Source organism: Scyliorhinus canicula, chromosome 13 (genome assembly GCF_902713615.1).
Source record: "Scyliorhinus canicula chromosome 13, sScyCan1.1, whole genome shotgun sequence".
In the NCBI taxonomy this organism is placed as follows: domain Eukaryota; kingdom Metazoa; phylum Chordata; class Chondrichthyes; order Carcharhiniformes; family Scyliorhinidae; genus Scyliorhinus; species Scyliorhinus canicula.
In genome coordinates, this window is record NC_052158.1 from 80,156,468 (window position 1) to 80,300,646 (window position 144,179).

Consider the following 144,179-nt stretch of genomic DNA (forward strand, 5'->3'; position numbering starts at 1 on the left):
CAAAAATTCAAACATTTATTTTCAAGCCCATAACTTACTGGCAAATGATACAGTGTTCCATTCAACATTAGAAACAGATGTAAGTTATCAAACAATTGATCTCAATATAAAATTCAACATCTGTCATTCATCTGTATGACTGAAAAATGCACACAACACAGTTTTCACAAAATATATAAAAAGTATCCAAGGATTTCAAAAAATGGCAGTGATTTTATGCTGGTCTTGGACATGGAAATTCATGAGCATCTGTTAATCTGAAAAATTCCTCATTTACATCAATTCAATGTTGGAAAAAGTTTTAAAAATACAGCTGCCTTTTAGTATTGGGGAAGACAGGCAAGGGAATAAATGATAAATAGCAGGTCCCTGGGAAGTACCGAGGATCAGTGGGATGTGGTTTGCATGTGCACTGATTCAGTGGTTAAGAAGGCCTATGCTATACTTGCCTTTATTAGCTGGGGCATAGAGTTGAAGAGCAGGGAGGTTTGCAATGGAACTCTATAAAATGTTGGTTAGGCCACAGCTAGAGTATTGTGTGCAGTTCTGGAATCCACATTATAGGCGGGTGGTGGGGGTGCATAAAACTATGAGGGGTACAGATAGGTTTTTCCTGTCTATTCTTTCGCTTTGACAGAGCAGTCAATAACCAGGGGCCATAGATTTAAGGTAAGGGGCAGGAGGTTCAGAGGGAATGTGAGGAGAAACGTTTTCACCCAGAGAGTGGTGGGAATCTGGAACTTTCTGTCTGAAAGGGTGGTTGAGGCAGAGACCCTCATAACATTTAAGAAGTATTGAGATGTGCACTTGCGACACCAGGGCACACAAGGCTATGGGCCAAGTGCTGGAAAATGGGGTTAAAATAATACTTTGGTGCTTGTTTTCATTGGGTGCAGACATGATGGGCTGAAGGGCCTTTTCTGTGCTGTAGAACTCTATGACAGTGGTGTAGTGGTGATATCCCTGATTTAGTAATCCAGGGGTACAGGCTAGTACCAGGGGACCTGTGTTCAAATCACCAGATGAGCTGACAGAGGTGGCTAGAGACATAGTGGATACATTGGTGATTATCTTTCAGAATTCTATTGATTTTGAAAAGGTTCCTGACAACCGGAAAGTAACAAATGTAACCCACTAATTAGCATAAGGGAGAATTGAGAACCACGGACTTGTTAATTTGACGTCAGTGGTCTGGAAACTAATAGAATCTATTATAAAGAATGCGATGCTTGGACATTTAGATCAAAAATTGTAAAATTGGGCCGAGTCAACATGGATTTATGAAAGGGAAATAATGTTTGGCAAACATATTTCTGATGATATTATTAGTAAAGAACCAGCGGATGCTGCGAACTTGGATTTTCAGGAGGACTTTTGATAAAGTCCCACACAGGAGCTCAGTAAATAAAATTACAGCACTTGGGATTGTGGGAATTTGGGACAGGAGATTTGGTGGGAAATTATTTATTTATTTATTAAATTTTAGAGTACCCAATCATTTTTTTCCAATTAAGGGACAATTTAGCATGGCCAATCCACCTACCCTGCACATCCTTGGGTTGTGGGGGCGAAACCCACGCAGACACGGGGAGAATGTGCAAACTCCACACAGACAGTGACCCAAGGCCAGGATTCGAATGCGGGTCTTCAAAGCCGGAGGCAGCAATACTAACCACTGTGCCACCATACTGCCCTTGGTGGGAAATTATGGGAAACCTTTGTCACCCAGACGGTGGTAAGAATCTGGAACTCACTGCCTGAAAGGGTGCTAGAGACAGGAATACGCACAACATTTAAGAAGAATTTAGATGAGCACTTGAAATGCTAGAGCATACAAAGCTTTGGATCAAGTGCTGGACAATGGGATTAGAATAGTTAGGTGCTTGATGGTTGGCACAGATATAATGGGACAAAGGCAGAAAGTAAATCATTCGCAGATGCCAACCTCTACTGGGGAATTACAAAGATCAGTGCTAGGTCCATAGCTGTTCGCAATTTATATAAATGATTTGGATGTGAGGACCAATTGTAATATTTCAGAATTTGCTGATGGCACCAAACTGGGTGGGAATGCAAGTTGTGTGCAGGGTGAAAGGAGGCTGAGATTTGGACAGGTGAAGTGAATGCGCGAGAACATGTGGGCGGCATAGTGGCACAAATGTTAGAACTGTGGCTTCACAGCGCCAGGGTCGCAGGTTCGATTCCCAGCTGGGTCACTGTCTGTGCGGAGACTGCATGTTCTCCCCGTTTCGGGGGCTCCGGTTTCCTCCCACAGTCCAAAGATGTGCGGGTTAGGTGGATTGGCCATGCTAAATTGCCCTTAGTGTCTAAAAAATGTTAAATGGGGGTTACTGGGTTATAGGGAGGGATAGGGTAGATACGTGGGCTTCAGTCGGGTTCTCTTTGTAAGGGCCGGTGCAAACTCGATGGGCCGAATGGCCTCCTTCTGCACTGTAAATTCTATGACTTGAGCTTGATTCCCGACTTGGGTCACTGTCGGTGCGGAGTCTGCACGATCTCCCCGTGCCAGCATGGGTTTCCTCCGGGTGCTCCGGTTTCCTCCCACGATTCCCAATAGATGTGTTCGGTGGACATTCTAAATTCTCCCTCAGTGCACCCGAACAGATGCCGGAGTGTGGCAACTAGAGGAATTTCACAGCAATATCATTGCAGTGTTGATACAAGCTTAAATTGATTATTTTTGACACTAATCAAAAATATTATGATAATGACAGATTGAATATGTGAAGAAGTGTGAAGATATTCACTTTGGCAGAAACAACAGAAAGGCAGAAGACTTCTTAAATAGTGAGAGATTAGGAAGTGTAGGTGTACAAAGGGACCTGGGTGTCCTTGTTTGTGAGTTGCTAAAAGTTAGTATGGAGGTGCAGCAAGCAGTCAGAAAGGCAAAGGGTATGTTGGCCTTCATCACAAGGCGGTTTGAGTACAAGAGTAAAAATGTCTGCTGCAGTGGCAGAAGGCCATTCAAGAGGGGGGAGTAAAAAGACAAGTAGTTGTTATAGGGGATTCTATAATTAGGGGGACAGATAGTATCCTATGCAAGCCGGATCGGGAGTCTCACATGGTGTGTTGCCTGCCCGGTGCCAGGGTGTGGGACATCTCTGACCGGCTTGAAAGGATATTGGAGCGGGAGGGGGAGGATCCAGTTGTTGTGGTCCACGTTGGGACTAACAACATAGGTAAATCTAGGGTGGAGGACCTGTTCGGGGACTATCAAGCACTAGGAAGAAAATTGAAATACAGGTCCTCAAGGGTCATAATCTCCGGATTACTGCCCGAGCCACGTGCCAATTGGCATAGGGATAAGAAAATTAGGGAAGTAAACACGTGGCTAAGGGATTGGTGTGGGAAAGAGGGATTCCACTTCATGGGACATTGGCATCAGTTTTGGAACCGGGGCGATCTGTACTGTTGGGACGGTCTCCACCTGAACCGATCTGGAACCAGTGTTCTAGCGAAGAGGATAAATAGGGTGGTCAGTAGGACTTTAAACTTCTGAGTTGGGGGGAAGGGAAAGTGAAAGCGACAGGGAGCATGGAGTTAAATGGCAAGATACGCAGGAGGATAACATGTAGGCAGGTGGATTTAAGCTTGAGGCAGACTAGGAATGCAACAAAAAGGAAGGATAACTTTGGACATCTTAGGACTTCCAATATCTGTAATGATAAGAAAGTTAGCATTAAGGCACTTTACCTAAATGCTCGTAGCATTTGTAACAAAGTAGATGAACTAATGGCACAGATCATCGTAAATGATTATGATGTGGTAGGCATCACAGAGACATGGCTGCAGGGGGTTCAGGACTGGCAGTTAAACATCCAAGGATATACAACCTATCGAAAAGACAGGGAGGTGGGCCGAGGGGGTGGGGTTGCCTTGTTAGTTAAGAACAAAATTAAATCTATGGCACTAAACGACATAGGGTCGGATGATGTGGAGTCTGTGTGGGTAGAATTGAGGAACCACAAAGGCAAAAAAACCATAATAGGAGTTATGTACAGACCTCCTAACAGTGGTCAGGACCAGGGGTGCAACATGTACCGGGAAATAGAAAAGGCATGTCAGAAAGGCAAAGTCACGGTGATCATGGGGGACTTCAATATGCAGGTGGATTGGGTAAATAACGTAGCCAGTGGATCCAAAGAAAAGGAATTCATGGAATGCTTACAAGATGGCTTTTTGGAACAGCTTGTCATGGAGCCCACAAGGGAGCAGGCTATTCTGGACCTAGTGCTATGTAATGAACCAGACTTTATAAAAGATCTTAAAGTAAGGGAACACTTAGGAAGCAGCGATCATAATATGGTTGAGTTCAGTCTGCAGTTTAAAAGAGAGAAGGCAAAATCGGATGTAATGGTTTTACAGTTAAATAAAGGTAATTACGAGGGCATGAGAGAGGAACTGGCGAAAATCGACTGGAAGCAGACCCTAGTGGGGAAGACAGTAGAGCAAAAATGGCAGGAGTTTGTATGCATAATTGAGGACACTGTACAGAGGTTCATCCCCAAGAAAAGAAAGATTATCCGGGGAGGGATTAGACAGCCATGGCTGACAAAGGAGGTCAGGAAATGTATCAAAGAAAAAGAGAGATCCTATAAAGTGGCCAAAAGCACTGGGAAATCAGAAGATTGGGAAGGCTACAAAAACAAACAGAGGTTAACAAAGAGACAAATAAGGAAGGAGAGGATCAAATATGAAGGCAGGCTAGCCAGTAATATAAGAAATGATAGTAAAGGTTTCTTTCAATACATAAGAAACAAACGACAGGCCAAAGTAGACATTGGGCCAATTCAAACTGATTCTGGAAGGCTAGTGATGGGAGACGAGGAAATGGCTGGAGAACTTAATAAGTACTTTGCGTCTGTCTTCACAGTGGAAGACATGAGTAATATCCCAAAAATTATAAAGGGTCAGGGGGCTGAGTTGAGTATGGTTGCCATTACAAAAGAGATGGTGCTAAAAAAGCTAAAAGGTCTTAAAATTGACAAATCTCCTGGCCCCGATGGGCTACATCCTAGAGTTCTGAGGGAGGTGGCTGAAGAAATAGCGGAAGCGTTGGTTGAGATCTTTCAAAAATCACTGGAGTCAGGGAAAGTCCCGGACGATTGGAAGATCGCTGTTGTAACCCCCTTGTTCAAGAAAGGATCAAGACAAAAGATGGAAAATTATAGGCCAATTAGCCTAACCTCGGTTGTTGGTACAATTCTAGAATCGATCGTTAAGGATGAGATTTCTAAATTCTTGGAAGAGCAGGGTCGGATTAGAACAAGTCAACATGGATTTAGTAAGGGGAGGTCGTGCCTGACGAACCTGTTAGAATTCTTTGAGGAGGTGACAAGTAGGTTAGACCAGGGAAACCCAGTGGATGTGGTCTATCTGGATTTCCAAAAGGCCTTTGATAAGGTGTCACACAGGAGGCTGCTGAGTAAGGTGAGGGCCCATGGTGTTCGAGGTGAGCTACTGGCATGGGTTGAGGATTGGCTGTCTGACAGAAGGCAGAGAGTTGGGATAAAAGGTTCTTTTTCGGAATGGCAGCCGGTGACCAGCGGTGTCCCACAGGGTTCAGTGTTGGGGCCGCAGCTGTTCACCATATATATTAATGATCTGGATGAAGGGACTGGGGGCATTCTAGCGAAGTTTGCCGATGATACAAAGTTAGGTGGTCAGGCAGGTAGTGCTGAGGAAGTGGGGAGGCTGCAGAAGGATCTAGACATTTTGGGAGAGTGGTGCAGGAAATGGCTGATGCAATTCAACATGAGAAAATGTGAGGTCTTGCACTTTGGAAAAAAGAATCCAAGCATAGACTACTTTCTAAACGGTGAGAAAATTCATAAAGCCAAAGTACAAAGGGATCTGGGAGTGCTAGTCGAGGATTCCCTAAAGGTAAACATGCAGGTTGAATCTGTGATTAAGAAAGCGAATGCAATGTTGTCATTTATCTCAAGAGGGTTGGAATATAAAAGCAGCGATGTGCTACTGAGCCTTTATAAGGCTCTGGTTAGGCCCCATTTGGAGTACTGTGTCCAGTTTTGGGCCCCACATCTCAGGAAGGACATACTGGCACTGGAGCGTGTCCAGCGGAGATTCACACGGATGATCCCTGGAATAGCGGGTCTAACATATGATGAACGGCTGAGGATCCTGGGATTGTATTCATTGGAGTTTAGAAGGTTAAGGGGAGATCTAATAGAAACTTACAAGATAATACATGGCTTAGAAAGGGTGGACGCAAAGAAACTGTTTCCGTTAGGCGAGGAGACGAGGACCCGTGGGCACAGCCTTAGAGTTAGAGGGGGTAAATTCAGAACAGAAATGCGGAGACATTTCTTCAGCCAGAGAGTGGTGGGCCTGTGGAATTCATTGCCGCGGAGTGCAGTGGAGGCCGGGACGCTAAATGGCTTCAAGGCAGAGATAGATAAATTCTTGATGTCGCGAGGAATTAAGGGCTACGGGGAGAATGCTGGTAGGTGGAATTGAAATGCCCATCAGCCATGATTGAATGGCGGAGTGGACTCGATGGGCCGAATGGCCTTACTTCCACTCCTGTGTCTTATGGTCTTATGGTCTTAACACACCGGGAGGTGGAGGAGTGTGCGTCTATGGACGTGGAGAAGGAGTTTGACCGTGTGGAGTGGCTGTACTTGTTCAATGTACTGGAGCAGTTCAGGTTTTGGCAGGGGTTTGTCGACTGGGCCAGATTGTTGTATGGGACTCCCAAGGGGAGTGTGCGGACTACTGGTGTCAATTCGGAGTATTTGGTGTTGCATGGGGGGGGGGGGGGGGGGGGAAGGGGAACGAGGCAGGGATGTCCGCTTTCCCCTTTGCTCTTAGCCCTAGCGATTGAACCATTGGCAAAGGCACTTAGGGCTTCAAGGGGTGACGGGACATTGAGATGGGGGTGGTTGGAGCACAGAGTCTCTTTATATTCTGCTAACGTCTTATTTGTTGTGAACCCATTTGAAAGTTTTGACAGGATTATGGGATCTTGGGGGAGTTTAGTCTTTTTTTGGGGTATAAACTCAATATGGGGAAAAGTTAAGTCTTCCCAATCAACGCCCAGGGACAGAGGGGTTTAAGGAGGTTGCCATTTTGGTTGGTAGGGACAGGCCTTCTGTATCTGGGGATACATGTGACACAGAACTGGGCCCAGCTGCACAAGGTGAATTTGGCAAATCTGGTGGCGGAAAGGAAGGAGGACTTTAGGAGGTGGGATGTGTTGCTGTTGGCTGGAAGGATCCAGATAGTAAAGATGATGGTGCTCCCAATGTTTTGTTCATGTTTCAGAATCCCCAATTTTGGTGCCCAGGTCTGTTCTTTTTAGTCAGGTGAATAAGATGATACTGAGGTTTGTGCGGGCGGGTAAGGTTCCCCGGACTGGGAGGATGTTTCTGGAAAGGAATAAGCGAGCTAGGGAGGGCTGGCGCTGCCAAATCTGCTGAATTATTACTCGGTAGCGAACATAGCTATGGTGTGGAAGAGGGTGGTGGAGAAGTAGTCGGTGTGGGGACAGGTGGAGGAGGCTTTTTGTAAAGGGACCAGTCTGAGGGTACTATTGCTGGCACCTCTTCAGTTCTCGCCAGCCAGGTACTCCACGAGCCCGATGGGCCCGATAGGTGGAGTTGAAATGCCCATCAGCCATGATTGAATGGCTGAGTGGACTCGATGGGCCGAATGGCCTTACTTCCACTCCTATGTCTTATGGTCTTGGTGAGATCTCACCAGTAATGTAGTGCACAGCTTTAGTTACCTTATCTAAGGAGAGATATAATTGCCTTAGAGGGAGTGCAACAGAGGGTCGCCAGATTAATCCCTGGGATGGGAGGTTTGTGTTATGAGGAGAGATTTGGAAGACTGGATCTATATTCCTGAGAGTTTTGAAGACTGGGAGTGACCTCGTTGAAACTTACAAAATTTTAATCATGTGACAGTGTGGATGTGAATGGGATGTATCCCCATTCTGGTGAGTCGAACAATCAGGGGACATAATCTCAGGATTGGGGGAGGTCATTTATGACTGAAATGAGGAAGAATTTGGTCTCCTCCTCCTCAGATGGCTGTGGAAACTCAATCATTGAGCATGTTCAAAACAGAAATCAATACATTTCTGGAGGCTCCTGACATCAAGGGTTCTGGAGAAAATAGTGGCGTTGAGGTAGATGATCTGCTATGAAGTAACTGAATGGTAGTGCAGGCTCGATGGGTGAATGGCCTACTCATGTCTCTAATCCCATCATGGCATTTGTGGAATTTAAAGTTAAATAACCAAATCTGGAGTTGAAAGCTGGTCTCAGTGGTGGTGACCATCATTGTTTGAGATAAAACCCCATCTGGTTCATGTTCTTTAGAGAAGGACGTCGGCCATCCTGACCTAGTCTACCTGAATTATAACTCTGGACTCACAGCAATGTGGTTGACTCTTGCCTTGCCAGCAGCCTTCACATCGCATAAATATTTCTTACAAAACAGTATCTTCAACCTTTCCATGAAAAACTTACATGATCCCTTCAATGGTTAAAAAGTAATAAACCAAACTTATACAAAGTTGTTCAAGGCCAATTTGAATGTTGGCAAAAACAAATGCATTAATGTTGCTAATCTTCGCGCACACCATCATTCTTCATGAATTCCAATGGCTTATTTCCTCATGCACATTGCTGTAAAATGAAAAAAGAAATAAATCACTTTTATTTAATACGCGGCACCTTCTCAAATGTCTTCTGAAAATCCTTTAGTCACAACTATTTGCTCCCCTTCATCTACCTACACGGCTATCGGGAAAAGTTGGAACACAGGAAGGTATTTATGGATGTGGGGGGGGGGGGGGGGGAATGTGGAAATATAGAAAAGAACAACTAAAGATTGCAAAGTTGGCTGGGACATTTGTATCCGGTCAACTTAGGGTTAAATCTTACTTCACAAACCATTGGCAGTTGAAACCACATATTTATTGCTAGTTACCCGATTACTGCCAGCTTAACTGCACAGGCTTGATACTGAACCTGGGACCACTTTAGTCTGATTTAGTCAGTATCCCAACAAAGCTATTCATTTTCCAAAGCTCCAAGAAAAACTAATTATTCTTGCTTATAAAGTGTCCCTTCATGTGCATGACCTGACCTCCAAAGTCAACCACTGCCTTCCTTTGTGGGAGGCTGGTCGAAGAATCATCAGAGCTCCAGGAGTTGAAGAAGGGAAGGAACAAAGTGGGTCTGACAGGATGGTAATGCAGGATAATGATACAATGGATAATAGCACTAGGCCTGAACAACATCATTCACCCATCTTGAATCGTAACCTTGGTTTTTATTACAAATTGTGAAAGTTTGCTTTGGTTTATCTTTATTGGAAAGACATTTTCTGTTCTGGAGACTAAGTCCGGTGGTGGGAACAGAAGTTGGAATTCTGCTGGACAGCTGCAGCCACAGAATCTCCCACTGTTCGGCTAATTAATTGTACATTCACAAGGTGCAAGTCGAATCTCGGGACAGGATGAGCAGACCTGCTCAGCCATTACCTCATAGGCTCCAACATCCGGGCGCCATGTTTGAATGGCATCTGAACAGCCATTCAATCGGCCCCTCGGCTCCTTGATTGCACCCAGGATCCTGCCTTAATCTCACCCCTCCACTGCGGTCAGCCTTGGAGTAGCTTGTGCTCTCTGTGATGGTGTGAAAGGTAAAAGCAGCATCTACTGTACTTAAAGTCCAAGAAGGTCTACCTCGCTTGGTGCACGCCACTTACGCACAGTCATGAAAAGTGAGTGTTCCAAATTTTCGCTGGCCAGGTACTTAATATGGAGGGGGAGAAAATTCCATTGTGTTTGCTTTTTAGTAAGCATTCATGAGATTCAAATAGGGGGCCAGATTGGATTCTCTGTTTCAGGGACTATCTACCCATGCCGTTGTGAAAACTGTGGTCTTTTACGCCAGAAAAACTGGCGTCAAAAGGCCACAGATTCATGGTCCTGCAGGGAGCAAGCAGGGAGCCGTCTTGAAGCTCGCAGTTCCAGCTACAGATACGGCCCCCGCACTTCCTCCAGCGGTCGCGCCGTGATCCATGGCGGACTGAGACCGTGGACCTGGACCATGGAAATAGTGCCCCCGAGTGGCCGCGCCCCCGAACCGGACCGTCCGCACAAAAAAACCCCAGTCCAGAATGAGGCCCCCCCCCCCCCCCCCCCCCTGTTTAATTCAGTTCACTTGTTTTTCATCAAAATAGTTGGAACAAAGTTCTTCACCTTTGGGAGTGTTATCCCCAAGCATTGAATTCCAATGCTCATAGAAGCATTAACATCACACAAATCACATTGATGTGTACCCCAATGCAAGGAGTGGTGATGATGCCCATCATCACTCACCCCGTTCAAGGTCATGACGCGGGGTGTCGATGCAGATGCTGGTCACATGCATCTATGCAACTGCCACCGTTGGGGAGGGGGGGCAAACAGTTGGGGTCAGGACACACTGGGACTCTTGTGGGCCCATGCACCTCATCCTGGTGGAATTCAGAGATCACCTGGTGAAGTGGCTACAGTGTTAAAAGGAAGGGTGTGAGGCTTAGTGGAGAAATACTCACCAAGAGGGAAGTGAATGGGTGGGTGTCCCAGAGGCATGGGAGTGAGGACTCTGCCGGGAATCCTCAGCGCTCAATTTAGTATTCTCTTCTTTTCAGTGCATGATCCGGGAGAATCATGGAGGTAGTTGACTTGGCTATTCTCATAGTGATCGAGCAGCAGCAGAGACGGAGACATACTGCTACACTTTGCCAGGACCAGCGCCGTGCAGAGGAGAGGGAGCCTGGGCCCACAGCTGTTTCGGGAAACACGTAGAAGACATTACTGGCAAAGGGCCTTCCGACGTCAGACATCCTAACTGCAGCTGTCAGGGCTTCAGTGCTGGAGAAGACAGCTGCGTCTGTCCCAGTGGATGGTGGATCACCATTGCTTGTTCCTGCAAGAGCTGGTACCACATGAACAGGAGTACAGAAGATCCAATTCCTGTGGCCCCTAAAGTTACCACAGCTCTGAACGTCTAGGCAAGCAACTTGTTTCAGGTATCACCTGTGACCGGTCTGACATTTCCCAGTCAGCCTCACACAATGCATAAGGAAGGTCATAGATGCCCTTATGTGAGGGCCCACGAGTTTCTAACGTTGGACAAGGACACGACGAGTCAGGACCATGGGCTTCACCCGCTTAGTAGGCATGCCCCAGGTGCAGGGTGCAATAGTCTTCACATGCGTGGCGTCAAGCAGCACCATTCATGCATTGCAAGGGATTCCACTCCTTCTGCCCAGATTGCTTGTGCCCACAGATTGCACATAATGCTCGGCGCTCATTTCCCAGGGAGGGTCATGACGGTTACATCTTGGGGCGCTGGTGAACAAAGTTATGTTCAATACAAGAGCTATGTTACAATGGTGACCTGGCTCACCTGTGCTTACGAGATACCTCCAGTTTCTTACTCTTCCTCACCCGAGGTGTATTGCAGCTCAGGTTGAGGTTGTCTGCTGCCTTTCAAGCCCTGTTGCCCGAGGTGACCTTGGTGGGTGTGCCCTCGGGGGGCTGGATCTGGACGGTCCGAGCCTACTTTCAGGCAGCAAGGGTATTGCCGTGCTACATTCCTCAATGTGCAGAGCTGGAGGTGCGTCTCTCACGGACAGGATGTCAGATGGACTGGGCACCCCTGGGCAGAGGGCCCCAGGTTGCACTCCTGATGCTTCTCTTCCCTTCAGGTGTCCAATGTCACGGTGTTCCTCCGTGGGATGCATGGGCAGCTGGAGTGAGATACAAATGCCCCACCAACCTCTGGCATTGCTACTCGTGGATTCCCACCAGTGCCTGCACCATGCGATTGAAGCCCAGCAGCATGGAGAGCTCCTGTCTCAGCCATGGATGTCATAACCTGAACAATGGAGCTGCCACTCCCAACATGGAGTGCACATCCTGCGCCAAGGTCGCCACTGCGGCTGCCACCCTTACAGTTTTTGCATCGTTCTGTTTGAGTGATGCCACCATCTCCTCAGATAGAAGGTGATGGGATTCCTCCAGTTGGCCTTGCAGTCTGAGGAGGGATGCTGACATCCCTTCCTGATACTCGCCACTCTACCTTTGAAGCACAGAAGCTCGGGGAGCAAAGGGCACATCTTTGGCCAGAGGCTCAGCAAAATCCTGGGCTCCACCATTCCTTTGAATGCCGGATCCCTGGGATATCCCTGTGGATCATCAGCTGTGCGGTGCTCACTAGTGAGTGACCCAGAAGCCTGCCTACTTCTCAATCCCACCAAGGTGTAAGTGTGTGCACTGGTGTGGGTTGCGGGTGACAGATGTGATGCCTCTTCCATGCTTGTCTCTGAACTGTCTCCTTCGGAGCTGCTCATGTCTGGGGTGTCCAGAAGGCAACAGGATGGTCAGGGCTGGTCAAGGGAAGTTCTACAAGGGAAGGGAGATGGCATTAGTGCATCCTGGGGAGAACTGAGGGGGAACAGTTAGTTGTGAGCCTTGGATTATGGCCGCAAGCCTTTAGCTTGTTGCCCTCAACATAGAATTTAGTGCAGAAGGCAGCCATTCGGCCCATCGGGTCTGCCCCGACCCTTGGAAAGAGCACCCTACTTAAGCCCACGCCTCCACCCCATCCCCATAACCCAGTAACCCCACCTAACCTTTTAGGCATTTTATCATGGCCAATCCATCTAACCTGCACATCTTTGGACTGTGGGAGGAAACCAAAGCACCCGGAGGAAACCCAAGCACACACGGGGGCAATGTGCAGACTGCACACAGTGACCCAGCGGGGAATCGAACCTGGGACTCTGGAGCTATGAAGCAACTAACCAGTATGCTACCATATGCAACTGTGCTAACCACTATGCTGCCGTATGTCCTCTCCACAGACACAAGTCTTTTTTCTCTCCAGCCAGCTCAAGTGCTGTTTCCTCAAAAGGCGTGAGGCATCGGAGCTTGGGCATTACTCCAGGTGGTTGTGTCCACTCACACCTATTATGCTGGAGAGACAGATGGGGGAGTGTCGGCCGGAATCCTGCCAGTTCAGATGGCAATTTGGTGTGGGATGTGTAAGACTTGAGTGGGAACGGGAATGTGAGGAAAAGATTAGTTAATTGATTGGGGGTGGGGAGGATGGGAGGAGAGGGCCGCTTGAAAGGAGTTGGCTGGATGAGAGAGCACCTTGGAGGTTTGAGGGGGTGCAGCTGGAGACTGGAGGAGGCAGACATACTCTGGACGCCCAAAGAAGGTCATTCAACTTTCTGAAGCACTGCTGCTCTGTCCTCTTCTGTAGTGAGCTGGCACTGACTGGGGCTGCTACAGCCACCCAGGCGAGGGGTGGAAGAACTTCTGCAGGAATGTGGGAATAGGAGGTCCCGCCTATGCTGCCCGCCATCCAGGAGTTTGTTGCGAACTCCCTTGGAGGATCTAGATGCAGGCTTCCTGGCAGCCATCACACTGACTGGATCTGGAAAAATTCAATGGCTGCAACCTAACAAAAAGAAAGTCTGTTCTGGGCGGGTTCTTCAATGGCACTCGTAGCACCAGGAACGACCAGGTTATCTGATGGCATTCTGTCTTTAGAGCACCAGTAGGGAATGCCACCCCCCACACACCCCGGCTGCACTCAGCATAATTTCCTGCACTGAGGAGCTCCAACGAATGGAGCTCTTCCATGCTGTAAACAATCTTTTGACCCTTCGATGTAACACCCGGAACACCCCCCCCCCCCCCCCCCTCCCCCAGATACCATTCCGCTTGGTCCCTGTTTGTGGGGACCAGCAGTGAAAGGCACCCAGCTGGGGTCTCCTCAGCAGGACTGATAGAAGCCGGGTGCGAGCACGGCTAACAGGGTTCTTAAACTCACTTAGCCGTGTGAGACAGGGCCCCCCCTTTATGGGTGGGAAACGGATCACATCTCACATGATCTGGTTAGATTTTGCGAGGCGTAACGGCCGTCAGGAATCCTGGTGGACGCCTCTCCCGGGATCTGCTGACCGTGTCGCGCCCCCATTCAAGCGGGATGCAGCCGATAGATCGTGCCCTACATTTGTATTCTAGGTACTGGGGAGGCGTTTATATGGAGCTTCCCACAGTTTCCAAAGATGAATTTGCTCCACGGCGAGGGAATCAGCGGGAGGTCGCCATCAGTGTGACATGATTCATGTGGAGAAACAAATGTTGTTAAAGAGGCTCAATATTCGGTGAGATTTCCCACCGCCAGCGGCTGTGGGATTTGCGTTGGTTTTTTTCACTGGAACCCGACCCTTTGCCAAATTCTGGAAATATTCCACCCACAGTGTTTCTACAAATTGTGAAACACAATTAAGTAGAAGATCACTGGATAGCATCTTTGCACTTTTCTGTGGTATATACAAATTTGAAATGTGTCACTTACTGCTTCCCTTGAAGAAAGTAGAGCAGAGGAGGTAAGCAATGATTGGCACCGGAACTGCCAGAACTGCCAACCCCAAAGGGACCAGAAGCATCAAACGCTGTATTTTACCTAAAAAAGATGGACAATATTTACAAATCAGAAGACAATCCAGCTCATTATACCCACCCCAGCTCCCAGAGAGAACTACCTACTTATTCCTTTTCCCACAATATAAATGTTTATTTTTCCAACATTCATCCAACCTCATTTAAAATCCATTCTGGATTCCGCTTCTCCAAGAGATTGCAGTGAGGCATTCCATATCCATAAAACTTACAGAATATCAAAAATCTCCTCTTCTATCCATGATAAATTATGCCCTAATTGATAAGTGAAAATAGTTCTTCCAGATTTATCAAAACACATTGTGATTTCGAACTTTACTGTCAAATCGTCTTTCCTTTTCTCAAGAAAACAGCTCCAGATTCTCTTGTCCCCTTTCATAATTAAAAGTTCATATCCTTGCCATTATCACTACTGCAGTATCTCTATGTATTAGACATATTTATTAAAGTCAGACACCCAATCCAGATGCATTGGAGTCTGTTATTATGTTTAAGATGCCTCATAAATGCAGGTTATTATTCTTGTACACCCCCCCCCCCCCCCCCCCCCCCCCCCATCTACAGATGTTGGCAGGTTTTTGTTTTAGTCATGGATATAGAGGAATATTTGCATCAGAACAGCATCACTGCATATTCTCAGCTGATTTCCTGTGTAGGAAAATTACAAAAATAAGTGTTTCTGTGATAGTTTAGATCATTTTTCCAATTTCTCACCCTTCGGATTGGCCCCGCTATAATGGCTGACAGTCACTCGGTCGCTGGTTGCATTACTGATTGGGTTTTCAGCGATGCATCTGTACATACGTTGCTCCTCTTCAGTAACACAGTCTATTAGAAGTAGTGTCACATCATATGTCTCATTGAGAACTCCAGACAAGGATAACTTTTCCCAGTGAATCATGACATTTGTTCCATTGGAGACAGAGCAGTTCAAAGTGACATTTGATGAACTCTCACAGTTACCAAGAATCGCTGTCTCAGGCTGGGATACTGGTTCTGAAAGACACAGATAATAATTAACCTACACAACAGTCATTACACTTCAGAAATGGGCGCAGTTCTCTGGCCTAGTTTCGCTCGAGTGAGAGCGCAAAAAGGCTGCTGAACAGCAGGAGGCCAAAAACGAGAACCTCGCCGGGATCCCGCTGTATCACGGTGAGAAACCAATTGTCACCACTTAAGCCCTATTTCCATGCAACTTACGGGAGCCGCCCCACATCCAATGGCCTCCTGCGATCCAGCTGCCTCCCCAGCAAGTGGTCACGCTCAAGCTGATTAGTACTCCTTTTCAAAAACGGGAACTTAGCGGATTGGCCGCTGAGGGGACGCGAGTAGGTGAGCAGCCATCTTCGCTCACAGGCAGTTAGCTTGGGTGCATTGGGCATGCTGCCCCTTTGCTCGGGGAGGGGGGGGGGCAACCAGGTGTGCAGCCCCAGGGGGTGGGTCGTGGGTCACCATGGGAGGCTGGGGTAGGGTAGCGTGCTGATTGGAGGGGGGGGGCCGCGACCATCCGCAGGTCCTCCATACCAACCTCTGGACCATGTCATCCCGTTCCGGGAGCAACCCTAGTCCCTGCTTGTTTGTCCAACGATCACCCATAACTCACACTGACCGCGGAGGCCTCTGGCTGTGTGGTGCAGGCTGTTGTGAATCAGGGATTTGCAATTGTGGTCAAGTGAGCACTTCACACATCTCAACTGGATCTCCGTGGGTGGGCGGGTCATGCAGCATGTGGGGCTCATTGCCTAACATGCATATCAAATCTTCATGCATGGACACTGTGCTTGAATACTGTGGGAGGCAACACCACAGACACCTTTGGTCACACAGGGGATAGGCACCAATACCGGGCACATGTCTGTGTCTGGGTGTGCGTGGGCTGAGCGTGTTGGGTGGGAGGCATGGCGGGGGGGTGGGGTGGGGTGGGGGGTTGTATGGGTCACAGGATTGGTTGTCGGACTGCACCATGGAGCAAAGAGCCAGAGGTTGTGGTTCCTCATACAAGTGTAGACCACTGCCCCACTCTCCCGTTGGTGCTACCCCATTATCTCCACACCCCTCAAACACCCCCTCCCCCTAGTGCACATTCCACTCCTTACCCCCATCTACGCGGGGTGATCGAAAGTGTCTAATGTGCTGCCTCCCACAGTGTTCATCTACCCCTGCCCCCGCTCCCCCCTCGCCCACTCAGTGAGCCTTGCTGTGCTTCGCCTTCTTTGCTCTACAGCCACGTCTAGGTGTATCCCCAGGATGCATATCAGAGGTGGAGGCAGCCAGCTGCTTACCTCATCCCGTGACCTTTGATGCACCTGGCAGGCATCTTCTGGGGCTGGAGGGCCCCGCCGCACTTGATGGCGGCACATGCCCAGCCATGCTGTCCTGTTCCAGGTGATGGCTGAGAGGCGTGGCCTCATCAGAGGGGTGGAACCCAGAGGGGTTGGTGTGGCCACCGTCTCCAGTCCAGAGGATGGGTTCGGTTTTCCACCCTGTGTCCCCACCTCCCACTCGTTACCCATAGGGCCCTGGGGTTCACCTCGGGACAGAGGGGCAGCTGGTTCGAGCACGGCTGCCCCTGTGTCACCTGGCTCTGCCAGCCTGGTGCCTGCACCATGGTGTCAACGCCCTCGGTGATGCTCCTCAGTGATTGAGCCATGCCCACCTGCAACTGGGCCAAGCTCCGCAGCAACTCGGCAATTCCATTCTGAGACATTTCGCTCAGCGCCTTATCAAGGTCAGCCTGGTACTGGGCCATGTCCCCCAGCAAGTCGGACATTCTGCAGAGGCCGTCAGCCATGGGCGTCACAGAATACCACGCCTTGGACATCTCCACTAATGCTGCTGACGTCGTGCACCAGGCTCTCCACTGCAGCCGCGACCCTTGCTGTGTTGGCCTTGGTGTCACACATTGCCGGTGACTGTAGCCTCTGGGACTTCTGCACTCAGCTATTGACCTGCTGGAGTGTCACTATCCTCTGAATGTCCCAGCTGCTCTCTCGCGTCTCCATCAGCTCCGGGTAACCTGTTCCATAGGCTCAGCCTCGTTAAGTGGGCCAAACGATGTTGCATTGCGTTGCCAGCCTCGCCGGGCAGCTCGTGGCAGTTCCCACTCACTACAGCACTTAGAAATCTTTCCGGAGAATCGTGCCCATGACGTATTTCTGAGTAATTAATAAACCAGAACACAGATGCAATGTTTAGATTCTGCTTTGTATTTTAAACAGATGAACATTAAAGCCTGAAGTCCCAATATAATACAAGCCCTGATATGGGCGGCACAGTGGTTAGCACTGCTGCCTCAAAGTGCCAGGGTCCCAGGTTCAATTCCAGCCTTGGGTAACTGTGTGGAGTCTGCCCTTTCTCCCCGTGTCTGCATGGGTTTCCTCCATGTGCTCCAGTTTCCTCCCACAGTCCGAAGTGTAGATTAGGTACACTGACCATGCTGAACTTCCCCATAGCATCCAGGGATGCTGTTAGGTCAGGTCATGGGGTTCTGGAAATGGGGGGAGGAGGGGGGCCCAGGTGGGGCCCACTTCCAGAGGGTCGGGGCCCTCTTGCAGAGGGTTGGTGCAGACCAACCGATGGGCCAAATGTTCTAGTCTATATTACCTCATGTATTGTGTTTGTGCTTCACAAATGCAACCAGTTTGTGCATTATGTAAGAGACAATAGGTCTTATACCGTTAGAATTTTCATATGCACCGGGAATTCTTCTGCTGCCAGGAATTAAAATAATCAATCTAAATTAATTTTCCAATTTGCTTTAACTAGCCATGTTCTGATGGTATTTTTTATTTGAAATGTCAATAAATCAGTTGGTGAGAAATGTAGATAATTAGAAGTTCAACGATTAATTCATGAAGTTTCTGGATGTCACGATTTTGGCTTGTGTACAAACTGTTATGCAGAACTCAGTTTATCTGAGAACAGTGACAGGAAGTGTTGAAATTCTGAAGTGTTTCCATTGAGGACCTGGCCTTAGCCACGAAGGCAATAATGCCATCCTCAGTGACACAGACACTTGAACAGGAGCCTGAACATTGTGTAGCTGCAGGCAAGACGTCTCCCTCTCACTGGGGGAAGTTCCATCTCAAAGAGCTGCTGCTGGCCAATGTGATTGGCTGGCAGCCCTCCAGTCCCTGCAGCGACTGCGCTGCAGTGCACAGAAATGCAGGAGGATGTCGGAGATTAAGGGCAGTATGTTACAATTCTTTTTCAAAGTGCTGTCTTGGGCAGGAAAGGCAGAGGGCATGTCTGCCCATAGTTTCAGCTGGCTCACTTGGCAAACTCAGTGTCTGTACGGGCTATTTTTCGAAATTGCATGTTTGGCCCAAGAGCAGCTCATTATGAACATCAGAACCTTTAACTAACTATAAATTAGAGCACGTGGTTGGTGAAAATCACTATTCCTTTTCACTATTCAGGTTTGTTTCATGGCTGTGCCTGTGTTGAAGGAGTGAACTTAAATCTCACCGAATTTGCCTGTGGAGAAACCTGGGGCTTGATTCTCCGCACCCCGATGCCGAAATCGCGTTTGGCGCCGGGGCGGAGAATCCGTTTTCCCACATGAAATTGGGACTGGCGCCAGTTCCGCGATTCTCTGCCCCCCTCCCCAAAACAGAGTATACATCACATCAGATCACTGCCTGAGACCCGCCCAGCTGTTCACTGTCCCCGACCTGCCGAATTCCCGTTTCTATTCTAATGTGGTCCTGCCGTTTGGGAACCTCGCGTGGCAGCTGCCACAGTCGGGGAGGGCCGACCGGAGGGTAGGGCGGGCTTCATTCGGGACTGGGGTCCTATGTATGCAGGTGGTCCGAGTCTGGTGAGCAGCCAATCGTGGGCACTATTTTGGCGGTCCAGGCTGAGTAAGCCATGGAGCACGGCACGTCCGCTGGAGGCCGCTGCCGTGTGCATGCGCGGCCTCTGGCGTGGAAGTGTGGGAGGCTGGAGCTACGAGCTCCACAACAGCTGCCTGCTCGCCCCCTGCAAGACAGTGAATCTGTGGCCTTTTGACACCACAGTCCCGAAAGCGGAGAATCCAGCCCCGTTCTCAGTGGGTTCAGAGGGGCGTTAATGATTAAACAAATTAATTTACGTATGTTGCAAATGATATGTTGATATAAGTCTATATACAGCATTATTGATACTATGTGATGATATTGATCCTGGGGCTGGATTCTCCACACCCCCGACGCCGAAGCTGCAGCCGGGGCGGAGAATCCATTTCCGCGCATGGAATCGATATCGGCGCCGTTTCTCCGGTCCCAACAATTGCCGTACACGGAGAGTACGCTGCACCGCATATTACTTACCTGAGGCCATTCCCACCATTCTCTGCTCCAACCGGCCGAATTCCCGACAGTGTGGGTCTAACAAGGTCCTGCCGTTCGGGATACCCACGGGGTCGATCGGGAGGACTACTCGGGAGGTCCAGCTCTGCAGTCTGAGTCCCCATGGAGCACAGCGTGGCCGCTGGCGTGTGCATTCGGGGCTTTTGCGGCAAAATCCACGAGCATCCCGACGGGTCCCTGCTAGCCCTCTGCAGGGCTATGAATATGTGGCCCTGTCACGCCAGTTTTTCTGTTGTGAAAGGCTACAGTTTTCACGATGGCGTGGGGACACAGTCCCAAAAATGGAGAATGAGATTGGGCGGAGAATAGCTTCCGGCGGCAAAATCAGGGCAGACGCTAGTTTGTCACCAAATCGGGATGCTCCGGCATCCTGAAAATGGTGTAGGTATGTCGCTCGCAGTGCAGGCTGAAAGTACAGGAGGCATATCATTAGCGGGCCTGACACCCGAGGCTCCTGGGGCTCCGCAATTCACCGCCTCCGATGTGCCAAATTGCCAACAGCGTGATTCACTTGTGGTTATAAGAATTGTGAACCCGGAAGCTGTGCGAGAGAGAGAGGAGGTAAGAAATGCCATGGAGTCTGTGGGCTGCTGGCACAGACACCAGGGGCAGGGGAGGGGAAGGGGAGAGGGGGAACCGGCCGAGCAGCCGGGGTGTAACCAGCCAGCACTGGAGCGGTGCCCAGGCACCGACTGCCATTACAATGGCCATCTTGCTGACCATCCACCCCGGCCCCTGGTTCCACAGGCCATTATACACCAACAGAAAGGACACTTACTCCATGAACATCCAGCTGGTCTGTGACCAACAGATGCGCATTATGCACGTCTGCGCCCGGTTCCTGGGAAGCATGCACAACGCAGTCATCTTGGCACACGGTGATCCCAACATGGTGTCCCCCCCCCCCCCCCCGGGGTTGACTGCTGGGCAACATGAGTTACGCGCTGTAGTCATGGCTGATATGCCTATCCGGAGGCAGATTCTGTAAGCCGGCCGTCATCACTACTTGTCTCTGGATCTCTGACTGCTCCTGCACTGTGCCTGGGACTGGATGTTCCAGCACCCATCTGGGGGGCAGCTGGTTCCTGGGGCTGGCCTGCCCTCCGACCATCCGGCCTCTCAGCTGCTCCCTCCTCCACCTGCTGTACCGAACCGACTGTGTGGTGCGCACCAGATAGTGTCCCAGTAGCATCTTCACTAATGTGCACAACCAAGGTGATAACCTCTGAGATGGTGGAGGGTGTTGGCGACAGCTGAGACGGAACGTCCGTGTCCTCCTCCGACCCGAACCCCCGGGGTCTCGGGCAGAGGGCCAGTGTTCAGGCTGCTCTCCCCATCAGTGCTCAGCCATCTGGGCGGGCGGGCGCGGTGGCACTGGCTGTGGCTGGACTGTGGGATCACTGGATGGACAGGTCCCATCTCCGGCAGGTCCTGTAAGACACATGGTGACACGTATGGTTCAACTGTGGGCTTGGGGAAGTGGGGGGAAAAGGTGCTGAATGGGCTGTAGGGGAGAGTTGAGGAGGTGGGTGAGGGGTGTGGATCGAGGTGGGCGTGCCCACACATGTGTCATGGGGCTCTGCAACTGAGTTCGCCGCCACCGACATCCGCGTCGGTGGCCTCTTTCCCTCTGGGGTGCCGACCACGTGCAGTGATCTCTGCGCGAGCATGGTGAGGAGCCGCAGGTATGGTGGTTTCCCCCCCCTGGTCTTCTCCTGCACCCAGCGGTTCTGCGTGGCCTTCTCCTGGGGGAGGGGCGGCAAACACAAACAACACTGTTAGATGTTCCGACGCATGCAGCCCAGGGGTTGCGGCTGGCATGGGTGCTGGCATGTGGGGCAGGCAGAAGAGAGGGGTCGGGTTGTGCATGTGTGAAGTGTCAGTGCCACTCACCCTGGCAGCCCTGTGGAGGTTGTGCAGTTTCTTCCTGCACTGGATGCCACGGCGCTGACCACATCTGCCACCTCCACCCAGGCACGGCGAATGGCGGGGCTTGGTGGACTTCTTCCCCGGCCGGGGTACAGAATCACCCGCCTCACCACCACAGCGTCCAGGTTTCCAGCTCAGCGTCCCTAAACGCGGCCCTGCTCTCCTTCCAGCCATCCTGTTGACTGGAGCGGTGTGTGTGTGTGTGTGGGGTCGATCGTTTTCAGTGCGGCTGCGGATCGTTTTAAGTGCGGCTGCGGCGCCTATGAGCCTCATGTCCGCCAATCACGGATCGGCGCCGTTTCACTTGGAACTGGTTGCATTCCACGAGGCGATAATGCTAGCCCATTTAGAGTTGCTGAATCGGTGCATCTGTTGCACCGTTTTTGCTGTCTCAAAATCGGCGAATCCAGCCCAATTTATATCATGAGCCCTTTCAGGCCTCAATGAAATGTTATTATGTTGTTTCTTGCAATCCTCAAAGTTAAAAGAAGTTACATCAACACTTACCAAAGACCTGCAACCTGAATGTACTTTCATCACGGTTTTTCAGTTCTGTCCCATAGTAGTCAATGTGTATTTCATATTCTCCAGTGTCATTAACCTGTACATCATTCAGCATCACAAAACCTCTGTGGATTCCAACTCGGTGTTTATACAGTGGGTGGACAATGTACGGCTTCTCCGGATTCTTAGATTTCCATGTAAAAATCTTAAAGCTCACAGGAGATTTTGATCTAAATGTAACATCATATTGATCAGAGCCTTTATGCTGGATGGGGAACAGGGCCTGTTCTCCTGCAATGGCATTGTTGATGGCATCAGGTTTGACGTTCAACGCTTCCCCACACACTACAAACAAACAGAATACTGGAAAACACAAATATAAATTGGACACATTAATTTTTAGTTGTTAGACAAACTGAGTGAGGTTGCAGGGAAAGGTAGGTAAAGGGTTTTTATTTATGCAGTTCAGTTTGAATGGCGATTAGGAAAACTTAACGTTCTGCGACACAACCAGTTATCTGTCCACAAAGTCAAAGGACTCTTGGTGAGAGTTGGAACGGTTCATTTGTTAACGGAGGCTGAATTTCTCACTGTGCTGGTGAGCTGTGTGATTTGAGCAGTTTCAGCTCCAACAATAATACTGTTGACACTTACCAAATACTTGCATCCTGAAAGTACTTTCATTGTGTTTTTGTCAGTTCTGTCCCACTGTATTCAATGTGTATTTCATATTCCCAAGTGCCATTAACTTGGACATCACTCAGCAACACACAATCTCTCGATTCCAACTCCCGTGTTGATATAATGGTTACACAACGTGACGTTTATCTGGATTATGCGATTTCCATGTTAAAATCCCAATGGTTTGTGGAAATCTTGATCTAAATGTTACATTATACTGATCTTCCAAAACTTGTTACTGTGCAAGGAACAGGACTTGTCCTCCTTCAGGGGTGTTAGTGATGGTATCAGGTCTGGCAGGTAATGCTCCTCCACACACAAAAAACAAATGGTATGCTGAAAAACACAAGCATAGATCACATACCTCAATTCTTTTTGCTGCTAGTCGAAGAATAATATTTTTGCTTTATTTATTCATGGTATGTCGGCATTGCTGACTAGGCTGGCATTTTATCCCATTCCTAATTGCCTTTGGAATGTGGTAGTTAGCTGCCTTCTTGAACTGGGCTACTGCAGCCCAGGTAATGTAAGTACACTCACAGTGCTATTAGGGACAGAGTTCCAGGATTTTGATTGAGCAACAGTGCTATATTTCCAAGACAGGGTGGTGAGTGGTTTGGCCAAGAACATCTCGGTTGCGTTGTTCCCATGTGTCTGCTGCACTTGTCCTTCTTGATGGCAAGTTTGTGGGTTTAGAATGAGCCTTAGAGTTCCTGCAGTGCATCTGGTGGATCAGTGTATTTCAACCTTTTCCCCCCCTGGACACTCGCCATGTTTTCCTACCTTTCATGTGAAAGGGAGCCTGCTTGGTCCTCACAATCTCATTCCAATCAGGTTCACAGGAGGAGGGCAATGCGCGTATCAGGTGCAGATTTCAGCCAGTTCCTTTCTGCCATCTTCATGTGAATGGAAACTCCAAACCTCGCATATGCAAGTCATTATGATTAGCAATAGCAACAAAATGCTTGCTTTACTCAGCACTGAATAACCTGGGAGAGCTCGAAAATGCTGACAGCCTCATCGGCTTTCGCTGCGTTTTTAATGTGCTGTTCAAGGTCAGGTACAGCAGCTTAGTCTTTTTGTTTGGAGTCAGCTCGAAGTTAATAAGTGACTCTGGGCTTTCAATCTCCAAAAGGAATTTTTCACACACCACTTATTTTCAATATCTGAAAATACTCCTCTCATTTTCCAGTACTTCCCTGCATGTAACACACAGGGGCTTTGCATTCTTATTTGTAATGGCACAATTGACAAAACCATACCTCAAGAAATCATCTTTATGCTGTTTTGTTTCAGAGTTAAATTTCACTTCATAGGCTATTAACCAGAGGCCCTGGAGCTCTGTACAGAGCTAACATCGGCACTGCTCTGTCCTGTCCTCGACTCTCCTGACAGCTCTCTCCAGATTCAGATTGTGAGATCCTGGTATATAGGTACACTGCCTATTTGTGTCTCTGACCACCTGTTTCTTGTAAAAAAATGATTTATCTTCACAGTCCTCTTGCATTGCTTGGTAGCAGCTGGGAAATGGAAGAATCTCTCCTCTGAATTGATGCCAAAAGCATATACATACAGGGTGCATGGTGTTGTGTACATGCAAGGCACATGGCCAGATCACTGCTGTCAGTCTAATTTCCTTCTCATTTAAAAGGTTCATTTAAAAATCGAGGTGAACCTGAAGATGTTTGATCAATACATCAAGAGTAAGAGGATCACTAAGGAAAAAGTAGGGTCTATAAAGAACAAAAAGATAACCTATATGTGGAGGCAGAGGATGTTGGTATGGTTCTTAATGAATACTTTGCGTTGTCTTCGCAAAGAGTTAAGGAGAAAGTATTGGTCGGCTCCATAAATATCCCCATCTTCAATGTGACGAATGGAATTTAGCCCTGTAAATGTGATGCATTGGGAGTACTAACAAGGCCTAACCACCATTTTATAGTTCCATCGTAATCTCCCTCCCTTATATTCTATGCCTCAGCTAATAAAGGCAAATATCCCGTCTGCCTTTTTAACCACCTGATCTGCTGGTTCTGCTGCCTTCAGGGAACTTTGCACATACACTTCAAGGTCCCTTTGGTCCTCTGTACGCCCCAGTGTCCTTCTGTTCATTATATATACCCTCGCCTTGTTAGTGCTCCCAATGCATCCCATTTACAGGGTTAAATTCCATACGTCACATTGAAGATGGGGATATTTATGGAGCCGACCAATACTTTCTCCTTAACTCTTTGCGAAGACAACGCAAAGTACTCATTAAGAACCATACCAACATCCTCTGCCTCCACATATAGGTTATCTTTTTGTTCTTTATGGGCCCTACTTTTTCCTTAGTGATCCTCTTACTCATGATGTACTGATAAAACATCTTCAGGTTCACCTCGATTATTTCCCCCAATATTCTTTCATACAAGCTGGGTCAATATCTAGGAATTCCCTCCCTAACAGCACTGCGGCTGTACCTACACCTCAGGAATTGCAGCGATTCAGGGCAACTGCCCACCTCCTTCTCAAGGGCAACAGATGCTGACTATATCCTGTAAATGACTTGAATAAAGTCCTTATTTGCTTTCCTAATTTCCTTTTTGATGCTATCCCTCCTCTTTCGAGTCTCTGGGTAACCTGGGCAGCTTCATGTCGCGGAATTGCCGCATTTTTGTAATGAATAAACCAACCACACGTTTTGAAAAATAAATGTACAGCGGACTGCAACTTTACAGCCAACAGCTCCTTAAAAAGGCGCGAATAAATATTTAACCGCCTTTGTACTTCCAGTTTTCAAAGTGTTCCCTGTTCCGCGCCATCGGTTCAAGGCGCAATCTGGCACTGTGTCAAACTCACTAACATAGATACGTGGGTAAAAGTATTTGAAATGAATTACCTTTGTCAATGTTGATGGTTGAATCGGTGTTCTTGTTTTACTGAAACCTCTTGTTTAGTGTTTACGGATGGGCTTAACCGATGGTACTGACAGATTTGTGATAAATTAATACCACAACAATTACACTTTCCGTTTAAGATACTTTGTAAAGATTTCATTGGCGAGTTCCCGCCCAGCACCGAACCCGTCTTTGTGAACAAGTGAGGGATGTTTAAAACTCGCAGCTTGGTTTTCATTGGTGTCCAAGGGTGAAACTTTCATTCACATTATAGTTTCAGACCCAGCAGAGAAAATGCAGCCGAGCCAAAGATTCAGGAGAGAGAGAGAGAGAGAGGACGGGGTGTATAAACTCATCCACTTCCTCAACCTAATACCTGGCTGGATCTGTCACTTAGAAACATTCTGAATGGCTTAATCCAACCTCCGGACTGCTCCCAACATTGATAGACTTTATTGTCAGCTCAATTTCAAAGTAACTTCCAGATTTCCACATTATGAAAGTATTTCTCCCTCTAACCGGCCACCTGTTTAACTGAACAATAAGTTTGAGATGCGGGAGTAATGCAGCTTGTTGGGAACTCCTTCTGTATCGTCTGAACTCCGATTTAATCAGAATGAGAGAGAGAGAGAAATGTTTGTCCCTGAAGACTAGAAAAGTTACCAGAAGGTTTTTCTGAACCTTTCAACATCCCATTTCCCAGCCCCAGTGAAAACCAGAGAAACTTCAATGTGGAAACTGACCTGAAGCTGAAATTCTCTCCTTCCAATACTTTGTGGGAAGTTGGATCAGTTTGTCTGTGTGACAGTCAGGCTGAGTTAGCAGCTCGTGTTTGAGGGAACGGGTTTCCCCCCTGGACAGGAGCCGCTTCTCGATCTCCACACTCAGCGGCTTCCCTTCCGCACTGCGAGCTGAATTTTAAAAAACACACATTTGGCGCCAATTCTGACGCTGCCCCGTCACAGCGAGCTGACTTCAATTTTCACGCTTCCGTCGTTTTTGGATGGATAATTCTCTCAAACCCGCATTGAAGTAGAACCAAGAGAAGCTGCAGGGATTTTGTCAAAAGTGTTTTGTCTTTTTAGATATGGAAAGATGAATTAATGTTTTGTTGAAATCTATTGTTAGTGTAACAACGGAAGTTACCTGATCGTGTTGGCAAGTTTTAACACATTAATATCAATGCAAATAATATTTCATTCAGATTTAAGACTGTCACTACTGAATATTTCCTGACAAAATAAGGGACTGTTGTTGATTTTCTGACAGTTTGGAACTGATCTGAAAGAGTCACTTCCCATTGACAGGAATTATTCTGAATCAATGTTCAGACGCTGCCGCTCTTTAGGAGTCTAACCCCAGCTGCAGTCTGAGTCCGCTCAGGATTCACCACATCAAAGGGAAACCCATGGAGAGACCGACCCAGGAACCAGACGACCCCTCTTATAGCTTTTATAAGAGGAAAGCAAGCACCAAAACAAAGCATTTACGACGGAGGGAAGGGTTCAGGATAGGACCCCGAGATCGTAGAAAAGGGGCGTGGAGGAGGGGGTGGGAGGTGGAGAGGGATGCCGAAAAGGAACAACATGCACATTTCAGCCATTTCTTGTACTCTAAAAATGCAAATTTTAATAAAAATATTTATATGAACAAAAGCTGGGGCTGGTTTAGCTCACTCTGGGGCTGGTTTAGCTCACTCAGCTAAATCGCTGGCTTTTAAAGCAGACCAAGCAGGCCAGCAGCACCCTTCGATTCCTGTACCAGCCTCCCCGAACAGGCGCCGGAATGTGGCGACTAGGGGCTTTTCACAGTAACTTCATTGAAGCCTACTCGTGACAATAAGCGATTTTCATTTCAGTTCAGTTAGGAGAAATTCAAAGGTTGCAAAGTCCTCTCAGTGCCCCTCGACTGCCCTCTCCATCCCTTGACGAACCCCTCAGCACCACCTTCCTCCCTCGGCATAATACCTGTATTCTCTACTCCCACATCAACTCCTCGTTTGGTGTGCCCGGTAATTTTGGTCACGACTTTATTTCTGATACAAACCATTTATGTAAATCTGCAACAGTAATTGTGTCAGCACTAAGCCCTGAGACATTCTGCACAGTGCTCCCTCACTCTGGCATAGCTCCTATCACAAATACATATAATGTCCTAGCCTTCTGCCAGGTTTTCATCAATTGCACAGGTTTACCCTCTATCTCCCTTGAGTTTAATTAATAATGTTTAGTGTGAAATTTGGTCAATAAACATTTTGGAGTTTGAGGTCCCTTTTTGTCTTATCACAGTCCAATTAGATTGCCATGCTCAATGAATTCAAAGAAGTTAGGTCAGCTTGAAGATCTTCCCATTCTGCATTCACGCTCTCTGCGGTTAACAAAGTTACTCTTGTGCAGATGATCTTTGAGTGTATTTTTTTTGATCAATTTCAAAATGTTAAATGGAGTGAATGAGAGACTTGGGCACGCAATCAGCTGTGCTGGTTTTTAATCACCACATTTGAATGTGAAACAGCATGAATCAGTTTCAAGTCTTCTGGTGTTTCATTAATGGCCAGTGGCTCCCTCCTACCGATTCAGTACCTCAGTAAGCACCTGCACAGTCTCTCCATGCTGCAGTAGAATTGCTATCTTGCCCAAGATTTTTATTTTGTCTTACTCAGACTTCCATCTTATTTACAGTTAGGGAGATCTTTGGAGAGGAAATGTTGCTCACACAAAATCAGAATATTGTGGATGCTGGAAAACAGTTCTGATGAAAGGTTGTTTTTAACTTGAAATATTGGGTGGAATATTTTTTAAAAAGGCTAAGTGTCATTTTCGGTGAGAAAATCGATGCTATTCTTGGTGGCATCGGTGGAGTGATCCAGACACAATTCTCAGGTACTTGGGAATTTTCATTCCCCCCTGGTGAAAAACACCATGACTGAGGGGCAAAGTGTTTGGATCCCCCACCCAAGGGTATTCTGAGCACTTCAGCGAAGGGGGGCTTGCATTTAAACGACCACACAGCACTTGATCTCATTCAAGCCAGGAGGATGGCAGTTAGGAAACCAGCTCCTAGATATACTGAGGGGTCCCTCAGCTATTTACTGGATTGGAGGAGAGGCAGGCTATAATATACACTCGGGCTGGCAGGAAGTCCTCCAGCAAGGTGCCGAATCTCGCCTGGGAGTCGGTTGCAGCACTTGGCAGTGCCAGCAGGCTGACCAAGAGCACGGGTGTGTTATGCGGGAAAAAGATGAATGACCTTCTTCGATCATCAAGGGTAAGTGCTCCCAGTCTCCTTTCTGCACTCTACTATTCTGTCACCCTTTGGAATTTTCCTGGATCCCACATGCTGCCATTCACGATGAGTGGGCCTAACCATCTGCCTGACATTGAGGGCCAGTGAGAAGGGCTGTGTTCAGATGGGAAGAAGCAATTTCCTGAGGATGTAGCTGCCACACAAGATTCCTGGAAAATGAACACATGTAGTCACACACCAGCTGCACATTGAAGGAGTGGATCCCCTTCCTGTTTATTAAAGGGGACTCCCTGATGTAATGGGGTGGATAGAATGACTACGAGTGCAGTTGTTTGCTCCTTGAACATGTAGCAGACTAGCTTTGGTGCTGATCCTGTAGTCCTCTAGTCCTGCTGGACCTGAGCCAGGTCAAAGTGAAGTCCAGTGCCCTTGCACAGAGTGTATCCATTACCTCATGGATGCACTTATAGACGGATGCCTGTGAAGTGCCACACAGGGCGGCACGGTGGCACAGTGGTTAAAACGGCTGCCTCACAGGGCAGGGACCCAGGTTCGATTCTGACCACAGGTGACTGTGTGGAGTTTGCATGTTCTCCCTGTGTCTGTATAGGTTTTTCCAGGTGCTCCGGTTTCCTTCACAGTCCAAAGAAGTGCTGGGTAGGTGAAGTGGACATGCTAAATTGCCCCAAAATGTCCAACGGTTCGATGGGGTTATGGGGATAGGGTGGGGGATTGAGCCTATGTAGGGTGCTCTTTCGGAGGATTGGTGCATACTCAATGGGTTAAATGGTCTTATTCTGCATTGTAGGGATTCTGAGGTCACCTGTGGTGCCGTCGAAATAACTTGTCGCATAAAAGTTGAAGGCTGCTGTGATCTTTACGGCCACAGGGAGGAGATGCCCTCTACCTCTACGTGGCGCCAAGTCAGAAAGAATGTGGCACAGGTACTGCACAGTCTCCCTGATGAGGCAGATTCTCCTACAGCTCATGTAGGACACTCGAAACCTGTATGCTCAGGGTTGCCTTCTGTGCCTTCATGCCCCTTGTTCAGCTGGTGCAGCTCCGGCCTCTGAGTTTGCCCTGTGGTCTCCTGGCGCTGTGTCTTCCCTGAGTGCTTCTGCTCATTGCTGCTGGAGTCTGTGCTCCTCCAGGCTGTGATAAGAAAAATAGCCAGCTCAAGTGGCTCCATATCCATATCACTCGGTTAGTTGCGATGGATGAGTGAGAGCGATTCAAGGCCGACTGGAAGAATCCCAAAGCCTTTAGGTGCAGGGGATGGTGCCGGCAATGCATAGCACCCAGACCAACACTGCTAGCATGTCAACCACCGTGCAGAGCACAACGTGCTCGGAGTGGTGATGTCAAAGGCATGGCTCAGTCTGTGACACTGTTGACTGGGGTCCCTGGGCTGAGAGGATGTCTGCCCAGGGCATCAAAGACTAAGGGCACGGAAAGCAGCAGGTTGCCTTCAACCGTCGATATGCATTCTGGGACCCACCTAGATGTAGCACGAGGCCACAGAGGATCAAGAAGAGTGAGGAGCACTGTGGCCACTGGTGAGGCCACTATCATAGACAGGGGGATTGGAAATCTGTCACATTAAGATGTTCACCATTAAAACATTTCACATCTGATTAATGTGAAGCCTGTCACATAATCTTCACAGCAAGCATGCCTGCGCCCCACCCCCTGTTACCCCCCTCCCCCAGTGATCTGAGATCAAGAGCCCCCATTGTAGACTCTGTCATGAACATGGGTGTGAGTGCGCTGTCAACAGAAAGACAGGAGTCAGACGTAATCAGATCCTGATGAACACCAGAGCTTTCCTCACAGAAAGTGATCATCACTCCACCTTGTAAAGGGACCCACTTCCTGATAGTGCCAACACAGGCCCATTGACTCCTGGAGGGGGAGGGGACAAGGTGGTCAGGGAGTGGCGGTGTGATTCGGGGGGGTGGGGGGGGCGCTGTTGAACTGACGGACACAGTATCACCATAGGAGAACCTGACAATGGTGAGAGCCTCACTGGTACTCCTGGTGTGTCAGATACTCGCCATAGATGGTCTGCCATCCTCCGTGGCATCATGCCCCAGCCCCTCCTGGTCCGCCTCCGTCTCAAGGGAGGCCGCATGTCCCTCCGTCTCCTCCAGCATATTGCCCCACTGCTGTGCCAGATTGTGCAGGGCACAGCGGACCACCACAAAGCAGGAGACCATCTCGTGGATGTACTGCAGGGCCCCACCAGAGTGGTCCAGGCATCAGAACTGCATTTTCAGCAGCCCAGTGCACCACTCAATGACAGCACGATGGCAGTATCGCGGTCGAGAGCATTCGGCGCCGAGACTGGTCCAGGGTCACCGAGGCGAGTCATTGTATCGGGTCTCCGCCTTGGTTTCAGGCCTCCACACCGGCTTCATCAACCATGACCTCAACGGGTATCCCTTTCCTCCCACAAGCCAACCAGTCATTCTGGGGTGGTCCTCAAAGACAACCTCAGAGCGCCCAAGTAGGTAGCTGTTATGCATGCCCTCAGGGTAGCAGAGAATCGGCGATTCTCCAGCCACGATGGGCCAAAGTCCTGCTGCTGTTCTGCCGGTCCCGCCGGCGTGAATTAAACCACGTCCCTTACCGGCGGGACCAGGCTGCGCGGGCGGGCTCCGGTGTCCTGGGGTGGGGGGTGCATGGGGCAATCTGGCACTGGGGGGTGCCCCCACGGTGGCATGGCCCACGATCGGGGCCCACCGATCCACGGGCGGGCCTGTGCCATGGGGGCACTCTTTCCACTCCACGGCCATCAGCCTCCGCGATGGCCGACGTGTAGGAGACCCCCCCTGCGCATGTGCGGGGCTGATGTCAGCAGCTGCTGACGCTCCCGCGCATGCGCGGACCGCCGCCGGCCGGCGGAGTTCCTTCGGCCCCGGCTGGCGTGGTGCCAACGGCTTTCTACGCCAGCCATCGTGGCGCCAACCATTCCGGCGTGGGCCTAGCCCCTAAAGTTTCAGGCTTGGCCCCCAAAGGTGTGGAGGAATCCTCACCTTTGGGGCGGCCCGACGCCGAGTGGTTTACGCCACTCCATCCCGCCGATAACCCCCGCCCCACTGGGTAGGGAAGAATCCCACCCACTGTCTCAGTCTTGTCGAATGAATTTAAAGCAAAGTTTATTTCTTTAAGAACACATTTTTGGCACATTCACACAAAATTAACTGGAAAGATTTTTTTTCTGCGTGCTTTGAAATGTCCTTGAATCACCAACGAGTGAAAGCAAAAACTTCAAGATAAAAGTGACTCCAGATTTACAAAATTAAAAGGCACTTCAAAAAAATAGAGACAATTTTTATGAATGCTTCAAGGATTCTCTGACGGCTAAAATACGTCTGCTAATTAGTCAAACAGATCACATTCTTGGTCACATCTGTCTCAGTTCTGAGATTGCTTCAAACTCTTGAATGTACTCTTATATCAGTAAGAATACTTGCAGTATATTATTCGTAACATTTGAGACAGTCATGGACAGTATTCAAAAGATTAGCAAATTTTATAACTTACTCATATTTCTACAAATTCAATAATTTTCAAGAATCATTTTATTTTCCAGAATATTTTAGCTAATATTTTAAAGGACCCCTCTCTATAATTGTTGAATCCAATAGTAGTCAGTGCGTCAACTTCCTGATGTTGAAAAGGATAACTAAACGGTGCCCGTGTGACTTTGCAATGGGAAGACGGAATATCTGCGGCATTCAACATCAATCTCGTTAATGAATCCAAATTAGGCTTAGTGACTGTCTCGCTATCTTTGTGCGAAATCCGGTATGCACCCTCGGGAGTGGGCTGGCTAAATCTTGAAATAAATCGTGCTTGGCGCACGTCTCGATTTTGGCCTTTCCCATGATCCACCTGGCATACATGGATCCGTGCCAGGTGTAACATGGTGGCTGAATCGTGCCCAATATGTTTGATGCAGATATTCAACAAGTTTATATGAAAGACACAATTGAAAAACGCAGCTTGCAATAAATCCTTTTTGCATGAACATCAATTGAAAAGTCACTAACATGGATACATAGTCATAAATAACAAATATATAACACATAATAATTTTTATTGCCACAAGGAGGTTTACATTAACACTGCAATTGAGTTACTGTGAAAAGTCCCGAGTCGTCACATTCTGGAGCCTGTTCAGGTGCCAGAGGGAGAATTCAGAATGTCCAAATTATTCTGTTATTTCATTCTCCAGAGCAGAATTTGTGCTCAAGAGCCCACATATACATATATTCCCTCACTGAAGGAGCCAGTGAGGCCGTTGCAGACAAATCATACTGTCGTAGTCAATATTTTCCCCGCTTCTAGACTGTGATAGAAAGATGCAAACATGATTCATTAGGTAAGCAAAACTGAACTTTATTTACGAATTAGAACTGCTAGTAGTAATGGCTGAGACTTGAAGTCGGAAGGCAGTCAAGTACAAACTGCTGAGTCCATCCCAAGTCTGCAATCTCACAGAAGAATAAGACGATTTTTATACATTATTAGGATCAAGATAACATGAATACAGCTTGGTCAGGAATTTGATCGAAAGTAACAATCATTACAATGGCGTCACCTTGCTGACCTTTAGGGGACTGGGGTCTCATGTCATTATCTTGTCTTTGTTTTAAGCGATGGACAAATTTGTTTGAGTACAGGAAGAGAGACTTTTTTAGCTTATCGTATATATTTAGACTGCTCTGGTCTCATGACGAACGCGTCTTATCTGAGTTTTAGAGTCAGCCAGTTCTCAGGTCAAGTTGACCTCGGCTGTTTGTATCTGTGTATTTGTATCTGTGCCTTAGGTTATGTGAAGTCAGTTTAAATTCAATTGTACCAAGAAGACTCGACTAGTTTTCCCATCATGCCATTATTTGCTTTGCACAATACCACAATACGATTCAATTCCAGCCTTGGGTGACTGTATGGGATTTGTATGTTCTCCCTGTGTCTGCGTGGGTTTCCTCCGGGTGCTCTGGTTTCCTCCCACAATGCAATGATCTGCGGGTTAGGTGGATTGCCATGCTAAAGTGCCCCATAGTGTCCCAGGATGTGCAGGTTAGATGGGTTTAGGGGTGGGCTGCTCTTTCGGAGGGTTAGTGCAGACTCAATGGGCCCAATGGCCCCTTTCGCATCATCGGGATTCTATGGACTAGACATATCCCAGTCGCAGGCAAGATCAGGTCAGATCTAGACCTACGACTGTGGTTTCCCCCACCGCCCGCTTCCTCTGATGTCATCACCCCATGCCCCAGGCTCTCACCCGCTCGCTCTCCAGTCAACTTATCTTTTGTTCCGAGTTACCCAAGCAGAAACCATGATATTAAAAAAAAAACTTGTCTGGCAACTGCTGGCATGAAGCTCACACACTCACAGTTTGGTTTCCCCATTCATTGGCGAATGATTGAACCTATGCATGAAGGAACTAGACTGTGATTGGATAAGCAAGCCTTGAGCATTTTTAAAATTCTGTCAGAGAGGTTTTGGAGTTAGACGGCCTGCAAACACCATGTTGGGCTGCATGAAAGGCTTTTCAGGCCGGCCCTTGGACACGCCTACTCTAGATTATAAAGTGCCAAAAATATTAGAGTAACAGTTATTCATTCCTGATTTTGCTTATGGATCTAGGAATTTATGAACACCTATTTTGCTTATGGATCTGGGAATTTATGAATGCACAACATTATGGATTCACAATATTGACAGACAAAACTGTAGCTACATTTTAGGAGATTACAATATTGCACTTCTTATTAAACAATATTCGACCCCGAGAAAATCCATGTGATCTCTTCAATAGATGAAGGTTTAGAATTCTGAAAATACAAACAAAATAAATTGATTGGAGGAAAATTCAGCAATAAATAATTTATGACTTTTATTTCCTGCTGTAAATCTGGGCTATCTGAAAGCAAAATATAAAAACGACCCAGATCACAGGAGGATATTATTGTTCAGTCCCTAGGTGACTTAATCACACAAATTAATATATCACAGTATGATTCATCTCCCACCATAAGAAGTAGGATTCTTGGACTGCTTTTCGGATCAACAGACAGATCTTGAAGTCCTGCATCATTTCCAACATATCCTATTTACGCTGGATTCTGGATGACATGAACTCCCACATGTGGAAAACATACCTCAGCCAGGACGTTTGAGAATAGTGCTGAGTTCAAATAGAGCCCATTTTGTTGGAGAAAAGGGAGAGATCATAAATATCAGAAACATTGTTGGCCATTAAACAAAAATTGCCTACCTGTGTCAATGGAAATTGAAATAAAAATCTGTTCTATTAGTTTCAATAGTTGTTTGTGAGCTTAAACCTAATGCTATTATATTATGAATGCATTTCTGCTTTCCACAAACTATCATTAATGCAGTTGGGGAGTGGGGTTTTGTTGTAGGTTCACAGTTTGAGTGACAGTGCAAAGAAGTTATTAAAGAATCACCTGTCATTGCTATGGAGTTATGAATACAAATGTTTGTTTTTAGACGATTAAGTACTTCAGGGGATTTAAATGAATGGGAGTGTTTCTTTTAAATGGAGTGAACTCTGCAATAGACACTAAGAACTTTATTTCATCTCAGAATGGATCCAGAGGCCTGCCTCTGGTGGATAGTGGGTGATTGGCATTGATATTTTAAGGTGAAGAGTGGTGAGAAGGACATAAGTTGGCACAGGCACCATGAGGGCCATGGAGCAAATGAGAAGTCATTGGGGAGAGGTTGTAAGTATTGGGGCCTAAATGTTTAAAACAGAATAACTAGGGAATTTGCAGAGAACCGAGATGGGTATTTTAATAGCCTGCTGTGATACTCAGAAGCCCCTATGCTCACCTCCAATCTGTGTTTGGGGTGGCGGCTATCCCAAATCCATTCCATACCCATTCCTCCCTCTCCCCCATCCACCCCAGGCGAGTGTGGGGAATTTCCCGACTTGAGCTTGTCATGTCAGAAGCAAACATTCCACCCAATATATCTAGCTTTAAACGGTGGCAAGCGTAAAATGTAAAGCAAATGCAAGGCAGCTTTGCATGAGGACGGTAATTTGGTTCGTATAATTTAACTCCTTGAATGTGGAAAATGTAACAGTGTACAGTAGTTGAGGCAAGAATGCATTTAAGAGGAAGCTAGATAAGGACACGAGGGAGAATGGAATAGAAACATGATAGGGTGAGATGGGACAGAGTAGGAGGTGGCTTGGATGCAACTTAACCAATAGAATAGACCAAATTGAAAATGTCCTGTTTCTCTATGCTGTAATTTGCATTGGGTGATTGACATCGAGATCAACAAATTAGACTTGAGGATTGTTGCTAGACGATCATTCATTTCTTGTATCTTAAGTCATTTGGAGGGATAGGCCGAATAGCTGATCACTGCTCCTATTTTCTTTGTAACGTTAACATAAAACATTTAACAGGATCCCTTAAGGTTTTGCATGAAATTCTTTCATATGTTGATAAACCAATACAAAATATTCTAAATCCATTCTGAAATTTTATTGGTGATATTGACTTCATTGGGCCTAAATTTGCTGTAAGAGTGAACATCTACTGTAGGTTAGACATGTTTGAGTTGATAAAAGCTTTTGCGTGGCAATTAAGTTGCTGAATGTTTGAGTTGATAAAATCAGTCAGGGAAACAAAACAACTGAGATCTGAATGGACAGTGTTACTACCAGCCCCAGTAGTTGGGTTTCCCCAAAAGCTTTGGGCAACACCCCTCGATTTCTCACCGTCGGCTGGGGTACACCCAAAATTATTACAAACCCGGGTGGATGACTGGCTGAGTGTCTTTATTCACCCCATGCCCCCTGCTGGTAGCAACAAAAGCATTTAATCGAACAAAGCATGCGATTCTCCCTAAAATAAATTAAAGTGTTATTTTGGGTAGGTTTGACAGGATGTTTCCTGCTGTCTTTTTGGGTGGAATCCAGACATGGATTCACCCACAGTTGGTCGATCTTTTGGGGCCTTGGGACGTTTCGGCCCAGTCCATCATTGAAGAGCTGAATTCACCAGTGAGACCAGCTTCTCAGAGAACGGGGCGGCATTTTGAAAGGGTGCCCTGATCTCTCCCAGTGAGCTTGAGGGTGCCCCCACTCAGACAAAGTGAGCGTGCCCCCCTCCAAAGTGAGAACACCCCCTATGGGGTCACTGAGAGCTGCCCCCAACTTTCTGGACCACCCTGTCCCTTTATAAAACTCTCACTTTCACGGCCAAGTCCCCACTCAGGCTCCAACCCTTGGCAGTACCAACCTGGCACCTGGGAATCCTGACACTGCCAGCCCAGTATCCAAGAAGTGCCACCAGGCACCCCAGCAGTCATGTTGGCACTGTCAAGGTGCCCGGATGCAAGGTACGTGCAGGGTACTGCCCTATCCCCGATCACTCAGGGAGCTTCATTGGCCTCAGAGACCCTCATAGTGGCCATCATGCCTCGTCTCCACTTGTGGAGATCAGCACAAATCGGCACCCGGTTGAGGTGTTGCTGGTGACTTCTGGCTGCCGGGTACATGTGGCCTCAAATAGGCTGTGCATTTGTAAGTGAACCGAATGGTTCAGCGAGGGTTTCACACAGATCATGCCGAGTGCCAGGCAATGGGGTGAAAAAATGGTGACCAAGGTTTTCTTTCCATTGGATATATTTTCCAGACCCAATAGTTATGTTTAAAAAGGATCCAATTTAACCAGGTTTTCTTTCTTTTGTTATTATAGGGCAAGTTTATTAACTACCAGAAAGGTAAGAAGAAATGAATGAACACATGCATCTACATTCATATGGATTAGAATAAGAATGGAGTCCAATAGTAAGTAGATTTAAAAGTGTAATACAGAACTGCGGTAGAGCAGCCCAGTTTAAGGGCAAGAGCTTTGCAGTCCATGTGACTGGCTCGGTACCTATCGTATGGGAGTGTGCAAACCCCAACCAATGGAGAGAAATCATGGGGCCCCAGAGGCATGTGCCCGGGTAGTGTGAACCCCGATGCTGGAGAGTCAACATCTATTCAGCATTGCTCTGTGCCTGTATATAGTAGCCCTTGTCTACTGTTAATAAACGCCTGTAGTCATTGCTGGAAGTCTCCAGTGTCTTGGGCCGCCACATTGACGGAGGCCCATCAATCGTTAGTTTTCCGCAGTGCAGGATTTGAAGGGGAAGGAGGAAACCTTCAAAAGTCAGATGAGAATAGGAACCATCACCAGTAGCAGCCACAGTGAGTAAGATACCAATGATTGGAAAGTTGGAACCAAGGGACTGGTGATGGGAACAAGTACATCAAATGGCTCTGCTATTTCTTCACAGCAAATGAGATAGCAGGGGAAGAAAAGTGGAAGGTGATACTTTTGACAACTTGTGAGTCTCAAACCTACAACCTGATAAGAAGTCTTGCGTCCCCAGAGGCTCCTGACTGAAAAATCTTTAACCAGTCCATCACTTTGGTCAAGGACATTTTACCCCCAGGCCCTCGATCATCCTACAGTGTAAATTCTGTTGTTAGGGACCCAGAAGAGTTCATCTCTTCTTTCATAGTCAGGCTCTGCTGCATGGTTGAGAACAGAGTTTGGTGCAGCCCTCGACGAAATAGCTTTGTGACTGCCTAGTTTGTGGAATCAACAACCTGAGCATTCAGGAAAAACTCTTTCGCTTTATCTAATGTGATTCTACTTTCAGCCATCAAGATAGCTCAGGCGATGGGGTGTGCGGAAAAGTCAAAGCTATAAGGGAGAACCCAGAACCAGGAATATAGATGAGCTAAGGCGGGCCTGGGAATGATGAAATATTATGGCAAGTACATTCCAAACCTGCACCATTAAACCATAAGGAAAAAGCAAGGTTGGCAATGAAACTAACCTCGGTGATCTTTAAACCGCCTAGATTATTTTGATTGAGGAAGAATTGTTTCTGCATTAAGTCGACTCTCCTTGCCAAAGCAAGTGGCGCCACCACCAGTACCCCAAGAAATTGTCTTGGCGCCGAAACTCTTTGACACATATGGAATTGGAATCAGTGAGATATGGTATTATTGAAGGTGAGACAGATGATACAAACAGGTTGGCACCACGAGAAGTCTGAACAGCTGAGGACCTATTTAACCGACAGGGATTAACTAACCTGTGAACATGGAGTAATACTTTGGAGCTCTCGAGTTATCATTCCCTGCCAAACTCAGTAATTGTTGCCTCCTTTAGCCTATCTCTATCCCTGGGAGTGGCCAGGGAGTCCATGGACCAGAGTGCACAATAACTAGAACATAGAACAGTACAGCACAGAACAGGCCCTTCGGCCCTCAATGTTGTGCCGAGCCATGATCACCCTACCCAAACCCACATATCCACCCTGTACCCGTAACCCAACAACCCCCCCCCCCATTAACCTTACTTTTTTTTAGGACACTACGGGCAATTTAGCATGGCCAATCCACCTAACCCGCACATCTTTGGACTGTGGGAGGAAACCGGAGCACCCGGAGGAAACCCACGCACACAGGGGGAGGACGTGCAGACTCCACACAGACAGTGACCCAGCCGGGAATCGAACCTGGGACCCTGGAGCTGTGAAGCATTTATGCTAACCACCATGCTACCCTGCTGCCCCTAACTATGTAGGCTCTTTCTTGGGCTGGGTGTTTCTTGACTTGGAAGATGCTCATCCCAAATTGCTATCCATGCAATAGATGGGGGCCACAACCTTGGCCAGAGTGGGCCATCTTTTCCCCTCTGTCACCATTTCAAAGAACAATACAACACAGGAACAGGCCCTTCGGCCACCCAAGCCTGTACCAGTCATGATACCAACCATGAGGGCTTCCCTCATGTTCGTTTCCACTTTGGGTGGCACAGGTTAAACATGGTTATGCTGCTAGTGCTGTCACACACCATTATACTGTATAATTTGCAGTGGCTTATTTCTTCATGCAAATTGGCACTCTAAAATGAAAATGGAATTATAAATCATTCAGTGTTTTTTTTATGAGGTACCTTGTAAATGTATTCTGGAAATTGTAGTATACTAACTATTTGTTCCCATATAATCTACCCTATATGCCAATTGGGAAAAGCTGGACAACCGGAAGATGTTTAGTAAAAGGCCTGCCCCTCAGGAGCTAACAAATTGTCCTATAAAGCATGCCGTAATACTTCCTTTAAAAAAGATTGCTCTAAAATGCTCAATCTTAATTACATACGTTTATTATTTAAAAGTATTTACGTTTTCAAAATTTTCATTCAAGGATTTTACCAACTCCAAGATGGACAGTCAGTCTTTCTTTCCCATCTCTCAGACAGAAATGCACAGCCAGCTAGTTACCCCATTATTGCCAACTGCACTGATTGGATATTAAATCATGGATCACTCTAATTCAATTTGGTCAGTACCCCATTGAGCTACTAATTTTCAAACACTAAAAGTGTTCCCTTATCTGCATGATCTGACCTCTCAGCCACTGCCTCCCTTTGTGTTAGGCTGGTCCAATATTTCGCAGAGCTCCAATCTTTAAGGGAAAGAACAAAGTGGGTCCAGCAGGATTGCAACTCATACATTGTGATTCAATGGACACTAGCACCAGGTCTGACCATCATTAATATTGAGCATTAGTCTTATTTTTTATTGCAAATTGAGAGATTTTAATTCAAAATAAACTAAAGACACTGTTTCCGTCAGTCAAAGAATACAGATCTGGTGCGTATAGGGTTAATGTGAGGTGAGCACAGTATAATAATCATTATTATAATTGTTATTCATGTGGCGCAGTGGATAGCACTGGGACTGTGGTGCTGAGGACCCGGGTTTCAATCCCGGCCCTGGGTCACTGTCCATGTGGAGTTTGCACATTCTCCCCATGTCTGCGTGGGTTTCACCCCCACTACCCAAAGATGTGCAGGTTAGATGGATTGGCCTCGCTAAATTGCCCCTTAACTGGAAAAAGATAATAATTAGGTACTCTAAATTTATTTTAAAAAAAATAATCGTTATTCATGTCACAAGTAGGCTTACATTAACACTGCAATGAAGTTACTGTGAAAATCCCCTAGTCGCCACACTCCGGTGCCTGTTCGTGTACATTGAGAGAGAATTCAGAATATCCAATTTATCGAACAAACATGTCTTTTGGGACATGTGGGATTAAACCGGAGCACCCGGAGGAAACCCACGCAGACACGGGGAGAATGTACAGACTGCACAAACAGTGACCCAAACCGGGAATCGAACCCAGGTCCCTGGCGCTTTGAAGTAACAGTGCTAACCACTGTGCTTACAGTATTGCCTACAGTGATGCAAGATAGCACATGACCATTACCCAAGGTCAGTCTAGTGTTTGACAGTGACTTGTGTATCAGCAAGCATGGAAACAGCTCCGAGCCTATACCCTTCATTGTATAGTTGGAAGTAGTTTTAAGAGTCAAATAAAGGCTTACAGTTAACCCAGGTATGATTAGGAAGGCTTCTTTAGACCTACTGAATTGTAACAATAATAATTATTATTAATAGTGTCACAAGTAGGCTTATATTAACTGCAATGAAATTACTGTGGAAATCCCCCAGAGCCAACAGACTACAACAAATTAGATTATGTTTATGCTTCTATAAGTACATAAAAGGGAAGAGAGTTGCTAAAGTGAATGTTGGCCCATTGGAAGATGAAACTGGTGAATTAATAGTGTGGAACACAGAAACGGCAGATGCAAAATCAATACTTTGCCTCAGTTTTCACGGTGGAGGACACTAGCACCATTCCTATAGGAATGGACAATTCGGTGGTAATAGAAAAGGAGGAACATAGAACAATCATTATCAATAGGGAAACTGTACTAAACAAACTATTGGGATTTAGGGCAGACAAGTCCCCTGGACCTGATGGCCTACATCCTAGAGTATTAAAGGAAGTGGCAGTGGAGATAGTGGATCCATTGGTTATAACATTCCCAAAATTCCCTGCACACGGGAAATGTTCCAGTGGATTGGAAAAATGCTAACATAATGCACTTATTCAAAAAGGGAGGCAGAACGTGGGAAATTACAGACAAGCTACTTTAACATCTGTTATTGGGAAATTGTTCAAATCAATTAACAAATAAGTAATATCAGGACATTTGGAAAGTCAAAACACTATACATTAGAGTCAGCGTGGTTTTATTAAGGGGAAATCATATTTGACTTTGCAAGAGTTATTTGAAGATGTAACAAGCAAAGTGGATAATGGGGATCCTGCAGATGTTGTTTCTCTGGACTTCCGGAAGGCGTTTGACAAGGGCCGCACAGAAAGTTAATTCACAAGGTTAGATCACATGGATTAGGGGTAACTTATTAGCTTGGATAGAAGACTGGTTGACGGACAGAAGACAGAAAATTGGGATAAATGTTTTTTTCTCTGGCAGAATGTAACTAGTGGGGTACCACAGGGTTCAGTCATTGGGCCCCAGCTATTTACGATCTATATAAATGACTTAGACACAGGGATAGGAGGTTCTATAGCCAAATGTTCAGACAACACAAAAAAATAGGTGGGACAGTAAGTTGCAATGAGGAAACAAGAACCTTACAAATGGCTAATGATAGGTTAAGAGAGTGGACTAAAATGTGGCAGATGGAATTTAATGTGGAGGTCATAAGTTTTGGTCGGAAAAATGGGAGGCAATCTATTGTCTAAATGGGGAAAGACTTCGGGCTGCTCCTTTGCAGGGGATCTGGGGTCCTTGTTCATAAGTCACAGAAAACTAGCATGCAGGTACAGCAGATAATAAAGAAAGCAAATGGAATGTTAGCTAAAGGAACAGAGTATAAAGGTGAGGAAGTGTTGTTGCAACTGTACAAGGCATTGGTCAGACTGCATCTGGAGTACTGTGCAATGTTTTGGTCCCCTTATTTGACGAAAGATGTAGTGGCATTGGAGGCCATTCAGAGGACGATTCCAGATGAGGGGTGTGTTGTATGAAGAGAGATTGAACAGTTTAGGTCTATATTCTCTAGAGTTTTTATGATAAGGGGAGATCAAATTGAGGTATGCATGATAAAAGGTCAGGATAAAGTAGATGTGGAGCAGATGCTTTCTTGTGAACACAGCCCAGCCCATCACGTGAACCCACCTCCCATCCATTGACTCTATCTACACCTCCTGCTGCCCTGGGAAAGCGGGCAGCATAATCAAAGACTCCTGCCACTCGGGTAATTCTCTCTTCCAACCTCTTTCATTGGGCAGAAGATACAAACATCTGAGAACAAAAGTCTGAGAACTCGCACTAACAGATTTAAAAACAGTTTCTTCCCCACTATTACCAGACTCCTCAATGGCTCTCTAATGGACTGAACTGATCTCTCCACGCATCTTCTCTACTGTGTAGCATTACACTCTGCATGCTTCACCTGATGTCTATGTATTTACATTGTGCATTTATCGTATGTCCTGTGTTTCTCATGTATGGAACGATCTACCTGGCCTGCGCAGAACAATACTTTTCACTGTACCTCGGTACACGTGACAATAAGTCTAAATCTTGTGGGGCATTCCAGAATGAGAGGTCATAATCTTAGGATAAGAGGTAGGATAAGAGGTAGCAAACGGAGTTCAGGAGAAACTACTTCTCCCAAAGGATTGTGAATCTGTGGAATGTGCTACCCCAGAGTGCGGTGGACGCTGGGACAGTGAGCAAATTTAAGGAGGGGTTAGACAGATTTTAATTGGTAATGGGTTGAAGGGTTATGGAGAACGGGCAGGACGGTGGAGTGAAGAGGACAGTTTGGGCATCCTTAGATAGGAGAGAGTATACGGCAACCATTTTAAAACCTACAGTTCCACCATTTTACTGGAGATGTTGAAATCTTCAATTTCAGACTATGGAATTGCCATGTATAACAGATATTACAAGGACAGGTGTGTCTCCGAGAAGCCAGTTTTCAGGCAGAGAAACTGCAGATGCTACAATTCAAGGCCTATTCTACAATGTGTGACAAGGTACCATTGAGTCTGCTGGTAGCAAAAGGGAGATGATTTAATGGCTACACCCAGATATCGAACCACTGATATAATTAATTGCAAGACGAGGGGGGCACAGTGGCGTAGTGGTTAGCACTGCTGGCTAGAGCGCTGAGGACCCGGGTTCGATCCCGGCCCCAGGTCACTGTCTGTGTGGAGTTTGCACATTTTCCCCATGTCTGCATGGGTTTCACACCCAAAACCCAAAGATGTGCAGGTTAGGTCGATTGGCCATGCTAAATTGCCCCTTAATTGGAAAAAATAATTGGGTACTCTAAATTTAAAAAAAAAAAATTTATTGCAAGACAAAATACCTGCCTATATAATGATTGGATAGCTTAATTAAGCATGTGGACCTTTTATGCGATTGGTTAAGTATTCTCATATACTATGCATGATGTAACCTTAATCAATAGTAATGATTGGACATAGATGACTAGTAACAAATGAATGGTATATGCTAAATTTCTTGTAATTGAATCTCAAAGCATAACTGTCTGTACCATTCTTGAATCTGGGCTTTTGGTGTCCTAATTAGAATGCTAAGAGCCCTCTCGGCAGCCTGTAAATAAAGACTAGTTTTCAACTCCAAGAGTCTTTGTCTGGTCTCTCATGAGAGTAAGGGTGAAGTACACTACAGTCAAACAGCTGTATAATTTTTCCCTCAAAATGGGAGTTAAGGCCAGGATGCGATCAGCCATGATCGAATGGCGGAGCAGACTTGATGGATCAAATGGCCTAAATCTGCTCCTATATCTTATAAATCTCAGTTTTTAGCCTATTGACTGTATGTTAAATAAGCTCATGTTCCCACTGCTAAGTAATTTAGATAACTATTTGAAGGAAACAAATCTTACTCAGGGTGTGAAATGCTATAACTTATCACAACTGGCTATTGTCAATATAAATTCTGATAATAGATTCACGGATAACCTAAATCTGCCTTTGTTTGTGTAATTGTGATCATATATATGTGAAGGACGTCAATATCCCATATCAAAATACAACATATCTCGAAGTCATGTTTCCACACAAATGGCCAGGATTTGCAAAATTCTCACCCAAATTCAATGGACGATTGACTGTCCTTTTTTATCCTGCCTGCGATGGGTCCCACTAAATAGCCCAGCCAATTTACCTTTTGCCTGTCATGGTCCTAACTGTGCTGATGTGTCTTTGGTCACAATTAAGTGATGCTGTATCATTATCAAATTTTAAAATGAGGATCTTTCAGCATTCTGGAGTTCTTCTTTGGTTTCTAATGTTTGTCCAAATACAAAAACTGTGCAAGCATTTGACGAACGATGGTTTGTATGAAATTGTGGTTGTTCACTGAAGAAACACTGAAAATCCACTTTTAATTCATCACTAAAATTGATTTGATTTTAACCTGAAGAAACACGATACTTCAAAAAGTTGAATGAACCCATTACAGACTACTTCTTTACATTTATTTTGTAATGATAATCAATAATGGTAATATTCTTGATGTACCATCAATTGGACTCGAGACACGATGAAGATCCAAACTGTGGCTTTAATCAGCTAGTTGTTGGGCCGGTGGTCGACTACAGAGAAAGGCTGACCGCCGGGAACTCTGGGTACTTATACCCGCCTCGGAGGCGGGGTCTACTTGCCTCTCGACCAATTGGTGAGCAGTCACATGACTAATCCCAGCCTATCAGACGAGAGACACATGACCAGCCAGAGCCAATGGGAAACCAATGCTCTGCACCAATGGCAGTGCTCACATTCATACCACCACAATTCTACTAAAATTAGTAATGTCATATTACTGATTCTAAGAAGACGTTAATACTTATTCCACCAAATGATATTTGTTTAATTATTTCACTGTTCTTTATAAATTGAATTATTTGTTCAGTTTACAAAGCTGCCTTTGTCATGCAACATTTTTCATCTTTCAAAAGACCAAAGACATAGCAGAGATGCTCAGTAAATAGTGAACAACCTCTGAAAACAGACGAGACTTGCACTTGACTATACTCGTCAGAAAGCATTTTGCAGATTTGTTCATAATATGCATATAAAACAATTCTGTCAAATTATTTCAGCACAACCTACGCCAAGTAATTTATCAAAATTTATTAAATAATTTATCAAAAATATTGTCAGAATTCCATAGCATGCTTTTCCCTTTAAGCAATGGCCCAGTACTGATCAATTCAGTACTGGAAAGTGCTGAAAGGGAAAAACACATCCCGAACCTTCTTCTTTATGTATTTGTTTATCAGTGTGTCTACAGATAGCATTACACAGTGAAGTAGCAGATCACTGGATAGCATTTTTGCACTTTTCTGTGGTATATACCAATTTAAAATATGGCACTTACTGCTTCACCTGAAGAAAGTAGACCAGAGGAGATACACAATGATTGCCACCGGAACTTCCAGACTTGCAATTACCAAAGGCACCAGAAACATCAAACGGGTTCTTTTACCTAAAATAGATGGATAGTATTTTATTAATTAGGAGACGACCATCCAACTCATTATACCAATCCTCCACTCAGAGCGAACTACTTATTCATTTTCCCATGTTTATTTTTCCAACATTCATCCACTGCTCATTTAAAACCCATCTGGATTCTAATTCTATAAGTGATTGTAGTGAGTGAGGCATTCCATATCCAAAAACTTTCAGCAGATAAAAAAAATCTCATATTCTATCGATTAACTCTGTTCATAATACATTTATGCTCCAATTGTAGAAATTGTTTTTCCTGATTTATCAAAACACATCATGATTTTGGACTTTACTGTCAATTTGTTTCTTCAAAAGAAAAGTTTCCGATTCTGTTGTCCCATTTCGTAATTAAAAGCACTTATCCTTGACATCATCTTTTATAATCTGTTGTATCTCTATCTACTAAACATCTTATAGGCGTGCAATTTAGGCACACGAGTAATTATGTTTAGGGTGCTATATAAATGCAGGTTTATGTTGTGCTGCCATCTACAGGCGTTGACAGATTTGGCATTTGTGTTAGTCATGGGTTTTCGATGAATATTTGCATCAGAACAGCACCACTTAATATTCTCAGCTGAATTCCTGTGTAAGAAAACTATATATAAAGTGTTCCTGTTATAGTTGAGATATTTTTGACAATTTCTCACCATTGTGATTGGCCCCGTTATAAAGGCTGCCAGTCATAGGGTTGCTGGTTGCGTTACTGACTGGGTTTTGGGCTACGCATCTGTATACATGTTGCTCCTCTTCAGTAACACAGTCTATTACAAGCAGTGTCCCATCGTATGTCTCATTGAGAACTCCAGACATGGATAACTTTTCCCAGTGAATCATGACATTTGTTCCATTGGAGACAGAGCAGTTCAAAGTGACATGTGGTGAACTTGCACAGTTACCAAGAATCGCTGTCTCAGGCTGGGAAACTGGTTCTGAAATACACAGATAATAATTTACCTGCACAACAGTCATTGTATTTTAGAGTAATGCATTTTAGATTAGATATTTCTGAGTGATGTAATAAACCAGAACACAGATGCAAATATCTCCATTTTGTTTTGTGTTTTAAACAAATGTAAGAGTGAATTAATAAGCTTAGTAGAAGGGGGATGGATCTCACACCCCTGCATTAGACACATGCTCATCAAATGCTGGACCTCAAAGACTTGGGATCAGCAGAATTCACCAGCTAGGTTATTTACTTGTTTGAAGAACAGTTTCTAGATTACAGTCATGCTTCTGGGTGAAGGTTTAATAATAAGCCTGGCTAGGCAAGATTGTAATTATAAAACACAGTTCTGTGCACTTACAGCTATATAGCAGTATTATAGAGTTGTATTAGAATGCTCTCCCTGTGATTGATGCATCAGGAGAGCTGTATAGAGTTGTATTAGAATGCTCTCCCTGTGATTGATGTATCAGGAGAGCTGTATCAGTGGAGGGTGCTCCTCAGAGATTTCTCTGGGCTAGTTCCCTCCATACAAGGTCATCTATGTGCAGATCCACAAGAGATGGGTCAGATCCTAAATTAATATTTCTCATCTGTATTTACTGTTGAGAAAGGCATGGATGTTAGGGAACTTGGGGAAATAAATAGAGATGTCTTGAGGAGTGTACATATTACAAAGAAGGAGGTGCTTAGAGTCTTAAAGCGCATCAAGGTAGATAAATCCCCAGGACCAGATGAAATTTATACCAGGAAGTTGTGGGAGGCTAGGGAGGAATTTGAGGGTCCCCCAGCAGAGATATTTGAATTGCTGACAGCCACAGGTGAGGTGCCTGAAGATTGGAGGGTAGCAAACATTGTGCCTTTGTTTAAGAAGGGCCACAGGGAAAAGCCTGGGAACGACATCATGGTGAGCCGAACGTCTGTGGTGGGTAACGTGTTAGAAGGTATTCTGAGAGACAGGGGGCTGGATTCTCCGCCGGCGGGATACTCCATTTTGCCGGCAGCCTGGGGGTTTCCTGACCGTGTGGGGCTGCCCCACAATGGGAAACTCCATTGACCAGACAGCGTAACGGAGCATCCCGCAGGTGTGCTGAAGCAGAAATGTGGCGCAGCAGGGTGGAGAATCCAGCCCAGGATCTACAGGCATTTAGAGAGGCAAGGACTGATTAGGGACAGTCAGTATGGCTTTGTGAGTGGAAAACCATGACTCACAAATTTGATTGAGTTTTTTTGAAGGGGTAACCAAGAAGGTAGATGAGGGCAGTGCAGTCCACATCGTCTACATGGAGTTTAGGAAGGCCTTTGATGCAAGGCCTTTGACGCAAGTGCCTTGGTACTGCACGCTAGGTTGTTGCATAAGGTTAAATCACACTGGATCCAAGAGTGAGGTAGCAAATTGGATACAAAATTGGCTTGACAAGAGAAGACAAAGGGTGGTTGTAGACTGTTGCTTTTCAAACTGGGTGCCAATGACCAGCGGTATGCCTCAGGGATCAGTGCTGGGTCCACTGTTATTTATATTAATGATTTGGATAAGAATTTAGGAGGCATGGTTAGTAAGTTTGCAGATGACACCAAGATAGGTGGCATAGTGAACATTGAAGAAGGTTATTTAGGATTGCAACGGCATCTTGATCAATTGGGCCAGTGGGCCGATGAATGGCAGATGGAGTTTACTTTAGATAAATGAGTGAGGTGATGCATTTTGGTAGATCAAATCGGGACCTACTCAGTTAATGGTAGGGTGTTGGGAATAGTTATAGAACAAAGAGATCTGGGAGTACAGATTCATAGCTCCTTGAAAGTGGAGTCACAGGTGGACAGGGTGGTGAAGAAGGCATTCGGCATGCTTGGTTTCATTGGTCAGAACATTGAATACAGGAGTTAGGACATCTTATTGAAGTTGCACAAGACTTTAAGGCCACACATGGAATACTGTGTACAGTTCTGGTCACCCTATTATAGAAAGGATATTATTAAACTAGAAAGAGTGCAGAAAAAGATTTACTAGGATGCTGCCGGGACTTGATTGTTTGAGTTATAAGGAGAGGCTGGATAGACTGGGACTTTTTCCCCTGGAGTGTAGGAGGCTTAGGGGTGGTCTTATAGAGATCTATCAAATAATGTGGGGCATAGATAAGGTAGATAGTCAACATCTTTTCCCAAAGGTAGGGGTATCTAAAACTAGACGGTATAGATTTTAAGGTGAGAAGGGAGAGATACAAAAGAGTCCAGAGGGGCAATGTGTTCACATAGAGAGTGGTGAGTGTCTGGAACAAGCTGCCAGAGACAGTAGTAGAGGCAGGTACAATTTTGTCTTTTAAAAAGCATTTAGACAGTTACATGAGTAAGATGAGTATAGAGGGATATGAAACAAATGCAGGCAATTGGGACTAGCTTAGTGGTAATAACTGGGTGACATGGACAAGTTTGGCTGAAGGGCCTGTTTCCATGCTGTAAACCTCAATTACTCTATGCTTGAATCATGAATAAACTATTGTAACTGGTTCTTGGGTTCCCTGGTGGTTAAGTTGGAGAAGTCTACCACAACACAGGCTAATGTTTTAGTCTGAAGTTATAATATAATAGAAGTCCTGATGGTAACTCATCTATTGTGTTTGTGATCACAAGGGCTTCAACCGGCACAGGAGGGCCTTCCACTCCAAGGCCTTGTTTTGCGCATAAGCTGACTTCGCAAGCTGACTTCTAATGGAGCATCACCATCATCTCCATCCTGCTTAGAATCTAACTCTGTTGAACTTTGACCTTCTCCCATGCAAGTTCAGTCCCCCTGTTAGCCTAACAGTTGAATCCGACTGGGAAATGGAGTGGCCAATAATTGGGCACTTCAAGGTCTCAACTGAGGCAGAGACAGCCTTCCCCATCCTAGTGCACAATTGTTTTGAGGTCAGGGAGGGTGGAAGCCAGTGAGGGAATTCCTACCCTTCAATTTCACCCCCCCGCCCTCCCCCCGCCCTTGCTGGCGGGGTAATGTAACATTCTGGCCAAGTTATAGTTTCAGCTGGATCACTTGGTAAACTTGATGGTTGTCCAGGTTACGTTTCACAATTACAGGTTTGGCTCAACAGCAACTCATGATGGTCATCGTAACTTTGAACTAGAAATTAGAACAAACTGTTGGTGGGAAAATAATCCCTTCCTTCTTTTCACATGTTACAGGACCTTATTCAGGTTTGTTTAGTGGCTTGAGTGAACCAAAGTCTTACTGAATTAGCCTGTGGAGAAGCCTGGTTCTCAGTGGGTTCAGTGTGTTGCAAAAAAATCGCAAGTTGATGCAATTATATATGTGGCATTCTGTTATTATGAAGGTTTTGACCCAGTTCTTTACTTTAAACAGAAACTATTTAAATTGACAATTTACAGCATGAGCACTTTCAGGCCTCAATGAAAATACTGAATTTGTAATTGATGTACCATCAATTGGACTTGAGGCACAATGAAGACCTAAACTGTGGCTTTAATCAGCTAGTTGTTAGCCCGGTGGTCGACTACAGAGAAAGGCCGACCGCCGGGAACTCTGGGTACTTATACCCCGCCTCGGAGGCGGGGTCTACTTGCCTCTCGTCCAATTGGTGAGCAGTCACATGACTAGTCCCAGCCAATCAGACGAGAGGCACCTGACCAGCCAAAGCCAATGGGAAACCAATGCTCTGCACCAATGGCAGTGCTCCCATTCATACCACCACAGTAATGTTATGTTGTTACTTGTAATCGTCAAAGTTACAAGATTACTGTTAAACACTTACCAAAGACCTGCATCCTGAATGTATTTTGATCACCGTTTTCCACCTCTTTCCCATAGTAGTCAATGTTTATTTCATATTCTCCAGTGTCATCAACCTGTACATCATTCAGTATCACAACACCGCTGACAATTCGAACTCTGTGTTTATACAGTGGGTGGACAATGAGCAGTTTCTCCGGATTATTAGATTTCCATGTAAAAATATTGAAGTGCACAGGAGATTTTGATGTAAATGTTACATCATATTGATCAGAGCCTTGATGCTGGATGGGGAACTGGACCTGTTCTCCTGCAATGGCGTTGGTGATGGTATCAGGTCTGACATTTAAGGCTTCTCCATGCACTACAAACAAATAGAATACTGGAAAACAAATATAGATCAGACTCATCAATTTTTTAATCACTGTTCGAAGAAAAATAATTTTTTAATATTAATTTACTGAACATTGGCATCGCCGACTAGGCCAACATTTACCCCATCCTTAATTTCCCTTAAGGTGATGGTGAGATACCTTCTTGAATCGCAGCAGTCCATGTGCTGTACATGCACTCAGTGCTACTCCCAAGAGACATGATGCTAAAAAAACGACCCCCCAAATTTCTCTAATGTCGGGCAGGACCAAAACATATGAACACAATTAATTGGGCTTCTCCTACACCGTTCGCCGCTATCCTCCACATCTCAAGCTGCTGGCTCATCCTCGCCCTCATTAAGAGCACCCTGTGCACCACTTTTAATTGAATCAACCCAGCCTCGCTCACAAGGTTGAGGCATTAACCCTCCACAGCTCCGCGCACCATAATACCTCCTCCAACACCATCCCCAGCTCCTCTTCCCACTTGTCCTTAATCCCTTCCATGGACACCTCATCTTCCTCCATGACCCTCCTGTAAATCGCCAAAACAACCCCACCCTCCCACTCCATCACTGACAGCACCTCCTCTAACAATGAAAAGGACGGTGCCACCAGAAAGCTTGGGAACACCCGCATGTATCTGAAGGCCTCCTCACACTGGAGCCCAAACATGCCCCCCAACTCCTCCAAGCTTGCAAACCACCCCTCCAAAAACAAATCCCTCATCTCCTTCACCCCTCTCTCCTCCAATATGCAGAACCTCGCATCCATCCTCTCCGGCTCAAACCAGTGATTCCGAGGCATAATCCTCGGACCTGCCCTCAACTGAAGCGCTCCCGGAATTGCCTCCTAATCTCCAACGTGGTTACCACCACAGGACTCCCTGAATACTTCCCTGGGGAAAATGGTAACAGTGCTGTTGCCAGCGCCCTCAATGCTGACTCCTTACAGGAACACACCTCCATCCGCACCCCTAAGGCCTCCGTCTCCCTACTCCAGCTCCGCATCTTCTCCAGCCCTGCACCTTCTCCCCATTTTCCGCCCAGTATAGCAAGTTTGGTAGAACCTATGCCTCCTGGCTGCTGCCTTCTTTGGAGCACACCTTGTAGCTTCACAAGGTTGACACCTCATTTTCAGGTATTGCTGTTGTTTCTCATGGTGTGCCGCTCAGCACTCTTTGAACTAGGGTTGATCCCCTGACTTAATGGTAATGATGGAGTGGGGAATATGCTGGGCCATGAGGGTACAGATTTTAGTTGAGTACATTTCTGCAGCTACTGATTATCCACAGTGGTTGCACAGTTTGGAGCCGCTACAGCTATTTGAAACCTATCCCATTTAGCATGGTGGTAGCACCACACAACACGATGGAGGGTATCCTCAATGTGAAGATGGGACATCTCCACAAAGACTGTGTGTTGGTCACTTCTACCGACACGGTCATGGACTGATGCATCTGCAGCAGGCAGGTTGGTGAGGATGAGGTTTAGTATGTTTTTATGTTACTCGTGTCTGCACCGGCTCTTGGAAAGAGCACCCTACCCAAGGTCAACACCTCCCCCTATCCCAATAACCCAGTAACCCCAACCAACACTAAGGGCAATTTTGGACACTAAGGGCAATTTATCATGGCCAATTCACCTAACCTGCACATCTTTGGACTGTGGGAGGAGACCGAGTAAACCGGAGCACCCGGAGGAAACCCACGCACACACGGGGAGGATGTGCAGACTCCGCACAGACAGTGACCCAAGCCGGAATCGAACCTGGGACCCTGGAGCTGTGAAGCCATTGTGCTATCCACAATGCTACCGTGCTACCATATAGTGAAGACAGATTCAAAATGCCTGTTTAATTCATCCTCCATAGCCCTACTTTCCATACCAATTCCTAGATGCACTTTCTAGAGGACTGATGCTCACTTTGTTAACTCTTTTCTTATTTAAATATCTATAGAAACTCTTATTGTCTATCTTTATATTACTGTCCAGCTTTCTCTCCTACTCTAGTTTACCCCAATTGACAGAACACTTATCCACAACTCATTTTTTTTCTTTTTGTACAGTTGTACCCTGAACAGTGATAAGAACATGTGAAGATAGTGTTATCTCTGTCTCATTGCTATTTAGCTGGACTCCGATTTCCCCACTGTACTTCTGTTGATTTATAAAATGAAATGTGTTTACCATATGCAAATTAACTGCATCCATGTGTTACAGAATAAAATATCCAAAGATAAACATTGGGGGTTTTGTCCAGCAAGTAAAAACAAATAACATTTAGGAAACTAGTAATGTTTATTTTTTAAATTGTTTTTTGGAGCAAGCAATGCGATGGATTAAGGGTTTGCCCTGTCCACTCAGCACATTGGCCTTGTAACTTTAAGGATATGATAAAAAATATATATATATTTTTTAAAAACTTACATGATTTGGTCAATTTAAACTCCCAACAGTAATTCTGTGGACCTTTGAGGGAGCAAAGTTTCCGACCCTTTGGCAGGGAATTTTCCAGCCCAGCCCCCCCCCCCCCCCCCGAGGTAAGTTTTCCGTTGGCGGATCACCATTGGGTTCCCCGGCAGCGAGGCTGGTGAGCAACGCAAGTGACCGTTGACTTTGGTGGGGCTGGAAAATCTCGCTGCCAGCCAATGGCAACCTGCATCCGCAAAATCTATTGCTGGGGTGGTGGTGGGGGTGCAACCCAGCCTCGTCTTTCCATTCAGCACCTACATCCTATCAAGACTCATGTAAGTCAATGTAGTCCTGTGGACAGGGAAGTTTGTCTTTGAGGAGGATAATGTTACATCTGCTGTGTAAATTACTCCGATATATTTTTCTGTATACAAGAGTAGGTTGCCACCGTTAACACGTATTACCTGAGGCAATGAAGTACTGGATTATCATTGTTTAAACTGCATCAAAATGTCCCCTTTCCTTTTCATGAAGCTTGTTGCTGAGAAAGAGAAAAAAAATTATTCTTCAAGGAAATATACTCGGCAGACGCCTCTTGCTGGCAATTGCTACCTAAACATCAACAAAGAGACACTTGCAATTGTAGAACATTTTTGTAACTCCCCAACACACTCTGTCCAAGTATCTGAGGATTGCTAACCATAACTTTCCATATATCGCTATGCCATGGCACCACACCAGGGCAAGAGAGACAAAACCAAAAATTACCTGTACAGTGACTGCATGATTGGTGTTCACCACCACACTCCAGCTATCTGAGCTAGCTGGCCCTACCCAACTGACTTTGCAGCTGATGAAGTACTTCTGAAGTCTAGTCACTGTGGTAATGTAGAAACACAACCAATTTGCAGATAGAAAGGTCCTACAACAGAAATGTGATTATCAGATAAACCACATTACTAAAAGAAGCTTAGTGGATAGATATTGGCAAATCAAATGTAAATAGAAAGGTAGTGTATGTGTTTATGTAGACTCACCAATGAAAATGTGACAGAAGTACTGATCCACAAAACCATGGTGACAGAGTAAACTATGTATCATGCAATACCAATGATGGTGAAGCTCACCAGAGATTTTCATCATTCCGGTCATAGATCCTTCGGAGTATAGAACAATTCCTATCTTGTATATTTTAAATTTCTTCCTTATGATTCTTGAAGGATAACTCAAACACAACATAGTACCCCTTTAAACAACTGCCCATTGATCCCAGAGTTTGTTGATTCATTTTATGTGGTTAACAGTACACAGACACAGCTCTGCTGCTGATGTCTTGAAGCTTGATTATCACTATGTATATATGATCTATATGCTGAGTCTTAATATGTAAAACATTAAACATTATTTCACAATTGCACTATTGACCAAAACATTCTGTTGGAATTAATATCTCTGTTACACATACTGGACAATATCTTATTGAGTCTAACACTGAAGGCTCATGCCCTTGTGACGAAAGATAACCTCAACTGGTGAACAAAGGGGCCCCCATTTGGAGTTGATTGTTGTGGTGGGAACCCCAGAGCCTTGGTAGCTCTCAATTTGATCAGCAGGCAATACAGAACAACGACATTGGGTTTGGATTGGTTGATCCCTTTTAGAGCAGAAAAACAGTTTGCCAGATGTCGAGAGGTGGAGACTCACTGCAGCTCACACATGATCTGCTGAATTGGAGTGAAGTTTCTGAACTTCATTGAATAAAGATGCAAAGCAGCAGTCAGGTTTCTGGCATTCGGTCTTGCAGACAGCTAGAGGCCAAAAAGGTCAGGTCGCCGACCTAACATTGGGGTGAGAGTCTGTAAAGCCTACAGCAGGGCGAGGTGGTGACGCTGGCCAACCACCGTTGAGGGGAGCAGTGGGTCAACTCTACCTCCAAGCTAGGGTTGAGGGGGTAACCAACCAAAAAGAACAGAGGCTGCCAGGCCAGATAGCCAGCAGCAGCCAGCCAGAAGCAGATGCGGTCATCGAGGTATGAGGTGGAATGTTGGCACAGTGGTTAGCACTGCTGCTTCACTGAGCCAGGTATCCCGATTCAATTCCGGCCTTGGATGGCTGTCTACATGGAGATTGCATGTTCTCCCCATGTCTGCGTGGGTTTCCTCCGGGCAATCGGGTTCCCTCCCACAGGCCAAAGATGTGAAAGTTAGGTGGATCGGCCATTCTAACTTGCCCCTTAATGTTCAAAGGATGCGCAGATTAGGTGGGGTTATGGAGGGTGGGGAGTGGACTCTAGGTTGGGTGCTCTTTCAGAGGGTTGGTGCAGATTCAGTGGGCCGAATGGCCTCCTTTTGCGCTGTAGGAATTTTATGACTTGAGGTGCGACCACATGGGCAGGAGCTGAGCAGGGCAGCAGTCGGAAAGTGGGAAGAAGGCCAGGAAAGCACAGAAGTAGTGTCTTGGGGAAATTAGGGAGTAGTGGTCAGCGGCAGTAGTGTAACTCGACCAGAGGCAGAGCTGAGGGTGAGAGGGCTGGGCAGCAAACATGTGTGCGAGAGCGAGAGCGAGTAGAGGCCAGGATAGATACCCAGCAGCAGCAGCCAGCCAGTAGCCCACGAGGTCGAGAGTAGAGGCCCAGCCACCAGAGCGAGAGCCAAGAGGTGAGCAGAGCAGCAGTTGAGAGGGGAGAAGGTGGCCAGGCAAGTCCCAGCATTGTGTCTCGGCAAATGAGGAAGTATCAGCGAGCAGGAGTGGGGCGACCTGTCCAGAGCCAAAGGCCGCTCAGCAGTGCTGAGCAGCATCTCTCTTCCTATTATTTTTGCATGATTCATTTACTGCCTGTCGGTCAATTATTCCGCGAGGGCGGCACCTGGCGAAGGCCGTCTCAGCTGGGGAAGTAGGTGTAGGAATCCTCATGGCAATTCCAAACAATTTAGATAAACTTGTTTTGGTTGTGACAGCAGCAGATGTGTTCAAGAAGGAACTGCCAAACTGACTGTCATGATATGCACTCATGCACATAATGAGGTAAAGACAGGCAATGACAGACACTCAGGTTAGCCAATCAACACACAGGACAGAACACAACCAATCACCAGACAGAGCACGAGAGGGGTGCTTCCTACTATAAAACACACGAGGCATCAGCACTCCGCCTCTTTCCACTGGTGACAACTGTAGTGACAGTCAGGGTGTATATATCATTTAGCACATTCTATACGTGGCTCAGAGCCAATCTGGTCTAGTTAGTTAGAGTTAGCATACTTGGAATAGTAGAGTGTCAACCCACAGGCAGCTGTGTGTCTTGTTACAGAAGTTCAATAAATAGTATTGAACCAACGTCTAAGTTTGGTGTCTGCTTTCCAGTCTAACTGCATCCAGTTGCAGTCCGTGTTACCCCAGGGTGAATAACACGACATGATACCATGATCGCCCGGATGCAGCGCCTTATTATCGATGAAGGCGGCCATTTCATGCGCTTTTTCCGGGGTCCCACGCATGCGCACCACGGACGGGAGAACAAAGCGGCCGAAGACCACACTGTGCAGGTGCAAACGGCGGCTTACCTCACTGCACATGTGCGATGACGCACGGAGCGTAACGATGCCAACGTCATGACGTGCCCGAACTGCGGCACTGCCTATTTAAAGCGGCAATGCCCTCCAAGAGGCAGACGATGTTTAAATTGTGGGAAGCCTGGACATTATGCAGCCTTGTGCAGGTCTGCGCCACCGGTCGTGTGCCAGCGATCCCATTTCCAACGCAAACTCGTTCGATGTGTGCAGCACGAGCTGCTGGATTCTGATCCTGGTAACACCACGGATCCAGAGGATGATGTGCCTGGAGCCCCCACATCGTGTGGGCATCATTACTATGTGTGAAAAGGCCTCCTCAAATTCAGCAACATGCCTATTTATCCTCAACGTGGATTCTGCGGACGAATGGCCTGCTGTCGTACACGTTAACCAATGTAGCATCCGGTTCAAGCTGGACACTGGTGCTTCAGCCAATCTTATATCTCAAGCAGATCTTGATCGCATCAAAAGGCTGATGCACGATCAATAACTCCAGAAGCGAGATTGGATGACAATTGAAGGCTTTATTGCACTATATGTTTCCCCCAGCAGCGCAGGTACAGAATGCAGCTGCTGGGGATACACAGACTCTTGTACTCCGCCTTACTGGGCGGAACCAGCAGGCAGGCTTAACCAATGAAACAGCAGTCTCAGGTACCTCCCACACCAATGGCCTGACAGCATTATTCAGGGTACTGTAATACCTCTAATGCCGACTACCACATTCACCCCGTTTAAAAAAAAAAGTCCGGCGGGGTGGTGGCCTCACATTTCACAGTGGTCGAGGCTAAAGTTATGGAGGTACCCGGCATACATCAGTATAGTGTTTTGCCTTGTTATGTCGCGAGTATTTACAAAATTTATTCACAGTTCAGAGTGAAGCAATAAGTCGATCGGGGGCCTTGGTCGTCCTCTGCGATGCAGGCGCCGGCTCGGGCATCTGTGGCTCCGGGAGTGTGGTTTTGGCTTCTTCTTCATCACCCCTAGATGGGACCGGTGGGAGGACCGATCGACCTGGGAAGGGGGCGGCTGTGGGGTGCTCTGGTGACAGGAAGGGGGGTGGTGGTGGGGACCCAGCGAGGTCCCGAAGGGAGACAGTGTCCTGTCGGCCGTCGGTGTATGCCACGTAGGCGTACTGAGTATTAGCATGAAGAAGGTGGACCCTCTCGACCAATGGGTCCGACTTGTGCCCGCACGTGTTTGCAGAGCACGATGGGTCCAGGAGCCGCCAGACAGGTTGGGAGCGAGGCCCCGGAGGAGGACTTCCTAGGGAAGACAAGGAGACGTTCGTGAGGTGTTTGGTTGGTTGCGGTACACAGCTGTGACTGGATGGAGTGGAGAGCATCTGGAAGGACCTCCTGCCAGCGGGAGACTGGGAGATTCCTGTACCGTAGGGCCAGTAGGACGATCTTCCAGACTGTTCCGTTCCCCCTCTCTACCTGTCCGCTTCCCCGGGGGTTGTAACTGTTCGTCTTGCTCAAGGCAATGCCCTTGCTGAGCAGGAATTGACGCAGTTCGTCGCTCATGAATGAGGACCCCCTATCACTGTGTATGTAGGTGGGAATCCGAACAGCGTAAAGATACTGTGGAGGGCTTTTTTGACGGTGGCTGCGGTCATGTCAGGGCAGGGGATGGCGAATGGGAACTGGGAGTACTCATCAATCACGTTCAGGAAATAAGTGTTGCGGTCGGTGGAGGGGAGGGGCCCTTTGAAGTCCATACTGGAGGTGTTCAAAGGGACGGGAAGCCATTATCAGATGTGCTTTCTCTGGCCTGAAGTGACCCCCGGGTGGCAGAGGTCCTCGTGGAGGGTCCGGAGGCGGTCCACTTGTGCGTTGGCACATGTGCCATGGGATAGGGCTTCGGAGGCTCGTTTAGCTTCCCGGGATGATACAAGATCTCTAGTTGTAGGTAGAGAGCTCGATCCTCCACCATAAGATCTTGTTGTTATGAAAGCCACCGACCGTTGGTCAGTGAGGAGAGAGAATCTCCTGCCGGCCAGGTAATGCCTCCAGTGCCACACAGCTTCTACTATGGCCTGGGCCTCCTTTTCAACAGAGGAATGGCAGATTTCTGAAGCATGGTGCGTGAGAAGAAGGCCACGGGCCTGCCCGCTTCGTTGAGGGTGGCCGCCAGAGCTACGTCGGACACGTCGCTCTCGACTTGGAAAGGGAGGGATTAGTCGATGGCGTGCATCGTGGCCTTTGCAATGTCAGCTTTGATGCGGCTGAAGGTTTGACGGGCCTCTGCCGACAGGGGAAAACCCGTGGATTGGATTAGTGGGCAGGCTTTGTCCGCATAATTGGGGACCCACTGGGCGTAATATGAAAAAAATCCCAGTCAGCGTTTCAGGGCCTTGGAGCTGTGGGGGAGGGGAAACTCCATGAGGGGGCGCATGTGTTCAGGGTCTGGGCCTATAATTCAGCCATCCTCAGCCACGTAGACGGTTGGTGCTGAACATGCATTTATCCTTGTTATATGCGAGATTAAGGAATGAAGGAATTTTCGAAGATTGGCGTCGTGGTCCTGCTGGTCGTGGCCGCAGATGATGACATTGACGAGGTACGGAAACGTGGCCCGCAAACCGTACCAGTCAACCATTCGGTCCATCTCTCGTTGGAAGACCGAGACTCCATTCGAGACACCAAAAGGAACCCTTAGGAAGTGGTAGAGCCGCCCATCTGCTTCGAAAGCAGTGTATTTGTGGTCACTAGGGCGGATGGGGAGCTTGTGGTATGCGGACTTGACATCCGCCGTGGATAAGACCTTGTATTGTGCGATCTAGTTGACCAGATTGGATATGCGGGGGAGTGGGTACGCGTCAAGCTGCGTATACCTGTCAATGGTCTGACTATAATCGATGACCATCCTATGCTTCTCCCCGGTCTTTACAACCACTAATTGAGCTCTCCAGAGACTGTTGCTAGCCTCAATGACACCTTCCCTCAGTAATCGCTGGACCTCCGACCTAATAAAAGGTCCGGTCCTGGGCACTGTACCGTCTGCTTCTGGTGGCAACGGGTTTGCAATCCGGGGTGAAGTTCTCAAACAGGGAAGACGGATCGATTTTGAGGGTTGCAAGCCTCCAGACAGTGAGGGGGGGTATAATGCCACCGAATTTAAAAGTTAAGCTTTGGACCTTACATTGAAAGTCTAACCCTAGGAGTGTGGCAGTGCAGAGGTGGGGTTAGGACGTAGAGTCGGTAATTTTTAAACTCCCTTCCCTGGACCGTGAGGCTCGCTACGCAGAACCTTTTGATTTCCACTGAATGAGACCCGGAGGCCCGGGAGATTTTTGGTTAACTGGGTGGATGGGAAGAGAACAGCGCCTTACTGTGTTAGGGTGTATGAAGCTCTCTGTGCTCCTGGAGTCGATCAGACAGGATGTTTCATGCCCGTTGAGGAGTTCGGTTGTCGTTGCAGTCGAGAGCGTCCAGGGCCGAGACTGGTCCAGGGTCACTGAAGCGAGTCGTGGCAGAAGATGGAGATTTTACTCGGGCGGTGTGCTGTCCTCCGAGTCTGGGTCCCAGAAGTCCAGCCAAGATGGCGGCGCCCACTGGCCGCACGTGGCTCGTGGAGAGGATTGTGATGGCAGCCCCGATTCGCCTCCGGAGACCGCAGCGACCGCCCAGGCCTGGCATACTGCCATGAAATGGCCCTTTTTGCTGCACCTGTTGCAGATGTATGAGCAGGCCGGGCAGCGCTGTCGGGGGTTCTTGCTTGCCCACAAAAGTAGCAGCGTGGCCCCCAGGGTCACCTGGTAGTCTCGCAGCAGAAGCTTGTGTGGGGGGGGGGGGGGGGGGGGGGGTTGGAGGGAATGCATCGGAGACGGCTGCGGGGGGTTCCACTCTGCCCAAGGGGCTGCCACGCAGTCGGGGGCATAAGCGCGGGCGTTTCGGGAGGCCACATCTAGGGAACCAGCAGGCAGGCTTAACCAATGAAACAGCAGTCTCAGGCACCTCCCACACCAATGGTCTTACAGCATTATTCAGGGTACCATAATATCCGCATATCCAGGGTACTCTAATATCGATTACCACAAAGGCGACCAAAAATTCTTCTGCCAGCTTCTTGATTATAATGGCAATGCCATCACTGCATTAGGGTCTTGTCATCTGCAGGTCTCCAACAAGACCATCAATGCCACTCTACGATTCAAAATCGTCAAGCCTGACAAGGGTTCATTGCTTATCATAGAATTTACAGTGCAGAAGGAGGCCATTTGGCCCATCGAGTCTGCATCAGCTCTTTGAAAGAGCACCCTACCCAAGCCCACACCTCCACTCTTATCCCCACAACCCAGTAACCCCACCCAACACTAAAGGCAATTTTGGACACTAAGGGCTATTTAGCATGGCCAATCCACCTAACCTACACATCTTTGGACTGTGGGAGGAAACCGGAGCACCCGGAGGAAACCCACGCACACACGGGGAGGACGTGCAGACTCCGCACAGACAGTGACCCAAGCTGGGAATCGAACCTGGGGCCCGTGAAGCAATTATGCTAACCACAATGCTGCTCTAACCACCATGCTACCTTGGTGCCATTCATGTAAGCTACTCAATCTTGTGCAGCGAGTACATGCCATGTCCTCTGCCAATGTGAATCTTCAGGCTGACATTGACGAAATCCTGTCACAATACCCGGATGTGTTCAGCGGAATGGGTACGCTTCCATACTTCTACAAAATCTTACTTAGGCCTGATGCCACGCCTGTGATCCATGCTCCACGCCGGGTGCCGGCTCCTATGAAGGAACGTTTAAAGGCGCAGCTGCAGGAGCTCCAAGACCAGGGTATACTCTCTAAAGTGATGGAACCGACTGACTGGGTCAGCTCGATGGTCTGTGTAAAGAAGCCCTCAGGAGAGTTGCGCATATGTATAGATCCCAAAGATCTTATCCGGAACATAATGCGAGAACACTACCTAATCCCAAAGTGGGACGAACTAACCAGTGAGATGGCACACGCCAAATTCTTTACGAAGCTGGATGCATCACATGGTTTCTGGCAGATACAACTGGACGAGTACAGCAGGAAGCTCTGCACGATTAATACACCTTTCGGAAGGTACTGTTACAACCGCATGCCGTTCGGTATTGTTTCAGCCTCTGAAATCTTCCACAGGATCATGGAGCAGATGATGCAGGGCATTGAGGGTGTGCATGTCTACGTAGATGATGTAATCATATGGTCCACGACCCCCGAGGAACACATATCTCGTCTCAAACAAGTCTTTCAACGTATCCATGCAAACGGCCTCAAGTTGAACAAGGCCAAGTGCTCCTTTGGCATGTCATCCATCAAGTTCTTGGACGATCAAATATCCAAGCAGGGTGTGCAACAGATTTGGGCAAAGTCAAGGCCATCAACGCCATGAAGACCCCGGAAGACAAAAAGGCGGTACTATGCTTCCTCGGTATGGTTAACTTTTTGGGAAAGTTCATTCCCAACCTAGCATCTGGTGAAGAAGTCCACTGCATTCCAGTGGCTACCCACACATCAAGCAGAGTGGCTCGAGTTAAAGGCAAAGCTCACTACTATTCCGGTACTAGCGTTCTTTGACCCAGAGCGAGAGACAAAAATCTCTACACGCCAGCCAGGACGGCATTGGTGCGGTGCTCCTCCAGAAGGATAAATCCTCGTCCTGGGCTCCAGTGGCCTATGTGTCATGGGCCATGACTCCCACTGAGCAGAGGTATGCTCACATAGAGAAAGAATGCCTGGGCCTCCTAACCGGCATTGTAAAGTTCCATGACTACATCTACGGTCTACCAACCTTCACAGTAGAGACTGACCACAGACCCTTAGTCCATATCATTCATAAGGACTTGAATGACATGACGCCCAGGTTTCAGCACATTCTCCTTCGACTCTGCAGGTATGACTTCGAGCTGGTAAACACACCAGGCAAGGAGCTAATCGTTGCGGATGCCTTGTCGTGCGCCATCACCTCACCCTGTGAACAGGTCGATTTCATCCACCAATTTGAGGCACAGGTGCAACTGTGTGCCAGCAACCAGTTATATCTGTATATATGTTGTATATGCTCCAAGCAAGCGACAATTGAAAAAAAAAAGTTCGGGGGGGGGGGGGGGGGGGGGGGAGGAAATGTGAAATGTCATAATATGCACTCATGCACATAATGAGGTAAAGACAGGCAGTGACAGACACCCAGGTTATCCAATCAACACATAGGACAGAAAACAACCAATCACCAGACAGAACATTAGAGGGGGCATTCCTACTATAAAACACACGAGTCATCAGCACTCCGCCTCTTTCCACTGGTGACAACTGTAGTGACAGTCAGGATATATACATCATTTAGCACCTTCTACACATGGCTCAGAGCTAGTCTGGTCTAGTTAGTTAGAGTTAGCACACTTAGAGTAGTATAGTGTCAACCACCAGCAAGCTGTGTGCATTGTAACAGAAGTTCAATAAATTGTATTGAACCAACGTCTAAATTTGGTGTCTGCTTTCCAGTACAACTGCATTCAGTTGCAGTCTGTGTTAGCCCAGGGTGAATAACACGACACAGACTTGAGAATGAAATGCACGTGAATCCGTTGCGGCATTTGGTTTGCTGAAGAGCTAATCCTGATCCTCTCCTCATTCCCTGCCATCCTGCCCAGGGGCGCAGGCAAAATTCGGCTGGAGTGTGGTCACAGCAGGATTTGTCTGCCTTTCAGCCGGTGATATTTCTGCTAATGCCCACATATGCAATTCAGATCCTCCATTCCAGGACACACAGACAGAGCCATTTATTCTCAACAATATCAGCAATGTCGGGAGTGAAGTGACATGAGCCAAAATTTAGAAAATTCTGAACCAACCTCCTAAACTCTCCAACATTTTGTCTGTTGAGTGAAGAAATAACTGCGGGACTCGGGAAACAAATAACACTAAAATTACAGAAAGGTGATCGATTTTACTTGCTAGCAGATATTAAAAAAGCCTGAGCACTTGGTCACAGCCACGTGGTGAGCGAATCTGTTTCTAAACTGCCCTCTATTGTATATGAACCGCCATCAAGACACATTAGAAAAAAAATTAATATTATGTTGAGGTTCTTGTTTATCTTTCAGGCTCTCCCTATCTTTATACCAAGGGCCTTTTTTTTGGAAAGTGGACACAATCATCTCTGACATTGTATGGGAGGGGAAGGTGCCGAGGGTGGGGTGGACCCTGCTACAGAGGCAGAGGCAGCAGGGAGGGTTGGCGTTGCCAAACTTGCTTCATTATTATTGGGCGGCGAATGTGGACAAGGTGCGGCGATGGTGGGAAGGATAAGGAGTAGAGTGGGTTAGGATCGAGGAGGAATCTTTTAAGGGGTCTAGTTTGAGGGTTATGATGACGGCAGCATTGCCAATGGCTCCGAGCAGGTATTCAGGGAGCCTAGTGCAGTCCACGGTGAAGGTATGGAATCGGCTGAGGAGGCATTTTTGGGTGGAAGGAATGTCGGTGCTAACGACGCTGTCTGAGAATCATGGGTTTGAGCCCGGGGGAGGGGAGGAGGGGAGGAGGGGAGGAGGGGAGGAGGGGAGGAGGGGAGGAGGGGAGGAGGGGAGGAGGGGAGGAGGGGAGGAGGGGAGGAGGGGAGGAGGGGAGGAGGGGAGGAGGGGAGGAGGGGAGGAAAGAGATGGATAGTGTATACAGGAGGTGGAGGGAAGTGGGGCTGGTCAAGGTGAGGGATTTGAATTTGGAGGAAGGGTTTGGCAGTCTGGAGGAGCTAAGGGAGAGGGGTAGTGAGAGCTGCCGAGGGGTAGTGAGTTCAGGTACCTACAGGTTAGGGACTTTGCATGAAAGATCTGGAAGGAGTTCCCTAGATTGCCAGGATACACCCTGCTGGAGCGACTGCTGCTTCCAGATGTGGAAGAGGAGGGAATAATTGGGGATATATATAAGTGGCTGGGGGAGCAGGGAGGAGAGCAGGTGGTGACGTTCAAGGAGAAATGGGAAGCAGAGTTGGGAATGGAGATCAATTGGGGAGTATGGAGTGAGGCACTGCGAAGGGTAAACGAGACCTCCTCTTGTGCAAGGATGAGCCTGATACAGTTTAAGGTAGTGCACAGGGTGCATATGACTCGGGAGAGAATGAGAGGTTCTTTCAGGGGGCAGCAGATGAGTGTGAGAGGTGTGGGCGGGGGCAGCAAATCAAGCGCACATGTTTTGGGATTGTGAAAAATTGGGAAGATTCTGGGCAGGACTGTTTGCAGTCTTAGCTAGGATAGTGGAGGAGGAGGTGGACCCGGACCCTTTGGTGGCAATTTTTGGGGTTTCAGAGTAGCCGGAGCTCATGGAGGGGAGGATGGCCGATGTCTTGGTTGCACTGTGGTGAATTTTGCTGAAGTGGCGGTCAGCATCGCCACCAGGGGTAGCAGCAAGGTTGAGTGGCCTGTATGACTTCCCGCGGTTCGAGAAGATAAAGTACGAGTTAAGGGGCTCAAGCAGGGGATTTTGAGAAAAGGTGGGGGATGTTTGTGACCGTGTTTGAGGAGCTGTTTGGGTTGGTTAAGCACACTGGGCTAAATTGCTGGCTTTTAAAGCAGACCAAGGCAGGCCAGCAGCACGGTTCAATTCCCATACCAGCCTCCCCAAACAGGCGCCAGAATGTGGCAACTAGGGGCTTTTCACAGTAACTTCATTGAAGCCTACTCGTGACAATAAGCGATTTTCATTTCATTTTAGGGGGGTGGGTGAAAAAGGAGAAAAATCTGTACAAACTATATAGTTGATTGTTGGGAAGAATGTTTCCTGGGGTGTTTATTTGCTGTAACCTACTTTGATACAAGTTTGAATAAAATGCATTAAAAAAAAGACACATTAGAAAAATAATGTATATGCCGACAGTATATCACCATGAAAGTAAACTTTTATAAACTTCTATCCTCTGGTGCATGATCAATTACTACTGAAACAAGATTGTAGTCCAATTGAAGGCTTTAATGAACAAGTAGTTAACCCAGCAGCTCCGGTACAGAATGACTGCTGTGGGTGCGACACAGACTCTTATGCTCCAGCAGGCAGGTTCTCCTACTCATACTACAGCATAAGGTACATCCCACCTAGGTACTGCGATACCCCTAACATAGCCTACCATTTCCTCCCTCTGAGCAGAAAGAACAACTTCAATGTGGAAAGTCACCTGAACCTTTTCCTGAAATTCTCTCCTTCCAATAGTTGTGCTGTGTCAGCAGCTTTGTGAACAGTTTGAGCAGAGTTTCAGTGACAGTCTGGCTGAACTCAGCCCATTCATTGCTGTCTGTTTAAAAACACCAAACCCATTATGTGAGAATAAGGATCTCCGCACACTCACCTTCAGAATTTCTACCCGATTGAACAACTTCGCTCCGGAACTAGTGTCGCTGCTGCCGCCTGGGTCCCGTGGAAAACCGTCACGTGCAACAGCAGCATACCATTGCTGATTCATTTCATTACTGCCGTAAACTTGAACAGCGGTAGGGTGTTTGTTTCCTTTAATCAATTACAAATGCCACTAACATTGTAGATTCTGGTGTCAGCTAAGGAGTACACATATTAACAGAGCAAAGCATCTCTCCTAAAGAATATAAAGATTAAACGAACATAACAGAAACAGGAACTATATCGCAGCATGAAAGAAAAACGAGAACTATTAGACGCAGGTTTTACTGAAATCACTTTAATCCGTGTTGGTTTATTGTATCCGGAGTTAACTGTCACAACTAGATTTATTAAAAATAAGATTTCTGTGGTTTCGCTTATTTGCAATAACTTCCCAATTTTAAATCACACCAAGTTCTACATTCGCGAGAAAGAACGCTGAATGCAGGGAATGTAACTATTAAAATGTAACGAGATAAGAAAGGTTTTTTAAAAGCGTCAATTGAATGTAACAGGCGAACGTTTAACTTTTTAAAAATAAATTTAGAGTACTCAATTATTTTTTTTCCAATATAGGGACAATTTAGCGTGGCCAATCCACCTACCCTGCACATCTTTGGGTTGTGGGGACGAAACCCACGCAAACACGGGGAGAACGTGCAAACTCCACACGGACAGTGACCCAGAGCTGGGATCGAACCTGGGACCTCAGCGCCGTGAGGCACAGAGCTAACCCACCGCACCACCGTGCTTCCCATGAATGTTTAACTTTAACAATTAAACCGACTTCTGACCACCCTCCTCAGACCAGGACCTGAAGTGAAAGCTCCAAAAATATGGATAACATGTTAAAATAACACCTCTGTAAGGCTTCTCAAGACTTTTTTTAAGCTTTAAAGATGCTTTAATGTCATGGATGCATTCTATACGAGGGCACCGGAATACATTCATTTTGATCTGGCCAATGCCAGCAGGATGAGAGGGCTGCGGGATTTGGTATGCTAGGTGGTCTGACAGAGGTGCAGGGGATGATCAACTGTGCCTGTGTCGTTCTGCACGCCACATAGCATTAGAAAGTCCTGTTCATCAACAGGATGGGGTTCCACTCCCTGAATTTCAGCTTGTGTGTGACCATCATAGTATTCCTACAGAGCAGAGGAGGCTATTCGGCCCATCGTGTCAGAACTGACCCTCCAAAACAGCACCCGACCGATCCTCATTCTGCCACCCTATCCCCATAACCCCACTTAACCCTTCGGACACTAAGGGCCAATTTAGCATGGTCAATCCACCTAACCTGCACATCTTTGGACTGAGAGGAAATCAGAGCACCCAGTAGAAACACACGCAGACACCAGATGAGTTTCATGCACATGTGTACAATTTTACCATGATAGGTATACATCCTTGGACAGTCGAAGTCCAGGAGGGAGGAGAGGAAGAGGCAGATAAGGAGCTGGAGGATGGTAGCAAGGTGGAAATGAGGTTTTGCATGAGTAGAAGGACCAGGGCTGTACACATCATTTACACTTCACACTATCCGAACACCGTGTTGTCCAACAGCTGAAGAAGCCTTCCCCACACCTCCCCTAGACCATGCTAACCTGTCCATGAGAATGGGATAGGGGTCACAGTAAACCTTAAGTCATCAGGATGCTGGACCTGCCTGCTAATTAGTCAATGCAGCAGGGTGATGATGACTCGCATTGAGGAAAGCTCTGTGATGCACCTCTGCTATTGCTTATGACTGACTCCTGTCTATTGCCAGAACTCTGACTCCACTGCTCATGTGCAAGTAAGGTTGGCCCAAGATCTCTTCGTCACATAGCACTAGAGGGGGATTAGGGGCGAGGGTCTAGGGCTCATGGATTAATGCCCGAGACCTTTAAGGAATTATGTTACTGCCACTTTGAGTCGGCCTAACCGTTTGCCTGACTGAGGGCCTGTGAGGGACTGTGTCCAGATGGAGTGAAGCATTATCCCACTGGGAGGAGGGTTAACGAGAATGAGAACTTAAGATTGTGAAGAGCAAGAGTTTTTTTGTTATAAATGTTTTTTATTGAGTTTTCATATTTTATATATGACAAATTATAAATTATTAGAGAGAAAAAAAGAAAACACAAAAATTTAACATGTATATTTACAGGTAAGCATCTTCATAACAACAATTGTGGCCGCCCCCTTTAGCCGGCATACATATTTTACATTCCCCAATATGGCCGAGGCACATGTTTATAGGCATTTATTTATAGTTTGGTTTTGGGCCTTAGCTAGCCATCAAACCCCCATAACGAACCAGTAGCCCTCCCCCCGCGGCTACCTTCCCCCGATTCCCGTCCATTTTCCCCTGATTCTTGGCCACCCGACTATTCTTCCTCTTGTTCGTTGGCCACAAACAGGTCCCGGAACAATTGCATGAATTGCTCCCACGTTCTGTGGAAGCCGTCGTCCGACCCTCGGATGGCGAATTTGATTTTCTCCATTTGGAGAGATTCCGAGAGGTCAGACAGCCAGTCTGCAGCTCTGGGCGGTGCTGCTGACCGCCAGCCAAACAGGATTCTACGGCGGGCGATCAGGGAGGCAAAGGCAAGGGCGTCCGCCCTCCTCCCCAGGAATAGATCTGGCTGGTCTGAAACCCTGAAGACCGCCACTATTGGGCATGGCTCCACCCTCACCCCCACCACTTTGGACATAGCCTCGAAGAAGGCTGTCCAGTAATCCACAAGTCTGGGGCAAGACCAGAACATGTGGGCGTGGTTGGCCGGGCCTCTTTGGCACCATTCACATCTGTCCTCCACCTCCGGGAAGAACCTACTCATACGGTTTCTCGTTAAGTGGGCTCTATGTACCACTTTTAGTTGCGTCAGGCTGAGCCTTGCGCACGTGGAGGTGGAGTTGACCCTATGCAGTGCTTCGCTCCAGAGTCCCCACCCTATCTCCATCCCCAGGTCGTCCTCCCATTTCCTTCTTGTTGCGTCCATACGGTGTCGTCCCTTTCTACCAGTCGGTCATACATGTCGCTACAGTTCCCTTTCTCTAGGATACTTGCGTCCAGTAGGTCTTCCAGTAGTGTCTGTCGTGGCGGTTGTGGGTACGTCCTTGTCTCCTTTCGTAGGAAGTTTTTGAGCTGCAGGTACCGTAGCTCATTCCCCCCAGCTAGCTGAAATTTCTCTGTCAGTTCGTCCAGTGTTGCGATCCTGTTGTCCATGTATAGGTCCCTGACTGTCACTGTCCCCCCCGTCCTGCCTCCACCTTTTGAAGGTAGCGTCAGTCAGTGCTGGTGTGAACCTCTGGTTGTGGCAGATGGGAGCCTTGTCCGACATTTTGGTCAGGCCAAATTGCTGCCGCAGTTGGTACCAGGATTGGAGGGTGGCTGTCACCACTGGGCTGCTGGAGTGTTTTTTGGGTGGGGATGGGAGTGCTGCCGTGGCGAGGGCCCGGAGGGAGGTCCCCATGCAGGAGGCCTCCTCCGCACGCACCCACTCGGCTTCTGGCTCCTGGATCCATCCCCTTACTCGCTCGGCTGTTGCCGCCCAGTGGTAGAATTGTAGATTCGGGAGGGCTAGCCCCCCCCTGGATTTTGTTTTTTGTAGGACCTTCTTTGGGATCCTAGCATTTTTACCCCCCCATACGAACGCCATGATAAGTTTGTCCAGCGCTTTGAAAAAGGCCTTGGGGATGTAGATCGGAATGGATCTAAACAGGAAGAGGAACCTGGGCAGTACGTTCATTTTGATCATCCGGACTCTCCCCGCGAGGGAGAGCGGGAGTGGGTTCCATCTTGCAGGTCCTTTTTAACTTCCTCCGTCAGGCTGGTGAGGTTCCATTTGTGGATCCCTTTTCAGTCATGGGCTATTTGGATCCCCAGGTAGCGGAATTTGTGTTGGGCTTGTTTGAACGGCAGTCCCTTTAGTGCTGCCGCCCCCCCCCCCCCCCCCCCCCCCCCCCCCCACCCCCACCCCTTGCGGGCGTACTGTGAAGATCTTACTTTTGCTCATGTTGAGTTTGTAGCCCGAGAAGGCTCCAAACTCTTTCAGGAGCGCGATGATTCCGTCCATGCTGCTTTGTGGGTCCGAGATATAGAGGAGCAGATCATCCGCATAGAGTGAGACTCTGTGCTCTCTACCTCCCCTTCGGATCCCCCTCCAATTTTTTGCTGCCCTGAGCGCGATTGCTAGCGGTTCGATTGCTAGTGCGAACAGCAGCGGGGACAGTGGGCATCCTTGTCTGGTGCCCTGTGCAGCTGGAAGTATTGGGAGTTGGTATTGTTGGTCCGTACACTCGCCATGGGAGCGTTGTATAGGAGCTTTACCCAAGCGGTGAACCCTGTTCCAAGCCCGAACCGCTCCAGTACCTCTATGAGGTATTTCCATTCGACTCTGTCGAAGGCCTTTTCTGCGTCCAGGGAGACGATCACCTCTTGTGTTCTCTCCCCGGAGGGGGTCATTATCACGTTCAGCAGGCGCCTGATGTTCGCGGTAAGCTGTCTACCTTTGACGAAGGCTGTCTGGTCCTCTGTGACCACCTCAGGTACACAGTCTTCTAGCCTTTTGGCTAGGATTTTGGCCAGTATTTTGGCGTCTGCGTTCAGCAGTGATATGGGTCTGTATGACTCACATTCCGTTGGGTCTTTGTCTTTCTTAGGTATCAGTGAGATTGAGGCCTGTGCTAACGTGGGTGGCAGTGTGCCCCTAGCTAGCGAGTCTGTGAACATCTCCCGCAGGTGCGGGGCCAGCGCTGTCGCGAATTTTTTGTAGAAGTCCGCCGGGAATCCGTCCGGTCCCGGCGCCTTCCCCGTCTGCATGGAGCTAACGCTGTCCATGATCTCTAAGAACAAGAGTTTTTAATGGGCATGTGCATTTGTGATATTTGATAAAGACCCCCTGCTATCTACTTAACTTCACTTGTGCCCCTACAATCATTTAGCCTTGCGAACTCTCCCACTATGTCTACGTGTATTCCCACGATGCACAGTACGGTGCACATCAGAAGTGGAGATGTCCTGCTGTCTTCCATGCCCTGCTGTCTGAGATACCCTGAGAAAACATCCTCTGGAGGACTGGGACCTACTCTTGGATGGCACTGGTGTTGCCTCATGATCCTGTTTAGCCTATTGCACCTGAGGAATGCCGGTATCAGTAAAGGGGGATTCAAAAGCGCTGGTCACTCCGAGGCTCTCCTGAGTGGAAGGCCCCAAGAGGTGCTTTGATGGTTCCTCCTCCCTTTTTGAGTACTTATGGGCTCCTGGGTTACTCCAAGGGATGGAGCGGCAGCTGATGTGAGCTCCAGAAACCTCAACGTCATCTAAATAATAATAAATATTATTATGTGCGCTGTGAAGCAACACCTGAGGATGTATCTGGTAGAATTGATGAGGGGGAACCAGTGGATGTGGTTTATTTGGTCTTTCAAAAGGTTATTGACAGATTCCCGCGTAAGAGATTAGTGTGTAAAATTAAAGCGCATAGAATTATGGGTAGTGTAGTGAAATGGATAGAAAACTGATTGGCAGACAAGAAACAATGAGTAGGAATTAACAGGTCTTTTTCCAAACTTCAGGCAGTTACTAGTGGGGTTCGGCAGGGATTGGTGCCAGGACCCCAGCTATTCACAATATATGGAGAGAACAAAATGTAAACTGTCCAAATTTGCAGATGACACCGAGCTGGGAGGGAGGGCGGAGCTTTGAGGAGGATGCAGAGATCTTTCAGTGTGATTTGGACAAGTTGAGCAGTGGGCAAATGGAAGGCACACTATTATCTGAATGGCCATAAATTAGGAGAGCGGAAAGTGCAACGAGACCTGGGTGTCCTCATAAACCAGTCACTGAAGGTAAGCATTCAGATGCAACAGGCATTAATGGTATGTTGGACTTCACAGTGAGAAGATTTGAGTACAGGAGCAGTGACATCTTGCTGCAATTATACAGGGCCTTGGACCGAGGGTGGGTAGGACCCTGCTACAGAGGCAGAGGCAGTAAGGGGGGTTGGCGTTGCCGACCTTGCTTCATTATTATTGGGTGGTGAATTTGGACAAGGTGCAGCAGTGGTGGGAAGGAGAAGGGGTAGAGTGGGTAGGATGGAAGAGGAATCTTGTAAGGGGTCTAGTTTGAGGGCTATAGTGATGGTAGCATTGCCAATGGCTCTGAGTAGGTATTCAGGGAGCTTAGTGGTACAGTCCACGGTGAAGATTTGGAATCAGTTCAGGAGGCATTTTAGGGTGGAAGGGATGTCGGTGCTAACTCCATTGTGCGAGAATCATGGGTTTGAGCCGGGAGGGATGGATAGTGTATGCAAAAGGTGGAGGGAAGCTGGTCTGGTCGAGGTGAGGGATTTGTATTTGGAGGAAGGGTTCACCAGTCTGGAGGAGCTCAGGGAGAGGGTTGAGCTGCCGAGGGGTAGTGAGTTCAGGTATCTGCAGGTTAGGGACTTTGCGCGAAAGGTCTGGAAGGGGTTCCCTAGGTTGCTGGATATACCCTGCTGGAGCGACTGCTGCTTCCAGATGTGGAAAGGGAGGGAAACATTGGGGTATATATGTGGCTGGGGGAGCAGGGAGATGAGCGGGTGGTGAAGACCACGGAGAAATGGGAAGCGAAGTTGGGAATGGAGATCAATTGGGGAGCATGGGTCGAGGCATTGCGAAAAGTAAATGGGACCATCTCGTGCGAGGATGTGTCTGATACAGTTTAAGGTGGTGCACAAGGTGCATATGAGTGGGTTCTTTCAGTGGATAACAGATGAGTGTGAGAGGTGTGGGTGGGGGCCAGCGAATCACGCGCACATGTTTTGGGGTTGCGAAAAGTTGGGAAGATTCTGGGTGGGAGTGTTTGCGGTCTTAGCCAGAGTAATGGAGGAGGAGGTGGACCCGGCCTGTTTGGTGGCTATATTTCGGGTTTCAGAGAAGCTGGAGCTCATGGAGAGGAGGAATGTCGATGTCTTGGCCTGCGTCTCTCTGATTGCACAGGGGCAAATTTTGCTAGAGTGGCGGTCGACATCGTCACCGGGGGTAGCAGCACAGTTGGATGACCTCTACGACTTCCTGCGGTTAGAGAAGATAAAGTATGAGTTAAGGGACTCAGCGGGGGAGTTTGAGAAAAGGTGGGGGATGTTTGTGACCGTGCTTGAGGAGCTGTTTGTCGCAGGGGGGGTGGGGGGGCGGGGTGATGGGGAGAGCAGGGGGGTGAAAAAGGAGACTGTATAGCTGATTGTTGGGAAGTATGTTTCCCGGGGTGTTTACTTGCTGTAACCTGCTTTGATCCAAGTTTGTAATAAAATAAGTTTGAAATAAAATACAGGGCCATGGTGGGGGTATATCTGGAATATTGTGTGCAGTTTTGGTCTCCTTATCTGAGGAAGAATATTTTTGCTCTCAAGGGAGTGCAGTGAAGGTACCAGACTGATTGACAGAATCACAGAATTTACAGTGCAGAAGGAGATCATTCGGCCCATCGAATCTGCACCGGGTCTTGCAAAGAGCACCCTACCTGAGCCCACACTTCACCCTATCCCCACACTTCCGCCCTATCCCCGTAACCCCACCTTACCTTACCTTTTTTGGACACTAAGGGTAATTTAGCATAGCCAATCACCTACCGCTGCACATCTTTAGACTGTGGGAGGAAACCGGAGGACACCCATGCAGACGCAGGGAGACCGTGCAGACTCTGCATAGACAGTGACCCAAGCCAGGAATGGAACCTGGGACCCTGGCGCTGCAAAACCATTGTGCTAACCACTATGCTACCAATTCCCCATGATCTCTAGTGAGTATGAATTTTCCCAGTAATTGGGATGGGGCTTTTCCTTTAATGAGGGGAGCCAGAGCAGGATAAAACCCCGACCTGGGCAAAGGTCTGAGTGGGAGAACCCTTTAGGGTGTGGGGTAGTTTAATGTACATGTAAATAGCTTTTATTTTTTTCATCATACCTTTCGTTCCTTGTCCTCTGGGCAAAGAGAACAAGGGCACCCCACACCAGTTTTCCAACACAGATGCTGCTCAGGGCTTGGTGGGGGGGGGGGGGGGGGGGGGTTGTAAGGATTGTTACAATCCCCATAGAGGTCACAGGTTGTGGGCCATCCAGTTCCCTGTGACCTCGGCCGAGTATGAACTACCCCGGTGATGGGGTGGGGCTTCCCCTTGAATGAGGGGAGCCTGAGCGATATAAACGTCCCGACCTGGGTGAAGGTTGGACGGGAGAACCCTTCGGGAACTGGAGTCGTTTAATGTGCATATTAATAAATCTTTATTTTTGCATCCTGTCCTTCATTCCTACCCTTCGACTCTGTGCGGATTCTACACTCTGTTTCTTTGTTTCTTCTGAAATTGAACTCCCATCTTCTTGGACAAGCCGCTGGCACTGACCAGTGCTGACATTATCTCCCAGGTGGATGCATGACCTTGCTGGAAGGCCTACTTTCAACCTGAGGATATATTATTGCCTGAATCTCTTCCACGGCACCAGCATACAGGTGAGGGGCCCCCTCTGTGAATCAAGGAGCTCGCCTCACTGACATCCTCCTGGGTTGAATGAGAGCAAGTGCTGTGGAACCGTTTATAATAATAATAATCTTTATTCGTGTCACAAGTAGGCTTATATTAACACTGCAATGAAGTTACTGTGAAAATGCAACGTCCCCTTCACTCAATGCTCAGATAACCCCCGGGGCTGGCGGATCATACGCTTTGCACCTCAGTCGTTTTTCACATGGGGGAAATTGTTTTTTTCACAGTGCCTAAACATTGCGATCTGGCTCCAAGCCATGGGGGCCAGCGGGAATCGCTCTAATTTTCTCTCTGTAAATGACACTTTGGGTGAGATTAGGCTGGCAAAATTTTACAGTCCCACCGATGGCGCATCCCTGCATCCCATTTACTAGCGGCATGGGGTGGATTCAAGAAAAATCTGATTGACAGCGACACGATTAAATTGCCTCAAGTGTCCAAATGATAAGTTCAGGTTACAGGGTAGGGTGGGGGTGTGGGTCCAGTGGCATGCAGAGGGGGGGGGGCCGACGGTGCGTTGGCCCCGGGCATCCATTGGATGGGGGCAGTGGCGTGCAGAGAATGGATCGCGCCTACGCACCGCGGTCGGCCGGAGTACGCCTGCGCACCGTGGTCGGCGCTGATGAATAGGCGGCTTTCCACTCGGCGGCTGGAGCGGGAACAGAAAGGGCGCGAATTCTCCCGAATCGACGGCAATTTTCTTTATTCTTTATCTTTATCTTTTGATCCATTTTAAAACTCTTCTCTGCACCCTCTCTATAGCTGTCAACTTACTAAACTGTCATGCCCAGAATTTGACATTTGGGCCAGGGGCACCCATTTGGGACAGAACCAGTATTTTATAAAGATTCATCATGGCCTCTTAACTTTTGCCCTCTTACCCTTTATACTTAAAGCCCAGGGTCCTATAAATGGGAGATTCTCAGAGACTTGACTGCAAGCTGCTGGAGCTCGGATCTTGAACAGAGCTTTTATATCTGGATTTGGGGACCCTTTATGCACTGGCATAGTGCAAAAATAGGCCCCACATGACCAGGGTTTTGTGAAGAAGAAGGGATCTGGAAATGTGTCGACTGTGAAAATTATATTTGTGGAAATTGGGTGAAGTAATGCCGGTGTTTGATGAGACTTGGTGCTAAAGCTTTAGAGAAATGAAGATGGAATTTGATTTGAAGAAGTGCAACGTTTTGAAGGATATTGTGGCTGAAATGAATGCGATACGTGCTGAATGGGCTGACTGAGAAATGTGTGAGATATGTCTTTGTATCTGCTATGTGTAATTTATCGGTCATATTATTGCAATTTTCCTGTTAATTCATGTTTAATTTACGTTGATTTTGGTGTGATTGCTAATATAAAAGTGAAGTCTTGTATATTGGTCTTAGTTGGGTTGTTTGTAGTTTGTTTCCACAAGGGTCATAACAGTATTTCCATGACGTTGCTGCTCTTATCCTTCTCCATGGGGGTTGCAGAGGAGGGAGGCACAACTTTCGAGACATAACATAACGAGTCTTTGGGGCATACAATCAAGATTTGCCCCGGGCATCACCAGACCTCTGCACGCCACTGTGTGGGTCTAGGTAGGGTATTTCTTCGGAGGGTTGGTGCAAACTCAATAGGCTGAATGGCCTCCTTCTGCACTGTAGGAATCTATGGCTTCGATGACCAGAAGATCCTGCCACTAGCCACCGGCGAGCTTCCTCCCACCTCTGAGAAACATGCTACGGGGAAGACAGAGAATCGTGCACTTTGTCATTTTCTGGGGAAAATTCCACCTGTTAACTCTGGTACTCTTCACAGATACAGACAGACTTGCTGAGTTTATCCAGCATTTTCTGTTTTTAAGACAAAGAAGGGCATTGTGACCAAAACTGTTCCAATAGGTCACTTCTGCAATAATTTAAATGTATCCTCCATTCTGGTTTTACACTGTCTATGTGGAAGCATTGGTTGTCAAAAATAAAACTCCTTTTTTAACTATTAGTTAATAACTAGGGCTTGTGTTGTAAGTTTGATGAATAATTTCAATATCTGACTGTACGTCTCTCATTTATTCACCACCAATAGTCACAGGTTCATATAAAGTATCCCCAGTTTAGAAGAAAAGGTTGCCATGGAAAGAATGATTTCCAAGCACATAATTTAGTCAAAAAGAAGATTGGTTTCAGTTCTTTATTCCATTTAAATGAAAATATATTTAGGTTGTGCAAGAATAGATCATGAAAATAATGTTAAATATCTAAGTATTTATTCATTATGTGTAAGAGACATCTTTCACCCTGTAACACAAAGTAACAGTGCTGAGGGAGTGCTTTTTTTTTCAAAGACAGTGGTTTCCTGCTGCTTTTGGATGGGGAAATTTATGTGTGACTGTTAATCCACAAAATCCCTTGTGCGCAACAATGAAATGTTGTGCCGTTAGAGGAACAAGTCAGAATAACGACTACATCTTAAGCAGATTTTAAAAATTGGGAAACAAGATTAAAGGTTAGCAGGAATCCCCCATAAATAATTCTATTTATGCAGCTAGTCATTCTTTTAAATTTCTAATGGATATTTCCTATTGCAAATCTGGATGCTCTGAAAGAGAAAAATAAAAAGATAAAAATCACTTATTTTTAATGCATTTTTAACACTACTTTTAACATTTTTAACCAATTGCTTGTTCTTTGTCTTTTAATTATTTAAAACAACTTTTTCACTAAGTTTGGTAAAATCCTTGATACTTAAAAATAAGGCAGCAATGAAGAACCAGTTTATTAGCCCATTTCTTCAAGTCTAATCCTGCGCAGGCTTGATTGACATATAATCTGGGACTACTTTGGTCGGATTTAATCAGTATGACACCAAGCCATTCATTTTCCAACAGCCATGAGGAAATATTATTGTTCTCCCTTTTTAGGCCACTTCGTGTGCCTGACCTAACCTCTCAAGTCAGCCATTGGCACCCTTTGTGACAGGTTGGTCAAATATTCCCCATAGCTTCAGTCCTTGAAAAAGGAAAGAAGCAAAGTGGGCCTTGCAGAATTGTAACTCAGGTATAACGATACCAGTCCTGGCCATAAGCATGTAACAATCCTGAAGATGTCTTGGTTTATATTGCAAATTGTGACATTTTTGCGCAGTTTAACTTGAAATGTTAAAGATGAATTCGTTTTGCACTATTAGCCTATTGACTGCACTTCAAAGCAGGTCATTTGCCCACTGTTCAATTAACTTCATTATGGGTAACTTTCTTTGAAGGGAATAAATAGGTCTCAGTAGTGTGAAATTTTGTGTCTTGCCGCAACTGACGAATTGGTCTATTGGGAATCTTATTTATATAAACCCTGATAATAGACTAATGTCTGATATAAATCCATCTTTGGCGTTATGTGTCCATAACAGGTGTCCAATATATATGTATCAGTCAGCATCTTAAATCTGTGCACAGCATCAGTCCACAACTTAATGTGAAGAGAGCTAAAGTTCCGCACCATTTTCCATTTGCATTCCATTGACTTAGCTGTGCTAATGCGTCTGTGATGACAATTATTGATGCTGTGTCATCAATGGAATTAAGAATCTAGAACAATAGGATATTTGAGCTTTCCGGAGTTTGTCCAAAAACAAGAACTACATCTGCATTTGACTAATGGTTGCCTTTATGAAATTGAAGGGTTGTAGACAGTTTAAATGATTGCAGAAAATTACAAGGAGATATTGACAGACTAGGTGAACGGACAAAATTGTGGCAGATGGAATTCAATGTAAGCAAATGTGAGGTTATCCAATTTGGACCAAAAAAATAGAACAGGGTACTTTATAAATCATAGAATCTCTACAGTGCAGAAGGAGGCCATTTGGCCCATCAAGTCTGCACGAACCCTCCGACAGAGCACTCAACTCAGGTCCACCCCGACCTATACACGTGACCTGCACACTCTTGGACACTAAGAGGCAATTTAGTATGGCCAATACACCTAACCTGCACATCTTTAACTGTGGGATGAAATGGGAGCACCTTGAGGAAACCCATGCAGACACGGGAAGAATGTGCAAACTCCACACAGACAGCCACACAAGGCCAGTATCCCTGGCGCTGTGAGGCAGCAGTGCTGACCACTGTTCCATCATGCCACTGCCGCCCCTATGGGGAGAGGTTAGGTACAATGGATGTCTTGGGGGTTCAAGAGCATAGATCTTTAAAATGCCACAAACAAGTGCAAAAAATCATCAAAACGGCTAATGGTATGCTAGCCTCTTTATCTAGAGGATTGGATAAAGACACAGTAGTTATGCTACAGCTATACAAAACCCTGGCTAGACCCCACTTGGAGTACTGTCAGCTATTCTGGGCACCACACCTTTGGAAATATATATTGGCCTTGGAGAGACTGCAATGTAGGTTATCAAAAATAATACCTGGAAGATGGGTTGAGTTATGAGGGGAGATTATACAAAATGTAAGCCTGTTTTCACTAGAATTTAGAAAGTCTTCAAGGTGCTAACATGAAAAGACGGTAGATAAAAATAAACTAATTCCACTGGTTGGAGATTCTAAAACCAGGGGGCATGGTCTAAGCATTTGGGCTAGATCATTCAGGAGAGATGTTAGGAAGCACTTCTTCACTCGAAGGGTGGTAGAGGTTTGGAACTCTCTCCCACAAACAGCAGTTGAAGCGAGATCAGTTGTTAATTTTAAATCTGTGATAAATGGATTTTTATTAAGCAAAGATATTAAGGGATATGGGCCAAAGGCAGTTATATGGAATTAAGCCACAGTTCAGCCATGATCACATTGAATGGTGGTACATGCTCGAGGGGTTAAATGGCCTACAACTGTTCCTATGTTCCCAAGTCATTGCAACCAGAACTGTGAAGTTTAAAGCTTATACCTATGCAGCTTTTTAAAAACCATATTGTCAGAATCGAAACGTGGGACCTAAAGCTCTGTATAATTAAGAATTCAGTATCGGATCATTTGCTGGAGGGAAAAACATCCCTGATGTGATAACCTCTTCATGTTTCATACTTTACAACTAGTTTCTCAAGGGTTTCATGCAAATTTGAACAGTAGTGCTTACCACTTTTTACCAGGTGGAGTTTTCCAAAGATACACAACAGTTAAAACCAGAACTGCCATCACCACAGGGACCAGCATCATCAAACCGTTCCTTTTACCTGAAATATATTTTGAGAATTGAATAAAACAGGAGTATGCAATCCAGGTAATCATTGTAAATGCCAGTTCTGTTGGAACTATCCACTTTGTCCATTCCCCTGCTCTCTCCCCATGCTCTTATATAAGTTTAGTTTTCCAGCATTCATCCACTTCTCTTTTAAAAGTCATTCTAGATTTTGCTTTCACCCCTGTTTCTGGTGAAGCTTTACATTTGTTGAAAATGCACAGTATTTAAAAAAAGTCTTCCGACCTCTACCTCTATTCTGTTCATGATAAATTTACTCCATGACTGCTGAGTGGAAATAGTTCTTCCTGATCTAATGAAACCCGTCACAATTATGAACTTTATTGTCAAATCCTCTTCCCGCATTTTTTTCTTCTGAGGAAAACAGCTCCAGATTCTCTTGCCTCTCCTCATAATTAGAGACTCTCATCCCTGGTATCATCATTGTTAATCTTTACAGAACCCTTTCTGTGCTGTCAACATTTTTTCTGAAGTCAGGCAATATGGACAGGCAGTGGTGTCCTATAATGTTTAAGATGCTATGTAAATGCAAGTTAGTGTTGTTGTGCCTGCCAACTGTAGAAGCTGGCAGGTGTTGCAGTTGTATTAGTCACATGTCGTAGCTAGCTCCTTTAAGGGGGCAATCTTCTGAAGGGTCATGTGACCCATTCATCCAATCAGTAACTAGCATGCGGGATCACCCGGGCAGAGTACAGACTTTTGCTCAGTTAGACCCAGAGCCATGACTGGAAACATTGAATGTATATCACCCTATAAATAGGTGTGTTAATAAATGCCATTGTTCATTCATAACTGGTGGCGATGAACTAAAGAAAAAGCGCAGCAAGTCTGCTTGCAAGATCATCAGCTCAGAATCTGGTCCATTTGAAGTCAAGTTTGTGAAGTAGTAGAGAGCTGCAGAGATGCCTGTATTTGATGGAATGGATTCCTTTGGTGCCTCTACTGTAGATTGATTACGGTATGTTGAGCGATTAGAATTTTTCTTCAAAGCAAATTTTTCCTCAAAGTTGAGGAGGGGAAGAAGAAGGTGATCTTACAAAGCGCACGTGGACCCAAACCGATAACTTAATCTGTAGCCTTCAGTCCCTAAAAGTACCCCATGCAAGATCATTTATAGAGATTGTGGATTTAATAAAAGGGCAGTACCACCCAAAGAACTCGGTGATTTTCCATGGGGGAGTCCCCCAGGGGAGACCATTGCAAACTACATAGCAAGGCTTAAGAAAATTGCATAACACTCATACTTCAAGACAACATTGAATGATACGTTGAGGAATCGCTTGGTTTCTGGAGTCAATGATGAGGCCATACAGAGAAAGCTGCTAGCAGAAACTAAGATTGATTTTGAAAAGGTCCTGGAAATAGTGCTATTGATGAAGAGCTCTGGGAAGGGCACCCAGGAACTTTAGAGCACACAGCATGGCTTGGTCCACGAGTTAGGGCAGGAAGCTGCAGGCAGCAGGGCCGGCAAAATCAGACACCAGTCTAAAACAAGAAACAGATACCAAAATTGGTAGAGTTAGAAGATTCAAGATAATGAATCAACAGACTAGGATTGTTGTAGACTGTTACAGGTTTGGGGGAAATCACTCCCCAGAGATTTGTAGACTCGAGGAAGCAGAAAGCTTCATGTGCCCCTGGAAGGGCAATCTGAGGCAGTGATTCAAGAGTGAACAGAGCCTGCCTGGCAGCAGGAGAGTGAACACGTCAGCATCAGTACATAGTGTTGAAGATTTTTCTTCAGATGAATATTGTGAAAACAGGCAAGGTGGCCCACAGTAGAGTGGTGTTATCCGTCAATGGCATATCATTAAGAATGGAAGTAGGTACAGGAGCATCTGTTACTGTAGTAGGGGAGCAGACCTACAGATATCTTTGAGAAGAAATTCAGCCTCTGTGTTTGCAGAACACATTAGCCAGATTGGCTACCAACACGGGAGAGATCAGCAAGAGAGTGAGGATGCCCCAAACACCTGTGAGCTATGGGCAACAATCTGCCCAACTTCCATTAATCATGGTGTCTGGCCAAGGACTGGTTCCAAGAAATTAAACTCAACTGGTTGTAAATTTTCTAATTAAGGAAGGAGCCCTGCATTAAGGAATTTGGAAATAGCAGGACATTTTTCAAGGTGAACTTGGAAAATTTAAAGGCCTAAAAGCAACATTTGTTTGAGACCCAGAAGCCACCCCAATTTTGTTCAGGGCTAGAACTGTGTCCGATGCTTTGTTGGAGAAAGTTGACTCTGAACTAAAAAGGCAATAAGAACTGGGTATCATCCAGCCAGTCCAGTTTGCAGAATGGGCAGCCCCCATAGTGTTTGTGGTAAAACCAGATAAAACAGTCCATATGTATGGAGACTATAAATTAACAGTAAACCAATTTTCTTGTATTAGCGAGAGGCAGCACGGTTTTGTGATGGGGAGGTCGTGTCTCACTAACTTGATAGTTTTTCTCGAAGAGGTCTCAAAGATGATTGATACAGGTAGGGCAGTGGATGTTGTCTATATGGACTTCAGTAAGGCCTTTGACAAGGTCCCTCATGGTAGGCTGGTACAAAAGGTGAAGTCGCATGGGGCCAGGGGTGAGCCGGCAAGATGGATACAGAACTGGCTAGGTCACAGAAGGCAGAGAGTAGCAATGGAAGGGTGCTTTTCTATTGGAGGACTGTGACTAGTGGTGTTCCGCAGGGGTCAGTGCTGGGACCTTTGCTGTTCATAGTATATATAAATGATTTGGAGGAAAATGTAACTGGTCTGATTAGTAAATTTGCAGACGACACGAAGGTTGGTGGAACTGCCGATAGCGATGAAGACTGTCAGAGGATACAGCAGGATTTAGATCGTTTTGAGACTTGGGCGGAGAGATGGCAGATGGAGTTTAATCCGGACAAATGTGAGGTAATGCATTTTGGAAGGTCTAATGCAGGTAGGGAATATACAGTGAATGGTAGAACCATCAAGAGTATTGAAAGTCAGAGAGATCTAGGTGTACAAGTCCACAGGTCACTGAAAGGGGCAACACGGGGGAGAAGGTAGTCAAGAAGGCATATGGCATGCTTGCCTTCATTGGCCGAGGCATTGAGTATAAAGATTGGCAAGTCATGTTGCAGCTGTATAGAACCTTAGTTAGGCCATACTTGTGGAGTATAGTTTTCAATTCTAGTTGCCACACTACCAGAAGGATGTGGAGGTTTTAGAGAGGGTGCAGAAGAGATTTACCAGGATGTTGCCTGGTATGGATGGCATTAGCTATGAGGAGTGGTTGAATAAACTCGATTTGTTCTCACTGGAACAACAGAGGTTGAGGGGTGACCTAATAGAGGTCTACAAAATTATGAGGGGCATAGACAGAGTGGATAGTCAGCGGCTTTTTCCCAGGGTAGAGGGGTCAATTACTAGGGGGCATAGGTTTAAGGTGCGAGGGGCAAGGTTTAGAGGAGATGTACGAGGCAAATATTTTACACAGAGGGTAATGGGTGCCTAGAACCCGCTGCCGGAGGAGGTGGTGGAAGCAGGGACGATAGTGACATTTAAGGGGCATCTTGACAAATACATGAACAGGATGGGAATAGAGGGATACGGACCCAGGAAGTGTAGAAGATTTTAGTTTAGACGGGCAGCATGGTCGGCACAGGCTTGGAGGGCCGAAGGGCCTGTTCCTGTGCTGTTCTTTCTTATTTGTTCTTTGTTCAAGCAGCAAAGCTGGGCAGATACTCTATCCCAAAGATAGAGGATTATTTTGCAAGACTGGCTGGAGGACATTCAAATACGAAATATGAGCCATGCATATCAACAGTTGGAGTTGGATGATACCTCCGGAGGCTACATGACTATGAACATCCATAATTACATGAGTGAACATACTTCCCTTTTGGCGTTTCATCATCTCATGCCATATTTCAAAGAACAATGGAAAGTTTTTTACTGGGCTTGACATAAGCCATTGTCTATTTGGATGACGTATTGATCACTCATGCAACTGAAGAAGAACACTTGGCTAATCTAGAAGAAGCACTGAGAAGATTTCAGCGGGCAGCAGTTTGCCTAAAAAGGAAAAAAAGGAATTTCCAAGCCAGTGAAGTAGCTTACCTCAGTTACCATGTGGATGCCCAGGGATTGCATCCCATGGAGGATAAAGTAAGGACAATAAGGGAGGCACCAACTCCTCCGAGAAACACCTCAGAGCTTAAATCATCCTGGGGATGGCCAATTATTACGGGAATTGCCTTCCAAATCTGTCAACGCTATTGGCTCCTTTCCAGGTGTTACTGAAGAAACACCAGTGATGGTTCTGGAAAGCACTACAGAGAGAAGCATTTAGTAAGGTCAAGCAACCATTACATTCATCTTGCCTACAGGTACATTTTGACCAATCCAAGAAGTTAGTTGGGGCTGAGAGGCCTATTGCGTACATGTCAAGAACCCCTACAAAAGTTAAGAAAGGTTATTTACAGATAGAAAAAGAAGGACTGTCTGTTTTGCACGGAGTGAGAAAAGCCCCATCAGTATGTCTACGGAAAGTATTTTAGTGTTGGAATGGACCACAAGCCACTGTTGGGTCTTTTCAAGGAGGACAAGGCTATTCCACCGATTCAGCGCTGGGCAGTGATCTGATCAGCCTATGAATACAAGTTTGAACACCGACCAGAGATACAGACAACCAATGCTGATGCCCTTCAGCGCCTTCTACTGCCAAAGAATATACTGCCACCAGAATCCTCAGCTCCCGGCCACCCAAATACCACAGGAAATCATGATGATATTCAAATTCCTAGACATTTTGCTCGTGTCAGCACATCAAATAAATTTTGGACTAGCAGAGAACTGTTGTTATCAAAGATAGGACACAAAATATCAGTAGGCTGATAGAATGAAATTATTTCCGAAGATGTGAAGCCATAAACGGCGGCACGGTGGCACAGTGGTTAGCACTGTTGCCTCACAACACCAGGGACACAGGTTCAAGTCCGTCCTTGGGTCACTGTCTGTGTTGAGTTTGTACACTCTCCCCGTCTCTATGAGGGTTTCCTCCGGGTGCTTTGCTTTCCTCCTGTAGTGATCTGCATATCTGTATGTACACAAGGGGTTAATGTGCAGATATAACAGCCAAGTAATCATTAGAGGGTACTAGAGATGGGTATAAAAGACAGACTCAAGCTAAGATCCGCCTCGTCGTAAGGACAGGGACTAGTGACCAGAGGTAGACAAAGACAACTCCGCGCAGGTGTAGCTAATCAAAAGTGTTTCTTATTTAATCTTGTTCATGTAACATCTAGTTTAAGCATTGGAGAGAGAACAAACTCACAGTTAATTTGTCAACGTTACTCAGTAAAGTATTTGCTCTAATTGGAAGACTACAAGTGTTAATCAACATCGAGTTAAAGATCATTCTGGCAAGAAGCAAGTGAGTAACATATATTGCACAAAGCAATATAACATTACTGTGATGATATGATCTGCATACTCGTCTGCCATTGGGCCAGAACGTCGGCTTACCATTGGCCCTGGTCGGTCATGTGCCTCTCGACCGATTGGCCGAGAGGCTGAGTTAACCACGCCTCTACCAACGAGGTATAAATGCTCAGAAGCCTGACGATCGTTCTTTTCCACTGTAGACGATCGCCAGGCTGTGTTCTAGTTAATTAAAGCCTGACATTGGTAAATCACTCGCCTCGCGTGCAATCGATGGTGCATCAATTTAATTAACTACAACTTTGAAGATGGAGTTCCGCATCAAGCCCGAATGCCTCCGCATCAGCCCGCAAACTCTGAACTCTACAGAACTTTTCAAACTCTGGCTGACTTGCCTCGAAGGGTTCCTGGCATCTACAACCACCCCCCCCACCGGGGCACAGAAGCTGCACGTCCTCCACTCCAGCGTGGGTATTGCCGCTTACTCAATAATCGAAGACGAAACAGATTATGATGAAGCTATACGGAAGCTAAAAGGACAATTCCTCAAACCGATCAACAGGGTATTCGCTCGACATCTGCTGGCCACCAGAAAGCAGGTCCCCGGTGAGTCTCTAGACCAATACGCCCGGGCCCTCTGTGCCCTGGGGAGAGGTTGCGCCTGTGAAGCGGTGTCCGCTACAGAGCACATGGAGCTACTCGTCAGAGACGCTTACGTGGCTGGGATGCTGTCCCCCGTGATCCGCCAGCGGATGCTGGAAAGAGACGAACTCAGTTTAACGGAGACACTGACTCTCTCCGCCTCCCTGGAGGTCGCAGATCAAAGCGCGCGCACCTATGACCCTGGCCAGGCCGCCTCCTGGCACGCTTCCCACCAGCTACCCACCGCTCCCGGCCTCCCTCAGGCTTGTGCCGCGGGGCGCCCCGATAAATCCGCGGGGCCCCGCTGCTACTTTTGTGGGTACGCTAAGCACCCTCGCTCGCGCTGCCCAGCCCGCTCCGCCCTCTGTAAGAGCTGCGGGAAGAAGGGCCACTACTCCACGGTCTGCCAGGCCAAAACGCTGGCTGCAGCGCTTCTGGAAGCTGCACAGCACTCTCCCCCCCTCCCCCAGGCCTCTGCAAACGGCCTGTGTGTCTCTCTCTCTCCCCCAGGGCCCCTCCAGCCGCTCCCGACTCGCGCCCCGCCGGCCGACATGCGCACCTCCCCGGCCCCTCCAGGCCTCTGCCTGCCCGCCGCGCACGTTTCTCCCCCCCGCCCCCGGGCCCCGGCGCCCGACCGGCTCGCCTCTCCGGGCCTCCCTGGTCCCTGCCTGCCCGCAGCGGCCCTGCTTCCCTCGCTCCCGGACCCCGGCTCCCCCCACCCCCCGGGCCCCGGCACCCGACCGGCTCGCCTCTCCGGGCCCCCCGGTCCCTGCCTGCCCGCAGCGCGACTCGGCTCCCCCCCGCCCCCCCGCGCCCGGCCCGCGCGCCTTACCTCCGCCCACAGCTGATGCACCTAGCCGGCGTCCTGGAGCCGGCTTCCGCATCCCCACAGCTGATGCACCTAGCCGGCGTCCTGGTGCCGGCTTCCGCATCCCCACAGCTGATGCCGGTCACTCACCTCTTGGAGCCGGCCTGCGCGCCTCTCCACTCACAGCGCCGGCAACGCTAGCTCCGCGCAAAATCGGTTTAGCCTCAGGTTCGCACTCCGTCCACATCACCGGGTGCTGCATCGCGGACCTCACGGTCCAAGGGAAGGTTTTTAAAAATTATAAATTCCTTGTCCTCCCTGACCTTTGCGCACCGGCACTCCTAGGACTGGACTTCCAGTGCAACCTGCAGAGCTTGACTTTTCAATTCGGCGGCCCTATACCCCCCCTCACTGTCTGCAGCCTTGCGTCCCTCAAAGTGGACCCTCCCTCCCTGTTTGCTAACCTCACCCCCGATTGCAAACCCGTCGCCACACGGAGCAGACGGTACAGCGCCCAGGACCGATCCTTCATCAGGTCCGAGGTCCAGAGGTTGCTGACGGAAGGGGTCATCGAGGCCAGCAACAGTCCCTGGCGAGCCCAAGTGCTGGTGGTCCGGACGGGGGAGAAAAACCGGATGGTCATCGATTACAGCCAAACCATCAATCGGTTTACGCAACTGGACGCGTATCCTCTCCCCCGTATCTCTACCATGGTAAACGAGATCGCGACATACAAGGTCTTCTCCACTGTGGACCTTAAGTCCGCTTACCACCAGCTCCCCATCCGCGCGAGTGACCGACTGTACACCGCGTTCGAGGCTGACGGGCGCCTCTACCACTTCCTTAGGGTTCCATTCGGTGTCACGAATGGGGTCTCGGTCTTCCAACGGGAGATGGACCGAATGGTCGACAAGTACGGATTACAGGCTACCTTCCCGTACCTTGATAATGTCACCATCTGCGGCCACGACCAGCAGGACCATGACGCCAACCTCCAGAAATTCCTCCAAACCGCAAAACTCCTTAACCTCACGTACAATAAGGATAAATGCGTGTTTAGCACCGACCGCCTAGCCATCCTCGGCTACGTAGTGCGTAACGGAGTGATAGGCCCTGACCCCGAACGCATGCGCCCCCTGATGGAACTCCCTCTCCCCAATACCCCCAAATCCCTCAAACGCTGCCTAGGGTTTTTCGCATACTACGCCCAATGGGTTCCCAACTACGCGGACAAGGCCCGTCCCCTCATGCAAACCACGACCTTCCCGCCGTCGACGGAGGCCTGCCAGGCCTTTAGCCGCATCAAAGCGGACATCGCAAAGGCCACGATGCGTGCCATCGACGAGGCCCTCCCCTTCCAGGTCGAGAGCGACGCTTCAGAAGTAGCTCTGGCGGCCACCCTGAACCAAGCGGGCAGACCCGTGGCCTTCTTCTCCAGAACTCTCCAGGCTTCCGAACTCCGCCACCCATCTGTGGAAAAGGAAGCCCAGGCCATAGTCGAAGCCGTGCGACATTGGAGGCACTATTTGGCCGGCAGGAGGTTTACCCTCCTCACAGACCAACGGTCAGTAGCCTTCATGTTTGATAATGCACAAAGGGGCAAGATCAAAAATGACAAGATTTTACGGTGGCGGATCGAGTTGTCCACGTACAACTATGATATCTTGTATCGTCCTGGGAAGCTCAATGAGCCTCCTGATGCCCTGTCCCGCGGTACCTGCGCCAGCGCGCAGATAGACCGCCTCCGCTCCCTCCACGCAGACCTCTGCCATCCAGGGGTGACCCGCCTACACCACTTCATTAAGGCCCGCAACCTGCCCTACTCCATCGAGGAAGTCAGGTCAGTAACCCGTGACTGCCACATCTGCGCCGAGTGCAAACCGCACTTCTACCGCCCCGAGCGCGCACACCTGATCAAAGCATCCCGCCCCTTCGAACGTCTTAGCATTGACTTCAAGGGGCCCCTTCCCTCTAACAACCGCAACATTTACTTCCTGGCGGCTATCGACGAACACTCCCGCTTCCCCTTCGCCATTCCCTGTCCCGACATGACCACATCGACCGTCATTAAGGCCCTACTCTCCATCTTCTCACTGTTCGGCTACCCCGCGTACATTCACAGCGATCGGGGGTCCTCATTTATGAGCGACGAGCTGCGTCAATTCCTGCTCGACAGGGGCATCGCCTCTAGCAGGACGACCAGCTATAACCCCCGGGGTAACGGACAGGTCGAGCGGGAGAATGGCACCATCTGGAAGACCATACTACTAGCCCTCCGGTCTAGAAATCTCCCTATTTCCCGATGGCAAGAGGTGCTCCCCGATGCACTGCACTCTATCCGCTCACTCCTCTGTACTGCAACAAATCAGACGCCTCATGAGCGTCTTCTTGTTTTCCCCAGGAAGTCGTCCTCCGGATCCCCTCTCCCGACGTGGCTGGTCACCCCCGGACCCATCTTGCTCCGGAAGCATGTGCGGGTGCACAAGTCCGATCCGTTGGTGGAGCATGTCCAGTTACTCCACGCCAACCCGCAGTATGCGTATGTGGAGTACCCCGACGGTCGGCAGGACACGGTCTCCCTCCGGGACCTGGCACCCGCCGGCGTGCAGCCCCCCCCCACCACAGACCCCCCCTCCCCTTTTTCACCCCAGCACCCCACTCAGCTTCCCCATCCCTCATCCATGGCGTCTCCGCGGCCAGCTCAGGTGACGGAGACTACTCGAAGTCTATCGCTCCCGGACTCCAGGACATCAGCAGGACCATCAGCCGATCCGACGACACCTCCTCCACTACGGCGCTCGGCCAGGACGTCAAGGACCACCAAACGACTGATCGAATCCATCTAGAGTTCTACGGTCCCATGGACTTCCTTTTGTAAATATTGTTATGTCTGGGCCAGTGGCAAGCCCCCAAATTCGACAAGGGTACGGAGAGAAAATTATTCTCCCGACGGCTACTCATATCATCAGTTCTTCCCCCCCCCCCCCGGGTCTCGTCCACACCCCCCCCCCCCCCCCCCCCCCCCGCCTTCCTTCTCCGTAAGGGGTGAATGTGATGATATGATCTGCATACTCGTCTGCCATTGGGCCAGAACGTCGGCTTACCATTGGCCCTGGTCGGTCATGTGCCTCTCGACCGATTGGCCGAGAGGCTGAGTTAACCACGCCTCTACCAACGAGGTATAAATGCTCAGAAGCCTGACGATCGTTCTTTTCCACTGTAGACGATCGCCAGGCTGTGTTCTAGTTAATTAAAGCCTGACATTGGTAAATCACTCGCCTCGCGTGCAATCGATGGTGCATCAATTACTATCAGAAGTAGTAATATGATACCTCCCACAGACCAAAGATGTGCGGGTTAGGTAGATTGGCCATGTTAAATTGCCCCTTAGTGGCCAAGGTTGTGAAGTTCTGAGGATAAGCCGGGGTGGGTGGGGAGGGACATGGGTAGCACACCCTTTCGGAGGATCAGTGTAGATTCGATGAGCCAAATGACCTCCTTCTGCACTGTAAGGATTCTATGATCCCTCATCCAATGGCCTAGCTGAACAGGCAGTCCAGACTTCAAGGACGGCTTCGAGAAACAATCAGCAGCACTCAAGCACAGGTATATCTCCAGCAGATCTATTGATGGGTCGACATTTAAGGACCAGGCTAAGCCTCATATTCCCACATTTGCTGTGGAGGGTAAAGGCAAGACACTGCAAGCAAAATAGGAACCATGATTCGACTGAAGATGCAGAATTGTTTAAAATAGATGACCCAGTTTATGTGAGAAATTTTGGCAGTGGCCCAAGCTGGCTCCAGGAATTTCTGTGGACGAAACAGTATCGTTATCTTATGAAGTGAGTGCACAGGGCAGGATTTTGAGGAAACATATGGACCATCTGAATGGATGAGAGTCATCCCAAGAACCAATGTTAGGCCTGATTTGATGTTGCCAGCTAAAGGTGTTGTTGGCTGCCCGAGTAGTGAAATGTCCAATCAGCCTGAAACAGGCAAAAAAGTTGTTCCGACAGAGGAGATTGAAGCATTAGAACCTGAAGAGAGACCCAGTGTGCTAGTTTCTACAGAGAGTTCCCCAACAGAAGGACTCCAGTCGGTGGAGATGTGCTATTCCAAGAGGAAGTGGGTGCCACCAGAAAGACTAGGTTTTTGATGAAATGATTAAACTGTAAATTATTGTAAATTATGGGGAACTGTATGAGTTAACTATCATTCTGTACAGTACGAAACTTAGATGGGGAGGGATGTAGTAGCTAGCCCCTTTATGAGGCGATCGTCTGAAGGGTCATGTGATCAGCTCATCCAATCAGCAACTAGCATGGGGGGGGTCACCCGAACAGAGTGCAGAATTTTGCTCAGTTACATTCTAGAGCCATGACTGGAAGCGTTGAATCTGCATCACCAAGTAAATAGTTGTGTTATACTTTGTTCCAGACTGGTGAAGCCAAGTTACTGCATCATGGATATAGAGGCATTGATAGAATCCACCTTTTTTAGTAAAGAATCTACCTTTTAGTATATAACTCATTAAAGGAATAAATGGCCCAAGATTTAAAATGGCTTCTTGAAAACACACCAAACAGTGAGAGACTGTTTCTGATGAGAATAATCAAGATAAGACTCTCCTAGTCAAAGCAAGGACACATTTGGTCAAGTCACCGATTTTGGGCAACATTCCCAGAAACTGTTTTCATAGCAACCGATAAGTTCCATAAGAAAGACATATTGAAAATCACCTCATGTTAAAATTTGATGGACAAATACATATTGAATTGAATTAAAAAATAACTTTAACCCAATCACAGCCAGAAAGGGGAGAGAGACATTATTGACAGCAATAATCTTTAAAGAATACGTGCTGGTTGGACAAGCCATTCTAGAATCACTAACTGTAATCTCTAAAGCTACTTTTCTAATCTGTCGCTTTGAACAGCTATTTTGTTTTTATGTTCAAACTTTCTGTATTCAATTAGAAGAACCATTAGTGCTTTGATTTGTATTGAATTTAGCTCAGTACTCTGTATTTGCTTGAACAAAACAAACTTTAAAAAGACTCTGTATTTGCTTGAACAAAATACTGATCAAGAGATATCTGAAATTCAAACTGAATAAAAGCAATTTACTTCATACATGAGGCTCTGTTTCATAATCTGACAAGTAGTGTATATCGTGCGGCGACATTTAAGATACACTAACCATAGCTCAGATCTAATAGGCATATATATATTACACAATATCATAACCACACATTCTCAGCTCAATTGCTATGTAGGTAAACCATAAGTAGAGCTGCTGTCATTGTGTAGACATTTTTCCAATTTCTCACCCTTGGAATTGGTCTTGTTATCCAGGCTGACAGTAACGGGGTCGCTGGTTGCATTACTGACTGGGTTTTCTGCTATGCATCTGTATATATGTTGCTCCTCTTCAGTTACACAGTCTATCACAAGCACTGTCCCATCATATGTCTCATTGAGAATTCCAGACAAGGTCACCTTTTCCCAATGAATCACGTAATTTGTTCCATTGGAGACAGAGCAGTTCAAAGTGATATTTGGTGAGCTTGCACAGTTACCAAGAATCGCTGTCTCAGGTTGGGAAACAGGTTCTGCAATAAACAGATAATAATTTACCTACACAACATTGTCATTGCACTTATTTATTTTATATGTTGCCCTGTGCGACATTGTAGATAAACTAGAGCACAAATGGAAGGTTTCCTGTTTTGTCAATTCATGTTAAAGCTTAAAGTTCCACTACAACAGACGTCCTGATATTAACTCATGCATTGTCTTTGTGTTTTATAAATGCATCCAACTGATGCATTATGAAAGAGGCAATGGATTTCTTGTGAACACACCACCAAGGTTGTGAAATGCACTGGGAATTTTCCTGAGCTTCTCCCACGCCACAGCTGTAACTTTGGCAGATATGGGCCCATAAATTCCTGATTCCCCAGCATTACCTTTGGAGGGTATCCAATGATGCGCTGGGGAATCCCTCCAGGAAGTTGCCACTTAAAGGTTTAATCGGCAGTTGCCCAGAAGTGTGAACTTCCTTCGGACAATTGCACTGGGCTAGGAACCATCCGACAGAAGCGATTGAAATCAATAATTGTGGATGGTTCTGCCAGTTTGAACCTGATAGTTACTCTGAAGGAGTTAGAAGAAAAAAAAATCACTTCTAACTCCAGAGTAACTATTTAAAAAACCCAGACTTTCATAGGAAACCCATCACACACACAAGTCCTATGGCGACTCACCACACCACCCCCGCCCTTGCCCGAACTGACCCCCCCTCCTCCCAGGCCCGCCTTCCCCAGGCCCGCCCTGACCCCTCTCCCCCCCCTCCCGCCATCCACTCAAGCAATGTGGGCTTTTCTAGCTAGGCCAGCATTTGTTGGCCCTCCCTAATTGCCATTCAGAATGCGTTGGTGAGCTGCCTTCTTGAGCTGCTGCAGTCCATACGGTGTAGGTGGTGCTATTGTTGCCAATTAATAATGATGCTCTTTAGAGTCGCCAGGTATCAAATGATACCACCACAAGGCTTTACCGGATATCGATCAAAGGACCACGCAACCAGTTAGTCAGTTCAAGTTCAAAGATGGTTTATTCACACACAAGGATTACTTCGACATGCAACGCAAAACACTACAAGTTAAACTACACCTAACAACTACAATAACCTATGTTTAACTTCAGGGCAACCAGCTCTATGCAGATGGACAAGGCCTTTGTCGGGATCTTGCGTGGCTGGGTGGAAGAAGTGGCTCTGTTTCTGCTGGGCCCATCCATCTGGTAGTGATCGTTGGCCTTGAACTTGTCTGTCTGGTCGTTATGCTGCACTTGGGTTGGCATAGACCGGATCCAAGAGAGACTGAGCACATGGCTGTGTTTCTTCTTATCCCTCTGGGATTTCACGCTCTTTGGGGCGGTCCTTAACTTGGACCCAATAATTCGACAGGCTTCGATCATTGCCTTCGATTTTGGCCAATAAAGGGGCAGGTACATTGATGGCTGGGTGTGTCCTTAGCGGTCATTGACCTTGGTTGCTTGGGCTCCCTGAGGAAAGGGAATGGCGCCGATTAGCCTGTATCTGCATCGGTTACCTAAGTACAGTTCTTTTGTTCTGGGGAAATGAGCCATTAAAACGAAAATGACCGGGGGTTTTGATCGCGTCTAGCTATCTGGGTTACAAATACACGCACAAGCTCTGAGTCTATCTGAGTCCTGGGTCGGCGATAATTCCCATGGTCCTTTGCAGGTGGCCATTTGAGATGGCTACACTATTAAGGAGGGTTGTTCCATGCTTTTGACCCAGCGGCACTGAAGGAAAGCTGATACATTTCCAAGATAGGATGGTGAATGACCTGGAGGGAAACTTCCAGATGGTGGTTTTCCCAGGTATCTGCTGCCCTTGTCCCTCTAGATGGTAGTGGTCATGGGTTTGGAAGGTGCAGTTTATGGTGAGTTCCTGCAGTGCATCTTGTAGATTGTACACACGGCTAATACTGTGTGCAGGTGGAGGAAGGGAGTGAATGTTTGTGGAAACAAAGCCAATTTAGCAGGCTGCTTTGATCTGGATGACGTTGAGCTTCTTGATTGTTGTTGGAGCTGCACTCATCCAGGCAAGTGGAGACTATTTCATCACGCTCCTGGCTTGTGCCTTGTAGAGGTGGACCAGATGATGAACTAATTCTTTTAAGTACTTTGCAAATCATAAATTGATGTAAGTGTTTGTACTGAACTATTGATATTTAGTAAGGTATTGATCTAACTGTTTACTTCATACGGAAACTGTTTGAAAATGATCAAAACCAATTTACATCATGAGTTTTCAAGCTTCAAAGCAAAATGTTTTCTGATGTTCCAATGTTACTACAGCCTGAACGTTAACCAAATTTCCAGTATTTTACTTACCATATACTTGTATTCTGAAAGTACTTTCTTCACGGTTTTTCAGTTTTGCCCCATAGTAGTCAATGTATATTTCATAATTCCCAGTGTCACTGTCATGTACATCATTCAGCATCACAAAATTGTTGTTGAATCCAACTCGGTGTTGATACAGTGGGTGGACGATGTGAAGCTTCTCTGGGTTATTAGATTTCCATGTAAAAATCTTAAAGGTCACTGGAAATTTCAATCTGAATGTTACATCATACTGGTCAGTGCCATTGTGCTTTATCGGGAAGAGGACCTGTTCTCCTGCACGGGCATTAGTGATGGTGCCAGATCTGGCGATTAATGATTCTCCACATACCACCAATATATGAAATACTGGAAAACACAAACATGGATTGTACACGTCATTTTTTTTATTGCTGGTCTAAGAATTATAAAATGTATGGACTCAAGATGGGTGAGGGTAAGGGCATATATATACTCGCAAACTGTTTGGCATCTGGTGCGGTTCCCGTTTTTCAACTTGCCCGCTATTCACCGGCTTCGTTACGTTTGAGTGCGAATGTAATGAGGCCGGAAGATCGCACCCTCGTCTTTCTATTCAGCACTTATATTCTTCAGACTTAGCTGAGTGGATATGTTCTTATGGGTAGGAAGGTTACACACGTTGCGAGGTCAATGTTATATCTACATGTACGAATTACTTAGTTATATTTTTTCTTGTGTCATGAAAACATTTTTTTCTGTCAAACAATGATTTTTTAACCTACCCTCTAGAAATACAAATTTAATTTTTAAAAACAGACACTTTTGAAAGCAAACTAAAGTATGGCTTGTGCTCGCAGCCAAGGATGGCTATCCAAATTGCATTACTGTACATTTCACATTGCACCCACTGAGTGGTGGTGGTGGGGAGGCAGAGGCACAGTTCTACAGTGGCATTGTCACTGGCCTAGAAATCTAGAGACCCAGGGTAAAGCTCTGGGGACTGGGGCTCGAATACCACCGCAGCAGATCGTGGAATTCAAATTCAATAAAAATCTGAAGCGGAAAGTCTAATGGTGACCACGAAACAATTGTCATAAAACCCATCTGGTTCACTAATGTCCTTTAGGAAGGAAATCTAGGGCAGCACGGTGGCGCAAGTGGTTAGCACGGTTGCCTCACGTGCCGAGGTCCCAGGTTTTATCCCGGCTCTGGGTCACTGTCTGTGTGGAGCTTGCACATTCTCTCTGAGTTCACGTGGGTTTGGCCCCCACAACCCAAAAAAGATGAGCATCGTAGGTTGATTGGTCATGCTAAATTTCAGCTTAATTGGAAAAATGACTTGGATACTCTAAATATAAAAAAAAAGAAGGAAGGAAATCTGACATCCTTACCTATTCTGTTCTATGTGGTTGACCATGAAATGGCATGGAAAGCCTAGCAAAACTAGAGTCAATGGGATTTTTGTGTCACCAGCAAATTTAGCAACCATACCATGGGTCCCTTCACCCAAATCATTTATGTAAATTGTAAACACTAGATGTCCCAGCACTGATGTCTGTGGCACACCATCATCACATTATGTGGACCAGAAAATTATTCATTTATGCCTCTGTTTCCTGTTAGGTATCCACTCTTCCATCCATGCCAATATGTTACCTCCTAAACTAGGAGCTGTTATTTTCTGCAACATCATTTATAGAATTTCATAGAATTTACAGTGCAGAAGGAGGCCATTCGGCCCATCGGGTCTGCACCGGCTCTTGGAAAGAGCACCCTACCCAAGGTCAACACCTCCAGCCTATCCCCATAACCCAGTAACCCCACCCAACACTAAGTACAATTTTGGACGCTAAGGGCAATTTATCATGGCCAATCCACCTAACCTGCACATCTTTGGACTGTGGGAGGAAACCGGAGCACCCGGAGGAAACCCACGCACACACGGGGAGGATGTGCAGACTCCGCACAGACAGTGACCCAAGCCGGAATCCAACCTGGGACCCTGGAGCTGTGAAGCATTTGTGCTATCCACAATGCTACCGTGCTGCAGGCTGACGAGGCACTAAGTACAGTTTATTCACTGTTCTTCAGCCACAGCACCTGTTACTTCTTCAAAGAATTCCACTAAGTTGGTTAAACAGGATTTGCCTTTGTGTGTTTGAGCTTCTGCTTTCTCTGCAGTATAATAATGTAATAATAATCTTTATTGTCACAAGTAGGCTTACCTCAACACTGCAATGAAGTTATCATGAAAAGCCCCTAGTCGCCACATTCCGGCTCCTGTTCGGGTACACGGAGGGAGAATTCAGAATGTCCAAGTTACCTAACAGCACGTCTTTTGGGACTTGAGGGAGGAAACTGGAGCACCCGGAGGAAACCCACGCAGACACAGTGAGAATGTGCGGACTCTGCACAGACAGTGACCCAAGCCGAGAATCGAATCTGGGACCCTGGTGCTGTGAAGCAACAGTGCTAACCACTGTGCTACCGTGCCGCCCATGTAAGAGGTCAAGTAGCTGAAATATTCACAAGAGTAGACCTTAGTGGGGTTCCTCCTTCCTTCCTCTCTCTCCAATCAGCCTGCTTGGGCGAAATTCTCCCAAAACGGGAGAAATCGTCAAACTGCCGTAAAACCCGGGCGGGTTTTACGGCATCGCGCCCCTTCCCGACGGGGGACCGATTCTGGTCCCCCGTCGGGGCTAGCAGCCCGACGTTGGAGGCCCCGACAAGTCGGGCTTAACGAAAATCGTTAAGCCCGCTTGTCGGACTTAGCGCCGGCTGACGCGTCATATGACGTCAGCCGCGCATGCGCAGGTGGGAAGACTCCACCCGCGCATGCGCGGGTGACGTCATCGCGTTTTTGCGCGAAACCCGCGCATGCGCGGTCCGGGTTGCCCCTCAGCCGCCCCGCGTATTGATACTGCGGGGCGGCGGAAGGACAAATAGTGCGCGGGCATCGGGCCCGCTGCCCGCGATCGGTGGGCACCGATCGCGGGCCCATGGCACCCTTGGCACGGCCGTGGTACTGCCGTGCCAATCGGTGCCATGGTTATTTTTTTCCAGGTGGTCACGACGTTTTTACGAATGGCAGGACCAGGTGTGTTTGCCATTCGTAAAAAGGTCGTAAAGGGCTGGGACTTCGGCCCTTCTAACAGCTGTGAATCGCTGCCGGCCGTAAAAAAACGGCGGCAGCGATTCGTGTCGGGATTTCGGCGGGGGGGTGGGAGAATAGCGGGAGGGCGTCAAAAAAGTCGGGAAGGCCCTCCCGCTATTCTCCCACCCGTCGTGGGGGGGGGGAGAATTTTGCCCCTTGTTTTTGAACCCTTTTTGCTCAAGCTCACACTGATTGCCTGAGATCACCATGGTCACCCATGATGCCCCTGCTGCAGACAGAGACATATTGAAGTAAATTAACCCCATATTACTGACTCCAGTCAAATCAGCTGGCTATACCCTTACATTACATTCACAAGGGAACCATTAAGAACATTAAACTAATTTTGAAGCCAACCAAGTCACCAAACACCATAAACTATATACCCCCTTTATTAATCTAGACTCTTAATTTGATTAATTTATCCTTGCCCATTCTGTAATCTATTTGTGAACTTGCGTAACTTCAAGTGTATGTGGGTGCAGAAAATTTGAAGCGCATTCTATTGTTTTATTTATACTAGGTTAACTAAAATAATGCTGATAACTTTCTTTGTGAAACTCTAAAAAGCCTGCTTGATTGGGCCTTTCCTGATCACAGCACACAAACAATGAAATGCTTGATGAATTGTCAAGTACATCCTATTTGGAAAAACCTTGCTACTGTTAAACGTGGAGTGGGAAAAGGGTGGAGCATTCAATCCCTCCTCCCTGATTTTAATACCTGTATACACAAGGATCGGAGGCCATCATTAACATGTATTACCTGAGGAAAGTTTGAAGATGTGAGCATGTAATGAATCTGAAAATTTCATTGTATATACTGCGCCAAATTTCCCTTTTCTTTTTTTCTTCAAGAAAACTGGCTGACCCTAAAAGAGAGGAAAAAATATTCTGAAAAGGCAATCTGCTTATAGACTACTTAAGCAAGCATCAGTTACCTTTAAAAAAAAATAATTGTGGGATGTGGGCGTCGCTGTTAGGCCAGCATTTGTTGCCCATCCCTAGTTGCCCTTCAGAAGGTGGTAGTGAGCTGCCTTCTTGAACCGCTGTAGTCCCTGAGATGTAGGTACACCCATAGTGCTGTTAGGTAAGGAGTTCTAGGATTTTGACCCAGCGACAGAGAAGGAATATTGTTCCAAATCAAGGGTGGTGAGTGACTTTGAGGGGACCCCTGAGGTGATGAGGTTCCCGGGTATCTGCTGCCTTGTTCTTCTAGGTGATACTGGTCGTTGGTTTGGAAGGTGCTGTCTAAGGAAACTTGGGCAGTTCCTGCAGTGCATCTTGTAGATGGTACACACAGCTGCCACTGATTGTTGGTGGTGGAAGGATTGAATGTTTGTGGAAGGGGTAGCAATCAAGCTATCGGTCAAAAGGTGGGACAGTAAGTGGCAATGAGGAAATAAGAACTGTACAAATTTAACAGATAGGTTAAGTGAGTGGGCCAAAATGTGGCAGATGGAGTTTAACGTGGACAAGTGTGAGGTCATTCATTTTAGTTGGAAAAATAGAAAGGCAACTTACAATTGAAATAGCGCAAAATTTCGGGATTTAGAGATGTGGAGAAACAACTTCTCCCAAAGGGCCATGAATCTGTGGTATTCACTACCCTAGACTGCGGTGGATGCTGGGACAGTGAATAAATATAAGGAGGAGTTAGATATATTTTGAATTAGTAATGATTAAAAGGTTACATAGAGCAGGCAGGATAGTGGAGTTGAGGCCATGGTGAGGTCAGCCATGATGGTATTGAACGGTGGAGCAGGCTTGAGAGACTAAATTGCCTCCTCCTGCCCCCAGTTCATATGTTCTTATCTTCTAAGAAAGAACTATTCTGTCTAATTCCACCTTCTAGCTCTTGGTCCGTAACCCTGTCGGTGCAGCTCAAGCACAAATCTGGTGTTCTTGATTAATAAGGGGATCAGGGGTAATGGGGAGAAGGCAGGAGAATGAGGATGAGGAGCATATAAGCCATGATTGTATGGTGGAGCAGACCCGATGGCCGAATGTTCTAAATCTGCTCCTATATCTTATGGTCTTACAGTCTCTTTGGCTGTTTTATCCTGGATGGTGTCAAGCTTCTTGAGGGTTGTTGGAGCGGCACTCATCCAGGCAAGTGGAGAGCATTCTATTACACTTCTGACCTGTGACTTGGATACGGTAGTCAGGCTTTAGGGGCGTCAGGAGGTGAGTTACTCACCATAGAATTCCTAGCCTTTGACCTGCTCTGGTAGCCACAGTATTAATATAACTAGTCCAGTTCAGTTTCTGATCAATGGTAACGCCCAGGATGTTGATTGCGGGGGATTCAGTGATAGTAATGCCATTAAATGATGAGGGGCGATGGTTAGATCCTCTCTTGTGGGAGATAGTCATTATCTGGCACTTGTTTTTTTACAATATTTTTATTCAAGGCCTTTCAACAAAATATCAAAAGAACATCCGAAGAACATCCGAAGAACATCACATAAACCCAACAAATAACCCATCCCTCCTGACACCGATCCCCAACCACGTCCCACCTTCCTCATTTTAATCCCCTTATCCCCCTCCCCCTGAAAGACACCCCACCCTTCCCTCGCTGACCCCTCAATCCTCCTTGAAGAAGCCAATGAACCGTTTCCACCTCCGAGTGCACCCTTTTACACACCCCCCCGCCGGGTGAACCTGATCTGCTCCAACCTCAGGAATTCTGCCAGGTCGCTCACCCACGAAGCCTTCGGTGGCTTCGAGTCCCGCCAACAAAACAAAATCCGTCTCCGGGTTATCAGAGAGGCAAAGGCCAATACATCAGCCTCTCTCCCTCCGCTTGCATTCCCGGGTCTTCCGTGAATATCGCCACCTCCAGACTCAGGGCCACCTTCATCCCAGAACCTTGGATGTAACATCCGAGAACTCCTGCCAGAACTCCCTCAAATGGACATGCCCAGAACATGTGGACGTGATTCAAGCCCTCCTCCTGCCCGTCACACACACCGTCCACACCTATCTTCCACCCCCTCAAAAACCCTGCTCATCCTCACCACTATCATGTGGGGCCTATGCACCATTTTAAACTGGATGAGGCTTGACCTTAGACACAGTGAGGACGCATTCACCCTCCGCAAGGCCTCAGCCCATGTCCCAAACCCCCCCCTCCTCCCAGCCCCTCCTCCCATTTGCGCTTAATATCCTCCACTATAGAACACAGAACAGGCCCTTCGGCCCTCGATGTTGTGCCGAGCAATGATCACCCCACTCAAACCCATGTATCCATCCTATACCCGTAACCGAACACCCCCCCCACCCCCCACCCCCACCCCCCCCCACCCCCCCACCCCCCCCACCCCCACCCCACCCCACCCCCCCCCCCACCCCCCCCCCCCCCCACCCCCCCCCACCCCCCCCCCCCCACCCCCCCACCCCCCCCGCTAACTCCCCAACATCCTTTCCTGTTTTGATTGTAGTATTGTTTGGGTACACCTCACCCTTTCCCATGTTCAATGAATGTTCTGGAAACAGGCCAAATTCCCCTAAAATCCCCATAATCCCACCAATGCAGCCCAACTGGTCTGAAATATATAACAACAGATCATTTGGGTATAGTAAAACTTTATCCTTGACCACCCCCCGCTCAATCCCTCTGTAATCCCTCGATCCCCTGATTGCCAGTGCCTCTATTGCCAAGGCGAAAAGAAATGAGGAGAGCGGGCACCCCTGTCTTGTCCCACGGTGAACCCAAGTAACCTGAACCCACTTGTTTCATCCACACACTCCTATCCAGCGCCTTATCCAGCAATTGGACACAATCCACAAACCCCTGCCCGAACCGGAACCTCCCCAACACCTCGAACAGATACGCCCACTCCACCCGATCAAAAGCCTTCTCGACGTCCATCACCACCACTACCTCAACCTCCTGCATCCCCCTCCTCCCCAAGGGCATCATAATCACATTGCATAACCTCCGTACATTGACCAACAACTGCTTTCCTTTCACAAAACCCATTTGATCCTCTCCAATCAACCCCAGCACGCAATCCTCAATCCGTGATTCAAGCACCTTCGCCAATAGCTTGGCATCAACGTTCAACAACAATATCGTGCGGTATGACCCACACTGCTCCAGGACCTTATAGTATCAGGGCGATAGAAAGCTGTGGAAAAGTAGAGGGAGTTCCCCCCTTTTCCCCTTACGCCCTCACTAACAGTGTCCCCAAATGTTTTAGAAAACTCAACTAGGAAACCGTCCAGATCCAGGGTCTACCCGCCTACATTGTCCCCGTGCCATCTATCACCTACCACAGCCGATTCGGGGCCCCCACACCCTGAACCCTCCCCCTCCTCCACTTTGGGGAAACTCCAACCCATCCAGGAACAGTCTCAACCCCTCTTTCCCTCTTCGGGGGTTCCGACTCATAAAGCCTCCTACAGAAGACCTCAATTACCCCATTCACCCCTCCAGATCCCTCGCCATCTTACCTCCTTCATCCCTCACTCTTCTGATCTCCCTTGTCACTGCCTGCTTCCTCAAATGATGGGCTAGGACATGACTCGCCTTCTCCCTGTACTTATACACACCCCCCCGCAACTGCCCCAATGCCTTCCCCGTAGACACTAACCCAAACTCCATATAGAGCCACTGCCTCTCCTTCAACAATCCCTCCTCTGGAGCCACCGAGTACCTCCTATCCACCCTCAAGATCTCATTGATCAGCCTTATCCTCTCCTCCCGCTCCACCCTCTCCCTGTGTGCTTGAATCAAAATAAACTCCCCTCTAACTACAGGCTTGAATACCTCCCACAATGTGGTGGCTGTGACCACCCCCATGTCATTCACCTCCACATAGCCCCGAATGGCAGTCCTTACCTGCTGGCAAACCCCCTCATCTGTCAACAGCCCCACATCCAACCTCTACTGCGGCCATTGGGCCTCCCACTGAACCACCTGCAAATCCACCCAGTTCGACTCGTGGTCGGAGATCACAATCACCAAATACCCTGTTAGCCACCCATACTAGCAGTGCCTTGTTCATTATGAAAAAAATAAATCTGGGAATACAACCGGTGATTGCCTGGCACTTGTGTGGCGTGAATGTAACTTGCCACTTGGCAGCCCAAGCCTGGATATTGTCCAGGTCTTGCTGCATTTGAACATGAACTGCTTCATTATCTCAGCAGTCGTGAATGGTGCTGAACATTGTGCAGTCATCAGCAAACATCTCCACTTCTGATCTTATGATGGAATGGAGGTCATTGATGAAGCAGCTGAAGATGGTTGGGCCTAGGACACTACCCTGAGGAATGTCAGTGATGCCCTGGAGCTGAGATTATTGACCTTCAATCACCACAACCATCTTGCTTTGTGCCAGGTATGACTCCAACCAGCAGAGAGTTTTCCCCCCCTGATTCCCACTGACTGCAGATTAGTTAGGGCTCCTTGATGCCATCCTCAGTCAAATGCTGTCTTGATGTCAAGGACAGTCGCACTCACCTCACGTCTGGCATTTAGCTCTTTTGTTTCAATCAAGGCTGTAGTGAGGTCAGGAGGCGAGTGACCCTGGCGGAACCCAAACTGAGCGTCCGTGAGCAGGTTATTGCTAAGTAAGTGCAGCTTGAAAACTGATGATTGAAAGAAGGTGGAAATTGGCCAGGTTTGATTTGTCCTGCCGGATAGATGCCAGTGTTGTAGTTGTACTGAAACAGCTTGACAGTAAGTTCTGGAGCACAAATCTTCAGTAATATTGCCGGAATACGGTCAGGACCCATAGCCTTTGCAGTATACAGTGCCGTCAGCCATTTCTTGATATCGCGTGGAGTGAATCGTATTGGCTGAAGACTGAAATCTGTGATATTGGGGACCTCCGGAGGAGACCGAGATGGATCCCCACTCAGCACTTCTGGCTGAAGATCATTGCAAATACTCAGTCTTATCTTTTGCACATATGTGTCCGTCTCCTCCATCATTGAGGATGAGATATTTTTGGTGCATCCTCCTCCAGTGAGTTGTTTAATTGTACATCACCATTCACGGTTGGATGTGGCAGGACTGCAGAGCTTAGATCTGATGCGTTCATTGTGGAATCTTTCAGCTCTGTCTATCACTTGCTGCTTATGCTGTTTGGCACAGAAGTATCCTGGGTGGGATTCTCTGACCCTCCGTGCCGGAATCGCGCCCGGCGTGGTTCACATCTGGTACCACCCGGTGGGAGCTTGGACCTATGGGCGCGGTGGCGGTCCTGGTGGGGGGCAAGGAGAATCTGACTCCGGAGGGGGCTTCAGCGGTGACCAGGCCCACGATTGGGGGCCACCGATTGGCGGGCCATCGCGATCTGGGGGGGACCTGCCTTCCTCCGCACGGGTCCATGTCGGCGACACCCGTGCCGAAGTGGGCCACCACACGCGTGCGCGGACCCGGTTGCAGCCGCTGTGTGCATGCGAAGCCACGTGGTCTGGGCAACAGGGCACAGCCGGCAGCCAGAGCTGCGGAACGCATGCCGGGGCCCTGCTAGCCCCCTGGAAAAGGGGAATCACCCCGGACTTTCAAGGGAAAAGCCTGGAGTGATTCTCGCCCATTGTCAGGCGAGCGTGGGAACTTTGTCCCAAAAAAGGGAGAATCCCGCCCCCTGTGTTGTCGCTTTACCAGGTTGACACCTCATTTCTAGGTATGCCTGATGTTGCTCCTGGCAAGATCTCCATCTCACTCTTCATTGAACAAAGTGAGATTTGTATAGAGGTTTTCATTCAAAATTAAGCCCCAAGTTACATCCACTTTTCCAGCAGCTTCAGTCTCCTTGCCATGGAAAGTCAAATCATTCAATGCCCTTCAAAATCATTCCACTCAGTCTGAGTATTCCAGAACTGATCTTCACAGCAATATCTACATCAGGACTCCTTGTTCCTTCGTGCCACCTTTTCTATCCGCTTTTCAGGCAAAAAGAACGCTCACCAATATTCTGCTTGGTCGTTAACATGAATATAGCAGACGGGATTCTCTCAGCCCGGGGCCGGTCCGGAGAATCCCAGCGATCGGTACGAATCGCACCACGCTGCCCCGACGCCATTGGCGCCGGCGGGGCGCCGGTCAGGGGTGCTCCGATTCGCGGCCCGGGATGGGCTGAAGCAGCCGTAGCAAAAAACCCGAGACCCGCCGGCACCGTTCTAACCTGCTCTCAGCCGGCGGGAACTCGGCGTGGAAGGGTCTGGGGGCAGCCTGTGGGGCAATTCGCACCGATCGAGGGGATCGGGGGGGGGGGGGGGGGGGGGGGGGCTTCAACCCGGGGGGGGGGTGGGCTCCATTGTGGCCTGGCCCGTGATCAGGGCCCACCGATCGGCGGGCCAGCCTCTCGGGCTGGGGGCCTCCTTTCTTTCGCGCCGGCCCCTATAGCCCTACGCCATGTTGCGTCGGGGCCGGCACGGAGAAGGGAGACACTGCGTATGCATGCGTTGGCGCCGGTGCCACTGCGCATGCCCGCATAGGCGCCAGTGACACTGCGCATGTGCAGACCCCGCGGCGCCCAGTTGACGCCGGGATCAGCAGCTGGAGCGGCGTGGGTCACTCCAGTCCCATGCTGGCCCCCTGTAGGGGCCAAAATTGCTGATCCTGAGGCCATGTTGATGCCGTCGACTTAGCCTCAGGATCAGAGAATCCCGCCCAGCATTTTCTTTCCTCTTCACAGCAGAAGCTGCTTTTGCTTCTTTCTTCATGTCTCCCGAAGAACAGCTGTCCATTTTCCTGTGTCAAGGTACGAGCACTGTCATTTGATATTCTGTATGTTTTTGTTTGGGTTTCTTTCCTTATGACAACCAGATCTCATGGGTCTATCTTCAGCCAGAGCGTGACTATGAGCATCAGGCTTCTATCCAGGATATTCTGTTTCACCTTAACTTAAAGGAGACATTTTTAAACATGACCATCTTGAGAAGGACAACATTTGCAACAGCACCTGCATCATGGAAGGTTCACTATATTGAATACTGGAATAATGGAGATTGTCCTATGATACGAGGTTAAACAAACTGTTTGTATTGTCTGGAGTTTAAAAGAATTAGAGGTGATCACGCTTGAAATGTGGAAAATTCTTTGGGTGCGATTCACCAGAAAAATTTCTAAGTGCTGTAGAACGCAGGAATTGCTGTGAGCTTCCTGGTGCTCGGCTCAGCGAGGCTGGCAATGCAATTCAACGTTAATTGGTCCACTTAATGAGGCTTCACGGGCTTCTCACCGCAAATGAAAGCTCGCCAGCTGATTCACCGGCACTGTGCTCACCAGCCTCCCGCTAAAAGGTCGTGCATCGCTTAAGCATCATTTGCTCAGCCAATCCCAGGCAGCTCACAACAATGGCGCCGAGGAGATCCAAGTTTCAGGGACGCTGATCTGGGGAGGCTGCTAGACACTGTGGAGGTCAGGTGGGATGCCCTGTTCCCCCGAGGGTTGAGGACTGTCAACCACAAGGCAGCCAGTGCTGCCTGGGATGAGGTGGCGGCAGCTGTGAGCTCGGGGAGTGGGACCAGGAAGAGGGTCAATGACCTACGCTGGGCAGCATGATGAGTAGACACCAACATCTCCCCCCATCCCCCAAGGGAGCATACACTCCCTATGTGACCCCCAAACCTCCCTCCACCCCCTCCCATTTAAATCCCCCGCCCAAACCTTCCCTTCACATCCCCTGTCCCACCACTTGAACCATGCGTGTGGCTAATGATGCCCTCCCTCTGTCTCCGCAGGAGAAGCTCTCCCACAATCGTAGGGAGAGGGGCCCAGACTGGTGGAGGGGTGCTGGACATAAGAATCCTCGCCTCCTTTGAGGAGCGTGCCCTGGAGGTGACTGGGGTGACCAAGGACAGGGCGGTCACCCACACGGAGGCTGGCAGAACCCGCAAAGGTGAGGAACCACCAGTCTCTGACCTGGGGACCTGTCAAACGTTATTAGCGATTGCCTTACTGACCAACCCATCCCTCCCACTGACCACATGTCCATCGTCTCACAGGTCCTCCAACCAGTGGCGCTGGCCCATCCCGGGTGGCCCCCTCTCCTGCCTTGCACAAGATCACCTCGGAGCTCGGAGGAGGGCTCTGAGGACGCAGCCGTCATAGTTGGGTCACAGCTGTCATCCCCACCCTCCACCAACACAGATACACACATCTCGGTGGGAAATGTTAGTGGATAGGCTTTGGGGGCACAATCTGGTTGAGCACCACGCTGCTGCTGATGTACATCAGGTGGAGGCAGGATCCCCCCCAAGCGTGACAGCAGTCGGAGGGCTGCTTGATGCCAGGATACAGCTGGGTCCCAGCCTGATTCTGAGCCTCCAGAAGTGGGTTACCCGGAGCTGATGGAGATGATAGGGAGTGACCGGGACATTCAGAGGGAGATGTCAGTGTCACTCCAGCAGATCCATAGATGCTTGGAGGAATCCCAGAGGTTACAGTCACTGGAGATATCGCCGGCAATGCGTGGCACCGAGGCCAGCACTGCTAGGATGGCGACCTCAGTGGAGAGCCTGGTGCACGACATCAGCATCATGATGAAGGTATCCAAGGCGTTGCACTGTCAGTGACAGCCATGGTTGAGGGTCTCGGCAGAATGTCCGACTCACTGTGGGGTGTGACCCAGTACCAGGCCAACCTTGATGAAGTTCCGCGGAACATGTTCCGCTCTCAGATGGGAATCGCCGAGGCGTTGCAGAGCATGTCAAAGTCACTGAGGAGCATCGGCACTGAAGTCGTTGACATGATGGTGAGGACCATGGGGAACGACCAGGGCTGGCAGCGCCAGATGATGCGGGGCAGCCGGGGCTCAAACCAGCTGCCCCTCAATCCCAAGGAGAACTCCAGGGCCCGATGTGAACTGAATGGGAGGAGGGGGCACTGAATGCCAACCCGGACCCGTCCTATGGAGTGGTGCCGGTGGGCACCAGCACTCCCGAGTTCCACATGGGACAGGGTGACACTGTTGTGCATGTGCCAGTGACAAGTAAGTCAGGGCCCTCCGGCCCCGGCCACGGGGCTGGCTGCCTCCACCTCAGATGTACATCCTGTGGAAGCACCTAGATGTAGTGGTAGAGCTAGGAGAGATCACTGGGGGAGGAGGGGAGAGGGATGTAGGGAGTGGGGGTGTGACTGGTTGGGGGGAGTGGGGAGGGCGGCACCATTGAGAGAATGGGGAATTGTGATACACATTAAAGACCGTTGTGCACAACCATTATGATGCCTCTGTCACTTTTCTCCGCAATGCGGGCCGACCTCCGATCCCTTGGTCTGTCTCTCCAGGCATCCCTCCACCCCCATGGCACCCACCCACCCTGCGGCCATGGACATGTACCCGGAGCTGTGTCCCATTCCCTGGGTGTTTGGATGTTGGCTGATGCGTGTGTGGTGTTGCCTCCCGCAGTGTTCAGGCACAGTGTCCGGCATCAAGGTCTGATTGGAATGCTAGGCAATGACTCCCACATGTTACATGGCCCACCCACCCACGGGAATCCACTTGGGATGAGTGAAGTGGCAACTTAACCACGATTGCCAATTCCCTATTAGCAATAGCCTTCAGCTGCATGGCCAGAGTCCTTGGCAGTCGGTGGGAGTTATCAGTGGTCGATGGGGCAGACGGGCAGGGACAAGGATTGCCCCCGGAATGGCCACACACGATCCAGGGGTTGGCATGGTGGTTGCCCTCCCTCCCCCAGCACTTGCTGCCCACCCCTGTGAAGCGTCTCCCACCGAGCACTGGGCAGCAAGCCCAGCACCCTGGGGCTCTTTGCCTGTGAGAAAAGATGGCTATTCACGGTAGCACAGTTGGTAGCACTGTTGCTTCACAGCTCCAGGGTCCCAGGTTCGATTCCCAGCTTGATTCACTGTCTGTATGGAATCAGCACCTTCTCCCTGTGTCTGCATGTGTTTCCTCCGGGTGCTCCGGTTTCCTCCCACAAGTCCCGAAAGACGTGCTTTTAGGTGAATTGGATATTCTGAATTCTCCCTTTTTGTATCCGAACAGGGGCCGGAATGTGGCGACTCAGGACTTTTTACAGTGACTTCATTGCAGTGTTTACTGTTGACAATAAAGATTGTTATTATTATTATTCACCTCCTCGGCTCTCCCCAGAAGCCCTTCCGCCAGGTTCATGTTTTTCAAAAGGAGTACTAATCAGTGCTAATTAAGTGGTGATAATTGATTTCTTGCCTCGCTACTGTGAGATCCCGATATTTCCGGTGGTAGCATTAATTTAATACCTCAGGCATGCCCTGTGTGGATCCCATTCTGATGACTGGTCAATCTCAATTTTTCTCTTTCCTCTATTTAGTTCTCTCTTATATTCACTGTCAGTCACTTAAACTCTCTCTTCCTTTTTTCACTTCCCTTTTGCTCTGTTCAGCCTGTTCTCAATTTCTGTCGGAGTGTCACCAAGGGGGCTCTGCATTTATCTTTTTACCTAGCTTTCCCCCATATGGCAATGTACCCAGACTGCACTCAAACCATCTCCTCTTTCAAGTTAGCCTAACGTTCCTGCCTGCCAATCTTTGATTCCAATTTATCTGGGTCAAAATTCTATTTTTGCATTCTGTCAAATTACTTTAACATTCTGCTCAGGGAAGAATCCAACAGGATTTACCATCTCCTTTTTTAGCAGGGGCCCCATGATGATACATGTGGGCCACTGCCTCAGCGGCTTATGGCTGAAGATGTTTCCTTGCCAAGCTCTTCTATGAAGGATAGGTAGCACAGCCCAGTCCTAATGAATGGAACATTCTGCAGCAATGTGGCCAGACCCATCCTTTGTCTGGGGACAGACAGAATCTCAGCAGATCGGAACACTTGGGGCAGGATTCTCTGTTTCTCAGACTAAGCGTTGACGCAACGCAGAATTTGTGGACTTCCACGACAGCCAAACCAGCGCTGCACCTGGACCGATTCAGTTAACTGTTTAGGGGCTAGCACCGGCGCCACGTTAAACACAATCGTAATTCAATGAGAAATGGTGCATGATTGGTCGTTGACACTCAGGAGGCTAACAAGCTGCAGCTGCAGATAAACACTTCACTCCCTTCACACACCATCCCAGTCAACAAGGTGGCAGCAAGGCGCGCGGCCCCATGTTTTGCAGACGCAGAGCTTGAGACCCTCCTGGATGCCATGGAGGAGAGGCGGATGTCCCTGTACCCTGGCCCTGGAAGGAGGCTGCCAGCCACCGCCATTCGCTGTGCCTGGGTGGCAGAGGCCGTGAGTGCCATGGGCAACACCGTCCGGATCAGCCAGCAATGCCAAATAAAATTGCACGACCTCTTCAGGGCAGCCAGGGTGAATGGGCACACTGTGCCCCTGGCACCAACCCCCATCCCACACACCCATAACCCCACCACCCCCCACCAGGAGAATGGCCGAACCCCCACCCTGCACCACATGCCGGCACCCATACCAGCACCCATACCGGCCTTGGCCACTGAGGACACCAGCTACCCACCCCCTGGGCTGCGTGCGTTGGACTGTCTACCACTGTCGTTTTATGGTTGCCTCACCCCCCGATGAAGGCTGCCCACAACCGCCGAGAGCGGGAGAAGACAAGAGAGGGACCGCCGGACTGGTAGCCCCTCACCATGGCAGAGTCGAGGGCCCTGGACGTGATTGGCGGCCCTGATAAAAGGGAGGTCGCCGGGTGGAGTTCGGCTGCGGGCGTGGAAGTGAGGCCCCGCTTAGTTGCGGTTCCACATGACACATGTGTGACCCCCCCCCTCCCAAAACCACCCCCGTAAGGCCCCTCACCCCATACCACCCTCACCACCCTACCGGCCCGCGGTCTAATGATGCGCCTTGCAGGAGCTGCTGGAGATGGAGTGAGCCCTTCTGGTGTCCCCTGCCCCCAGCCAGTGCCACAGCAGGAGCCCCCACCTTGTGAGCCGAGCAGCGATGGGAGCAGCTTGGAAGGCAGCCCTCTGCCCCAGACCCAGGACACTCCGGAGCTCGAGACAGAGGATGGCACTGACCTTCCGTCATAGCTGTTTGCAGCACCCTGGCCTTGGTTGGGCACTTTAATGAAGAGGCTCCTGGGACACTCTCTGGTGCTCACCTCACAGCTGATCCGGTACATCAGGTGGAGGTAGGAACACCCGACGGGAAGGACAGTCAGAGGGTGGGCTGACTCCAGAAATTATCTGCTGTCTAGACGGGTCTCGGACTTCTGGAACAAGAGTGTCATCGATCATGGAGATGCAGTCACAGAGCCAGGGATTACATGAGGGGTTGGCGGTGATCATCCAGAACTTGCAGCTGTAGTTGGAGGAGTCCAATCATGTGCAGCAGCAGGAGATGGTGCCGGCCATGCGTGCCACCCAGGCCAACACCGCAAGGGTAGCATCTGAGGTGAAGGCATTGGGGGCAACGGTTTTGGCAATGGCTCAGCATGTCCAAGGCTAGGGGCATTTTGTGCAGGCGCTGGCTGTGGGCCGTCTCACAGGCAGCCATGTCTCAGAGCCACCTTGAAATCACAGCGGTACTCCTGAGCATGGCCCACGACCTGTGCTCTATGGCCACGAGCATGCTGACCCTGATCGAGGCCTCCAGGACTGGCAGTGTCAGGTGGTGGGGGAGCCACAGGGGTTAGCTCCGCTTGCACCCCCATCCCATGGAATAGCCTGTGGGCCATCGGGCATCCCGAGGGAGGAGGGGTTGATGGGGCCCGCAGGGGAGATGATGGAACACTGCAGTACTTCGGACTCCCCATCCCCTGTCCCTGGTGCACCTGGTAGGCAGCGGACAGATCAGGGTGGTCGCAGGCCACATGGGACACCCGAGCAGCAGACAGGCCCGGTGGCCCCAGAATACGCCCGCCAACGGGGACCCAGGTGGCAGGGCGGGAATCACAGCAGGACGCCTTCATTCCTGCTGAACCGTCAGGGGGAAACACCTAGGTGTAGTGTCAGGGCCCGTAAGGGCGGAAAGTTAGACATCAGTTAATGTTGGCACTTCAAGCATTTCCAGAGTTTACTGCTTTTATTGCTTTTAAACGCCTCATGGATTAACCACCATCAAATCAAAAGTGGAAAAAAAACATTCTTTTTTTTCCCCTTTCACCTGAATGATTACGGCTGGAGTTTTCTCTGTTCCCACCTGAGGTGTGGGGCAGCTTCAATGGGAAATCCCTTTGACAAAAGTGGGAGTAGAGAATCCCGCTGTCACCGAATGGTGCGCTGCCGAGAAACACACAGCTGGGGAACCGGAGAATACTTTCACACGTTTCTCTGCTGATCCACGTCAATGAATGTCTACAGCAGATTGTCACAAAGGCAGATTTTCCTGTTGATGGAACCATCAATTCATTAGACACGTGTTTCTGATATGAATCTAGGCTTTAATCGACTTACTACAGAGCCAGCCTGTTACCCGTTGATCAACTCTCAGTGAACTGCAGGCTGACTCTGGACAAGAGTATTTATACAGCAGCACTAGGGGGAGGAGCCAAGGGTGGAGCCCTGTACAAGCTCCTGAGCATTCCCAGAGCTACTCCCCCTAGTGGTCGGATAACGCTACTGCGCTTACAAAGACATAGTGTGAATTATCATATTACATTCACCACACCTGTACACATCTTCCCTCACTCTCCACCACTCCCCCATTCAGATCCCTTTCGTTTTTCCACCCAATAATCTCTATCTCCCTTCCCTCACACCCTTTCCCTCACCCACCATCCATTTTCCCTCCCTTCCACTCACTTGAAGTGAGAACTAACTGGAGGAAGTCACTTTCCATACAAAGGAATGACTCTGTGACTCAATGTTCAATTCAGACACACTCTTCCACTCTTTGAGTCGGACCCCGAGTCTGAAATTCACTCAGAGTTCACCACATTGTAGTTTACTCGCAATAATAAGAAAGCACCGATTTAGACCCTGTCTCGAAACAGCAACTCACAAGAAATTTTACAGGTTCTAAACCTCTAAATTCATAACAATAAGGAGAAAAACATCTAACCTGGCAGTAGGAGTCTCACCCTCTAGAGGTTATTGGCTGTTTTTCACACATTTGGAGAAATTCTCAGTTAAAAATCAGGGTGCATCTCATTAATTAGGCTAAGCATTACAGTTTAATCAATTCTTCAGTGATCCTGCGCTTCCCGGTCCAGCGTTCAAATATTTCTTTAAAATTAGTTTTACCAAAAGAACTTACATTTTTATAATGTCCATCAGCCTGTGTGAAAGTTCTTCAGTTAGTGAACTACTTCTAAAGTATAGTCGCTGCTGTTGTAGCTGCACAAACACTGAAATGTCAAATAGCAGAAACTATTTTTCTGGGAGTGGTTCGTCTTCCCACTCACATAATAACACACTGTCTGGAATTCCTAAATTGCCTCCTCTGGTTCCATGTTCTCCTTACCTGGCACATTCTGGAAATTGGATCAGTTTTATTTCCTGTCTCCCAGTCATTTCTGTGAATCAGCAAGAGTCGTGGTCCCATCGCTGAGCCCATAGGTACTGCCTCTGGGACTCTTTGCATTCCCTCCACCCAGTGCCCTCCCCCCCCCCCCCCCCCCCCCCCAACTCCCCCTCCCCCATCACTCTGACATAGCTCTTCTAATGAGCACTCGCTCTTTCCCAACATTCAGTCAGTTTCTCAGGATTTAATTAATTTTCTTTATTTGGAACTTTGTCAAAAAGAACCTTATAGAAGTTGAGATGTAACGTAAGATTGGGTTTACCACAATCCATTAGACTGCCATGCTCAAGGAATTCAAGGGCATTAGGTAGACAGATGTAACCACTGTGTTCTGCCCGTTCTGATCAGGGCACGCCAAGTGAATAGTGGGAAAGGCCAAAATCGAGATTTGTGTCAGGCACAAACTATTTTGCAATTCACCCTACCTGCTCCCTGTTAGATTATGTTTTGTAATATCTTGTTACTCATTTGCTCTCTGCCAGAATGGTCGTATGCTTGATGTTCAGTAATACTCACAGTCTTCAAAGAAAGCAAATACTGTTTATTGAGCAACAATAACAAATTAACTGAGTTTGTTCACTCTTCAATAACTACAACTGTAGATTACATTAATAAGATTAAATATATATAATGATTATTAACTACACCTTGTTCTTGAAAATACAGAAAAATGTGTCATTTGAAATATGGAAGTCTGGCAATATCTGGTTTGAGAGGATACAGGGAAAGATCCCACAAAAGGTTAATAGCAGCTGCAAAGAGCAGGGTTGTAAAATGCAGATTCTTGCTCACAAACAGGCTTAGCAAACACACAGGTTTCATGTGGTAAGCTAAAACAATGGCTCACACCTTCATGGAATGTAACTATCTCAGGAAGCATCTGAAAAAGCATGGATGAGAGTTTCAATTGCATTAAGTGACGAATGTTTAAAACAGGCAAGTCTTTCAAGTCATAACCAAGTTAAATTTTAGCATACAGCTAAAAGCAAAGTTTCACACCTTAATTGAAATAAACTCTCTTAGTAAACAGCTGGAAAGGATGGAAGATGCCCAGTCGAATTTGGTGTCAATTTTAAAGTGTAAAATTCTACGAACATCAAGTCAATTAAAAGAAAATTGGAGACGACCTGTCTACGAGAAACATCATTTAAGTCAAAATCAAAGGCAAAGTTATGAGCTGGGGACAATTGGAAAATTAAACGATTTGAAATCACAGAAATAAAAGTTAACTATTGAAACCAAAGCATTTTTTAATCAGATCTGAGAGGAGACAATATGCCCAAAATGAATAATTAGTTGTAGTAAGATGTTTACATCAAAGATACTTTTAAACTATCAAAGTGAAACAAGCCCATTTACAATAAAGTCGTTAAAACTTAATAACTCTTCGAAAGAGAATATAAACCACTGGAAGAAAGGGTAGAGCAGAGCCAGCTCTCACAGCTCGGTGCATGGGAAGAACAGGACACAGCAACCGGGTTCACCAGCGAATACAACTCAAGAAGACCAGATTTTAAGAAGATCGACTGCCAAGGTGGGCCTGAAGGTTTCTACAACCAACCAGCAGCATCCAGAAGCAAGATATTTTTACCTTTCTGTAAAGAAAGTGTTTGCAGCTTTTAAAAGAAAAAATTATAATAATAAAATAACTTAACTTAACCTGAAAAAGTGGTTATTAGCTTACTTCACTTCCTTAATAACGCAGGACCCAGGACATCGATGCTATTAAGGGGTAAGTAGGTAAAATTCTTCGGTGAAGGTATGGGTTATACCGGGGGATAACTTGAAAAGATAGTTTGACCTGAATAGCACCCACAGAAGCCTGCATTGGAGTCAGGGAGTGAGAATCCCTGTTCACCATTTAGAATATCGACCTTTTTTTGGTATAGGGGGAATTCTAAGAATAGTGGTGAGTTTTAACTTCAACCTCCACACTAAGCTATCTCTCTAACTGTTTACTAATCACTCCAAACACGAAGAGGCAGGAACTCTCTCTGAGTTTATCTTTTATACCTATGACTTGTGCTGCCATCTAGTGGTTATCTAACACCTGCTTATATATGTTAACCCTTTATATACACTCAGATATACAGATCACTACATCCCCCCTTTCTTTTGTACACATTTTTATAGTACAAGGAAAATTGTACAACACATTAAGCCTAAAGAATGATATGTATTGTGAATGTGTAACCATTATAATTCACACTGTACATTACTGTGTCCCTGTGGGCTCCACCTGTGAGCCGTTGTGCGGCTCTGCCCACAGGGGCAGATGAGGAGTATGTACAGGGCTCCGCCCCCTTCAGGAAGTATAAGTGCTGTGGTCCTGCGAGTCCACCCTCAGTTCAGCACAGTTGCAGTCAGGCTCAGTTGTAAGCCGATTAAAGCCATAGTTTACTTCAACTTGTGTCTCAGGGTGAATTGATGGTCGCATCAATTTAGTCGCCTTAAAGAACTACTATGGAATCAGACCTCAAACCTGACCGACTGGAACGCGACCTGCAGGCCGCAGAGGCAAAGGAAATTGTTTTGCATTGACTTTGGTGCTTCAAGGCCTACCTGGCTGCGTCGACGACTTCCTCCGTTACAGATGAACAGAAACTAAGTCTTCTCCACGCACGGGTGAGCCATCGTATTTCTACTCAACTTGAAGCTGACTCTTATACTGAGGCTCTCGCGATACTCGACCGCCTGTACATGCGGCCCATGAACGAAGTTTACGCGCGACACATCTTCATAACTCGTCGCCAGAGCCCTGGGGAGTCGCTAGATGACTATCTGCGCGACCTCAAAGCCCTAGCACGCGACTGTAACTTCCAGGCCGTGACAGCTCGTGGAACTCGCCGTCTGAGACGTGTACGTTGCGGGGGTCAGATCAAATTAGTTGCGGCAGTGTCTTCTTGAAAAAGGGGCCCAGGATCTGGAGGACACGGTAAAGCTAACGACCTCATTAGAGGTCGCTTTCCAAAGCCTAACTGCGTTCCCGGCCGATCACGCGACCCCATCGTGGACCCCCGACCAAAGGCTGCCCCAGGCCTGCGCTGCGCGCCACCTGCCCACCACGGAGGGCTATCGTGCCATTTTTGCGGCCAGCCCCAACACCCCCGGCAGCAATGCCCGGCCCGCAATGTGACCTGCAGCAGCTGCGGGCTAAAAGGGCACTTCGCTAAGGTCTGCCTGGCCAAATCAAAAAACTCAAACCCTAACTGGAACACTCACTCCTCCGACTCTCAGGCCCGCAGACCCCGCTATGTGGCAGCGTGTCTGCCGACTCCGCCTCCACGCAACATGCGACTCACGGGGGCCGCCATCTTGACCATCCTCCCCCACGCGTCCGGCCATGTGCAATCCATGGTGGCCGCCATCTTGGGCGCCAATTTCCTCGCCGCCCGCCACGTATGATCCATGGGGGTGGCCACCTTGTATGCCATCTTCCTCGCCGCCCGCAATGTGCGATCAACAGGGGCCGCCACCTTGGCCATCACCTGTTACGCCACTCGAAGATTACGACCTTCGTGGACAGTCATCGCTGGGCCGCTCCAGCACTGCCGACCGACTACCCTCAGCTCAGTGCAGTCACCTTGGACCAATCACGGCCCAAGCACCTCAAGAGCTCCATGATGTCCGTCCGGATCAACGGATATGAGACACCGTGCCTATTCAACTCCGAGAGCACTGAGAGCTTCGTTCACCCGGATCTGGTAAGGCGCTGCTCGCTCCCGATATTCCCGACACAGCAAACAATCTCCCTCGCCTCGGGGTCGCACTCAGTTCAAATACAGGGGCGCACTACTGCGACTCTGACAATACAGGGTGGCGATTACACTAATTTCCAATTGTATGTGCTCCCAGACCTCTGCGTCCCCCTCCTCCTAGGACTGGATTTCCAGTGCAACCTCAGGAGCCTAACACTCAGCTTTGGCGGACCCCTTCCCCCACTCACTATATGTAGTCCAGCAACTCTGAAAATCGACCCCCCTCCGCTAACCTCACCGCCAACTACAAACCAGTGGCCACTCGCAGCAGGGGGTATAGTCTACAGGACAGGGTGTTCATTAGATCCGAAGTCCGTCGTCTTTTGCATGAAGGAGTCATAGAGGCCAGTAATAGCCCCTGGAGAGCTCAGGTAGAGGTCGTCAAAACCGGGGAGAAGCTCCGGATGGTGGTTGATTACAGCCAAACCATTAACTGGTTCACGCACCTTGATGTGTACCCCCTCCCCCAGATTGCAGACATGGTAAATCAGATCGCACAGTACCGCGTATTCTCCACGGTGGATCTGAAGTCTGCATACCACCAGCTCCCAATCCGCCCAGAGGACCGCCACTACACGGCGTTCGAGGCAGACGGCCACCTCTTCCATTTCCTCCGGGTTCCCTTTGGCGTCACAAACCGAGTTTTGGTGTACCAACGAGCAATGGACCGAATGGTGGACCAGCATGGGCTGCGGGCCACTTTTCCGTACTTGGATAACGTCACCATCTGCGGCCATGACCAGCAGGACCATGACGCCAACCTCCACCGATTTCTTCCGCCCAAAAACTCAATCTCACATATAATAAGGAGAAATGCGTTTTCCACACTACCAGGCTAACCATCCTCGGCTATCTCGTGGAAACGGGGTCCTAGGACCCGACCCTAACCGCATGCGCCCCCTCTTACAACTCCCTCTCCCTCACTGTCCCAAGGCCCTTAAGAGATGCCTCGGAATTTTTACATACTATGCCCAGTGGGTACCCCAGTATGCGGATAAAGCCCGCCCACTATTTAAGGCCACACTTCCCACTGTCAGCCGAGGCTCGCCAGGCCTTCAACTCCATTAAGGCGGACATCGCCAAAGCTGGCAAGCGTGCGGTAGACGAGTCCGTCCCTTTTCAGGTGGAGAGCGACGCATCAGAGGTCGCTTTCGCTGCCACCCTTAACCAAACAGGCAGGCCGGTAGCGTTCTTTTCCCGAACCCTCTCCGCTTCGGAACTTCGACACTCCTCAGTCAAAAAGGAAGCCCAAGCCATTGTGGAAGCCGTGCAGCACTGGAGGCACTACCTCGCAGGTAGGAGGTTTACCCTCATCACCGACCAGAGATCGGTTGCCTTTATGGTTGACAACTCGCAGCGGGGCAAAATCAAGAATGACAAAATCTTGCGGTGGAGGATTGAACTCTCCACCTATAATTACGATATAGTATATCGTCCTGGGAAGCTCAATGAGCCCCCAGATGCCCTGACCCGCGGCACATGCACCAGTGCGCAAGACGACCGACTACAGGCTATCCACAATGACCTCTGCCATCCGGGGTCACCTGGCTCGCCCACTACATCAAGGCCCGCAACCTGCCCTTCACCACCGAGGAGGTTAAAGCTGTCACCAGGAATTGCCCGATCTGCGCGGAGTGTAGACCGCACTTCTATAGACCAGATAAGGCCCACCTGGTAAAGGCAACCCGGCCCTATGAACGCCTGAGTATTGATTTCATAGGGCCCCTCCCTTCGAACAACCGTAACAGCTACTTTCTCACCATTATAGACGAGTTCTCCCGTTTCCCTTTTGCCATCGCATGCCCCGATATGACCACCCCCACAGTTATCAGCCCTGCACAGGGTCTTCACCCTGTTCCGTTTCCCCAACTATGTCCACAGTGACGGGGGTTCGTCCTCCATGAGCGACGAACTGCGTCAGTACCTGCTCGGCAAGGGCATAGCCTCGAGCAGGACTACCAGTTATAATCCCAGGGGGAACGGGCAGGTGGAGAGGGAGTACGCAACGGTCTGGAAGACCGTCCTACTGAACCTACGGTCCAGGAATCTCCCGACCTCCCACTGGCAGGAGGTCCTCCCCGATGCGCTCCACGCTATTAAGTCCCTCCTTTGTACGGCCACAAATCAGACTCCTCATGATTGCTTATTTGTCTTCCCTAGGGGAACTACCATGGGGGACCTCGCTTCCATCCTGGTTGAAGACACCAGTCTGTAGGAACGAAGCTCAGGAAGAGCCATCCCCGGAGTCCACCACCGGACCCGCACTGAACATCCTTCCACAGCCATCCGAAACGTCTGCAACACCACTGCTTCGTCGGTCGCAACGCACGATTTGGGCGCCGGACCGACTGAACTTGTAGATCCGTCACCCTCGCTGGATTTGATTTTTTAACAGGGTGAATGTGGTGAATGTGTAACCATTATAATTCACATTGTACATTACTGTGTCCCTGTGGACTCCATCTGTGAGCCGTTGCGCGGCTCTGCCCCAGGGGGATATGAGGAGCATGTACAGTGCTCTGCCCTTGGCTCCGCCCCTTTCAGGAAGTAAAAGTGCTGCGGTCCTGTGAGTGCGCCCTCAGTTCAGCACAGTCGTAGGCAGGCTCAGTTGTAAGCCGATTAAAGCCACAGTTTACTCCAACTCGTGTCTCAGGGTGAATTGATGGTCGCATCATGTATATTTGTACGAACATTACTATACACAGTGAAGTAACATTTATAAGTCCGTTCTTCACAAGTTAAGTCTGTTAGGTTTTTACCTCCTTCTTATTGATCTTCTCAACTGTTGAAGTGGTGAGTCTGAAATGTTGATCTTTTTGTGCATGTCATCTGTTTTCTTGTTATTAAGCTGATGTTGTTGAAAAACAAATCATTTAAACTTAAGGTTGGAAAGATCTGTGGTTGAAGTTTAATTTTCAGTAAATCTCAACTGTTGTGTCGAACAATTTCTCCATCGACAGGTTTGACAATGTAGAAGCGTGGTGCTGTTTGACATATGATAGTAGCTGGAGCAGACCATCCTCCCTCTGGATTCTTGATTCTGACAATGCCGTCTTTTGTCATTGGGTCTAATTTAATTGTGTGTTGATCATAGTATAATCTTTGTTTTGAACGTTGTTCAGTGAATTTCTTGAGAACTGGCATAAGATCAGGATTTTGAAATCTGATCACTGGTAATGTGTTTCTAATATCTCTGTTGAATAGCATTTGTGCTGGTGAAAGTCCTGAAACTAATGGAGTTGCTCTGCATCATAATGAAGCTAAATGTATGTCAGATTGTGAATCATTCGTTTTACTTAATGATGTGAACACCTTTTTCTACCTTTCCATTGGATTGTGGGCAGTGTGGGCTGGATGTCACATGTCGAAAATTGTACAGTAGTTGTCTGAAAATTCAGTCCATTCCCAACTAGCAAAACATGGGCCATTATCCGACATTACTGTTTCTGGAATTCCATGTCGCGAGAATGTTTCTTTACATGCCTTGCTGACTGATGACGATGTAAGACCAGGAAGTTTCATAACCTGCAGGAAGTTTGAATAGTAATCCATGATGAGAACATAGTCACGACTAGTTGCATGGAAGAGGTCGATCCCTACTTTTGTCCATGGTGATGTGATGAGTTCACGTTGTTGAAGTGTTTCCTTGCATTGTGCAGGTTGGTGTCTTTGACAGGTTTTGCATGTTATTAACATGTCAGTGACATCCCTATTGTTCCCAGGCCAATATACTGCCTGTCGTGCTCTCCTTTTACATTTTTCGATACCGAGGTGACCCTTGTGAATCTTTTGTAGGATTTCTGAATGAAGATTTTGCAGGATAACAATTTGATCTTGTCTTAACAATAGACCATTAACTATTGTTAAATCTGCTTGAATATTGCGGACAACGCCCTTTCAGCCACCCATGTTGTAGATGGTGCATTACCCTCAGCAGAGTTGCGTCTTTCTTTGTTCCTCGCTGTATTAACTTCAGTTTTTCACCAGATGCTGGAAGGTTCCCCATGCATAATTGAGCCTGAGCTTTTTTATCTCTGATGAATTCCATTGGTGTGCTCTCTGTGGCAATGGAACATGATAATATGTCTGCAATGATGAGCTCTTTCCCAGGTGTGTATATCAAGTTGAAGTCATACCTTCATCGTTCCATCATAACACGCTGGAGTCTAGGTGTCATGTTGTTTAAATTCTTCTCAATGTTGTGGACCAACGGCCTATGATCCGTCCCCACAGTGAAGGTTGGAAGTCGGTAAACATAGTCATGGAACTTAAGTATTCCCGTGAGTAATCCGAGGCATTCTTTTCCTATCTGTGCATATCTGCACTCTGCTGCAGTCATAGCTCTTGAAGCATATGCCACAGGAATGCAATCAGAGTGATCATCCTGCTGTAAGAGAATTGCGTCTATTCCATCCTGAATTGCAACAGTGGATATTTTAGTTGCTCTTTTCGGGTCGAAGAAAGCGAGTATTGGTGCGGTCATAAGTTGCTGTTTTAGATCTGTCCATTCGTTTTGATGACTTTGTAACCATTCAAGAGTGGTTAATTTTCTGATCAGATTTCTTAATGCAGACGTTCGTGATGACAGATTTGATATAAACTTGCCCAAAAAATTGACAACCCAGAAACCTCAGAACCTTTTGTCATAGTCTGCCGTTTTCATATTTTGAATTGCTGCTATTTTTCTTTCATCGTTTGACACCTTGAGAGGATATGATATCTCCCAGGAATTTCAATGAGCATTGTGCAAATGTGCACTTTGCCTGATTCAATTTTAATCCAAACTTATTGATTCAAAAACTTTTCTTAAGCGTTTGATGTGTTCTTCCTTGGTCGCGGACCAAATGATGGTGTCATCAACGTACACCCTCACACCTTCAATTCCCTCAGTCATTTGTTCCATGATCCTATTGAAAATTTTGAATGCGGATATTATTCCAAACGGCATATGGTTGAAGCAGAAACGTCCAAATGGAGTGTTGAAAGTACATAATAATCTGCTCGCGTCGTCAAGTTGCATTTACCAAAATCCCTGTGTAGCGTCGAGCTTTGTGAAGATGCGAGCATTTGTCATCTCACTTGTGATTTCTTCATGCTTTGGGATGGGATAGTGTTCCCTACGAATGTTTTTATTTAAATCTTTTGGATCTATGCAGATGCGAAGATTTCCAGACTTTTTTAAACGCAAACCAATGAGCTGACCCAGTCAGTCGGTTGTGTGACTCGAGATATGTTACCGTGTGATTGAAGTCGGTCAAGTTCTAGTTTTAACCTTTCTCCCAAAGGAACAGGAATTCTCCTCGGCAGTTTGGCATCTTTTTTGAGTAAAATTTTATACTGGAACGGTGACGTGCCTTTACGTTTAAATACATCAGGGTACTGTTGTAGGACTTGCTGGATTTCTTCCTCCATATTTGATGTATCTTGAGTTGTCATGTATATTCTTTGAACAAGCTGCAAGTCTTTGCTAGCTTGTGCGTCTAACAGTGAAGATTTTCATTTGTTACGATTTCAAATCGTAGTGTCTGCTTAATTCTTTTGTTCTGGACTTTCAGATGGCACGATCCCATTAAAGCGATCTGGTTACCATTGTAGTCCTTCAGTCTACATGCAGCTGGAAGCATCTCATGTTCTCCTGGAATCTTATTACCCATATCTGGTGCTGTCATTTAGTGGTTATCTAGCACTTGCTTATGTATGTTAACCCTTTAAATACACACAGATATATAGATCACTACACTCCCAATGGCGAATTCAAGCTCTCACCCAAAAACTGCCAAGTATATCATTAACCCTCATTTGCCTTCATTTCAATAATTAGCGAGATTGCAGTCGAATGCTGCAACCTCCCGCAAATTATCAGACTCCCCAGCGAGAAATCACGCGGACATCTTTTAGTAATCCTTTTAAAAAATTGAAGCTGGAGCATTTCCATTTACCGGCATGCTGCTCAAAGGCAGTGGAGCTGCTGCTCCAGTGCTGGGGGTGGGAGGGGGAGAGGGTGGTGGAGGGATGTGGAGGACCTGCCAGGAGGGTTGGGCTTGGTCAGGGCACTGAAACGTTCTAGGTGGGGGTCGCCCCTGGGCAGGGGAGAGTGCGGGGAGGGGTGGGTGGGTGGGGGGGGGGGGGGGGGGGGGGAGGGGGGGGTGGCTTTGCGTCTGTGAGACCTTCAAGCCATCTTTCACTATTGTGGAGACCCATAACAGGGTAAACCACAGCTGCAGCCTGCCTGTCCTACCAAGCTCTTCCCGGACAGAGCTATCCTGTGTGGCTTCAGTGCTGATGTTCAATTTCTCTCCTTTTGACTATGAGCTGCCTCTAGCTTCACAGCTGAAGGGTATGTTAAATGAGGAATCGGCCTGTTAGTTGTAATAGCACTTTATAATTCTCAACTCTCAAATGCCTCATCGAGGGCAAATGAAAATGATTAATGCACTGAATGTCAAGCAAACTTTGATGAATGCCCAGTATGGTGTTGACGCTCCTAGAGTTCAGACACAAAGGCAATTGCCAACAATGAAACACTAAAGAGCAGGGCAATAGCGGCGCTCCGGGCTGGAGGCTGCACTTCATTTGCAGGGACTGCCGCACGCCATCAGGTTTAGGGGAGACCCAGAAGGGGAGGCCAGCGACGGCCCAAGGTGTACAGGTGTTGTTGGTCATTCAGTGAGATGATGGACACCATGCGCCGCAGAAGACGTCACTGTCATAATATCCATTCATGTATATAATGAGATGCAGACAGGCAGTGACTGGCACACAGGATAACCAATGAACACACACGACACAGAACAACCAATCACCAGACAGGACACCACCACTATAAAACACACAAGGCATTTAGACTCTCCCTCTTCTCACAGGATACAGCTACGGAGATAGAGTGCCCAAGGCAGTAATTACCGTCTCCATGTGACAGAGAGCTAGTCTGGTCAAGCCAGTCAGAGGTTATCAGTTTAGATTAATAGAATGTCAACCCACAGCAGATTATGTACAGCAATCAGCAGGTTCAGTAAAACAGTGTTGGACCATCTCCTGTGTCAGAAGCCTGTTTCTAGTCTCACTGCATCCAGTTGCAGTCAATGTTAAACCAACTCCCATAACACATCATTCACCTCAACAAAAAGATAGTGCGGCACCTCATGGAGATGGAGTGCACCCACTCCCGATAGCAGTGAAGGTCACTGCAGCCCTCAAAGTTTATGTCATTCCAGGGCTCGAGCAGGGACCTGTCTGGCATCTTGTAGGCATCCGCCCACAGGTACCCTCCAGGAGTGATGGATGCTCTGTATGCCTGGGTATCAGACTTTACCACCTTTGAGCTGGACTAGGCCCACCATGAGGCCCGTCTGCAGGAATTGCTCCATTGCCGGAATGCCCCAAGTCCAGGGCGACATCGATGGCATGCATGTTACCCTGGAGCACGTCAGAAAGTGCACATTATCAATAGGAGGTGGTTCCACTCCCTGAATGTTCAGATCCCGTACGATCACCGCCTCCGAATCATGCATGCGTGTGTCTGCTACCCAGGGAGCCTGCATGACAACTACATCCTGGGGCACTCGGACATCCCCAGTGTCTTCGAGAACCTACCCAGGATGACGGGTTGGCTCGTAGAGGACAAGGTCATCGCTGATAACGTTGGTGCAGAGGCCTAAGACCAAGGCGGAGATCCGTTATAATGAAGTGCACGTTGTCATCCCTGTTGTCATTGAGGTGTGCATCGGACTGTTGAAAATGCAGTTCTGATGTCTGGACTGCTCTGGTGGTGCACTGCAGCACATCACCCAGAAGATATCCTACTTTGTGGTGGTCTGCGACATACAGGAGGAGGAGTGACATGTGGCCTCATCTGAGGAGGAGGTGGAGGTGGACCAGGAGGAGCTGGAGGACGAGCACGATGAGGAGCTGGAAGATGGACGAGACGTGGCGGCGGCACTGTGTCACAGTGGTTAGTGCTGTTGCCTCACAGTGCCAGGGACTGAGATTCGATTCCGACCTCGGGTGACTGTGTTGAGTTTGCAAGTTCTTCCCGTGCCTGCGTGGGTTTCCTCCGGTGTTCCGATTTCCTCCTACAGTCCAAAGATGTGCAGGTTAGGTGATTGGCAGTGCCAAATTGTCCCTAGGTGGGGTTGCGGGGATAGGGTGGGTGGTTGCATCTCAGTAGGGTGCTCTTTCAGAGGGTGGGTGGCAGACGCAAAGGACTGAATTGCCTCCTTTTGCACTGTAGGGATTCTATTTCGATTTCTCTAAGGGTTCGACATGCCAGGAAGACCAGGGATGCCCTCATCATCTCCAGATTCTGACTGGGTGAGACTGTGTCCATCAGCTCAACCATACCCCCCTTTCCCCTCCCTCCTCCCCATTTCCCTCCTTCCCCCAATCCCTTCTTCCCCTCCCTCCAATCTCCCCTCCCCCCATTCGCTCCCTCCCCCAATCCCCTCCTCCTCCTCCCGACCAATCCCCCCCACCCTACGATACCCTCCTTCCCCCCCCATCCCCATTACCCTCTCTCCCCCAATCCCCTCTCCCCCACTTCCCCTCCCCCCCCCCATCAAACCATCCCCTCCCCGACCACCCTATCCACCCTCCAACCGTCTGTGTAACATTACTCCAGGGTGATGGGCCTGTGTCAGCACTGTCAGCGGGTCAGTATACAAGGCAGAAGAGTGATGATAACTCGCTGTGAGGAAAGCTCTAGTGCTTCTCAGTTTCTGCCAAAGTCTGACTCCTGTCCTTCTGCTGTGGGAGGAGCGAGGGCAACAGGGATGGGTGTGCAGACAGGCCCGCCCGCTGTGAAGATTAATGTGACAGAGGTTTCACATTTATCAGGTCTGACATGTTTTAATAATAAAGATTTTCCATTTCCAGTCACCCTAGTTACAGATAGTGATCCCCCCCCCCCGGTGTCCCACTCAGTGCTCCTCACTCTTCTTGATCTTTTGTAGCCTACAGCTACGTCTAGGTGTGTCATCAGGATGCACATCAGAGGTGGAGGCTGCCTCTTGTTTTCCGCGCCCTGTGGCTGTTGATGATCTTGGCGGACGTCCTCTGGAGGGCCCGGAGCCGGAAGGGCACAGCTGATTTACTGGTGTCACAGGCATCACCCTGCCACCCTGTTCTGCACACAGCCCTTGAGATGCGCCAGTGTCAGGAGGGGGGATTCGGAAGAACTGAAGACCGTTGTCACCTCCTTGGTGGCAGGCCCCGGGTTGGCCTCCAGTGCTTCCTCCACCCTAATGGTGTCCATTGGGCCCTGGGGGCTCCATGCGATGGAAGGCAGCTGGGGTGAGCTCCAGAGGCCTCTGAGTCATCTGGGTATGCCAGTCTTGCGGGCTCCCCATTCTGCAGCATGGTGTTGACACCCTCAGCGGTGCTCCTCAGTTACTGGGCCATGTTCTGGAATGTCTCAACAATGTCCACCTGCTTCTAGGACATGTCCCTCATCGACTGGGACACGATGTTGAGGCCTTCAGCTCACGAGGCAGGTCATCAGGGCGAAGGGACAGTTGATCCTGACTTTGCATCCTCTCACAACTTGCTTTCTTACCTATCTTTGTGTTATCAGAAAATTTTGCCACAATACAGTTGGTCCCTTTTTCCAAGTCAATAATATTGATCGTGCATAGTTGAGGCCCCAGCACTGATTCCTGCAGCACTCCACACTCCAGTTTCCAGTTCGTTATCAATTCCTCTATGCATGCATGCAAATACATCATCCCCCAACACCATGAGCTCTTATTTTATGCACTGATATTTTGTCTTCCAAACCCACGACCACTACCATTTGAGGGACAAGAGAAGCAGATACCTGGGAAGCCCACCATCTGGGGATCCCTCTCCAAGTCACTCACCATCATGACTTGGAAATATATCACCATTCCTTCAATGTCACTGGGTGAAAAGCCTGGAGTTGCATCCCTAACAGCATTGTGTCTGTATCTATGCCTCAGGGACTACAGCGATTCAAGAAGGCAGCACACCACAACCTTCTGAAGGACAACGCGGAATGGGAAATTCATTTTGACTCAGCCAGTGAAGCGCACATCCCATAAATTAATTTTTAAAATCTGGTAACTTATTGACTACTTTTACGAAATCCAAATATAGTACATCTAACAGTTACTCTCTATTCACTTTATTTGTTACATTCTCAAAGAATGCTAATACGTTAGCCAAATATGACTTTTGCTTTCATGAAACCATGTTAAATCTGACCGAATTACAGTATTATGTTTTTCGAAATGTTCTGCTCTTTTCTCCTTAATAATGGTTTCTAGCATTTCAAATGACAGAAGCTAGATGAACTATTTGGCCTATCGTTTCCTGCTTTCTGAGTCCCTTCTTCCTTGATTCCTGGTGTTACATTTGTGGTTTCCAATCCACTAGAACCTTTCCAGAATTTTTGGAATTTTGGTAGTCTAGAAGGACCACAGGCCTGAGGCCTGTAGCCACTAATTTTTGCAATTTTGTTATTTTCCATTTTATTTCTGCGTTGCTTTTAATTTTAAGACTGTATTGAATATTTAAAGTTACTTTGTAGACAAATATTGTAGTAATCCACGGGAGGCAAGAGTTCCGTCACCACACCAATATTTATTTACAATAACGATATTACAGGAGCAGCTACAAACAGTGCTGCTAGCAGTCCAGTCAACTTAAGACTGCTCACAAAGCCTACACAGGTGATTATATGGGCCCCTCAATGAGCTATCATTGAGGGAGCTCATACTCCAATTGGCCAACCAATAAAGCCAATTGGAGTTCATTACACCCCTCCCCACCAAGGTCCGAGGAATTCCTGCCAGCTGGCATTCCTCTGAGCTTTTTCCTGCTCCTCATGTCTGGGTCTGTCACCTCTGTGTCGTCCGCCGGGTCGTTCTCCGAAGTGGGCGGGGTGTACGTTATAGGTGCTCGTCTTTTCCTTGACGACCTCCTTGGAAGTTGTTCGTCCTCCTCCTCAGGGAGAGGTGTCGTGGCGGCCTCGTCGAGTGTGTCCATCTCCGACTCTGATGACTGGATGACGGGGTCTGAAGAAATTGCTCGGGGCTGGGGTGTGGGTATCCTTTCCGTCTGGGCTGTCCCAGCTTGAGGCGGTCCTGCTTCGCCTGCCTCCAGGTGTGGTTCCGCTACCCTTAAATGGTCTAGGTGTTTCTTCAGCACCTTACCTCCTATTGAAACCTCATAGGATATGGGCCCTGTTTGGGACTCTACCGTGCCTTTGACCCACGTTGGTCCATTCACATAATTCTTGACCCAAACCGGTGCCCCCACCTGGAAATGTCTCTGCTGCCGACTATTATCATGCCCCCTGCGTTGGGCCTCCTGTTGTTTCTCCACTTTCCCCGTTAAATTTGGGAAAAGGAGACTCAGCCTCGTTCACAGCCGCCTTCCCATTAAGAGTTCAGCTGGCGGTATGCCCGTTGTGGAATGCGGTGTGGTCCTGTAATCAAACAGCCAGTGGGAGAGCTTTGTGTCTATTGACGCTGCCGGCTGCTTCTTGAGTCCCGCTTGAAGTGTCTGGACCGCTCTCTCTGCCAGGCCGTTGGTCGCTGGATGGTAAGGGGCCGTTTTGATGTGACGGACTCCGTTTTCCTTCAGGAATTTTCCAAATTCCCCACTTGTGAATGCCGTTCCATTGTCCGACACCAATACCTCCGGAAGTCCATGTGTTGCAAACGAGGCCCTGAGCTTTTCAATTGTCGATGCTGTGCTTGCCGCGTTTACCCGGTGGACGTCCAACCATTTGGAGTGGGCGTTCACTATCACCAAAAACATTGAGCCCATGAAAGGGCCGGCATGGTCAATATGCAGGCGGGTCGACGGTCTGCCTGGCCATTCCCACGGGTGCAATGGCGCCGCTGGTGGCACTCTTTGCCCCTGTTGGCGCTCCTGGCACCGACGTACCAAGGCTGCTATGTCTGTGTCCAAACCTGGCCACCAAATGTAGCTTCGAGCTAGCATCTTAATTTTAGACACCCCTGGGTGTCCGTGATGTAACTCAGTTAAGATTGCCTGACGGCCCTGTGCTGGGACGATTACCCGGGCTCCCCATAATAGGATACCGTCTTCTACGGTTTTTTGGTCCCTTCTGCTCCAGTATGGGTGCATCTGGAGCTCCACTGGTCTTTCCAGTTCCCCTGTTAGCAGTAAATGCTTAATCTTGGCTAAAACTGGGTCTTTTTGCGTCTACAGCCGAATATGTTGTGCGTCTACTGGTAGGGTGTCCAAAAAATTTAGAGTCATTACTGTCTCGTCTACTTTTGGTATTTGCGGCGGAGTGTCCGGGGGGGGGGGGAAGTCTGCTCAAAGCATCTGCATGTGCTACTCGCGTTCCCGGTCTGTGCTCTAGAACGTATCTATATGCCACCAGTAGCAACGCCCAGCGTTCGATTCTAGCTGATGCAATCAGGGGTATTGACTTGTCTTCTTTTAATAACGCTAATAAAGGCTTATGGTCTCACTATGGTGAATTTCCGCCCGTACAGATACTGGTGAAATATTTTTACTGCAAATATCACCGCCAGTCCTTCCTTCTCGATTTGGGCGTACCTCCCTGCGTCCCCACCTGCTATTCCTCTTTTGCCACCTCCTTCTAGGGATTCTGTCGTTGTTACCCCACTCTGGTGCCGGAAACGGTCCTTCTCTGTTGGGGGAGCCTCAGCCGGTACTTCCCTCTGTCTCCAGTTAGTCCTGGCAGACTTGGGGGCAGTTCTGGGGTTTTCCGTTTTCCCTCTATTCCTCAGGTTTTTCCTGAGAGCGGCTATCTGGTAGCAGGACCCATTGTGGTAGTCCCTCTCACAGGTATCTACCTCTATTGGCATGCCCTGTAGTTCCTGCGCCCCACTTGCTGCCTTTTCTAGGGACAGTGCGAGCTGTAATGCCTGCCTGCAGTCTAGCTCCGTTTCCGGCAACAGGTGTTTCTGTATTGTGAGGTCATTTATACCACACACTAACTGGTCCCGAAGCATTTCATTTAGCGTCGGGCCAAACTCACATTTTTCCGCCAGCCTTCTCAGGCGGGTCAAGAAATTTGTGACTGACTCCCTGTGCTGCTAGCAGTCCAGTCAACTTAAGACTGCTCACAAAGCCTACACAGGTGATTATATGGGCCCCCTCAATGAGCTATAATTGAGGGGAGCTCATACTCCAATTGGCCAACCAATAAAGCCAATTGGAGTTCATTACAAATATAAAACTAAATGTGATTGCATTTTTATTAAATCAAATAATTAGTCAGTAGTAGTCAGTAATATTAACTGTGGTTTCCCCAAGATCTGGGCCGGCTTTCTCTGAAAATGGGGCAATGTCCTCACACCCGCTGGAATACGGGCGCGAATCACTCCAGACCTTTTTCAAGAAAAAGTCTGCAGTGATTCTCCGATGTGAAGGGGGATAGCAGGGCCCTGGCGTGCGCCCCGCAGCTCCATCTGCCGATACAGGTCCCTGCACTTCCGGCTGTGAGTCCGTGCGTGCGTGTGGCGGCTGTTTTCACACTGGCCTCCGCGCAACATGGCGGAACCACACTGCAGGTCGGCGTGGAAGAAGATAGGCCCCCCCGGATCGCGCACGCCCGCTGATCGGTAACTCCAATTGCAGGCCTGGCCATTATGGAGACCCCTCCCAGAGTCTACCCCCCCCAAACCAGGACGGCCACTGCAGCCGCGACGCCGAGCTCCCGCCGGGTGAAACCATACGGGAACCACGGCGGTGGAACTCGGTGGGAACTCGGCCGGTCGACCGTGGAGAAATGCCGCGGGGTCCTCTTTCAGTTGCCTCCGACCGACGCTGCTTCAACCTCGTGCGCAAGGCTGGTGGGCGATTCTCCGGTCGCCGGAGAATCACGTCCTGGCGTCAGACCCGCGCTGAGCGTGATTGTGGCACGGGGGGATCGGAGAATCCTGGCATGGCTTTTCATAGGTTTTCAGACATCTTTGTTTTCTCCAGCTATTCTATCAGAGCTAGCCAAACCAGTGCAAGGAGGATATTTTCCCTGGTTGGAGAATCTAAAAGCAGGTGTCACATTGTCCGGATACGGGGCAGACCAATTAGGACTGAGATAAGGAGATATTTCTTCATTTAAATGGGAGTGAACCTGTGGAATTTACTACCACAGAAGGCTGAGGAGGTCAAGTCACAATGTAATCTATAAAGAGATAGGTACATTTTTAGATTTCAATGGTATCAAGGGGTATGGCGAGAAAGCAACAATGTGGCATTGAGATAGAGGATCAGCCATTGGAGGAGACCCAGGTGGTGAGTTATTGGAGGGTATTGGGAATCCTATGGGTGGGTTAGTTGGGGTGGGGGGGGGGGGGGGGGGGGGCGGGGCGGTGGGAAGGAAGGGAATCCCATGAGGGATCAGGGTGTCAGTACAAAACTAACCCTGATCACAGGGGGAATGCCATTATTCTCTCCCTTCATGATTTAATTATATACGTGCAAAGACAGCAATGTGATTCAACTTCCATCAGAAGTAGGATTCTTGGCCTTCTTATAGAAAAAATAGGTGCCAATGAACTCAGGAAGAAATCAATGATGGGCCCAAATTTATAAGAACATATCAAGGGCAAATTTATAAGAACATTTCTCGCGACTAGTCTCTGCTAGCAAAAGGAGCTGCACCCAGGCGCGATTCCCTCTCCTTTTTCATGCTCATTTATGGAAGGAGGAGAGCTCATGGAATTCCGTCAGAATCCCAGTATCGGGCCGCCCACTCAAAATGGCTCATTCAAAACGCTTATAAATACTCTTCCTATGATTGACCGTTCCTCACCACATCAAAAGCAGCTAAGTGTTTTCACTTCCTCTTTTTTTTACAGCAAAAAGCACTTAGCTGCTTTTGGTCTAGTGAGGAGCTGTCAATCATAGCAAGAGTAGTTAGAAACATTGTGGTTAGCATCCAAGCAGGGTAATGGAAATGCATTCAAGCATGAAGGGTAAGGTAGATCAACAATCCACCATGCACCTATCTCTAGCATAATAAAACTGTCAATTACTGGCTGTATGAAATTGAATGGAAGATTTGCGTTTCAAAAACTAAGGGATCTGAAGCCCTTTGAAATGTATTTTGCTTTGGAGGAAATCTCTCACACTTGTAACAGTGCTTTAAAAACTTCTGACTGAGGCAACGGATGTTAGGGACGGGTAAATGAAAATGCAGTGATTTTTCACCCGACTGCCTGGACTGCTCTTCTCCTTTTAGCTGGGGTGTCTGATGGGGGCTCAAATGGGTGTCTCCGATGGTGATCTCTGATGGCAATCTCTGTCGGTGTCTCTTTTGGGGGTCTCTGATCAGGGGGTCTGATGGGGGTCTCTGATGTAGGGGTCTAATGATATAGTCTGTTGGGGTACTGGGGTGGTCGCAGCGGGGCGGTCAGGCAGGGGGGCAGGATTTGCGATGTTCGGAGCCAGGGGCCCTTCCGATAGGCTTTGGGGGACACCGTTAGGCACTGACCTTGCTCCACCACGGAGTCCACCGTGTCAGGACCTCTCTTGGGAAAACCTGCATCAAATCCCACCAGGAAGATTTTATGCTGTGGGGGTTGGTGCAGAGTGGGGGTTGGAGACTCGAGCTTCCAGCCCATTGATTAGATCCAAATTAGTGATTTACACCCTCCCACCAGTGTGGGGCATGTAGCTCACTGCCATTCCAAGCGGGGGACCGGAGCATTGGGAACACATGCCAATTCTGTTTTTGGCCGATGTGCCATTCTCCATCGGATCGGGAAGCCCACTACCAGCTGCGGGCAATGAAGAATCTGCCCCCTGATTTTTAATGGTAGAAATATATAAAATTAGGAAATAATATCATCGCAAGACAGCCTTATATGAAGCAGGTAATTCAGCCATTTAATTGGTTAAAATGAATAGCAGAGAGGCATTTAAGAATGCGAGTGTGAAATGATAGACACATGTTGATAGGGTGAGGTGAGGTGCCTTGAATGCAGCACAAAAACTGGTTTAGACAAGTTTGAACAAATGGCCATTTTCTGTGCTGTAATTTCTCTGGAACTCTATGGAATAAATTGCAGTGATAAATCGTGCCAATAGTCTGAATTGTATTTTCATCTGAAAAGTACACGTTCCTATTACAATAATAAAGTTTAAACCTTGCAACATAGCTATAAACCGTTCATCAAACACATTGCACAAAACAAACTAAACATGGGGCTTAGTTGTGCAGTGGTTAGCACTGCTGCCTCACGGTGCTGAAGTCCCAGGTTCGATCCCGGCCCCGGGTCACTGCCCATGTGGAGTTTGCACATTGTCCCCGTGTCTTTGTGGGTCTCACCCCCACAACCCAAAGATGTACAGGGAAGGTGGATAGGCCACACTAAGTTGCTCCTTAGTTGGAAAAATAAATAAATAAATAAACATTTTTAAAGCAGCCATAACCTTTAATTTTGCATTTATTTTTACAATTAACATAAGGCAGCAGTAGTGTATTGCACACAATGCTGAGGTAAAAGTTTCATTTGACTCAAGACTTGTGTGTAGTTCTCTTTCTTGCACAGTTAGCTACCCAGAGGGATTTCTAGTCATCAGTTGTTACCGGAATAGGTTCCACTGAGTAAACTGTAAGATATGATGACCACATCACACATGAAGGTAGTTTGCTTGATGATTAATCACTTGTACCTAAAGAAAATGACATAGTCCAATAAGTTTTTATGCAAAAATGTTTTTTCTTTGAAATATTTTTACTAATATATAATCAAGAGTAAGAACAAACAGGAACATCATAATGAATAACCAGCTAATCAACACCTTCCCCGACCTCCCTTCCTCATTTTAACCCCTTTAACTCCCCCCTCCCCCTCTGCTGACACCTAAATCATCCTTGAAGAATTTGATGAATGGCTTCCACCTCCGGACAAACCCATTGACCGGCCCCCTCAAGACAAACTTAATCTTTTTTCAACGTCAGGAACTCTGCAAGGTCACACACCCACATTCCTGGGTCCCTCCACCCAAGCAAAATCCATTTCCTGGCTATGAAGGAGACAAAGGCCAGGACATCAGCCTCTGTCTTGGCCTTCCGACACTCTACATATCGCCACTTCCAGACTCGGGGCCATCTTCACCCTCAACATCTCGGACATTACGTCCATGAACCCCTGCCAGAACCCCTTTAGTTTTGGATATGAACATAACATGTGGACATGGTCTGCAGGCTTCCCCGCCCACACCTATCCTCTACCTCAAAAACCTGCTCATCCTTGCCGCCGTCATGTGCGCCCGTTGAACTATCCTACACAGGACAAGGCCTCATTCACCCTCCTCAGAGCCTCCTCCCACATCTTGGCCTCCATTTTCTCACCCTGCAGCCCCTCCTCCTGTTTCCACTTAACTTCTCCTATTGGGGCTCCCTCCCAGTCCATGAGCTCCTTATAAATCTCAGACAACTTACTCTCACCCACTCTCTCCCTCGCCAGCACCTTATCCTGAAAAGCCGGAGAAGGCCAGAAAACAGGGAAAGGACGGCAGCTGCTTCTTCACGAAGTCCAAACCTGTAAGTATATAAACCCATTCCCTCTGGGCAGCTCATATTCCTCCAGGCCCTCGGTGAACAGGGACAGCAACTGTGAATCTCATTAACTAATCAGATTGAAGGATAGTGAAATAAGTGGCTGAGGGACCGACAATGAAATGTAAATTAAAGTGGTCGAATTCACAATCGGGCAGAATTCTTCTATCTGAGGCTAAATCCTGTGGTGAGGGTGGGAACGGGAAATGTTTCTTGCTGCAGAAGTCGGCAGGGAACCATGCCATACCTTCCAGCCCTGACCGTATTAATTATACACCTGGGGGTTTGGTGCCACATTCTATGGCGGGGCTGGCATGATACCATATCCCCGTCATCATATCTGGGTGCCAGATTTAGAAGATACCCAACACGCCTGGTCCACTGTTGAAGAAAGAAAGTGCATCTTCGAGAAAACTTTGAGATTGGAAAATGGACCTGCCCAATGATGCTGAATCCCAAAGATCCACCTGTGGATGCTTCCCCCACCCACTGTTGTTGTGTTCTGGGGTCCAGGGTTGGTGCCACCCTCCATCTTGAACTGCTGAGGCATTGTTCATGAAAATCCCAACTTCTGCACCCCATATTGTTCCAGACATGGGGTGGGATTCTCCGACCCCACGCAGGGTCGGAGAATCGGCGGGCAGCGGCGTTATTCCCGCTCCCGCAGGGTTTTTAAATCTCCCACCGGCCAAAAACTGGCGCTGTGCAAATCCCGCCGGCAGCCTCTGAAAACAGCTGGCGCCGGCGGGATTTCATTATATTTTTAGATTCCACAATACTCCGGCCCGGATGGGCCGAAGTCCCGCCGACGTGGCCATGGGTCACGTCGGCGAAAATAAAAGTTGCTTTAAAACGGCGTCAACCATTGAAGATGGTTGACGCCGTTCAGTGTCGGGGGGTGGGTTGCGGCATGGGGGGGGGGGGGGTGTGTTGCGGCATGGGGGGGGGGTGTTGCGGCATCGGGGGGTGGGTTGCGGCATCGGGGGGGGTGTGTTGCGGCATCGGGGGGGGTGGGTTGCGGCCATCGGGGGGGTGGGTTGCGGCCATCGGGGGGGTGGGTTGCGGCCATCGGGGGGGTGCGGCCATCGGGGGGGTGGGTTGCGGCCATCGGGGGGGGGGTTGCGGCCATCGGGGGGGGTGCGTTGCGGCCATCGGGGGGGGTGGGTTGCGGCCATGGGGGGGTTGCGGCATCGGGGGGGCATCGGGGGGGTGGGTTGCGGCCATCGGGGGGTGGTGGTTGCGGCCATCGGGGGGGTGGGTTGCGGCCATCGGGGGATTGCGGCCATCGGGGGGTTGCGGCCATCGGGGGGGTGGGGTTGCGGCCGGCGGGGGGGGGTGGGGTTGCGGCATCGGGGGGTTGCGGCCATCGGGGGGGTGGGTTGCGGCATCGGGGGGGTGGGTTGCGGCCATCGGGGGGTTGGCGGCCGTCGGGGGGGTGGGTTGCGGCATCGGGGGGTGGGTTTGTGGCATCGGGGGGGTGGGTTGCGGCATCGGGGGGTTGCGGCCATCGGGTGGTGGTTGCGGCCATCGGGGGGTTGCGGCCATCGGGGGGGTGGGTTGCGCTAAATCGGGGGGTTGCGGCCATCGGGGGGTGCGTTGCGGCAAATCGGGGGGGTGGGTTGCGGCATCGGGGGGGGTGGGTTGCGGCATCGGGGGGGTTGCGGCCATCGGGGGGGTGGGTTGCGGCATTCGGGGGGTGTGCGGCCATCGGGGGGTGGGTTGCGGCCATCGGGGGGTTGCGGCCATCGGGGGGTGGGTGCGCCATCGGGGGTGGCGGCCATCGGGGGGTTGGTTTGCGGCATCGGGGGGGTGGGTTGCGGCATCGGGGGTTGCGGCCATCGGGGGGGTGGGTTGCGGCCATCGGGGGGTTGCGGCCATCGGGGGGTGGGTTGCGGCATGGGGGGGGGGCACCTCCCTCCCCGCCACCCCCACCCTCCCTCCCCGCCACCCCCACCTCCCTCCCCGCCACCCCCACCTCCCTCCCCGCCACCCCCACCTCCCTCCCCGCCACCCCCACCTCCCTCCCCGCCACCCCCACCTCCCTCCCCGCCACCCCCACCTCCCTCCCCGCCACCCCCACCTCCCTCCCCGCCACCCCCCACCTCCCTCCCCGCCACCCCCACCTCCCTCCCCGCCACCCCCCACCTCCCTCCCCGCCACGCCACCCCACCTCCCTCCCTCACGCAACCCCACCTCCCTCCCTCACGCAACCCCACCTCCCTCCCCGCAACCCCACCTCCCTCCCCGCCACCCCCACCTCCTCCCCGCCACCCCCACCTCCCTCCCCGCACCCCACCTCCCTCCCCGCCACCCCCCTCCCCGCCACCCTCCCTCCCCGCCACCCCCCCCACCACCTCCCTCCCCGCCACCCTCCCCGCCACCCTCCCCACCACCCTCCCACCACCTCCCTCCCCACCACCTCCCTCCCCGCCACCCTCCCCGCCACCCTCCCTCCCCGCCACCCTCACCCACCACCTCCCTCCCCGCCACCCTCCCCACCACCGTCCCTCCCCACCACCTCCCTCCCCACCACCTCCCTCCCCACCACCTCCCTCCCCACCACCTCCCTCCCCGCCACCCTCCCCACCACCTCCCTCCCCGCCACCCCTCCCCACCACCCTCCCTCCCCGCCACCCTCCCCACCCCCTCCCTCCCCGCCACCCTCCCCACCCCCTCCCTCCCCGCCACCCTCCCCACCCCCTCCCTCCCCGCCACCCTCCCCACCTCCTCCCTCCCCGCCACCCTCCCCACCCCCTCCCTCCCCGCCACCCTCCCCACCCCCTCCCTCCCCGCCACCCTCCCCACCCCCTCCCTCCCCGCCACCCTCCCCACCCCCCTCCCTCCCCGCCACCCTCCCCACCCCCTCCCTCCCCGCCACCCTCCCCACCCCCTCCCTCCCCGCCACCCTCCCCACCCCCTCCTCCCCGCTCCCTCCCTCCCCGCCACCCTCCCCACCCCCTCCCTCCCCGCCACCCCTACCCCCCTCCCTCCCCGCCACCCCTACCCCCCTCCCTCCCCGCCACCCCTACCCCCCTCCCTCCCCGCCACCCCTACCCCCCTCCAACACTGCCCCCATCTCTCGCAACGCCGCAACCCCCCCTCTCAACGCCGGGTCCCCCCCCTCAACGCCGGGTCCCCCCCCCCCCTCAACGCCGGGTCCCCCCCCCCCCTCAACGCCGGGTCCCCCCCCCCCTCAACGCCGGGTCCCCCCCCCCCTCAACGCCGGGTCCCCCCACCCCTCAACGCCGGGTCCCCCCCCCCCCCTCAACGCCGGTATCCACACCCCGTCCCCCTCCCTCTGAAGGCCGGTACCCACACCCCCCCCTCTCTCCTCCTCCCCCCCCCTTCCTTCCTCCTCCCCCCCCCTCCTTCCTCCTCCCCCCTTCCTTCCTCCTCCCCCCCTTCCTTCCTCCGTTAGTGGTAGGGGGGGGTTGCGGCGTTAGTGGGGGGGGGGTGGCGGCGTTAGTGGGGGGTGGGGGGTGCGGCGTTGGAGGGGGGTAGTGGTGGTGAAGGGGGTAGGGGTGGTGAGGGGAGGGGGTTGGGGTAGGGGCAGCTGCGTGCAGAGGAGGGGGGCGACTGATGCCCGGGGCCAACGCACCGTCGCCCCCCCTCTGCACGCAGCTGCCCCTACTCCAACCCCCTCCCCTCACCACCCCTACCCCCTTCACCACCCCTACCCCCCTCCACGCCGCACCCCCCCACCCCCCACTAACGCCGCACCCCCCCCCCCCCCCCACTAACGGAAGAAGGAGGGGGGGAGGAGGAAGGAGGGGGGGGGAGGAGGAAGGAAGGGGGGGAGGAGGAAGGAGGGGGGGAGGAGGAAGATGGGGGGGAGGAGGAAGGAGGGGGGAGGAGGAAGGAGGGGGGGTGTGTGGGTACCGGCCTTCAGAGGGAGGGGGACGGGGTGTGGGTACCGGCGTTGAGGGGGGGGGGACCCGGCGATGAGAGGGGGTTGCGGCATTGAGGGTGGGGGGTTGCGGCGTTGCGAGAGCTGGGGGGCGGCGTTGGAGGGGGGTAGGGGTGGTGGGGAGGGAGGTAGGGGTGGTGGGGAGGGAGGTAGGGGTGGTGGGGAGGGAGGTAGGGGTGGTGAGGGGGGGTGGTTGGGGTAGGGGGCAGCGGGGGTCAGAGGGGGGGGGCGACGGTGCGTTGGCCCCGGGCATCCGTCGCCCCCCCTCTCTGTACGCCGCTGCCCCCAACCCCCCCCCCACCGATGCCGCAACCCCCACCCCCCAAATGTTGGGACACCCCCCCCCCAAATGCCGGGACCCCCCCCCCCCCAAATGCCGGGACACCCACCCCCAAATGCGGGACAACCCCCCCCCCAAATGCCGGGACACCCCCCCCCCCCCAAATGCCGGGACACCCCCCCAAATTCCGGGACACCCCCCCCCCAAATGCCGGGACACCCCCCCCCCAAATGCCGGGACACCCCCCCCAAAATGCCGGGACACCCCCCCCAAATGCCGGGACACCCCCCCCCCAAATGCCGGGACAACCCCCCCCCAAATGCCGGGACAAACCCCCCCCCCCCAAATGCCGGGACACACCCCCCCCAAATGCCGGCACCCCCCCCAAATGCCGGAACACACACCCCCGCCCCAAATGCCGGAACACACACCCCCCCCAAATGCCGGAACACACCCTCCCCCCCAAATGCCGGAACAGACCCCCCCCCAAATGCCGGAACACCCCCCCCCCTCCAAATGCCGGAACACACACCCCCCCCCCCCCAAATGCCGGAACACACACCCCGCCCCCCAAATGCCGGAACACACACACCCCCCCCCCCCCAAATGCCGGAACACACACCCCCCCCCCGCAAATGCCGGAACACCCCCCCCAAATGCCGGAACACACACCCCCCCTTCCCAAATGCCGGAACACCCCCCCCCACCCCCCCCCCCCCCCACCCCCCCCACCCCCCCCCACCCCCACCCCACCCCCCCCCCCCCCCCCCCCCCCCCCCAATGCCGGGTCTGTCTCTCTCCTCCTCCTCCTCCAAAAAACGCCGGGTCTCACCACTTCCGCAGCTGGTGAAACTGACGCGTATCGCGTCAGTCAGCTGCTGGCCCCTCCGGGAACGGAGATTGCCAGTTTAAAAGAAGGCCCCGACGCCGGAGTGATTAACACCGGTTTTTCTCGCCGGAAACCCGCGTTACGACGGGCAACGGAGAATCCCGCCCATGTTCTGGACTGGCATGTTTTCCCACTGGCAACGGGGAGAATTGGGCTGGGGGGGGGGGGGAAGATTTCAGTCAGACCTTCATCAGAATCCCATTAGTGGGATGCAAATCAATTTTATGCTGGCCTCCAACCCGTTTCCCGATCCGCCACGCTGGCTCCACATTTATGGGCTTGTCAAGATTGCCATGGTTATGCCAATAATACTTTTAAAGAGCCATTTTTATTCAGAAAGGAATTGTATGATCATCGCATCTTAATCACTTCAAACCATTCTTACATAAAATCTAAATCCCATATAATTTACATTTCTAAACTATTAATTTAATCTTTTGACTTTGGTAAAATCCTTTGGAAGTGGGGTTGGAGGCTTGGAGGAGTGACGAGGGAAGCGCCTGATGTCCTGGGGGTAGTTGGGACAGCAAGTCAAGGTAAGGAAATGAGGGGCCAAAAGGGCAGTGTCAATACTGTTCATCTCAGAGTGTTGGCTGTCAGAGTCCTGATAGAGGTTTGAGCTTGCCTACATCATTTTAACTGCCCCACTGAGGTTCCTGTTGGACGATGTCCTTTTCAATGTATCGAAGGGAGGGCAAGCTGAGCCTGCGAGTTCAACCGTGTTCCACAGAATGGTGAGTACGACACTGGACATTAATATAAACATTCAATTAAAGGTGAACACAAAAGCACAACATTGTTTCTTCCAGAATAAAGTAAATGTCCCTCTACTTCCCTGTAACTGTCAAAGAGTGCCAACCATGAGGAGTACCAGTACATTTAGCTCTCTGACTCAGCTCATCTCAACAAATAATAATGATGCACACATGAATTAAATGAAAGCAAGTTAATGTGCAATATTTATAAGTGACATTTAATTTTGAAAAACACCTAGACCACCTTTGTGCTCTCAAGCCTTATGTTAGTGGCAATGGAGTTGGGCAGGGAAGTGTTGGGCATGATGCAAACCCTCCATTTTTAATCAGGAGGCTCATTAATAGGCTACACATAGATACAGCATTGTCAACTGACGGCGGGCTTCACCAATGGAAAACTTCCTCTAAGTAAAACGTATTTTGCATGAATGGGCGGGATTCTCTGGCCACTCATCCGCCTGTTCCTTGGCATCGCGCCATTCGTTGGTGGAGGGACTCTCTGCTCCTGCTGCTGTTGGGACCAGAGAATTCTGCCGCCAGCAAACGGCTGGAGGATTCCGGCACATGTTTCAGGCGCTTAGAGTTCTAATTACAATTTTGTAGGATACAGCAAAAGAGAGAAAGTGGAAGAGACACAATTCCAGTCACGACTTTGGGAATGGCATACTGTTGACAAAATCTCGGCCGCGGTTTTTGGAATCTGTCCAAACTGTGTAAACATTTGCCTTTAAGAAATTTTAAAACTATATGGAGACCCTACATATTAACATTTATAAAGTATTTTTTCAAGTATTGCTTTGATTTTTTTTCTGAAGAGAGCCTGAAACTTGGAACGGTTGAATTAACCCTGTGCAGACAAATTCTATACACTTATTTATTCTAGCAAGCAACCTTTATTTGGTATTGGAAATTGAATTACTTGTTTTGTCCTGTATGAATCTGTTTTATGTTGTGTCATATTCCAGCTTTCAAAAGACAGAAGACATTGCAGGATTTCTCGATGAATACACCGAATAACTAATCGTAAACAAACTCATCAGTAAGTAAAATACAAAGGTTTGTTTGTAACCTTGATTCGTGTAGTAAAATGCCACCAAGTGATTTCAGCCAGAGCTATTAAGTTTAAAAGTTATGTCTATGTTGTTTCTCCTTGAACTGTTGTCTGAATTCAGTAGTGTGACCTAAAGCTTTGTGTGAGTGGAAATTCAGTACTGGACCATTGCTGGAATATAAAAACACGGTACTTTCTTGTTTTCTTTCAATCAGCTGACGATTTTTAAAAATTCAATTACAGGATGTGGGCGTTGCTGGTGAGGCCAGCACTTATTGCCCATCAGAAGCTGGTGATGAGTTGTCTTCTTGAACTGCTGCAGTCCTTCAGGTGTAGGTACACACTCTATGCTGTTAGGGAGTTTGTTCCAGGATGTTGCCCCAGCGACAGTGAAGGAACGACGATATATTTCCAAGCCAGAGATGATTGACCTCCAACTATCGTCCTTTGTGCCAGGTATGACTCCAACCAGCGGAGAGTTTCCCCGCTGATTCCCATTGACTCCAGTTTAGCTGGGGCTCCTTGATGCCATGCTCGGTCAAATGCTGCCTTGATGTCAAGGTCAGTCACTCTCACCTCATCTCTGGCATTCAGCTCTTTTCTCCATATTTAAACCAAGGCTGCAATGAGGTCAGGAGCTGAATGACCCTGGCGGAACCCAAACTGAGCGTCCGTGAGCGGGTTTTACTGAGTAAGTACTGCTTGGTAGCACTGTTAACGACTCCATCCATCCTTTGCTGATGATGGAGAGTAGACCAATAGGGCGATAATTGGCTGGGTTGCATTTGTCCTCTTTCTTCTGTGCAGGACACATCTGGGCAATGTTCCACATTGCCGGGTAGATGCCAGTGTTGTAGCTCTATTGGAACAGCTTGGCTAGTGGTGCAGCAAGTTCTGGAGCACATGTCTTCAGTACTATTGCCAGAATATTACCAGGACCCATAACCTTTGCAGTATCAAGTGCCTCCAGCCCTTTCTTGATATTACGAGGAATGAATCATCTTGGCTGAAGACTGACATCTGTGATGCTGGGCACCTCTAGAGGAGACCGAGATGGATCATCCACTCGGCACTTCTGGCTGAAGATTGTTGGGAATATTTCAGCCTTGTCTTTTGCACATATGTGGCTGAGCTCCTCCATCATTGATGATGGGGATATTTCTGGAGCCTCCTCCACCAGTGATTTGTTTAATAGTCCACCATTATTCATGGCTGGATGTGACAGGACTGCAGATCTTAGATCTGATGCTTTGGTTGTGGAATCGCTTAGCTCTGTCTATTACTTGCTGTTTATGCTGTTTGGCACAGAAGTAGTCCTGTGTTGTAACTTCAGCAGGTTGACACCTCATTTTTCGGTATGCCTGATGTTGCTCCTGGCATGCTCTTCAGTACTCTTTATTGAACCAGGGTTGATCCCTGGCTTGGTGGTAATGGTAGAGTGGGGGATATGCTGGGCCATAAGATTGCAGATTGTGATTAACTACAATTCTGTGCTGTTGATGTCCCACAGCGCCTCATGGATGCCCAGCCTTGAGTTCCTAGGTCTGATCTAAGTCTATCCCATTTAGCACGGAGGTCGTGCCGAACAATACGATGGAGGGTATTCTCAACGTGAAGACAGGGCTTTATCTCCACAAGGATTGTGCGGTAGTCACTTCTACCAATACTGTTATTGGCAAATGCATCTGCAGCAGGCAGATTGGTGAGTATTTATTTCCCTCTTGTTGGTTCCTTCACCACCTGTTGCTGTCCCAGTTTAGCAACTATGCCCTTTAGGACCTGGCCAGCTCGGTCTGTGGTGGTACTACCGAGTCACTCTTGGTGATGGACATTGAAGTCCCCCACCCAGAGCATATTCTGCATCCTTCCCACCATCAGTGCTTCCTCCAAGTGATGGTCAAAGTGAAGGAGTACTAATTCATCAGCTGATGGTGGCCGGTACGTGGTAATCAGCAGGTTTGCTTGCCCA

The 144,179-nt window shown here is 48.7% G+C and overlaps 4 protein-coding genes across 6 annotated transcripts; all 4 read right to left on the minus strand.

Annotated features, from left to right (window-relative positions):
• Positions 1 to 6,539: 6,539 nt before the first annotated feature.
• LOC119976240 (hepatocyte cell adhesion molecule-like) lies at positions 6,540 to 26,789 on the minus strand. Of its 2 annotated transcripts, none has more exons than XM_038816586.1 (6): positions 26,612 to 26,789; positions 22,963 to 23,325; positions 22,312 to 22,671; positions 15,239 to 15,520; positions 14,421 to 14,528; positions 6,540 to 8,675 (listed from the first exon to the last, which is right to left on the minus strand). In XM_038816586.1, exons 2-6 carry the CDS (start codon positions 22,973 to 22,975, stop codon positions 8,656 to 8,658), a joined length of 783 nt encoding a protein of 260 aa, XP_038672514.1. In that variant the 5' UTR covers positions 22,976 to 23,325; positions 26,612 to 26,789; the 3' UTR covers positions 6,540 to 8,655. The 2 variants fall into 2 exon arrangements, with proteins under 2 accessions (XP_038672514.1, XP_038672515.1); XM_038816587.1 differs by lacking the exon at positions 26,612 to 26,789 and adding an exon at positions 25,871 to 26,604.
• A 7,394-nt stretch (positions 26,790 to 34,183) lies between these two features.
• LOC119976720 (hepatocyte cell adhesion molecule-like) lies at positions 34,184 to 67,082 on the minus strand. Of its 2 annotated transcripts, XM_038817449.1 has the most exons (7): positions 66,986 to 67,082; positions 63,998 to 64,000; positions 54,555 to 54,631; positions 51,325 to 51,684; positions 47,259 to 47,540; positions 46,475 to 46,582; positions 34,184 to 34,960 (listed from the first exon to the last, which is right to left on the minus strand). In XM_038817449.1, exons 3-6 carry the CDS (start codon positions 54,580 to 54,582, stop codon positions 46,479 to 46,481), a joined length of 774 nt encoding a protein of 257 aa, XP_038673377.1. In that variant the 5' UTR covers positions 54,583 to 54,631; positions 63,998 to 64,000; positions 66,986 to 67,082; the 3' UTR covers positions 34,184 to 34,960; positions 46,475 to 46,478. The 2 variants fall into 2 exon arrangements, with proteins under 2 accessions (XP_038673377.1, XP_038673378.1); XM_038817450.1 differs by lacking the exons at positions 63,998 to 64,000; positions 66,986 to 67,082 and adding an exon at positions 66,815 to 66,896.
• Positions 67,083 to 77,791: 10,709 nt separating this feature from the next.
• Positions 77,792 to 99,477, minus strand: LOC119976719 (hepatocyte cell adhesion molecule-like). The gene is made up of 5 exons (XM_038817448.1): positions 99,403 to 99,477; positions 95,511 to 95,870; positions 92,918 to 93,199; positions 80,602 to 80,698; positions 77,792 to 78,115 (listed from the first exon to the last, which is right to left on the minus strand). Coding segments are annotated over exons 1-5 (789 nt in total). The 5' UTR covers positions 99,452 to 99,477; the 3' UTR covers positions 77,792 to 78,114.
• Positions 99,478 to 129,177: 29,700 nt separating this feature from the next.
• On the minus strand, positions 129,178 to 129,852 carry LOC119976721 (uncharacterized protein K02A2.6-like; the record flags this gene model as incomplete). The annotated part of the gene is made up of 1 exon (XM_038817451.1): positions 129,178 to 129,852. A coding segment is annotated over one exon (675 nt), but the record flags the coding sequence as incomplete, so codon positions are not given.
• Between the last annotated feature and the right edge of the window lie 14,327 nt (positions 129,853 to 144,179).

Excerpts from the sequence above, each read along its gene's own strand:
- LOC119976240 (XM_038816586.1), bottom strand. Across the intron at positions 14,529-15,238 it reads TAGCGGGGCCAATCCGAAGG|GTAAAATACAGCGTTTGATG; the intron begins GTGAGAAATTGG and ends CATCTTTTTTAG. Across the intron at positions 8,676-14,420 it reads TACTTTCTTCAAGGGAAGCA|CAATGTGCATGAGGAAATAA; the intron begins GTAAGTGACACA and ends TTCATTTTACAG.
- LOC119976720 (XM_038817449.1), bottom strand. The coding sequence starts at position 54,582 with ATGATAATCCAGTACTTCATTGCCTCAG. Across the intron at positions 51,685-54,554 it reads CCAGTACTTCATTGCCTCAG|TATTCTATTTGTTTGTAGTG; the intron begins GTAATACGTGTT and ends TTTGTTTTCCAG. Across the intron at positions 47,541-51,324 it reads ATTCAGGATGCAGGTCTTTG|AACCAGTTTCCCAGCCTGAG; the intron begins GTAAGTGTTTAA and ends TGTGTATTTCAG.
- LOC119976719 (XM_038817448.1), bottom strand. The coding sequence starts at position 99,451 with ATGAAATTTTCAGATTCATTACATGCTCACATCTTCAAACTTTCCTCA. Across the intron at positions 95,871-99,402 it reads CATCTTCAAACTTTCCTCAG|TATTTCATATATTGGTGGTA; the intron begins GTAATACATGTT and ends TGTGTTTTCCAG. Across the intron at positions 80,699-92,917 it reads TAACAAGACCAATTCCAAGG|GTAAAAGGAACGGTTTGATG; the intron begins GTGAGAAATTGG and ends AATATATTTCAG.